The sequence below is a fragment of the Pleurodeles waltl genome, chromosome 4_1 (genome assembly GCF_031143425.1).
Source record: "Pleurodeles waltl isolate 20211129_DDA chromosome 4_1, aPleWal1.hap1.20221129, whole genome shotgun sequence".
NCBI lineage: Eukaryota > Metazoa > Chordata > Amphibia > Caudata > Salamandridae > Pleurodeles > Pleurodeles waltl.
Window position 1 is genome coordinate 995,240,093 of NC_090442.1, and position 144,179 is coordinate 995,384,271.

The following is a 144,179-nucleotide window of genomic DNA, read 5'->3' on the forward strand; positions in this document are numbered from 1 at the left end:
AGAACAAATCTGAAAGGAAGAAGTAAGCAAGATTGGATTCATTTGCTTGCCTTTCAAATGAGTTTCTGATATTCTTCGTTCTGTGCAGTGCAAACGTGAAAGACTGCACACCATTCTCTCCATAGAGAATTATTGGGGAAAGGGGTATAAAGTGACCTGAGAGTTGGTGGATATATAAATGACTATTAATTAGTGATTCGACTAATTGGTTGCAGGCTGGAAGGATGTGAGATATAAAATGCTTTGGGTTTTTCTAAAGTTCATCGTATTCTACCTGACTGCTGAGATTCCACAAATAATTTCCTTCATTTCGACAGACACTGTTTGTTTGCTAATTGTATGTAATAAACAGTGTTTAAATAAAATGCCAACAGCTGTGTGTGTCTACTGTTTTCAGGGGCCAATGTGCGCTGTCACACTTATACCTATAACCCTCATAACACTCAGAATCTGGATGCGCCAAACTAGTCACAGAGGAGAGATGGTTGTATTAAATCACAATGTGTTAAAACAACACAAGCCTTTACCACACATGTTTTTACCATACATTTTTGTGTGATGCCTTCACGTTTACACTGCATGCCTTTACCACGAAATTGATAGTCTATTTAAGGTAAGTATTAATAAGGTGTGTATGTCTATATATATATGTATATTTTAATCAATATATCTCACCCAAATAGGACAAGAAATCAAGACGCAAAACGGACAGTTCCAAAATATATTAAAAGAAAGGAAAATGGTCCTCCTCCCAACGCGTTTCAGCCGTAGCCTTGTTCACGGATGGGGGAATACTACATACAGCAGACATAAAGAGCTGTGTCACAGGTCTATGTATTTGTATTTATGTCTGCTGTATGGAGTATTCCCCCATCCGTGAACAAGGCTACGTCTGAAACGCGTTGGGAGGAGGACCATTTTCCTTTCTTTTAATATATTTTGGAACTGTCCATTTTGCGTCTTGATTTCTTGTCCTATTTGGGTGAGATATATTGATTAAAATATTAATGGGATTCCCGATCCCATATCAAGACCGCTGCAAATCAGCCTTGATAAGTCGGTTTTTTTTTCTGATGATATATAAATATATATATATATATATATATATATATATATATATATATACACATTCTAATTACCCTTACCAGCCAATAACCTTACCAACCCTTAACCCTAACCACCCTATACCCTTACCCATACCTTAACCGTAAAAATACCCTTACCACCCTATACCCCTACACACCCCTGAAGTCAAAAACTTCCTTTATCTCCCTTTACCAATACCCTCCTCTAAACTCTAAAAATGCCCTTACCACCCTATACCCCTATCCATCCCTAAACCCTAAAATACCTTTACCACCCTATACCCCTACCAATCCCTAAACCACTATCCAACCCTAAACCTAAAACCTTAGAGGTGTGTACAAAGGCAATGCAGGACCAGAAGAGGCAATAGGAAGAGGACAGGGCCAAAACAGGGGGCAGAAATAGAGGATTCAGGGGGATTCGACTCGGTTAATAGTCCCTCTCTGGTTGTGAATATTTCATCTACAGTTTTAGCACCTGACTAGGACAGAATACTGAACCTAGGTCTGACCCTCTGTCCCACCACAGCCCTAGACTTTACTGACGTTAGAACAGAACTTTCTGTATATTAATTACATAAATACCATCTAACAAAATCAAAGGGAATGGTACTGGAAAGGGGACCTGTTGTAGCTCCCTCCAAGTTGAGGATAGCAGACATTCTGGGAATATTGGATATTTATGAACTGGCAGATGCGGACCCTCAGCTGCAATCTGGAATTTCCAATTGCGAAATGGAAGCGCAAGAAGTGGACAATAGGGGAAACGTGGGCAGTGAATCTGTGGAGAAGGATGCCCTTGTTCCCATGCCCCAGAAGGACACCCTTAATGCAATTGGATTTGTGACGCACTGTACAGTGACTAGTGGGCTGAAAGCAAAATCTAAATATTGTCCACAGCTACCACCAGGCAAGAGGGTCGATATATTTCATGAGTTGGAGATTGATGAATTGAATAGCCTATGAAAGGGGTGGCCTGATAAAAGGGGAGGAGCAAAGAAAAGTAAATTTTCACACAAAGATTGGCGGGACCTTACAGTATTAGAGAATAACTCCTTACCAATAGTTAAACCATCGGACAAAGGGGAGGTGGTAATATTGTTCTTATGGACCAAGAGGCATACCTTATGGAAGCAAAGAGAATTCTAAATTAAAACAATGGTATGAACATGACCTCTTAGACTAGGACGAGTACCAATATTTGAGGGTTGAGCATGCAAGGATGTCCACTATTTATTTTCTCCATAAAAAACAGAGGAATGTGAGGGTGCCATCTGGTAGGCCTATTGTGAACTCAATTGGGTCACTGCTGGAAAATACCATATGATATTTGGATTTACATCTTCAGCATTATGTAACTGGATTACTATCTTACCTGAGAGACTTGAACAACTTTTTTATGGAAGTTGGATCAGCTCCCATGGTGAGGTGAATATATTATGGTGGCATTGGATGTTGAACCCTTATATACATCAATACACAATGAACATGGGGTAAAAGTGTGTGATTATTTCTCAGGGATACACCTATAGACCAGCTGGAGCACACTCAGATGATCATTGATATGCTCAGTTACTGTCTCTCACACAATGTGTTCATTTTTAAAAATAGGTATTACTTGCAGCAACAGAGAACAGTGATGAGCACCTCCTTTGACCCACCTACGCTAGTTTATTCGTGGTGTAGTGGAAGAAGGTGATTGCCTTTGTTGAGGACAGTGATCAATACATGGAAAAGGTGGCATTGCGGATGAGATTTATAGGTGATCTGTTTGTGTTGTGAAAGGGAAGTGAGACAGAGCTTATTGATTTTATTAGAGATTGAATTGTAAACTCTATAATATTGGGTTTACTAGTGCAGGGAGTTTATCTCATTGTAACTTCTTAGATGTTGAGCTTAACGTGTTGGATGGAAAGTTGGGCACAAGAATTCATAGAAAACCTACTGCAACTAATTTAATATTACATGCTAATAGTGGGCACTTTGAGGTGTCAAAGTGGAGTATTCCATAGAGTCAGATGCTAAGGGCAAGAAGAATCTGTTCTGTAAATGAGGGGATTAAACACGAGATTGATAGAATGTTTGCTAGATTCTTGATGAGGGCCTGCCCACTAAGTGCTTTAACTGATGCAAAACTTAGGGTGATGGAGAAACGAAGGGATCAGGTGCTTTCTTGACAAAAGGAACAATCAGAAAGTGAACAGGACAATGTGAAACGTTTGTTTTTAGGATATAGTGAGGCGGATTCTCAAATAAGAACTATAATACAAAGGAATTGCCATGTACTCAGCAAGGATGAGCAGCTCAGGGATATTAGTCAAATAGGCCCACACATTACTTCTAAAAGAGCTAGATCTATTGGTGACATATTAACAAGCATTTATTTGGCTCCAAAGGTGAGCATAGATTGGCTGCAGCAAAATACTAAAGGCTTCATTAACTGCAACTCACGTAAAGCCTGTAAAAATTGAGTAAACCAGACGGTGTTTCATATGTTTGAGGACCGTGAAGTCCTGATTAAGGAGAAAATTACCTGCAACACTGAATATGTTGTTCAGGTTCTGCAAGGTGACTGTGGGATACAATATGTTGGGAGTATGATCAACAAATTGAAATTACGTATTTTACAGCAAATATGTACTATCAAACATGGTGATAAGAGTTATCCCACGGCCTCCCATTTTGAGCACTCTTTAGTGAGTTTTCAATACAATGTCAAGGTGCACCCACTGAGCGGGAACAAAGAAAAGGAATTAAGAAGAGAGTAGTCACGAATGATCTTAATGCGGGGCACTGAGGTCCCATGGGGCCATAATATTGATGCTGAGTTACATGTCCATTTATGATTTGTTTATCCTGTCCTTTATGATGACTTTCCTATTAGGATTGGCATTACTTGGCTTTGCTTATATTGGTGTTTGTCTTTAGTGTTAACTTTGCATTTAACATCTAGGCAAGTGTATTTTTTGGATATGTCTTCAAGGATTTAAGATACATATATGCAAGGTTTGCACTTTTTAATATTTATTCAAGGTTTGCACATTTTCCTATGTCTGGTCCTTTTGTGTGAAAGCTACCATGATCATAATGATATGTAGTTTGAATGATTATGTTAGCTTTAACAATTCAACACGAATACCAGTTTCTACACCAATTTTTAGTTGTGTCAAACATATTGGCATGCACTTTTGACGTTTATGATAGCTTGCACTTTAACATCTTTGCATGTTTTGCATTTCTCTTATTGATGCTAGCTTGACATACACTTGAATTTTAACATCTGGACGAAATTTGCATTTTTAAGCATATATGCAAGGTTTGCGCGTTTGTCTATGTTTGGTGATCCTGTGCTAACACTACCATGATTATAATGATCTGTATTTTGAATGATTTTGTTAGCGTTATCATCCAACACAAATGCAAGTTTTTGTACCATTTCTATCCATTCTAATATATTAACTTGCACTTTCAACATTTATGAGAGCTTGTATTTTAACATCTTTGCATGTTTTGCACTTCTCTTATTTCTGCTAGCTCGGTATACTCTCTTTTGCACATTCATGATGTTTATGTGATTTCATACCATCTTTTCAGTGTTATATATATTAATTTACAGTTTTAAGGGCTATGCCGGTCTGTAGTTTAACATCCATGAGCACTTTGCACTTTAACATCTTTGCATGTTTTGCACTGTTCTTATTGCTGCTAGCCCGGTGTACTCTCTTTTTTGCACACTCATGGTGTTTACTTGAATTTTGATATCGACTTTGCTATGCCATTGTTCACTTTGTACTTTGATGCTAATTCTGCATGTTGTCACTTTAGCAAGATTTTGTACAATTTTCATATTTTTTGCATTAATTAGGACAATATGATTTGTTGAGATCTATATAAATTGCCTTGATTGATTATCTTGTCATATTGTAGATGTATATTGAGATTGTTTCTCTGCCGGAATTTCTTACTTTGCCTACAATGACTATGATAATGAAATACATGAATGGAAAAATGGAGGACGAGTTGGGCCTCTTTGAGATAAAGGAGCTTTTGTGTGTAGCGGTCTAGTGGCTGGGCCACAGGAAACCAAAGAGGGACTATGTGATAAAGAGAGGTCTGTCACTGATGCCTGAGGCCCAGTCAAAGGCATATTGTTGAAACAAGTTGGCCATATATATGTTTTAATGTTGCTGCACTATGAAGAGAATAAAAATGCTGTATTCTTTATTGCTGCCATATTTGGATTTTATGAGGAGTTGACGGTGTGCCACTGTATCATGGGCAAGGAGGGGCTGGTGAGGAGCTGTGGGTGTGTGTATATATATATATATATATATATATATATATATATATATATATGTATATATATATATATATTTTTTTTTAAACTTAAAAAACCAAAGGCTACAGGGACGTTTTAGTTTGGTTCTTAATTTATTTGCACAAACCCATAGAAATTCAGCAGTTATAGTTGAAGTTATTTCAAGTAACTATAACGCACACCCTAAGGTAACTATAACTCGTGCCCCAACCATGCACAGTTTTTTCTTCAATAACTTGACTGCTAATGTTTCATTTATATTTTTATAATATCTGGTGTGATCAGGAGTGCATGGCGAGGGTGCGAGTTATAGTTACCTTGGGGCACGAGTTATAGTTACTTGAGATAACTAGCTATAACTGCTGAATTTATATGATTTGGTGCTAGTAAATTCAGAACCTAAATATAGCTCCCTTGTAAACTGTGTGTTTCTTAAGTGAAGTTCTATGGTATTTTGAATTCTATTTCCTAACTATAACGTCCCTGTAACCTCTGTTTTTTCCAGTGACTTTCTATGGTTTTGTAAACATAAAGTAATTTTAATTACTGTACGTTAATACAACTAACTTGGCCGGGTGCAGCAGGGTTTGGCCCTGTGCCCAACCCCCATAACCACCCGCACCACGCATGGCCTATGGCCATCTGGGGCGGGGGTTGTACACAGGGCCTGTCCCTCAGGGTGTGAGAATAGGTGTCAGAGGGTGTCTCTGTGTGTGAGAGGGTCTATGTGTGTGTGAGGGTGGGTGTGAGAGTGTCTGTCTGGGTGTGAGAGTAGGTTTGAGAGGAGGTCTGTAGGTCTGAGAGTGTCCCTAAGTGGGTGTGTGTGGGTCAGTGAGTGGGTGTGGGAGAGTCTGAGTGGGTCTGTAAGTGGGTGCATGAATGTCTGAGTGGGACTGCGAGTGGGTGTATGGGTCTGTGAGTGTGAGTGTGTTAGAAATGGGGTCTCTGGTTGGCAGTCAGTTTGCACTCTGTCCAGGCAGGGACCCTCACTCTAGTTAGTGCAAGGGAGATACTTACTTAAGAAAACCCCTGCTCATCCCCTTCGTAGCTTGGCACAAGCAGTCAGGCTTATCTCAGAGGCAATGTGTAAAGTATTTGTACCAACACACACAGTGAAAACACTACAAAATGGACTCTACACCAGTTAAAAACATAGGCAATATTTAGCTGAATCAAACAGGACCAAAATGACAAACATCCAACATACACAAGTCAAGTTATGAAATTTTAAAATAATAAGAGTCTTTCTCCATAGAAAGCAATGGAAACGTTGATTTTACACAAAGTACCTGGTTTGCGTAAAAAATAAAGCTTCACAGGTCGAAAATTCAGCGATGTGTTGATTCCCTACTCACAAGGGTGGCTGTGTGTCATCTCTTCTCTGGTCGGGTCGGTGATGTGTCATTTTTCTCTCCCGCGAGAGAGTACTGTGTCAATTTCCAGATGAGCAACTCAGATCCGCGCAGGTTCACGATGACTTTGACTCCCAGTGACAATGCGTGAGAAATCCGGTTGCACGGTTTTAGAAAACTGTGCTAATTGGGGTTTGCGTCGTTATCAGCAGCTTCAAGCGGGTGTTGCATCGTTTCTCCAGCCACGATGCACTGATCTCCCAGCCGCAATGCAGGTGGAGCATTGATTTTAGCCGCAAAGTGGGTGGTATGTGGTTTTTCAGCCATGTTGCAGGTGGTGTGTCGAACATTTCCACACATGGCGTTCTGTGCGTGGGTTTCAGTCCTTATTCTGCCAACTTCACTTTTCAAGGGCCCAGGGGATGGATGGGCACCATTTGCAGGGCAAGAGTCTCAGCAGAGAGTCCAGGTGCTGGCAAAGTCTTTGATGGCCCTGAGACTTCAAAACAGAAGACAAGCTAAATCCAAGCCCTTGGAGATTCTTCTCAAGCAGGAATGCACAACAAAGTCCAGTCTTTGCCCTCTTTCAGGCAGAACCAGCAACTGTAGGCCAACCCAGCAAAGCACAGTCACAGGCAAAGAGGCAGTACTCCTCCTCCAGCTCTTCAGCTCTTCTCCTTGGCAGAAGGTCCTCTTGGTTCCAGAAGTGATCTAAAAATCAGGGGTTTGGGGTCCACTGCTTACATCCCCTTTCTGCCTTTGAAGTAAGCAAACTTCAAAGGAAAGTCTCTGTTGTTCACAAGGTCCTGCCCTGCCCAGACAGGGTTGGAGACTGCATTGTGTGAGGTCAGGCACAGCCCATTCAGATATTAGTGACTACTTCTCCCCTCCACTGTAGCTCAGATGGCCCATCAGCATATGCAGCACCCTTTGTGTCACTGTCTAGAGAATACACAAGCAGGCAGAGTCACAGAACGGTTTAAGCAAGAAAATGGACACTTTCTAAAAGTGACATTTTCAAACAAACAATTTAAAAACCAACTTTACCAAATGTATTTTTAAATTGTGAGTTCAGAGACCCCAAACTCCTAATCTCTATCCGATCTCAAAGGGAAACTACACTTTAAGAATATTTAAAGGCAGCCCCCATGTTAACCTATGAGACACATAGGCCTTGCAACAGTGAAAACCGAGTTTGGCAGTATTTCACTATTAGCACATGTAAAACACATCAGTACATGTCCCACCTTTAACATACACTGTACCCTGCTCATGGGGCTACCTAGGGCCTACATTAGGGGTGTCTTACAGGTATCAAAAAGGGAAGGTTTGGGCCTGGCAAGTGGGTGCCCTTGCCAGGACGAATTGGCAGGTTAAAACTGCACACACAAACACTGCAGTGACAGGTCTGAGCCACTTATGTGGGTGGCGTAATCTGTGTTGCAGGCCCTGCTAGTAGCATTTGATTTACAGGCCCTGGGCACCTTTAGTGCACTTTACTAGGGACTTACAAGTAAATAAAATATGCCAATCATGGAAAAACCAAATACACATATATATTTTACACAGGAGCACTCGCGCTTTTGCACTGGTCAGTATTGGTAAAGTGCCCAGAGTATCAAAAACAGTAAAACATAGTCCAGCACACAGTCAAAACTTGGGAAGCAGAGGCAAAAAAGACAGGGGAGACCACCCAAGGATGCCAGATCTAACATTGCATGAATGTCCGAGTGGGTCTGTGAGTGAGTGGGTCTCTGAGTGGGTCTGTGAGTGAGTGGGTCTCTGAGTGGGTATGTGAGTATCTGAGAGAATCTGTGAGTAGGTGCATGAGTCTCTGGGAAGGTCTCTGTGAGTGACTGCATGAGTCTCAGTGGGTCTGTGAGTGGGTGCATGAGTGTCTAAGTGGGTCTGTGAGTGAGTCTCTGAGTAGGTTTGTGAGTGGGTACAAGAGTCTGAGTGTATCTGTGAGTTAGTGCATGAGTTTCTGAGTGGGTGTGTGTGTGAGTGAGTGCACGAGTCTCTGAGTGGGTGCATGAGCCTGAGTGGGTCTGTGAGTGGGTACATGAATATCTGAGTGGATCTGTGAGTGGGTGCATGAGTGCCTGAGTGAGTGTCTCAGTGCGTCTGTGAGTGGGTGTGTAACTGCCCTTCTATCCAACAAGAGTCCACAGCTTTGCAGAAAATATTTACCCAAGTGTCCACAGCTTTGCAGAAAATATTTACCCAAGTGAAGTTCTTTCTGCCTCCTTGGGCAAATATCCAGTATGTATTCTACACTACAGCTGTTTAATGTAGCACAAGGAATTGTCACCAGTGACCTTGTGTGCGTTTTGGCAAAATGATTGTTCCTGGTGCGTCCTTAACTAGAATTCTGTGATTACATGAATCCTTCTATAAAGAGGCCAATGAAACTACAAATATGTAAGTCTCCACCAGACCAGGGTCCTTCCCTTTTATCTATAGATATCTATAGTGCTTTTTTGTTTTGTGAACATGTCCTCATATTCCTCGGCATCGGGAATGCGCCGTGAAAATCAGTGGCAAACGCACTGGTGGGCCCTTTGGTAAGCTTATATCATCCTGGCAAAATGTGGGAAGACCTTTGCATACTACTAAGGTGGTTGGTGAGGGACAAACGGGCAGAGCTTCCAGGTGATTGGCACATTTGCATACTCATTGTAATTTAAAAGGAAAACCATGGACTCTGGTCTCAACAGGAGAGGACAAGAAAGAACCCACTTGTCACAGTCACATACAGAGTGCGCTCCAACATATAAAAAATGCATTCACCTACACAAAGGAATTCAAATTGTAATAAGAGAGGGAAGGCGCAGTCCCCCTCTCTGGGCTGATCTCAGCCCTATGGACCCTGTCCCCTGGGGCCCGGTCTTGTCTCCTGGGTGCCCCCATGGCACCCAACCAATAGCATTGGGGACCACGGGGAGCCTGAATACCGCCCGTTGTCCCAGCTGGCTCCCCATCCCCTGCAGGAGCTGGCATTGCTCTCACACACGGGGAGCTGCTAAACATGCAGCTCCTTGTGTGTGAGAGCAATCCTCTAGTCTGTAACTTTGCCCGCAGAACAGATGAAAACTCACCTCTGAGCAAGCAAGAGCTGTTTGACTGTTCTTGCTGCCTGGGAGCAGAGCTCATGTTTGCTCTGACTTGGCCGGAGCTGTCAAAGATCCTGCCAAGTCAAAAAAAACAGCAGGAGCCTGTCCTGGGGGGCGGTGGTCCCCAAGGCCATATATGGCTCCAGGAGGGGGGGGTAGCGCAGCCCCCCTCCTTCTCCATGCATGGGCCGGCACTGGGGAGGTGGTGGTCCCCGGGCCATATATGGCATGGGAGGGTGGCTGCACGGCCTCCCTCCCTGATTTGAAGCAAAGCCCTGGGGAGGTGGTAGGCCCTGGGGCTTCCTGATAACTCAGGAGGGAGTCCATGTGGCCCCACTTCTTCGCTGAGCACTGGCTGGCCACGGGGAGTTAGTTGTCCCCAGGAAGGTATATGGCCCAGGAGGTGGGACGCACAGCCCCCCTCTGTGATTATTCAAAAATCCCTGGGGAGGTGGCGGTCCCGTGGCAGTTCCCTGGCCTTCTTAGGAGCTTAAATGGGGGGGTCTGCATTGCCCCAATCCATTATTAAAAACAAAGCCCTGGGGATGTAGTGGTCCCAGTGGCTCAATGAGCCTTAGGAGGGGGTCCCAGTGTGCCCCCCTCCTTTTTTAAACAAATGCCCCCGGGACCAGGCCCACCAAGTTGCTCTATTGAAAACAAGCACAGGAGCCTATGCTTTTAAAAAAAAAAAAATCGGGATCTGCCTTGATTTCTAGTGAACACTTTTAAAATATTGTTTTTTTAGCCCTGGTGGCTTCCTTTTGGGTCCCCAACACCAGAGCCAAGAGGTCAGGGTGTACCTACTCTGCCCCTTTTCTTTTTTTTACGTTTTGTTTCTGGGGCTATGCAGAGAATCAGATCTCAGCACGAGATCGGGAGGGTTCACAGAGTCTTTGTGGCCCTATATAGAAAAATCTAGTTTTTCTTTAATATCTCCCAAATTACTGAATGAAATGATCCCAAATAACAAAAAGGGTTCTTTCTGGACTACCCTTCTGAGAAATTTGGTGTAATTCTGTCCAGAGGTTTGGGCTGTAGTCGTGTTCAAAATCCCTATGGAAACATGCATGGGGAAAATGCGTTGGAGCCCCCCTTTTCTCAACCCCTGCTTGACAGATCATCCCAATACTTTCCAGACAGCAACTGAGGGAGACAACAAATTTTCAGGGAAAATTTCATGAAGATTCATCAACCAGCACCAAAGATATAGGCAAGTCAAAAAACACATTTTCTATAGAAATTAGTCCCTAACTATAACTACCTAGTGCTGACTGCCACTAGGTTTTTATATATTTATGTAAATATATACATGTGCATATATACACACATGCACAAACACAAACATTTATACATTGTAAAAAATGTTGATGTAAAAATGTATGGTACTTGTACTGCGTGGTAAAAAAAAAAAACTAATTGTAAAAACTGTTTCTTGTGAGAGACACCTGTCTGTGCTTCTTTTCTCTGAATGACACACATTACCCCTTGGGGATATGGAAATCTAACTGGAGGGCCCCTTTCAAATTTAGAGGTTAAAAACATTACCCCTGGACTTTGAACATTCTAGAATAGAACAAATTCTCATAAATTACTCATCAAAGAACCAAAACCCATGATGCTTTGAAATAAAGTACCCTCAGGGTGCCCAGTAGTTGATTGTAGGATAAAAATTACAGGGACTCAGAGACAAAATGACAGCCCATGAAGCTACATTGCAGTGTTTATTTCTCATAAAACCCAGCTTAAGAGAATGCCCAGTGGGTTGTTCAAGAACCTCTCCCATAGAATATTGTAATGGCTGCAGAGTGTTCCAATGATGGCACGTACTTGACATCAGTTCACCGAATACTGTTTGCTGCTGGAACACTACTGACTGCCAGTCTGTACACTTATTGAGAACTTTCTGCTGGACACGCAATCTCTTAAACCATTTCATTTTATATAGTCAGTATTCGTGTTGACTGCAATCGCTGTCTTTACTGGTAAATTACCAGTAGAATGCAGCCTTTCTTCCATGTCAATGTTATTTTCAACAATTTGTTTGCAATTATAAAAGAAAAGAAATGCGGCATTAAATAACATCTGAAGGAAGGACCTTGATGTGCAGAGTAGTAAGAAGACTGAAAGCTTCATACATATTCCCATATTTGAAAAGTTGAAAAGGGTATCTTCAGAAAACCAGACAAGCCGGAGTTTGGAAGGGGGAGGAAGTGTTTAAATGAGGAAACTAAAGAGGGCAAGGGGGAGATGGACAGAGAAGCCAGACCCAGGACAAGACCGGCTCAGTGAAGCAGAGAGTAAGAGAGAAGCTTCCATGAAAAAGGCTAGAACAAGATGGGCTGCAAGAAGGGCCCTGGGTAACCTGCAGCTTCATTAGTCAATCTTATCATTAGTGTTAGTGGCCCCAAATTAGCAGTGTTATTAATAAAACACAATTATCAGTGTTCATCATGAACAGGGTTCCACTATCATTAGCGACTCAGTACAATAGTTAGTCATACCTCAGTACAGTAGTTAGCTCAGTAAAACAGAAATCCTGAAACTTGTTAATATCGGACCCTGATGTGATGATAATATCTATATAACATGATGTTGATGGCATGAATTATTATGCACAAGATGAATAATGTAGGCCTAAGTTAAAAAAAATATATATATATATATATATACACATTTATATAGACATAGTTTAATAGACTTCTTCCATTCTGGGGCTGGTCTTACTGGACCAGTCAGAATTAATTGGAGAAGCACTGCAGAGGATTTCAATACATTGTTTTCCCTTGTACATCAGATTGATGTACAGGCTAGGGCAGCTGTGGAGCTCTTAGATACTGCCAAAGCCTCCTTCTTAGTCGAATAGGTATTCATCTTTGCAGCAATAGAGAGAATCGGGATAGGCAAGGCAATGATAAATTGGATTAAGAACCCATACACCTCTCCAACTGCTAAGGTCAGGGTTAATAACCTCCTGTCCTCTCCGATTGCTATTGACAGAGGGAGCTGCCAGACATGTCCTTTTGTACCGTGTGCTCTTTGCCCTCACCATTGAACTGCCTTTTTCAGGAATTTTATCAGTCCTGAAGCATAAAGCTAGGGTGTAGAAATATGCTATTGTCAATGTACACATATACAATTTTCCTGATGGTTTAAAATCATTACCTGCATTTAAACCCAATCTTTTTTAAGGCCTAGGGAAGTGTTTTAGACAGACTAAACATTGGTCTAAGCCATTTATTGCCCCCCTCCCAGTTTAGATTATGCAACGGCACATAGACAATGTCAGATATCTTGGGGGTAATTCTACTCCGACCTTGATACTATCCTGCTGGCAAATTACGGGACCTATCTTGAATCACTGGCCAAACAGTTAGATGGATGGATTAAATTCCCCAATAATTTAGCAGTGAGGGCAGTGAGGGTGGGCTGCATAAAATGGTCATTCTGCTGAAACTCTGATATCTGTTCCAGAATATTCTTATTCCACTCATTAGAGGTTTCTTTACAGACCTTAAAACACTTCTAATTAAACCTATCTGGGCAAATTACAATCTAGCATTAACTGGGCCAAGATGCAATTTACATATGAAAAGGGGGGACTTTTCTGTCTCTAATATCGAAATATGCTTTCTCATTGCACAGGTATACTTAATACAACATTGGTTCCAGAATGCCTGCTGCATACCACATCTAGACATTGATACCAACATCTCTCCGACCACTGCACTTGTCACTCCTGTCCCCTAGACCCATTCAACTAGAGTGATTCATACAGTAAACTTCTCCAGGTGGCCCTGTGGCAGGTTGTCAAGATCTGTGTTGTATATCCTATTCTGCGCTTGTGATGCCATGCTCCTTCCTCTTCATTCTGAGATGATCCAGATTGCTCCTCAAGTGACTGAGGCCTATTAAACCTCAGAGGTCAATCAATGCCATTGCAGATGCACAGATTTCCTGGAAGGAAGACAAGATGTCTGCCATTTCAGGTGTCATAGGCCCCTTACATTGGGGATAAGACTGCGTAGTTTAGGGTTGCAGCACCACTGAGTGTGGGTGACTGACTCTGTCCCACACTGTCTGGAAGCTGTCAGCCTGGCTTCTTTGGCTAGCTTGCAGCACCTCACCCAAACCTAGAAAGTAAAGGTGATTCATTGCAGCCTAAAACATGACACTGACTTCTCAGATGAAGCAAAATACAGTGATTATTGTTACCATTACAGTGAAGGAAATAAACAATCACACCATCCTGGTATGATCGTAAAAACCTAATGATTCCTACCTACACCCTAATGTCAAACAAACTTGAGAGCATAGTGGTGTTAGTCCTTTTGCCTGTCCCAGTCTATCAGAAGTTCCCTGGCCCCATACCCGAAAGACTGGCAAGGATTCTGTCTGTTGTCTGCTGGAAATCCTCCCATTTGGCTAAAGAGTCAGTGCCAGGATCAGCAAAGCTGTCAATGAAATAGTGTACTTCTCCAGGTGGCCATGACTGGAATGTACTTTACCCTCCTTAGCCCTACGTGGTGTATATAAAACAAATGGAACAGTGTTCTAAGAACAGGCCTCACGTGATAATATGTCTAAAGCCAAGGGTTGTCTTCATAACTCCTAGAGCAGCAATACTAGTTATAATATCATGTTGAGGAGGGCACAGTCTAAAATGCATGTGAAGGGCTGATAAATGTGCAACTTGATCAACTAAAACTCTCAGAAGAGGCAGATGATTAAAATATAAAAACAAAGAGCTGAAAGCTGGCTCTGCCAACAAATATTAAAAGGAATAAAATGAAGGAAACATATATATGTGTGAAAGGGCACAAGCTAGAAGCTTATTGCTAAAATCAGGGTGCCCAGCCTAGTTACTAAGGGAAACCCACAACACAAGCTGTTCAATGGGAAAGGGCTATCATTTTGAAGCTGCAAACACAGAAAACATGAGATGATGTGTTTTCTAATGAAGCCAGCTGGATGGCTCATCTAGGTAATAAATGTCCCATGATGTAATCCAAAGATGGAGAAACCTTGTCACTTAGCAGCACAACTGTCTGCCTCTGTACTTTTTGAATGTACAGATATAGAATGTAAATACATTTGATGAAGCTGTGAGGACTTTATAAGACTCTCCACTACTTTCAGCACCCTGTTGAGCTATGTCTGGATGTATGCTTTACTGACATCCATATCCTTGGGAAAAGCATTTGGATAACTTTGGAAACCTAAGTGACCATGCTCTTGAAGGTTTGTGTAGACAGCCTACTGTTTTTCCTTTAATGATGTCTACAATAAAGTGAACACACTGGTGTTTGTGCAAGCATCAGTACTCTAATGTCAGGGGTCTTAACAGACTTCTCAACCCCCACTGTGAGGTGACTGGCAAAGGAGACAACAAGATTATATTCCAGGGGGTTAGACTTTTTTCACCCATAACCTTTTTCAGGAAACTGCATATGAGCTCTCATGAGTAGAGGTCCATTCAGTCAAATAAAAACACATTAACCATACCATCCTACCTTAACCATACATTGCACCCAGCCCCTGGGGCTACCTAGGGCCTACCCTAGGGGTGTCTGACATGTAAGAAAAGGGAAGGTGTAGGCCTGGCAAGTGGGTACACTTGCCAAGTTGAATGTACAGTTAAAACCGCACACACAGACACTGCAATGGCAGGTCTGAGACATGATTACAGAGCTGTTTATGTGGGTGGCACAACCAGTGCTGCAGGCCCACTAGTAGCATTTGATTTACAGGCCCTGGCACATCCAGGGCACTTTACTAGGGACTTACTAGGAAATCCAATATGCCAATCATGGACAAGCCATTTACATAAACATTTTGTAAAGGAGCACTTTAGCACTGGTCAGCAGTGGTAAAGTGCCCAGAGTAACAACAACAGCAAAATCAGAGTCCAGCACACATCAACAACCTGGGGAACAGAGGCAAAAAGTTAAGGGAGACCACACCAAGGATGAAAAGTCAGCAGGGTACACATGTTGTATTTCTTCCTTTGTATAAAAATGCCTAAGATGCAGGCTTCCTGTATGTGCAGATCTGTAATCTCCATGACCTCTTGCAGGGTAGTATGTATTGTTTGCCAGTAGCCACATAGTGCATTCCATGACCATAGTATATGTTTAAGGTCAGTGTCTGGGGCATGCTACGGGGGCAGCTGGCATGCACATCAGGATAGTAGCAGTTCTGTTGAGTAGGGTTTAGATGTGGTCTGTGTAGCAAAAATAATTGGATGTTTATGAAGTTGAAGTTCCGGTAGACCTGCTGTTGGTGTTTTAGGGCCTGCTCCCACTCCTTGTTGTGCAGAATCCTTCCGGAGTCTTCCTCCCATCTGTTCCTTAGCATAGTGAGAGGGACATTTAAGAGGTTCTGTATGGCCTTATAGAGCCAGGTGATGAGGTGGTAGCCTGTGTCCATTGTAAGTATGGTCTGCAGGACCGGATGAGTGACTGTTTTGTTTCCAGAGTACCCTAGAGGGTGCAGCAAGTATTATGAAGTTGTCTATGTATGAGGATTTGACCCGAAGAAAGAGTATGTTCTACAGTCAGCTGTTCAAAGGAGAGGAGTTTGCCCTCATTAAAGAGGTTGCTGATCATGTGTAGTGAGCACACTGTCAAAGCTGTCAAATCAGCAGAGGAAAATAAACCTGAAAAGAGGTGTTGGAAATGGCCTTTCTGCAGGGTCACCCCTGAACTTTTTGCCTTCCTCCTTCTCTTTTTCTGACCTCATTTTTGCTGGTTTTAGGACTCTGTGCACTTTACCACTGCTAATCAGTGCTAAAGTTCATATGCTCTCTCTAGTTAAAACATGGCGACATTGTCTCATACCCAATTGGCTTATATAATTTACTTGTAAGTCCCTAGTCAAGTTCACTACATGTGCCCAGGGCCTGTAAATTAAATGCTACTAGTGGGCTGTAGCACTGGTTGTGCCACCCACATAAGTAGTCCCCTAACCCTGTCTCAGGCCTGCCTCTGCAGTGCCTGTGTGTGCAGTTTCACTGCCATTTCGACTTGGCATTTAAAAGTACTTGCCAAGCCTTAAACTCCCCTTTTTCTACATATAAGTCACCCCTAAGGTAGGCCCTAGGTAGCCCATAGGGCAGGGCGCTATGTAGGTAAAAGGCATGACATGAACATGTGTGTTCTATATGTTATGGTAGTATAAAACTCCTAAATTGATTTTTACACTGCTGTGAGGCCTGCTCCTTTCATAGGCTAGCATTAGGGCTACCCCCATATACAGTTCGAGTGGTACATCCTGATCTGAAAGGAGTAGCCAGGTATTTAGTATGGCCAGAATGGTGATACAAAATCCTGCTTAATGGTGAAGTTGGATTTTACATTGCTATTTTAGAAATGCTACATTTAGAAAGTGAGCATTTCTCTACACTTAGGCCCTCATTCTGACCCTGGCGGTCGGTGATAAAGCGGCGGCCAACCCGCCAACAGGCCGGCGGTCCAAAATATGCAATTCTGACCCTGGCGGGAACCGCCAACACAGCCCGCCGCATTAACACTCCGACCGCCACGGCGGAACAAACAAACAGCGCGGCGGTCACCGCCAACAGCCAGGCGGCAGACAATGTACCGCCCACACTATCACGACCCACCAATCCGCCACCTTTTCCGGGGCGGGAGCACCGCCGATAAAAACACGGCGGAAACAGACTACGAACGGGAAAACGCTCACCTCTACGCACTCCACGCGAGATTCCGGCAGTATGGAACCCGAGTTACAGGTCATCCCCACACTCCTATACCTACTCCTGTACCAGGAGCAAGCCCGGCGGCGCGGAAGACATCGGTGAGTACTGCACCTACGACACAGGGGAGGGAAAAGATTACCGGCACACACCCACCCACCCACACCCACTACAACACACACATCAATGCATTCCCACAGATCACTGTCACAACCCACAACCCCCCCCCCTCCGAAATAATGCAAAGACCAAAAGAAGAGATCTTAAACGGGCAGATATATTGAAAAATGGACAGCAGTAATCCAAATAAATAAATAAACTATGTACAAAATATATACATCTACTATATGTAGTCCAACCACTGTCCGTTGACCACAGGGGTCCTGAGCAAAGGGGCAAGGCCCAGTCCCACGACAAGAACTCCACGGAGAGAACACTGCAGGGGCATCAGAAAGAAAAAAGGACAGGCACCTCAGGGGGAAGGGAAGGGGGGGCACCTCAGCCACTTGAGTACACGACGCCAGATCCACGAGGGGACTCCATGACCACTGGCCCATCCTGGGGAGAGCAAAGCCACAGTCCATACAGTCCATACAGTGGGTGGCCTGCCCACTGGGCCATCCTGGGGAGTGCAAAGCCACAGTCCGTACAGTCCATACAGTGGGTGGCCTGCCCACTGGGCCATCCTGGGGAGTGCAAAGCCACAGTCCATACAGTGGGTGGCCTGCCCACTGGGCCATCCTGGGGAGTGCAAAGCCACAGTCCAAACAGTCCATAACAGACTCCACTGCCACTGGAGGAGGCATGTTGGCCAGAGGACATCCTGCAGCCCTGCCCGAGACAGATCCTGCCCTGCCACGTCTGCCAAAGGGCCAGCGGTTCTTGCCTTGAAGGGCCCAGTTCAGCGGTTCTTGCCTTGAAGGGCCCAGTTCAGCGGTTCTTGCCTTGAAGGGCCCAGTTCAGCGGTTCTTGCCTTGAAGGGCCCAGTTCAGCGGTTCTTGAGACGGCGGTCCCCAGCGGAGCGGTGCTGGAGACGGCGGGGCCCAGTTCAGCGGTTCTTGCCTTGAAGGGCCCAGTTCAGCGGTTCTTGAGACGGCGGTCCCCAGCGGAGCGGTGCTGGAGACGGCGGCCATTCTATGGCCAACTGCTCATTGCCTGGTGGTGCCCTCCTGGGCAGCGGGGATGGTGCTCCTTCAATGCCCACCTGGGCTGTGGGTGGTGGGGCCCTCATGGCCAGCTGGGCTGTGTCCTCCCTGGGCAGCGGCTATGGGGGTGGTGGGCTCTCCCTGGGCAGCTGTGCCGGTTCCTCCCTGGGCAGCGGCTATGGGGGTGGTGGGCTCTCCCTGGGCAGCTGTGCCGGTTCCTCCCTGGGCAGCGGCTATGGGGGTTGTGGGCTCCTCCTGGGCAGCTGTGACGGGTCCTCCATGGGCAGCAGGCCTGCTGCCTGACTTCTCCGCCTTGCTGCCCTTGCCCTCCTTAGTCGGGAGTCTGTGGCCCTTTCCTCCCTTTGGAGCTGTGGCTGTTGACGGTGGCTGGCTAGTGTCCTGGGGGGATATAGAACCCGGGCTCCTGCGGCGGCCCTTCCGCCTTCTGCTCCTCTTCCCAGGGGGTGGGCTGGCTGTCCCCTTGCTGCTGGGCGAAGATCCAGACCTGCGGACTGGTGGGCTCTAATACCCCTGCACCCTTGTCAAGGGGGCTGCAGGGCTGGTGGTGGCAAAGGTGCTCTTCTTACCCCGACGAGAAGGAGGGGGGGGCTCAGGGTCAGGAAAGAAGGTAGCAGTAGAGAGATAGATTTTCTTGGGACAATGGAGAGTGGTAGGTACAGTGGGTATGGGAGTGGAGGGAGAGGATGTGGTTGTAGGCGAAACAAGTTTGCTGTCTTTGGGTGCAGGTGCAGGAGCGGGAGGCTGTCGTGAGGTGGATAACTGTTGGGTGGGTGGGTGGCTGCGTTTGTGTGGTGTGGAAGAGGGGGTGACAGACACAGTGGGAGAGGACACAGGGGACGTGTAAATGGCAGTGGGGGTGGTGACTGCACGTGTGCGGACTGTACTGGAGGGTGTGCTGGTGATGGAAACACTGGCTGATGGTGAGGTGAATGAAGGTGTGAGTGTAGATGTCACAGGGAGGGAGGAGGGAGACGAGGAGGTGGGGGTCACAGAGGTGGTAGTGACTGTTGGCATGTCTGCATCGGAATGTTGCTTGTGTGAATGTCTGCGTGATCTGTGGTGCTTATGTTTGGATGAGCTGCTCTTGGGTGTTGAGGTGTGTGCAGGCTGGTCTGATGGTGTGGGTGGGACAAGCAGAGGAACAGGAGACTGGGAGGAGGGAGTTAGTAGAGGGAGGCAGGAGACAGGGACAATGGCTGCCGTCAGTGCTGAGGCCAGAGCCTGGAACGATCGCTGATGGGCAGCCTGACCCGAATGAATGCCCTCCAGGTACGCATTGCTGCGATGAACCTCCCTCTCCACCCCCTGGATGGCATTCAAAAGGGTAGTCTGCCCAACAATGAGCGTTCGGAGGAGGTCAATGACCTCCTCACTGAGGGCAGCGGGGGTAACTGGGGCAGGGCCTGAGGTGCCTGGGGCAAAGGAGATGCCCGGCTTCCTGGCAGAGCGGGCACGGGGCGAACGCTGAGGGGCTGCTGGGAGGGCGGAGATGGTGCGCTGGGTGGCGGCTGTACCTGTAATGGCGGGGGGCACGGATGTTGCCCCCCCCGCAAGGGAGCTCCCTTCCGAGGACGTGTCCGTGTCGCTGCAGGGTCCAGTCGTCCCCGTTGTGGAGCTCCCCTCGCCCTCCGTCTCACTGGTCCAGTCAGACTCTGTGGCATGGCCCTCCTGGGCCATGTGAGATGCAGCTCCCTCCTGCCCCGATGCCACTTCTCCTCCGCCTGATGATGCTGATGCACACAAGCACAGAAAGACAAACAAAAAGGGGGGGGAGAGAGAAATAAAGAGATTTTGAGTACATGGATCACCGGTACAGTTAGCGGACATGACAGACACAGATGCCCCCTGCACTAAGTTGCGCACTTGGGGTCCGCTACGCATTCCGTGGAACATGCCCTACACTCCTAGAGTTGACAACTGCACCCATGGATGACACGGCCCAGGGATGGCTGTACTGGCACACTACTGAGGGTGGTGGCTGGGGACACACGGGCTTACGGGGGTGCCCAGCCTACAGATATCGCCCTGGCCTAGGGGGACCCACAGCCCTCCTCCCCCACCCAGACACCTCCACTGCGTGACAACAGAGTAGATTATGCTTGTACTCACCCCCTTGTGTCTGCTGTGCTGCCCTCACGCGCCCATCCAAATCAGGGTAGGCCACCGCCAGGATCTGGAACATCAGGGGGGTCAGTTGACGGCAGGCACCCCGCCTACGTTGGGAGGCCATCCCCAGCAGAGACTCGGCGGTCTTCTTGGTCCCGCGGCGGATGTCCTCCCACCTCTTGTGGCAGTGGGTGCCCCGTCGATGGTGGACCCCCAGGGTCCGGACTTCCTTGGCGATGGCACGCCAAATCCCGATCTTCTCATGGGCGCGGACCTATGTGACACGTACAGGGAGGGAGAAATACCACGTTCAAGTTTGTCTGCATTTTCGTTGCCAGTGGCCCAAAGCCCCCCATCCCCGCCAGGCCCCCCGCCATGCCCCCGCCAGGCCCAACATGCCCCCCATCCCCGCCAGGCCCCCCGCCATGCCCCCGCCAGGCCCAACATGCCCCCCATCCCCGCCATGCCCCCCGCCAGGCCCCCCGCCATGCCCCCGCCAGGCCCAACATGCCCCCCATCCCCGCCAGGCCCCCCGCCATGCCCCCCGCCAGGCCCCACATGCCCCCCATCCCCGCCAGGCCCCCCGCCATGCCCCCCGCCAGGCCCAACATGCCCCCCATCCCCGCCAGGCCCCCCGCCAGGCCCAACATGCCCCCCATCCCCGCCAGGCCCCCCGCCATGCCCCCCGCCAGGCCCAACATGCCCCCCATCCCCGCCAGGCCCCCCGCCATGCCCCCCGCCAGGCCCAACATGCCCCCCATCCCCGCCAGGCCCCCCGCCATGCCCCCCGCCAGGCCCAACATGCCCCCCATCCCCGCCAGGCCCCCCGCCATGCCCCCCGCCATGCCCCCGCCAGGCCCAACATGCCCCCCATCCCCGCCATGCCCCCCGCCAGGCCCCCCGCCATGCCCCCCGTCAGGCCCAACATGCCCCCCATCCCCGCCAGGCCCCCCGCCAGGCCCCCAAGCCAGCCAGTGGCCCCAAATCCATATTGAATTAAACTCACTTGTTGGTCTGGAGGACCGTAGAGTAGCGCATACTGGGGGAGGACCCCATCCACAAGTTTCTCCAACTCTTCTCCAGTGAAGGCAGGGGCCCTTTCCCCAGGCGCAGCAGCCATTGTCCCTTCCAGACCGAGGTCACAGCAACACTTGCAGTATAGGTCCTCTCCTGTGAAAGTTCAAGTCGCGAGTGAATAAGTAGATAGAAAATGGCGGTCACGCCCGCGGCGGTGCGTACCGCGGCGGTGCGTACCGCCACCGCCGGCGCCCTTCGCCATTGGCTCCTGAAACCCATAGGCTTCAATGTTAACCAATGCGGCTTCGCGCCGCGGACTTCGACCGCCGACCGCCGCGGGGTGCCACGCCAGCGCATTGACCTCACATCCCATTGTCACACTTCACAGGTCAGGCAGCCGCCATTTCGAGGGTCCACATGGCTCAATTTCAACTGCGTCACACAGGCCTAGGCCTTGCATAGCCACTCAGACACGCCATTCACTGCATAGAGAATTGTTTACTGTGCAAGCTGTGAGTACATACCTGTGGGTTGCTTGACTGTGTGCTCCATGTTGTCCTTCCTAGGCACCGTCCGCTGGGTTTGGCGAGGAGACGGATGAATCCTCCCGTGTACAGGCCGCTGGTGGACCTGTCGACAATGGAAGCACGCCACATTATCCTGACCTACCGGCTTGACCGTGCCACTATACATGAACTGTGTGCCCAGCTGGAGCCCGACCTGATGTCCCCCATCCGCCAACCCACAGGGATTCCCCCTCTGGTGCAGGTCCTGTCAGTACTCCATTTCTTGGCAAGTGGGTCATTTCAGACCACAGTGGGAATTGCTTCTGGGATGTCGCAGCCCATGTTTTCGAAGGTGTTATCCAGAGTGTTGTCTGCCCTGATGAAATACATGAGGAGCTACATCCTTTTCCCTGAGGTGGGCGAATTGGCTACAGTGAAGGGTGATTTCTATGCCCTTGGACATATTCCCAACGTCATTGGTGCCATTGATGGGACCCATGTGGCTTTGGTTCCCCCAAGAGACAGGGAGCAGGTGTACAGGAACAGAAAAAGTTACCATTCCATGAACATCCAGGTGGTGTGTTTGGCTGACCAGTACATCTCGCATGTAAATGCCAAATTCCCTGGGTCAGTGCATGACGCCTACATCCTAAGGAATAGCAGCATCCCTTACGTGATGGAACAGCTAGAGAGACACCGTGTATGGCTATTGGGGGACTCTGGGTACCCCAACCTGTCGTGGCTACTGACCCCAGTAAGGAATCCCCGGACCAGGGCAGAGGAACGGTACAATGAGGCCCATGGGCGTACTAGGAGGGTGATCGAACGCACCTTCGGCCTCCTAAAGGCCAGGTTTCGTGCCTGCATATGACAGGTGGATCCCTAATGTACTCACCTAAGAAGGTGTGTCACATCATCGTGGCCTGCTGCATGCTTCACAACCTGGCTTTGCGCCGCCAGGTGCCTTTCCTGCAGGAGGATGGTCGAGACGGTGGTGTTGTGGCAGCTGTGGAACCTGTGGAGAGTGAAGAGGAGGAAGACGACGGGGATGAAACAGACAACAGGGACAGAATCATTGAACAGTACTTCCAATAGGACACAGGTAAAAATTCAAACATCATTTAGTAAATGTAAACTACTCTCCTGCATCTCTGCTGCCTGTCTATTTGCCCCAGTGTATGATGACTGAGTTGTGGCTTTTCCCTCCCTATTTCAGATCTGGGGTCCCCACTACGAGTCCTGTGCTTCGTTTCCCCATGGACTACAGCTTTGTGGCAGCTGTTTGTTGACTTCACTATGTACAAGGACATATTTGCACTGCCATGTCAATTACAATATTTTGAAATCACAGCCAGACTCCAGATAGTTATGTGCAAAATAGGTGTTTATTTCAGTGCTCAAAATGGGATGGGTGGTTTCAAGTGGGTGGAGGCTATGGTGAAGGAATGTCCATGGCAGAGTCCAGAGTAACAGTCACACAGGTGCATTGTCCATAGGCCTGTGGAGAGATGGAGCATGGGCAGTTCAAGGATGGACAGGGTGACAATGTGGGACAGTGGGATGACATCAGGTGGTATCCTTTGCTGGCGGGGGTCTTGACATCCTACTCTGTCTTCTTGCGAGATCTCAGGGCCCTCTTGCGGGGTGGTTCTTCTCCTGCAGGAGGTGGGGGTCTGGTGGGCTGCTGTTGTGCGGGGGCCTCCTGTCCACTAGCGCCGGCGGAGGTGGTTGGCTGTTCTTGGTCCAGGCTAGTGGCAGGGGCCCTTTGTTGTTGTTGAGTGTCCGTCCTGGTGTTGATGAGTTCCTGCAGCAGCCCTACCATGGTAACCAGGGTGGAGGTGAGGGCTCTGATGTCCTCCCTGTACCCCCGATAGTGTTCCTCCTGCAGTACCTGGATCTCCTGGAACCTGGCCAGTACCGTCGCCATCGTCTCCTGGGAGCGGTTGTATGCTCCCATGATGGTGGTGAGGGCCTCGTGGAGAGTGGGTTCCCTGGGCCCGTCCCCCCCCTGTCGCACAGCTGCCCTCCGAGTTGCCCTGTTTCCCTGGGCCTCTGCCCCCTGGCCGGTGTGCCCACTACCACTGCCCCCAGGTCCCTGTTGTTGTTGGGGTGGTGGGTTATCCTGGGTGCCCTGTAGTGGTAGACACACCGCAGATTGACGCGCCCTGGAGACAGAGGCATGGGCCCGCTGGGTGGGAGCTGTGCTGGTGTTCCCAGAGGGGTTTGGGTCTGTAGTGGCCTGTGGCTGTCTGAGGGGAACCGACTGTCCAGAGGTCCCCGATGGTCCGGGCTGGTCATCAGTGTCCAGGTCGACAGAGCTGCTGTCATCGCTGACGGCCTCTTGGGTGGGGGGTGTGGAGAATTCTGGGCCCTCCGTGGCGGTGTGTTGGCGGTCGGGTCCTGCAGGGGTATAGAGGTATGGTTATAGTTTCAATGTGTACCATATGGGTGTATCTGTGGGTTCCCGTGTCCCCAAGTGCTGGCATTCGTGTGTGGGGGCTTTGGTGAGGGTGGCTTGTGGGGGGGATGTGTATATGCATTGGGCATGCTTTGGTGATGGGTGTCCATGCTTAGTGGACGCATGCAGGCCTAGGTTTTGGGATGTGTGGGTTGTGATGGTGAGACATTGGCAGGGAATAGGTGTGCTGGGGGTGGGGGTGAGGATGGTGGTGGGGGTGAGGGTGGGGGTGAGGATGGTGGTGGGGGTGAGGGTGGGGTTCGAGGATGGGGGTGAGGGTTGGGGTATGATTTGGCATGCAGGTGGGGGGGAAGCAGTGTTGAAGCTTCAACTTACCAGAATCCATTCCTCCGCCGACTCCTGCGAGGCCGTCAGGATGCAGGATGTTCAAGACTTCCTCTTCCCATGTTGTAAATTGTGGGGGTTGAGGTGGGGGTCCTCCGCCAGTCTTCTGCACGGCGATGTTGTGCCTGGATACCATGGAACGCACCTTCCCCCGTAGGTCGTTCCATTGCTTCCTGATGTCTTCCCGATTTCTGGGGTGCTGTCCCACAGCGTTGTCCCTGTCGACAATCCTCTGCCATAGCTCCGTCCTCCGGGCAATGCTGGTGTATTGGACCTGTGTGCCGAAGAGCTGGGGCTCTACCCGAACGATTTCCTCCACCATGACCCTGAGTTCTTCGTCTGAGAAGCGGGGGTGTCTTTGAGGTGCCATGGAGTGGTGTGTATGATGTGTGGGGTGGAGTATGTGTAGTTAAGTGTGTTGAGTGTGGTGGTGTGTGTTGTTTTGTGTGTGGATATTGTGTGGGTGATGGTGTAGTGTGCCTCTGTGTGATGGTGTTCTGTGATCGCTGCTGTGTCTCTCAGTGCTTCTTTTTGGATTTTGGTCGAAGGGGTTTGTGGGTGATGTGGGTGTGTGTTTTATATTGTATTGTGTGTGTGGGAGTGGTGTGTGTATGTGTATCAGGTGTGTGGAATTCAAATCGTCCAATGTGGCTGAGTTTTGTTCGTTTGTGTGTATTCTGACCGCGGCGGGGTGTACCGCCAATGGAAAACCGCGGTTGAAAGACCGCCGCGTGGATTCATGGGTCGTAATGGCATGGGCGTATTTCTGTTGGCGTGACGGTGGAGGTTTGGTCACCTCCACTTTTCCGCCGACCGCTGGTCTGGCGGTCTGTTGTGGCTGTCGGATTTTCGGAGGTTTGGCTGCTGCGGGTCAGAATGACCGTGGCGGATTACCGCGACCGCGGCGGAATTATGGAGGATTTCTGACCGGCGGTAGGCACCTTTTACCGCCGAGGTCAGAATGACCCCCTTAAATCCTTCTGTACCTTCCAATCCACGTCTGGCTAGGTTTAGTTGATAGCTCCCTTGTACATTCACTCAGACTACCCCAGACACAGGATGCTCAGTCACACTTGCATAGATTTGCATACTGAATGGGTCTTCCTGGGCTGGGAGGGTGGAGGGCCTGCCACTTACATGTCAAAGGACCATAGCCTACCCTCACACAATGGACTGCCACACCCTACACTGGGACCCTGGCAGACAGGATGGAACTGAAAGGGGACCTTGTGCACTTCTAAGCCACTCTTTGACGCCTCCCCTACTTCAAAGGCACATTTGGGCATTTAAGCAGGGTCTCTTACCCTACCAACTCAGACACTTCTTGACAAGACACTCTTGTCACAGATACTTCCTGGAGAAGAAACCCTGAACCAGGACCTGCAACCTGCCAAGAAGAACTGCGTGGCTGCCCAAAGGACTCACCTGACTGCTTTCTGAGAATGGCTGCTGCCTTGCTGTTGCCCTGCTGCCTTGCCCCTCTCTGGCTGTGCTGAGAAGTGCTCCCAAGGGCTTGTATAGAGCTTGCCTCCTGTTCCCTGAAGTCTCAGGGCCAAAATGACTTCATTCCTGCAAGAAGAATTTCCTGTGCAGCAGAAATCGACGCACAGCCTGCCAGAAACGACGCACAGCCTGTATCGCGGTGAGAAAATCACCACACGCTGAACCAGAACGACGCAGCCCGACTTCCGTAGGAGAAGATCGACGCAGCGCCAGCATAGCGACTAGAGATTTGACACACTGCCTACTGGATCAACACAAAGCCGAGCCGGAACTGACGTAGCACGACTTCCTGAGAGGAATCAATGCAGCGCCTGCCGTGCAGTAAACATTTCCACCCAATGTCCACTGGATCAACGCAGCCCCTGTGACTTTACCCTGTCAGTGTCGGATTTCAAAGCATCGCCCCGGGGTGTCTGAAAGCCCTGCCACCGGAAGAGGATCCCACTCTACGCACCGGAAATCGACGCAAAGCCTGCCCTGCATGAAAACTCAACATCGCATTGCCTGTGTGCACCGGAAAAATTTACGCACACCTCCCCGTTTTCCATGCATCTCCTCCTCTGCGTTCCCTTGTGGAGAATTTGAACACAAACCAGGTACTTTGTGCTTGCAAGAGACATTTGTTGCTTTTTAAGAGAGTAAAGACACTTCATATCATTTTTACAGTGATATTTCTACGTATACTTATTGCATCTTGATCTTTTTGACCTGCATCTTATCAGGTAAATATTATATATTTTTCGAAACAGTGTGTGGTGTTCTACTGTATTATTGCATGATTATTGCACAAATATTTTCCACATTGCCTTCTAAGTTAAGCCTGACTGCTCAGTGCCAAGCTTCCAGAGGGTGGACACAGGATAATTTGGATTGTGTGTGACTTACCCTGACTAGAGTGAGGGTCCTTACTTGGACAGGGGGTAACCTGACTACCAACCAAAGACCTCATTTCTAACAAGAGGGAAGGTAAGGGCATCTGTCTATCATGTGCTAGGCCCTGTATCCAAAGCATGCAAGCTCACACTGCCGACACTTGTATGAGCCAGGGAGATGGATATAACATCTTTGGAAAGAGGAAGTTACACACTGTGGCATTCGATGGGACTCCCTGGGTCCACCGGTCCTGCAGTCCAGCATGAGAGCCGCTGCAATTGCACTGCTAGATAAATACATTTTAAAGTTGGAGGCACAGAGCCCCTCTTGACGCACTGGGAGTTTGAACTTTTTAAGGGCAATGAAGAGTTGCTTGCAGCCCCGAACAAGTGTGCAGAGGAGGCAATGTAGATCGGTAAAGAATAATTCTGGTGGTATAACAGGGAGAAAGGGGGCGTGACCTGCAGCCGATGGAGCCGCACTCTTAACGTGGAACTCCCGGCAGCAATCGCAGGGCCCATAAAATCCTGACACAACAACGGCCCTAAAAAACAGATCAGAGTAGCGCCCGGGGGCTCTGAGTGCCCGGGGCGCCAAAACCAGCTGATGCTGAGTTGAAGGAGGCGGCATGACGCCGCACGGAACTCTTGAGTCCCGGACCGGGGTGCACTAAAATGGCGGCCTCGGCTCGAGTATAGGACGAGGCCGCGCTGCCTGCATTGGGCGGTGCTGGAGGCGACTGGGGCATGCGAGAGGCAGAGGGGGACACCCACGACCAGGTACAGCTGGAGCGACCGCACCCTCATGCGGAGTTACACGGAGACTGCGCCCGTATTATCGGGAATAAGAAGCTTGCGCCATTGCAGGGAGCAAGTTCCTGCGGATCGGGGAAAGGCGGGAGCCTGCGATGATACCCCCATTTGCCCTTTCTCAGTGTTAAAGGATTCGGGGTGGAGTGCGCTTCCCTACTGTGCCGCAACTGCCCCGCAGCGCACTGTTCGGTGAAGGGAGGCGAAGCGAGGGGCCCGGGTACCCTGGTGATCGGGAACCCCAAGAAAAATAGCTTAGCAGTTACTGATGTTCCCATCCTACGAAGTTGCAGGCACACGACTAAGTGGAGCTGAAGGGCCTCATTGTTCCCCGGTGAGTAGCACCAAGATCACACAAAAGAGTCGTGGATCATAGGAGCTGATCCCCCCTGGCATTAATGGAGACTCACATGAGCGGGCTGAGGGGCTCCCTGGTCTAAATAACTTGTGGCTGCGGATGGCACTTGGCCCCAAAAGAAGCGGGAGACAGGGCCTAGCATGGTGGGCAAAACGAAAGAAGAGAGGGCCAGGAAATGGAGGGTATGGGTGCTGCTAAACCACCTGAACAAACAACTAACTCTGGACCAAACGGCAATGCAACAACCCCTGAAACCACACTAGACACAATACTCCGAGCAATCCAGGACTCTTGAGAGGCCCTTGGACAGAAAATAGACACTCTAACATTGTTGAGAGATGACCATCGTAGGTTAACGGACAGAGTGGTTTCCAACGAAAGGACATTGGAACAACTGGCCCCAGGCCAAAAAGCCCTCTCTGAAGACCCAATAGGGCTTACTACTCGAGTTAAATTACTGGAAGCTAGTGCAGAGGACGCTGAAAATTGTGCTCTTAGAAGCAATATCCGACTGGTGGGACTATCTGAAAAGGTGGAGCTGAAAGCAGAGACCATGGAGATTTTTCTGGAGAGTTGGATAAAGGAAGTAGTAGCTTCAGAAGGCTTATCCCCCTTCTTTGCCATTGAAAGAGCCCACAGGGTGCCAACCAGACTTCTCCCTCCCGGGAGCAAGACCTCGCCTGGTTGTTGCCAAACTGCTCCATTTTAAAGACAGAGATTTCATCCTAACACAGGCAAGACTAAAGAGGGAAATAACTCTGGAAAACCAATGGATAATGACTTTCCCAGACTTTACCAGAGAAACACAATAGCAGGGAGCTTCCTTCAAAGATTTAAAGCGGCGGATCCGTGACCGAGGAATTCAATACGCCATGCTCTTCCCGGCTAAACTGAGGGTATCTTATGGCGATAAGACCCATTTCTTTACCTTGCCCCAGCTGGTATGGGACTAGTTGGAGTCTCTTGACCCATCGACATCTGACTCACAGCGAGGAACCTCCCAACAACCAACAGGAGGCGTAACAGATCCAACTAGCGAAGAATGGACGTGGCTCCTCCACGACATCAGGGATTACAGGAAATGCGAGAGGCAGTGGATACTGCAGCAGTTATGAGTGCGGGGAACCTTGTTTTGACTCAGTCCTCCCGAGTCCCTTTCTGATCATGACTCCAATTCTGGTAGCATTTCCGTTTCATCTCGAGACATATCTATCAGAATGCCTAAAGTAACCCCGAGATCATCAGAGGATCTTATTTGAACACCATGCATTTAGGTGTCTGTGAGTATAGGAGGAGGACCATGCAGTTGGACAGTAACAGCTTTTGTTACACCACAAGGTTTTATGCTACATAAGAGAGTCACAGGTCTTGGGAGGGGGAGAGTGATAGTTCAGTTGGAGAAGCTTGCCATATGAGTCCGGGGCTCTATTTTCTGATTGCACAATATAATCAACCGTAGCAGATACAGGGGCAGCGGTGTAACGAGACTGTTGGTACATGATATAATCTGATTGGGCCCTGAGGACACGCCAGGATGCGGGATCTCGGTTTCTGGTGTTCCGCCCTACCTACATGATGTTTGTTATAGCTTTAAACGTTTGGACAGGTATAGTTTTAATTACCAGTCCTGGGGAAAGGGATTTGGGGTATTGGGGTTTTAGTTATGTGTATTACAAGAGATTTGCACCCAGCACAATGGCATTAACCTGCACTTTAAAATAGGAAAGCATTGTTGAGGATAAGTCCCTGGCTGTCGGGGAAGAGTAAACACAATTTGGCCTTTCACATTTGTAAATTATGGGTTCACCCTTGAATTATAAAATCGGTACCTGGAATGTCAGGGGTTTGAATAGCATGTGTAAGAGGTACGAAATATACAATCAGCTTAGGAGAAGAGAAGTCCACATAGCCATAATACAGGAAACACACCTCTTAGAATAGGAAGTCAGAGCCCTCATGAAGAGATGGTGTGGCCAGGTATTCGCGACTACTTATTTGGCCTTTGCAAGAGGAGTATTAATATGGGTTTGTCCTGAGGTGCCTTTCCAAAAGATCCATGAAATTATAGATAAGGAGGGGCGATATGTCTTAATAGTTGGGAGACTAGGAGGTAGAGATATCACAATAGGGGGAATATATGCACCAAACCAAGAACAGGGAGCTTTTCTTAATACACTGTTGTGGGAATTGGGTCCCTATTTTACACGGACAACTCTGATAGGAGGAGACTTTAACTGTATTGCAGACCCTGCATTGGATAGGTCGCATCCCCCCTTGCCTCGTTCCCAAACCACAAAAGTAGCTAGACTGTTCTCGGAATGGCAGCAACAGTGGAGGTTTGGTGATAGCTGGATGTATATCCACCATACAGCCCGAGACTAATCCTTTCATTCTACATTACACGACTTGCATGTTCGTCTGGACACATTCCTTGCCTCCCCTGAGATACAAAGCACAGTAGAAGCAGCAGAATATCTATGCCGCACTATTTCAGATCATAATCCCCTGCTGCTGTCACTAGCCTGGTGCAAGGAAAAAACAAACATTCCAACCTGGCGCATAGATGCTTGAGGACGAGGCATTCAAACATGCGATATCAGAAGCAATAAAAGATTATTTTGCCTTTAATACAGGAACAGCATCATCTAGGGCGACTGAATGGGAGACATTCAAAACAGTCATTAGAGTAATATGTATAACAGAGAGTGTAGGGGTTCGAAGGACCATAGAATTAGAAATCCAAAAACATGAGGAATCCCTTAGAGACATTGAATGCCAGAGACCCAATAACCCAGACCTGACCCTTCTTCTTGCCGATATCAAAGAAAAAATTGCAGGGGCAACTGAAAAGTTGAACCGTTTTGATTACATAAAATACTTGGCTAGACAACACAAAGAAGGAGACAAAGCGGGCTCACTTCTGGCGTGGTTCGCGGCTCCGCCGAGACGGCAGACAGTGGTAACAGAAATTGAAGATGCAGCTGGCTGTCGTCTCTATGGGCAGAGTGAAATAAATGCATGGTTTGCTAGCTATTACTCCCAACTATATTCCCTACCTGTTGAGGCTCTGAGCTCCACCCAAATAGAGGGATTGGATGGACTTGTTCTCCCACGTCTGGGGGAGGAGGACAGACAGGTCCTCACTGAACCAATCTCGATGGCGCATATTAAAGCTGCAGTCCAAAATATGGCTAGAGGAAAGGTCCCGGGGGCTGATAGACTTTTGGTGGAGTTTTATAGTGTATACCTAGAACATCTGGCCCCAAACTTGTGTACCCTATACACAGAAGCGAAGGAGAAGGGATTTCTGCCTCAGTCCACAAAGAAAGCTGTCATGATACCACTTCTAAAACTGGACAGACCGGCAAGGGATGTCCGCTCCTATCACCCTCTGTCCATGCTTAACAAGGACTATAAGATACTTAGCCGTATACTAGCTGCCCGCCTTCTGCCCTATATGACAACACTGATCTATAGGGATCGGTCTGGATTCGTCCCCCAACGTAGCACAGCACAGAACATAAGACAACTGGTCTCCATACTCCACTCTGATCTCCAACCTTGCAACAGGCGGCGATTATTTCAGCTGATATTGAGAATGCCTTTGATAACCTTAGGTGGGATTACTTAGAAAAGGTAATGCTAAGACTGGGCCTAGGACACAACTTTGTCCGCTGGACGCAACTGCTCTATACGAATCCCATGGCGTGAGTGCGTACGGGCAGGACTAAATCAGATCCATACCAAATTGGCAGGGGCACCAGACAGGGTTGTCCCTGTCACCCTTGCTCTTTGCAATAGCGGTGAAACCGCTTGCCCGAATGGCTAGATCAGGCACCTATTCTGAAGGGCTCCGGGTGGGACCGCAGGTGCACCACATTGCACTATATGCGGACAACATGCCAATCTTCCTGGGGGACACAGAATCTGGCCTGCCAGGAGCTATGGCTATGTTTGAGTGCTATGGGGGAGCATCAGACTTACGAATAAACTGGCAGAAATCTTCCATCTTCCCCTTAATGGAGGGGGTCCCGAGGATCAATGACATGCGAGGGCTCCCCTGAGCACCCCCTACATTCCGTTACCTAGGAGTTAACATATACAATAAATCAGAAGACTTACTAGAGGGGATTGTACATAGAGCGATAAGGAAATTGAGAACTGATATGCAGTTTTGGGGGACACTCCCGCTTGCGGTCACAGGGAGAGTGGCGTTTCTAAAAATGATAATGCTGCCAAGATTGTTGTACTATTTCTCTACTCTCCCACTGGTTATCCCAAAATCAGAATTCAGACCCATGATATCCAGTTTCATCTGGGGGTCAGGCAGACACGGACTGGCATTGGACACTCTACAGAGACCCACCTTAGAGGGAGGGCTGGCTGCACCAGATATGGAGATATACTATTGGTCTGGTCAGGTGCAATGGCTAGCAAGATCTCTAGGTGAAAAACCAGCGGACCAGAATTTGTAGTATAATCTAGGTGGATCATTTCACGCCCTCCTGAGTGCGTTGCTAAACCCTAGAGGGAGACAGCAGCGGCTGCCACCAGAATTACATGCTGTGCGGATGTGTTGGGAGCGCAGTCTGCGGCACTCCCATACAGCAATTCCCTATGCTCCGGAAGTGCCAATAGCAGGTCTGAGACATGTGGTGGGGGGTGCGGGCCCTAAAAGGGATCAAGTGACTAGCTACACATAATATTACAGTACTAGGAGACTTGTACCTTAACGGAAAGTTACGTACCTTCGCCGAGCTGCGGGAGCAGTTTGATGTCCCCTCTGGCATGTTTCTTATGTATAACACGATTACTAGGATTATACAGAGGACATGGAAGTTGGGGTTTCACAAACCACCTATACATGAAGGTTGCAGAATTCTTTGTTCACAGGGGGAGGCAGGGGTGCAATATCAGCAATATACAAAGTGTTACACAAAGACACATCCGCTTCTTTGGACAAACTCAGATTGAAGTGGCAGACGGAATTGGGAACACCCATAGACGAGCGGAGATGGGCCAGGATCACTACACATATATATTCCGCAACTAGGAATGCTTGCTTTAAATTAACAAACCTCTATGTCTATCACAGAGCTTATCTTACCACCCTAAAAATTGCAAAGATGTATGCCACCGGAGGTGGGGGTTGTCTCAGATGCCCAGAACCGGAAGCTGGGTAAGAGCACATGTTATGGAATTGTCCACAAATAGTGCCTTATTGGGAGGAGATATTTAAGAACCTGGCCGCTGTTACGGACAGGAAACTGAGGCTATCTTCCTTGACGGCACTGTTGGGAGATTTTCCTTGCCCCTCTGCTAAAAAGACAACCAATAAATATATTGACCTAGCACTAATTTTGGCCAAAAGAGAAATTACGATCCATTGGAAGGACGCTGGTGGCCCCCACATGCAAAGATGTCAGAATGCAATCATAAAATGGGCAGAAGCAGAGGGAAATATATTACATCAAGAGGCAGCACAGGGGAGAGGGTCTAGGCACATGGCAAGACAGTGGAACACAATATTAGATTGCCTCATCACCCAGATGACACAATTTCAGACAGTTCACGAGTAACCTCGTGAGACTCCTTGCGAATCGCTATTTCCGACTCGCAAAACGAGATGCATGAAAAAGATCGCAATACCTAATTGCGATTTGGTGCGGAGTCGCACCGCAATTTGCTACCTCGCAAATTGCACAAGGGTGTGGTCCGGAGTCGCAAATTGCGACTGATTCGCAAATTGCACGCAGGTGCAAATAAAATAGGTAAAAACACACTTCCTGGTTCTGAGTGATGACATCAGAACCAGGAAGTACCTCCATGGAACAGGGAGGAGCCTACCTAGCACAAACAACAGAGTCACACCCTGCTGAGAGGAGCTACTACAACCATGGCATCTCAGGACAAGGAGACACCCAGTGCTGGCAGGAAAAGAAAACTGAAGTTTTCTGAGAAGGAGCTGGAGGTCCTACCAGAGGAGTGCTGCCTGCACCATAATGTCTTGTTTGGTAAGGCAGCAATGAGTGTCCCTGACACCCAAAATAAGAAAATCTGGCACGACATCCTTACCAATATTAATGCCATTGGAGTCAGCCATCGCACAATAGATGAGGTCCGCAAAAGGTGGTACGACCTCCAGTCCAGGACCAAGGAAAGGGTGGCTGAGCGTATGAGGGAGATGCATGGCACTGGAGAAGGACCATCTACAGTACCACCCCCTACAGCCATAGAGACCATGGTGGGACCACTCTGGAGCCGGAGGCAGTAATCGGAATTGGAGACCTTGACAGTTCAGCTCCAGAAACATGCAAAAGAAAGTACCAAAATTAACCTATTTACAACACTCTATGCATCATGCTTACAACCACAGTACACATAAGCATGCATCCTCCAGATTTGCTCCATGCCTATGTTGCAACCTATAGAACAGTGCATTATGGCCAATGTAGTACAGTAGTCCAAATTTTGTGAAATATTTATTCTGAGACATCAAACATATGTGAGGCACTGAGAGTGTATCCCCTGTGTCCCACAGGTCTCCCACAAGGACCCACCAAAAGCCCTACTGTGCAGGGAGATGAACCAGCCACACACAGCAGATGAGGCAGCCACAGAAACTGCCGGGAGTGCATGACTACACCACCCGTCCAACATGCACCAGAGAACATGGATGAGACTGATCTGGGTCTTGAGGCAGCCAACCTGACACCGGGCCACTGATGAGGGAGAGTCGGCCACATACAGCAATTCCCAGTGCATTCAGCGAGTGAGGAGGATGTCACAGATGAACAATTTTTAGGACTGGAGGTATCCTTACTGCAAAGTCACCGGCTGCAAAACAGACACATGCGGGTGATGAATAGGAACCTGAACAGACTACAGCAGACACTCTCCCAGGGTTTTGCCAATGTGGACAACCAGTTTACTGCTATGAACACAAACATGTCAAACCTTACAAGCTCCATAAATGACTTGGTCAGGGAAATGGTGGCAGATAGTGCACATGCAAGGCGCAGGGAGTGCAACACTGCTACCCGTTTGGACAGACTGAGTGTATCAATTGGGTGCCTTGCAACCACAACAACCTGCCTGTCAAGGCGCACAGTGAAGCTGCAGGTGGAACATGGCCATTTTGCTGGTGATGTGGCAAGAGGACTAGGGCGCATCAGCCATGGCGATACCCCTCAGAATAGCGAGGAGATCTCCAGTGTCAGCAGTGTATCTGCCTCTGATGCACAGATCCTGCTGAGTAGCAGTGCCCAGCAAGGATCAGGGGACCAACCTGGATTGGGCCATGGTGGCCGTAGTCGTAGGAGGCTGTGAGCTACCAATCTGTGTTTTGGCTGAGGCACATGAACTTAATGTGTCAGACATTACTTTTTGCTTTCTTCGTTCAGTTGAGTTGAGAATATTTTCGGCATTATATTCCTGACATTAAAGGGATAATTAGAAGTACTACACAACTGGGCTATGTGTGTCTTACATTAGTGAGTGTTGTCACGGTTGCCATGTACCTGCCAAAGTAGTGGGTTGCAATGTGGTTCCGTCTGTGTCTGCCCTCCATTGCGATGCTTCCATCCCCAGGCTGTCGGTGTGGTAGCTCTTGCTCCTCATCCTCCAAATCTGTATCGTCGGGGTGAGATATAGCCCACGTCTGGTGGCAATGTTGTGGAGGATGGCACAAGTTGCAACGATCTTGCATGCAGTTTCTGGTGCATACCGGAGTGCACCTCCACTTTTGTGCAGGCATCGGAAACATGACTTCAACAAGCCGAACGTCCTCTCTATGACAGCTCTGGTCCGCCGATGTTCTATGTTGTATCGCCTCTCATTCTGATTGCCAGGTGTTAGGTATGGGGTGAGCATGGTCTTAGGGCATATACACTGTCACCTCTGTGACAAAAGAGCCAAAATTAGCAGGGCATCACAGGGTTACGTAGTGACATGTATTTAAGGCATCAGAGTGTACTCGACAGTACCTAATAAATATCCTTTGGCAAACTCCCCACGTTCTAGGCGTTGGTGTATCCCACTGTGCCTGAATATGTATGCATCATGTGTACTCTCTGGATATTTAGCCACAATGTCAGTAATGACATTATGGGCATCACATGCCACCTGGATGTTTAGTGAGTGGGTACATTTCCTATTGCGGAACACATATTCCAGATTTGCTGGTGGGAAAATTGGTATATGTGTCCCGTCCACACACCCTATTAGATGGGGGAAGTTGGCAATTCTGTAAAAGTCCAACTTGGTGCTGTTAATTTCCACCTCATTCCTGTGATGGTATATATATCCGGACATGTGTGCCAGTATGGCATCTAGGAAACGTCTGAAGAATCTTAAGACAGCACTTTGGGATACCCCACCTGCCACTGCAATCACCCCCTGATTGCTAACCGAGGCCAAGAGGTGCAGTGAGCAGAGCACTTGCACATGTTTAGGGATGGAGCAGCACGCTTGGCGTTCAAGCTGAGGTTTCAGCAGTTCAATGATCTCTAAGATAACTGCGCTGCTCAGTCTGTATTTATCATAAATCTCATCCTCAGTTTGTTGAAATATTGTCTGCCTGGTTCGGTATATCCTCTCCTGTCTCTGCCTCTTCCTCCTCTGCTAGGCAGCCTGGACTCTCCTCCCCCATGCAATCATGTATAGTGCAGCCATTTTGAGAAACCCAGATGCCTTCTGAGTCTACTTTTATACTTTGGTTCTGGTTACCACCTGTTTGGAATCAGTGCTAATATGGGTGTGCAAAACAGGCTTTTTGCGGCTAGTCGCAATTTGCGATTGCCTTTTGCATTCGGTTTGCGACTCGCAATTTGTGGCTACGTAATTGCGAGTCGCAATTTTTGGGAGTCGGTAATGGGTCGCATCGCTGTTTGGAACTCCGAAATGGCATTGGTACATACCATTTTGTTTTTTGCGAAGTCGCAAATAGTGCTGCAATCCATTTGCAACTCGAAAAAGTTTCGTAAATCTGGCCCCAAGAAACTGGGAGTGGGCATAATATTTATTACAATCGCAAACGTTTGCAGGTATGAAATTTAACTCAATTTTATTCTGCTGAAAAAGAAAATGTCTTGTTGGAGGCTAATTCAAACAAAAATTTGTTTTTGGCGACATTTTATCTTCAAGCCAATTCTACTGCATGTATCTTGCCTGTATTTTGATGAGTTATGTCCCTGTTTTTTTATTTTCACACACAATACCATGGCATCAATTTCGCGAAATTATGCATAATTTTATGTAATTGCCACAAAATGATGTGATTTATTTTTGCAATTTTATTTACCCCTACATCACAACATTTAAAAAGACCCTACACTTAAAATGTCTCTATTTAAGCCATTACATGTAAAACATACATTACAATTTTCATGCCAACTAAATATTATGATACAGATTTCACGAAGGATATGAAATTGAGCTCACTAATTCAACCGGATGGCGACAAAATATACATTGAATAAACCTAATTTAAGAAACTTAAATCAGTATAAAATGAATCAGCTTTACAGAGCAACCACTTACTTAAGAAATACCTCTCATCCAAAACTGCAAACTGTTACACAATGCATATGTAACATCCATACCTTTTGCAGTTTTTCTAATCAAAATGGAGTTTATATAGACTGAAAATTGTATCTTTTCAAAGTTAAATAATTCTATTAACCCCTTCGCTGCCAGGTCTTTTCCCCCTCAGGTGTCAAGCCTTTTTTGGCTGTTGGGGCAGTTCATGCTTAGGCCTCATAACTTTTTGTCCACATAAGCTACCCACGCCAAATTTGCGTCCTTTTTTTCCAACATCCTAGGAATTCTTGAGGTATCCAGACTTTGTGGGTTCACCTGAGGGAGACCAAGAAATTAGCCAAAATACAGCGAAAATTTCATTTATTTTTTTAAATGGGAAAAAAGGGCTGCAGAAGAAGGCTTGTGTTTTTTTCCCCTGAAAATGGCATCAACAAAGGGTTTGCAGTGCTAAAATCACCATCTTCCCAGCTTTCAGGAACAGGCAGACTTAAATCAGAAACCCCAATTTTTCAACGTAATTTTGGCATTTTAATGGGACATACCCCATTTTTAAAAACATTTGTGCTTTTAGACTCCTTCCAGTTAGTGACAGAAATAGGTCTGAAACCAATGCTGTATGCCAGAAAGCTAAACATTTATGCAACGTAGATACAATTATGAATTCAGCAAGGGGTTATTTGTGTAGATCCTACAAGGGTCTCCTACAGAAAATAACAGCTGAAATAAAAGAATATTGAATTTGAGGTGAAAAAAACTGCAATTCTTCTCCACGTTTTACTCTGTAACTTTTTCCTGCAATGTCAGATTTTTGAAAGCAATATACCATTACGTCTGTTGGACTCTTCCGGTTGCGGGGATATATAGAGCTTGTAGGCTCATCAAAAACTCTAGGTACCCAGAGCCAATAAATGAGCTGCACTTTGCAATGGGTTTTCATTCATCCTGGGTATACAGTAATTCATTTGCTGAAATATAAAGAGTGAAAAATAGATATCAAGAAAACCTTTGTATTTCCAAAATGGGCACAAAATAAGGTATTGAGAAGCAGTGGTTATTTGTACATCTCTGAACTCCGGGGTGCCCGTACTAGCAAGTGAATTACAGGGCATTTCTCAAATAGACATCTTTTTTACACACTGTCTTGGGAAAGGAAAAAATGTAGAGAATGACAAGGGGCAATAACACTTGTTTTGTTATTCTTTGTTCCCCCAAGTCTCTCGTTAAAAATGGTACCTCACTTGTGTGGGTAGGCCAAATGCTCGGGACAGGAAACGCAACATGGACATATCACATTTTTAAATTGAAATCTGACATGTTTTTTGCAAAGTGCCTAGCTGTGGGGCTCTCACCAGGTTCTGTTACCCAGAATCCTTTGCAAACCTCAAAATTTGGCCCACAAAACACTATTTTCCTCACATTTCGGTGACAGAAAGTTCTGGAATCTGAGAGGAGCCACAAATTTCCTTCCACCCAGCGTTCCCCCAAGTCTCCCGATAAAAATTGTACTTTACTTGTGTGGGTAGGCCTAATGCCAATGACAGGAAATGCCCCAAAACACTATCTGGAAACATCAAAATTATCAAATACAAAACTACCTGTTTTTGCGGGGGTGGGGCACCTGCGTTTTTGGTCCTGGGCTCAGCAGCCATCTAGGGAAACCTACCAAACCCAGACATTTCTGAAAACTAGAAACCCGAGGGAGTCCAGGGAGGTGTGACTTGCGTGGATCCCCCAATGTTTTCTTACACAGAATCCTCAGCAGGTCTCAAATTTAGCTTAAAAAAATCACATTTTTCCCACATTTCTGTGTGGGATCACTGCACCGGTACAAATTTCCTACCACCCAACGTTCCCCTCAGTCTCCCGGTAAAAATGATACCTCACTTGTGTAGGTGGGCCAAGTGCCTGTGACAGCGAAGAGCCAAAAACATGTTGAAATTGAGGGGGAACCAAAGCGGGTCCAAAAGGGCAGTTTGAAAAAAAAAATTTTAGGCTGACAAGTGCAGCAGAATTTTTATCGGTATAGATGAGACAATGCTGGGTGGTAGGAATTTTTGGGAAAGATTTGTGATTTCCGGCAAAGTTGGAGGTTTGCAGGGCATTGTAGGTAAGAAAATAGCGTGGGGTGCATGTGAAACACACCACCCTGAAATCAACCAGATGTTTAGTTTTAAGATGTGTCTAGGTCTTGTAGATTTTTCTACATGGCAGTGTCCCAAAGTCCAAAAAGTGAAGCTCTCATCATTACAAGTGGGACGATTTTGAGAGTTACCAAGCTCTCATGGCCCAAATGTAAAACCAAAACCCAAAACCCAATATAATCATGGGGGCATAATCAGGCCCATACTGTTTGGTAGCCACTACTTTTTTTTTTTGTATTCCCTCGCATCTTGTAGACTTTCTGCCCCCCCCCCCCCGGGTTGTGGATCGGGTGTAATTGCCCCATCTGCCCACTGGTGGCCAGAACAACTTTGGCCCCATTTATTTGGGGTGTGGGTATGGCCATACCCCTTCCCTCTTATTTCGAAAAACAAATCTTCCCTTGCAATATTTCCCCCCCCCTTATGCTATGTAATATATAAAAAAAAAAACCTTAGGGGGTTATTCTAACTTTGGAGGAGGTGTTAATCCGTCCCAAAAGTGACGGAAAAGTGACGGATTTACCACCAGCGTATTACGAGTCCATTATATCCTATGGAACTCGTAATACGGCTGGTGGTATATCCGTCACTTTACCGTCACTTTTGGGACGGATTAACACTCCTCCAAAGTTAGAATAACCCCCTTAGTGTCTAGTGGTTTCTGCCCCCACTGGGGCAGAAATGGCCTAAAAATAATTCGCCCCCCAGGGAGTGACTCTTGCCTAAGGGGTCACTCCCCACATAAAAAAAAAAGTATCCCTAGTGTCTAGGGGTTTTCTGCCCCCCTGGGGCAGATTGGCTTAATTATATCAGGCCGATCTCCCCCCTAAAAATATTTTGCCCCTCCGGGGAGCAACCGTTTCTTAAGGGGCTGGTCCCCTTATGCGTTAGTATATAAAAAAAAAATCCCTGGTGTCTAGTGGCTTCTGCCCCCGGGGGGGGGGCAGGAATTGGCAAAAAAAATGTGGGCCCACCCCAGGTCCTTGCCTAAGAGGTTGCTCCCCACATATAAAAAATAAATAAAAAATGTAAAAAAAATAAACTATCCCTGGTGTCTACGGGTTTATGGTCTAAAAATATTTTGCCCTCCGCAGGGAGTGTCCCTAGCCCAAGGGGCTGCTCCCCTTATGTGTAAGTTGAAAAAAATAAAAATTCCCTGGTGTCTAGTGGTTTCTGCCACCCCTCGGGGCAGATCGGCCTAATTATATTAGGCCGATCTGCCCCGGGGGGGGGGGCAGAAATGGTCTAAAAATAATTTGCCCCCCCTGGGGAGCGACCCTTGCCTAAGGGGTCGCTCCCCACATATAAACCAAAAAAAATAATTATCCCTTGTATCTAGGGGTTTTCCGCCCCCCTGGGGGCAGAAATGGCCTAAAAATAACTTACCCCCTGTGGAGCAGCCCTTGCCCAAGGGGCCGTTCTCCTTATGCGTAAGTATAATTTTAAAAAAAATTCCCTGGTGTCTAGTGGTTTCTGCCCCCCAGGGGGGAAGAAATGGTCTAAAAACTATTTGGCCCCCACGGAGCGACCGTTGCCTAAGCGATCGCTCCCCACACATAAAAGAAAAAAATAAATAACAATTTTTTATCCCTGGTGTCTAGGAGTTTTCTGCCCCCCCACCCTCCAGGGGCACATCAGCCTAATTATATTAGGCCAATCTGTCCCCAGGAGGGCAGAACTGGCCTAAAACCTTATTTGCCCCCCTGGGGAGCAGCCCTTGCCCAAGGGGCCACTCCCCTCTTGACAATTACCCCCCCAAAAAAATGTCCTGGTGTCTAGTGGGCATTTCTGCTGCCCGATCGCATTGCAGCAGAAATGCTTGCAGAGACATGAAAGGAAAGGCTAAGCATTTCTCTTTCTGCATTGCGCTGGAAGCATGCTTCCAGCGCAAAGGGAGGTGACCTTTGATGAGGGTATCAGACGTCACTGGGGGGGGGGTCGGGTGGAAGGGGAAGTGATTCCCCTTCCAGCTTCCCCTTCCAGCCCTGCCCTCAGGGGACGCCCTCAGGGGGAGCACTAGAGCTTCCCCCGAGGGCCGGTACCTGGACGTAATGGTTACGTCCGTGGTGCCTGACCAGCACAGCCACAGTCGAAACTATTATGTCCATGGCAGGAAAGGGATTAATGTAGAGAATTTCCTAACCACCTAGGACACAGCCACCTTGAACATATGTAAGAAGGCAAATTTGCTTCATGCTGAGTTGAGCTCATGAGCAGCTGTTCGATATTTGCACTGGACCCAAGCACACTTTCGTCCCAGGTCAGAGATTTCAGTGTAACAGCCAATGTTCTTTATGACCTGTTTGAACATTACAGTGTTGTCAAAGAAGGCTAGATGGAAAAAGGTTGAATGGTAGTGTTGGTAGAAGAAATATTCCTCATAAATAATATTTTGGGCAAATCTAGCCACTTAGATATTTTGACCGGAAACCATAAACCAATAAAGGTATCAATTTAGCCTGGGTGAAGGATTTTCCAAGCAAAACGGCTTAACAGTTTTGATGCCAGCCATTTCAGGTGGAGAAGTGTAACGTAGACTCCATCCTTACATGTCACCATTGCTCACTTATGCATTAAAATTTGACAATATACTTACTTTGTGCCTTAATCATAATAATGTGTGTGAAGCATTTAAAAGTGTTAATGAAATGTAATCACTGTAGAGACTAGAAATGTATGCATCATCCCTGTCTCTAAGAACTGGGAGGACGTGGCGGACCGTTTCAACAACTGTATGAGAGAAGTCAATAGGTGGATGGGCTTTAACTGGCTTAAACTAAATGGTGACAAAACTGAAATTTTGTGCTTCGGTTCTGGCAAAGACTTATGGAGTTCACGTTGGTGGTGTCAGAGTGTGGAGTTCCTCCTGTGCCTATTGTGGCCACTAGAAATCTGGGTGTCATTTTTGACAATTGTCTCTCTTTTAAGTCGCACGTTAATCATGTTGTTAAAACCTGCTTCTGGACTCTAAGAATGTTGAAACAGATCTTTCCTTATCTATCAAGGGAGTGGAGTCACAGTTATTTTGGCATTGGTAATATCTAAATTGGATTATTGTAATGCCTTGATGCTCAATTTGGATAATGTTTTACTGAAAAAGCTTCAGCTTGTTCAGAACACAGCTGCTCATTTCACACTTAACCTCTCTCGCTTGACCTCTGCCAGTGGCAGCCTGAGACTACTACATTGGCTGCCAGTGGCAAAGCGTATCAGATTTAAAACTTTATGTCTGACCTATTTTTATTTTTATTTTATTTTTTTAATATTTTATTGGTTTTATATTTCATATATAAGTTACAAGCTATGCAATTGTCATCAACAGGATCCCATTTATCTGCGTGAAAAACATATAACAACCCAGTGCGGGAGGGGGGGTGATCGAGCCCGTTCGATGATGGCGTGCCGTACGTCGTGTTGTGCTTCCGCGGGGGTGCGCAGGAGGATTTGTGCTGCGCTTATTCAATCTGTGTATTTCCCGGTTCATGGGGGCTTATCATCATTTTTGGCCTCAAGTTTAGTTACCAATGTTTCCCAGGAGACACTCCCTGTGTGTTGTTGTCCCTCCCGCGCCAGCTTCTTTAGTAACTGGTATTCCGTGTGGGCCCAGCGTAGTGTTAGGGTGTACCAAGAGTTCCGATCGGGTGCGGTGGGCGCCTTCCAATGCGTAGCTATCAATCTTTTATACATCAAACAGGCTAGGTCTACAAATTGGTGCAAGTGTCTTTGTTTTTTAGATCTTGACCTCAGCCCCAATAGGCAAGACTTGGGGTCTACTGCCAGTACGAGCCCCGTTAGTTCAGAAATCCCCTGTACCAACCTTCATCCATGCTTTTTGTATGCTATGGCACTCCCAGACCATGTGATAGAAATGTGCTGACGGCGCTTTACATCTAGGGCATGTCGGTTCAGAGTCGGGGAACATTCGCTTTATCCTAGCAGGGGACAAGTATGTTTGATGTGTGAAGTTGAACTGGGTGTACCTGAATCTGGGGTTCCTTGACACTCCTCGGGCACGATACAGAGCTTTCGGCCACTCGGCTTGTGAAATCGGGTCAGGGAGAACGGCGTTCCATCTCTCCTTAGCTCTCTCCGCATGCGTCTCAGGGGGTTTATTAAGGATTTTGTACAGACTTGATGTTACTTTTATTTGGGCATCATATTGTAAGATATGATGAATTACAGGGGAGGAATCTGGTTCTGTGGTACCTGCCCCCCACGTTTTCTTAATTGCGTGGCATATGGCGTGGTATGCCAGAAATTGGCCGGGGCTTACCTCGGTGAGGGCCTGTAAGGCCTCGAACGACATTAGCTTGCCGTCTTCAAAGCAGTCGCCCACTGTATGCACTCCTGCCTCTGTCCACGCTGTCCACGCTTGCGTACCGGCCCCGGTCCACCCCAGGAGTTGATCCAACGGAATGTACGGGGAGTAGGGGAGCTTGTTACCCCCACTTTGCACATATTTAGCCCAGCACGCGTGCGCCACTGCCAGCAATGGATTTACAGATTCCTCCTTGGGACGTTTGGATGCCAGCCACTTTAACAGGGGGGTTCCTTTTAACCAGATCTCCAGCCACACGGACTCTGCCAGCGCCGGTCTATGGATCCAATTCTGAACCCACTGCAGCTGTGTGGCTGCATAGTACCGTTCGAAGTTGGGGGCTCCCAGGCCACCCACGTCCACTGGTCGTTGCAGCGTGGTTAGGGCCACCCGCGGCCTGCCCCCGCCCCAGATGAGTTGCAGCAGCGCTGTATACAAATTGCCAAAGAAGCTTTTGGGGATAATGACCGGTAAGGCCGCGAAGTAGTATAGCAGCCTGGGCAGAATCAGCACATTCGCGATCGCCAACTTCCCTGGTGGCGAGAGCGGTAGCTTGTTCCAAAACTGCAGCGAGCCTTTTATGGAGGCCAGCGCCCTTCCCAGATTCCCATCTCTGAGATCTTCAATGTTATGGTATATGTTTATCCTGAGGTATTTGAACGTTTCAAAGCACCATTTCAGATGCCCCAGCGGGGGAGCCCCTTGTCTTTCGGGTAGCCACTTTACTAGCGGAAACGCACATGACTTTTCCCAGTTTACCACTAGGCCTGACAGGTCTCTGAACTCCGCCAATAAAGATATTACTGAGGGGACAGCCTCATAGCCTTTCCGGATATTTATTAGGGCAGCATCTGCATATAGCGAGATTGTATGGTGGACCCCGTTCCTGAGTATTCCCCAGCTGCGTTCCATGGAGCGTACTCTTGCCGCTAGTGGTTCCATTGCTATTGCAAACAATAGCTGGGATAGTGGGCAGCCCTGTCTCGTGCCCCTAGTGATCAAAAAACTGTCGGAAATTACCTCGCCCGTCTTCACCCTGGCTTGTGGGCTGCAGTACAGTGTCCGGACCCAGCGTATGTAGTTGGGGCCAATTCCCTTGCAACGTATTGTGGTCAGCAGAAAGTCCCACTCCAGCGTGTCGAATGCCTTTCCAATATCCAGCGAGAGCACCATTTCTTCGTATGCATCTGGGGGGTGTCTCCCATTATGCTCAATAATCTACGGATATTCAAGAAGGTGTTACGCATTGGTATAAAGCCGTTTTGGTCGTCGTGTATTATGGTGTGCATGATTGGGGCTAGTCTGTTCGCCAATATTTTGCCTGGTATTTTGCAGTCTAAGTTTAGGAGCGATAACGGTCTGTAGGATTTGACATCTGTGGGGTCGCGGCCCTGTTTGGGGAGCACCACTATCATGGCTTCTCTCTGGGATGTGGGCAGGTATTCATTAGTCCACGCTTCTTCGAACACCTTCAGCAGGTGGGGCTTTAGGCAGGACGAATAGGCAGTGTAGTACTCCAACGGGAGGCCATCTGTGCCAGGCGCTTTATTCCTGGGCATCTGCGCTAGGGCTAATTCTATTTCTCCCATTGTCAGGGGAGCTTCTATTGTTTCCCTGTCAGTTTGCGCTAACTGCAGCAGGAAGGAGCCCGTGAGAAAGGACTCGAGTTGCGGAGAGGTGCATGAGGTGCGTTTGGTATATAAGTTTGAGTAATATTCTCTAAACGTTCCATTTATCTCAGCTTGTGTGGTGGCCATACCGTGTGCGTCGACACGTATGGCCCCAATTGGGGATTGCTGTCTATCCTCACGTAGCAGCCACGCCAGTATTCTGCTTGATCTATCCCCTTCTCTTTGCAGACGCATTAGATGATAGTTATAATCGTGACAACGGAGTTTGCTGTCAGCGTAGTTATATTTTGAGCGCCTTTCTTTTAGGACTGTGTGGGGGATTTCCCCTCACGCTACTGCTGTTTCTGCCGCTCTGAGATCCTTTTCTAATTTGCCGATTTCCGCCTGTAAAGTGCGTCTTACTCCCCACGTGGAGGATATGCATAGTCCGTGGACCACTGCCTTGTGGGCATCCCACTCTATGGCACGTGATGTTGCGGTCATGGCATTTGTTTCCCAGTACTGGCTTAATGTGGATTTCAGTGTTTTGGCGAATGCCTGGTCTTGTAGGACTTCCACTTGTAGTCGCCATGTGGGGATCGCCTGGTGTGTCCTACCCCAGTTCAGTGTTACTATCAGTGGTGCATGGTCCGACAGTGTCTTCGCTAGGTACTCTGCCTCTCTGACCAGTGCTCCTATGTCCTGGGTGCCCCATATTATATCTATTCTAGTGTAGGTTTTGTGTGGGGCTGAGTAGAATAAGTATTCCCTCTGTTGAGGATGCCCTAAGCGCCATATGTCGTATAGCCTCATATCGCCTGCCCATTCCTGCAAGGGGCCTGGGGTTTTCCTATTTACTATTGAGCTCGTCTGGGCGTGGGATCTGTCCAGTGTCGCAGTTGGAGTGTGTGAGAAAGTAGCCTCTTTCTAGCCTTGTTACCCCCACTTTTGGCCTGTTTGTGAGTGTATGTCAGGGTGTTTTCACTGTCTCACTGGGATCCTGCTAGCCAGGGCCCAGTGCTCATAGTGAAAACCCTATGTTTTCAGTATGTTTGTTATGTGTCACTGGGACCCTGCTAGTCAGGACCCCAGTGCTCATAAGTTTGTGGCCTATATGTATGTGTTCCCTGTGTGGTGCCTAACTGTCTCACTGAGGCTCTGCTAACCAGAACCTCAGTGGTTATGCTCTCTCATTTCTTTCAAATTGTCACTAACAGGCTAGTGACCAATTTTACCAATTTATATTGGCTTACTGGAACACCCTTATAATTCCCTAGTATATGGTACTGAGGTACCCAGGGTATTGGGGTTCCAGGAGATCCCTATGGGCTGCAGCATTTCTTTTGCCACCCATAGGGAGCTCTGACAATTCTTACACAGGCCTGCCACTGCAGCCTGAGTGAAATAACGTCCACGTTATTTCACAGCCATTTTACACTGCACTTAAGCAACTTATAAGTCACCTATATGTCTAACCTTTACCTGGTAAAGGTTAGGTGCAAAGTTACTTAGTGTGTGGCACCCTGGCACTAGCCAAGGTGCCCCCACATTGTTCAGGGCCAATTCCCCGGACTTTGTGAGTGCGGGGACACCATTACACGCGTGCACTACATATAGGTCACTACCTATATGTAGCTTCACAATGGTAACTCCGAATATGGCCATGTAACATGTCTATGATCATGGAATTGCCCCCTCTATGCCATCCTGGCATAGTTGGCACAATCCTATGATCCCACAGGTCTGTAGCTCAGACCTGTGTACTGCCAAACTGCCTTTCCCGGGGTTTCACTGCAGCTGCTGCTGCTGCCAACCCCTCAGACAGGTTTCTGCCCTCCTGGGGTCCAGCCAGGCTTGGCTCAGGATGGCAGAACAAAGGACTTCCTCTGAGAGAGGGTGTTACACCCTCCCCCTTTGGAAAATGGTGTGAAGGCAGGGGAGGAGTAGCCTCCCCCAGCCTCTGGAAATGCTTTCATGGGCACACATGGTGCCCATTTCTGCATAAGCCACTCTACACCGGTTCAGGGACCCCTTAGCCCTGCTCTGGCGCGAAACTGGACAAAGGAAAGGGGAGTGACCACTCCCCTGACCTGCACCTCCCCTGGGAGGTGTCCAGAGCTCCTCCAGTGTGCTCCAGACCTCTGCCATCTTGGAAACAGAGGTGCTGCTGGCACACTGGACTGCTCTGAGTGGCCAGTGCCACCAGTTGACGTCAGAGACTCCTTCTGATAGGCTCCTTTAGGTGTTGCTAGCCTATCCTCTCTCCTAGGTAGCCAAACCCTCTTTTCTGGCTATTTAGGGTCTCTGTCTCTTGGGATTCCTTAGATAACGAATGCAAGAGCTCATCCGAGTTCCTCTGCATCTCTCTCTTCACCTTCTACCAAGGAATCGACTGCTGACCGCGCTGGAAGCCTGCAAAACTGCAACAAAGTAGCAAAGACGACTACTGCAACTCTGTAACGCTGATCCTGCCGCCTTCTCGACTGTTTTCCTGGTGGTGCATGCTGTGGGGGTAGTCTGCCTCCTCTCTGCACTAGAAGCTCCGAAGAAATCTCCAGTGGGTCGACGGAATCGTCCCCCTGCAACCGCAGGCACCAAAGAACTGCATCACCGGTACCCTGGGTCTCCTCTCAGCACGACGAGCAAGGTCCCTTGAATCCAGCAACTGTGTCCAAGTGACTCCCACAGTCCAGTGACTCTTCAGTCTAAGTTTGGTGGAGGTAAGTCCTTGCCTCCCCACGCCAGACTGCATTGCTGGGTACCACGACTTTTGCAGCTACTCCGGCCTCCGTGCACTTCCGGCGGAAATCCTTTGTGCACAGTCCAGCCTGGGTCCACAGCACTCTAACCTGCATTGCACGACCTCCTAAGTTGTTCTCCGGCGACGTGGGACTCCTTTGTGCGACTTCGGGTGAGCACCGTTTCACGCATCCTCAAGTGCCTGTTTCTGGCACTTCTCCGGGTGCTGCCTGCTGCTGAGAGGGCTCCTTGTCTTGCTCGACGCCCCCTCTGTCCCCTGACACAATTGGCGACATCCTGGTCCCTTCTGGGCCACAGCAGCATCCAAAAACCTTTACCGCACGATTTGCAGCTAGCAAGGCTTGTTGGCGGTCTTTCGGCGGGAAAACACTTCTGCACGACTTTCCTCGGCGTAAGGGATCCGTCAACCAAAGGGGAAGTCTCTAGCCCTTGTCGTTCCTGCAGAAACCTCAGCTTCTACTGTCCAGTAGCAGCTTCTTTGCACCAACAGCTGGCATTTCCTGGGCATCTGCCCATCTCCGACTTGCTTGTGACTTTTGGACTTGGTCCCCTTGTTCCACAGGTACCCTCGACTGGAAATCCATCGTTGTTGCATTGTTGGTTTGTGTCTTTCCTACAGAATTCCCCTATCACGACTTATTTGTCCTTTGGGGAACTTTAGTGCACTTTGCACTCACTTTTCAGGGTCTTGGGGTGGGCTATTTTTCTAACCCTTACTATTTTCTAATAGTCCCAGCGACCCTCTACAAGGTCACATAGGTTTGGGGTCCATTCGTGGTTCACATTCCACTTTTGGAGTATATGGTTTGTGTTGCCCCTATCCCTATGTGTCCCCATTGCATCCTATTGTAACTATACATTGTTTACACTGTTTTCTAAGACTATACTGCATATTTTTGGTATTGTGTACATATATCTTGTGTATATTTGCTATCCTCATACTGAGGGTACTCACTGAGATACTTTTGGCATATTGTCATAAAAATAAAGTACCTTTATTTTTAGTATATCTGTGTATTGTGTTTTCTTATGATATTGTGCATATGACACTTGTGGTACTGTAGGAGCTTCGCTCGTCTCCTAGTTCAGCCTAAGCTGCTCTGCTAAGCTACCATTATCTATCAGCATATGCTGCTAGACACCCTATACACTAATAAGGGATAACTGGGCCTGGTGCAAGGTGCAAGTACCCCTTGGTACTCACTACAAGCCAGTCCAGCCTCCTACAGAGTGCTATTGGATTTGTCAATAGTGTCGGTGTGAGAGAGCCCAGGAAACCCACAATCCCGCTATTTGGAGCGTATATGCCGACTACACCTAACTGTCTGCCGTCCAGCCGGCCTTCCATTACCACGTATCTACCTCCTTGGTCTATTTTGTGTGCCGATAGGAGGAATGGGACCCCGGCTGCGATCCAGATCAGTACCTCCCTCGCGAAAGCTGAGTACGTAGTGCCTATCAGCTGGCCCCCCATCTCGCGCGCAACTCCCGCAGGTCCGCCTCTAGCATGTGCGTCTCTTGTAAGATGGTAATGTGTACTCCTAGACGCCTAAGGCGTGCGTGTACTCTGGTCCGTTTACTCAGCGCTCCCAGGCCCCTCACATTCCATGTTACTATGGCAAACTGTTTTTGTTATTTCTCCCGTGAGGCGCCATAAGGGTTTCTGGGATATATCTCTGTGCTTGGATTCCTGTCCTTGAGCTTGGCCCTCCTGGTCACTGCCCCTCTGACAGAGCTGTTTGTTAAGAGGGGCGTGTGCAGCTGTTTTCCTTGTGTTTTGAGTGTATCCGGCGCGTGCATTTTTACTAAACTACTAACCCCAACCACCCCAGATGGATCCCCAACCCTTCTAACAACTTGTGTGAAACTACTAAACCCGTGAGTGTGTGAAAAAACCCGTATCCGATTGGATTTCCGTGGTGGAGTAATCATATCTACCAGATGTGGCTCTTTTACGGGGCTCACATCTTTCCACAGACTGAGTCTGCTAATACCGTTGGGCGCCCCCAGGAAGTGAGACTGCTCCGCATTCCGCCCCCGCACCCCCGCACCACTCCCCGAGGTGCCCCGCATCAGTTAGCTATACATTTATACCAAAGATACTCATTGCTGGAGGCGCCTTCGTCTCGGCCCTCGCCGGCGCCCCGGTGCCCCCAGTGGCTCCATAGTTCAGCCAATGTTGGTGCCAACGGTCCGGCGGAGCAGTTGAGTGGGTTTAAAGTTCGTCCGCGGATCTAGGGGTGATCCTCGGCCCACCTAGCTCTCCTGTTATTGTGGATACGGAGCTGGTGGTGTCAGAGTCCGTGCCCATCTCATGGGGGTTTCCTAGCCGTCGCGAAGTTGCTTTGCATGAGCAAGGGAGTCTCTTTCAGTACTCTTGCTCTTTCTTCTACCACTTGTTGGTCGTTGGGTTGGCCCCTGGTGCGCCTCCTGGTCCGTTTTCTTGAACCAGAGGTTTGCCATTCCTCATCTCCTTCGCGTCTTCCCGGGGGCGGGCGAGGCCCTTGGCGTGCAGCCATGTCCAAGCATCCTCAGGAGTGGTGAATATGTGGGTGCGGTCCTCCGATACCACCCTTAGTTTCGCAGGGAATAGCAAGGCGTACTTTATGTTGTGTTCACGCAGGCGCTGTTTGATTTTGACATAGGAGTTACGGTGACTCTGCACCTCCTGTGTAAAGTCCGGGTAAGCATTCATGGTTGAGTCCTCGTACTTATATGGGCCTTTGTTGCGGAACTGTTGCAATATTGCGTCTCGGTCCCTGTAGTTTAGGAATCTAGTGATCAATGGTCTAGGCGATTGGCCTGGGGCCGGGGGTCTGCCCGGGACCTCCTTGATAAGCCATTGTTCCAGGGATATTTCCGAGTCTGGTAGCCGCATATTTTCTGGAAACCCCAGGAAGCGCACGTTGTTGCGACACGCCCTGCTCTCCATCTCCTCCGATCTCCTCCAGAGCACTTTCAGCTCTGCGTCTATGCGCTGGTTCTGTTTTTGATTGTCTTGAGCCGTGGGGGTTAGAACGGATAGCCCTTCTTCAGCCGTTTTCACTCTTTCCGCTAAATTACGGTGGTCCACTCGTAAGAGATTCAGGTCTTGTGAGACTGCATCTATTCTGTTTTCCAAGGAGGATTTAGTGTCCATGATCGCCTGTAGTACTTTCTCAAACTGTGCAGAATGCGACATGAGGGTGTTTTCCAATGACTGTAGGGACAGGTTTGTCTGCTGGTCAATGGGTGTTGTTCCAAGAGTATTGCGGTCCAAGTTCTTGGATGATTTGGCCCTGCCAGCCATTGTGACTGTCTAGAAATTACCTTGTGGGATGTTGTTGTGCTCGGCTTGGCGCTATCCTCTCGGCGGGCTAGCCTTTTGACTGTTGTTCTCGGTATGGTGTGTACTTTTTACAGTCCTGGTATGGCGTTAGTTAGTAGAGCTAGGAAGGAGCTTATTCTTAGCTTTTGAGTGCCCAGAGCATGCGGCTATATACTCGCGGGACTGTGCGGTGGCCTCCAGTGCGCCCGTCGTTCTCGGCGTTAGGTCGCCCGAGGCAAAGTGTTGCACCCCTTGCAGGGATGAGTCCTGTATGTGTTAAATTAGGATGGTGGTTCCCCCATGGGTAGCGACGGGGCCAGGCAGCAGTAGCGCCCCCAGAGAGGAGGGGGGGGTGCGGCAGAGAAGGGGAGCACAACAGGGCGAGTTACTGGAGGGGAGCGGGTGTTGGCCCCCAGGCGGGCTCCACGTTCATTCGTGCAGTTGCTGGCAGAGATCCAAGGGAGCAAAGGGAAGCCAGTTTCCTCCTTCTCGCGGCTGATCAATGGGACCCAGGCGTGGGCCCTCCGCTCACCGACGCGCGAATCAGCCCTTCGGGGCGAGGTCAGTGGTGCCCCTGTGCAGAACTCTGGTAGTGAGTCACCCCCGAGTTCAGGTGGCATGTGACACCATTTTGGAGCCGCACGGCGGCAGAGGAAGGAGCGTGGGGGGGGTATTGTTAGTGGTTCCCCACCGCGTGAGCCGAACCTCCCCCAGCAGGCCTCCCCCTCACCTCAGTGTCTCACGGTAGCTGCCTCAGCACTTTTCCTGGGCCCACCCTGGGCCGAGATCCACAGCGCGTCTCGCCTGCGCGCAGGCGAGTCTGCCCGGTCCAATGGAGGGCTTGTTCCTCCACCGCCGCAGCTCGACTCGATCCGGCATTGTGGACCACGCCTGGGCCCTCATCGTCGCCCACCGCGGGCGCCTTTCGCGTTGCGGGAGCGCCGATCACTGCTCCCGAGTTCTGGTTCCGGTGCGGCGGGTCCCACCCGGTAAGCGAGGGCGGAGGCTCATGCCCCCGGCACCTCTGGCTGTCCAATAAGCCAGGTGGGCACGGGCGCCGTCTAAAGGAGGCGCGCTTGGGTCCGCCGGCACGGCACCCCCTCCCAGCTGTCTCGGCCGGGTCAGGGTCCACGCCCCGCGACTCCTGGCCCCGCGGGCAGTCTCCGGCGTCGCGGCCTCAGTCCGGCCGGCACGCAGCCCCCGCAAGACGCTCCGGCGCGCCCCGGGTAGTCCGCCACTCCCGATCTGTACCTAGGGTTCCGGGGGGTGCCCTACAGGATGTTTTTGGCGAGCCCTGGACGGATCGCTCATTTCAGGCCTCCATCCCGGCCGCCATTTTGGCTCCTCCCCCCCTTTATGTCTGACCTATAAGGCAGTGCATGGTAGAGGATCTGAATACGTATCCCGTATCCTCAAGATTGCATTGGCACAGACCCAGCCGGCAACTTAGATCTGCGTGCTCTCACAAGACAACATGGATGCTGCTGGCACTTGACCTTGGCTAGACTACTTTCATGGTTTACCATCTCATTTAGCTGAACTCTTGTAAAATTAAAAGTGGCAGCTCCCTCCACAGCCACCATACCTAAGTTCCATGCACCACAATATTTGTGTCTTTAATTAAAGATCAATAATATTGTCTTTGCCAGGTTCACAACAAACGTCTTAGTGGAATTTTATAACTGTAGTTCAACTAAAGTAATTTGCAGTCCAATGTCTGGTCGAGATATGTTGTTTCATCTGTATACTACAGCAATTGGGAATGATAATCCCCCAGGGTAAGTGTGAATGACTTAATTATCCAAGTTCCATCAGGGAGAGCGTAACTTGGTATATGCATAATTAAACACATTTATTAAAAAATGGAAATTACACTGCTACATAATGTGTGCACCTTTATCATGTTATTTGCAGTAGATTACCTCACTTAGCTATTATAAGCAGAACTTGAATTAACATGTTGTAGTGGATTAAGTTAGCCTATAACAAAGTCATTTTGAATGTTGTGTTTGCAAGTTTTAGGCAAAGAGGCCTGCACTTTTTCTTTGTAGTTGTAGCATGTTATGTTTTCTTCTCCTTGCATATACTGTGTCTTTCCAGAGCTTCTACTAGCTAGCAAATAGTTGTTTTATTATATATTAGATGACTGATAGTGATGTTCCCATCGAGAGAAGATGATGCAGGAATGGGGGACTCGTGGGAAGAGCTGATTGTACCCAATAGTCTGTCTAGTGTAACAATTCAAGGACACAACCATGGATGGACCATTGTAATAACATGAGAAAGAGTGGAGGTTACCTGCTCCCAGAGTCCAAAAGAAGACCATTGGCTCTTGCGAGTGAGAATGAAATGAACTGTTTCAATTAATGATTTTGTTGTGGTTCTCAGCAAGTAGTTTCCCTGCCTGCGTTCCGGCCATATTGTTTCCTTGGCTAGGCGCTGTGGTGGGACTTCGTACAGAGTGCATTTATGTCAAGTGGGACCTCAGGACAGTGTCCAGCATTCACAGCCTCCCACAGCGTGGGTTCTCAGCAAGCGGTTTCCCTGCCTGCATTCCAGCCGCAGTTTCCTGGGCTAGGCTCTGAGGTAGGACTTCATCCCCCACCATGCATTGAGGCCAGATGGGACCTCAGAACAGTGTCTTGATCTCTAAAGTACTCAGTCTCCTGGACTGCAGGACATGCCCGGTCAAAGACTGGGCCGAGAGCGGGCCCGTTTGCACTCATCCATGTCCAGGCATGGCTGAGCTGGGTCACCACTCCTGCCCAGCTTTTTTCACCAACTGGTACCACTCTAGTGTGATGGAACTGCCGACCTTTCAGTAATGTTTTATATAAGTATCTCCTTGCCATAAAATGGGGAACAAGAAGGCCACTGAGCTGAGCAGGGGGTTGGGAAAGAAACCCAAACCAGCTATAAAACATGTTGCAGAGAATTGCACATTATCCTATATTGACAACCTAACTGAAGAGGTTGAAGATTTACTATCCCAGGCAAAGGACAAGTAGTGAGCGAGTGTGCCAAATCTAAAATAACATACATTTTATCAAATGATGCCCATAAGTCTGATGATGGTTCTACAAATTTAACCCAGGAGATGGGAGCCTAAAACATTCTGGATAGTAGTAGTGTGGTGCCTCCGCTCTCACCCCAGCTTGCGTCACCTATCTGCACACCACCCTGAGTCGGGCAGTTGGACAATCATTCAGATCACATCTCTAACATATCTTGTTCAAACCATTATGCCATTTTGTCTGACCTGCCTCTTGAAACAAATTTGCCAATCGGCTTCTCCTCTGACACTGCCCTGATTGAAATAGCACCTTCCACACTAGGAGGACAAGAGACCTGGGCAAGTTAGCTGTGCTTCTTACCACCTTATTAAACAAAATTGCAGACATGAAGGCCCTTATGAAGTTAACCAATGTAAAAGTAAAAGAACTATCTGAGAAGAATGTAAACCTCACAAAAAACTTATGACTGTTCTAGAAGGTCCACTATGTTACAATATTGCTGCCATGCTTGTGGGCAATCTCTTATTTTAACAGGGACAAAAAGCCCTGTGTCTCGGCTCCACTCTGAGGTTTCTCATGTAGTGGAAGCTGAACCCATAATGGCCAATGGATTGGGAGGGCTGGTTCAAACCCTTTTATTCATTGTGAGATCCCTCTCCAGCTAACGGGTTTGTGTCAAAACAAGGAATCTATTGTACTTTGCCATCTTCCTGTGACAATCAAACTAGGCCTTTCCCTATTATCACTTCAATTTCTCCAAAACCATCAGGACCACCTACAATAAGATGCCAGATGGGAAAGCAGTGAGGTGTCACTAGAAGAGTTGTAGTACTCTGAGCCGGGCAGATTAAAGCAAGAGTACTCGGTATGTGTAAGACAGCATTTCAAGGGCTGCCTCATAGCCTGGAATTTGTCATCAGTAAGGGACAGACTATGCAACATTTTCTCCATAGCCATGATATGCCATAGTCGAGTAAACCACTGAGCCAGAGAGGGTGCTGTTTGCTTCCTTGCTATAGCTATAGGTTGCCTGGCTGTGTGCATTACGTGGCTTAGGACTTCCTTCCAGAAGGTGGCACTCAGTGCACAATTCCACATATGTGAAATAAGTCACCCCGCTCCAAGACACATCTCCAGCAGGAGTCCGAGGTGCCCAGGTACATGAGCACCAGCCGTGCAGGAGGATAGTACCATTGGTACATGAGCTTGCAGGCAGTTTCTCTGAGAGACAGACTGCGGTATGTTTTAGTGATGTCCCGCCATGATCTTTTCCATTGTTTGGGAGAGATCTCGTCAGTTGGGGCTACAACCCACTGGCACTGACAGTAATAAGTTTGCTGAGGTGTAGAGTGTTGCAGAACCCGATAGGTGTTGGAGATTAGCCCCCGGAATCCATTGTCTGTCCTGACGAGCATTTCAAAGGAAGTGTATGGGCGGTTTATGACAGGGTATAAGGCCAAATGTATAAGCTGAAGATATTGCAAGCGCACCGCAGCAGGCAGACGATAGTCCTTTTGACATTGCTGGAACATTTTTATGGTATCTCCCTAAAAAAGGTCGCGTAGGGTTATACATTTGCCATCTGTCCAGGCCCCAAAGGTGCACGGAACTGGAGCCTGGGGGAAACGCAGGATTGCATGCCAAGGGAGTGTTGGGTGATGGGAAAGTGGTCAGGCCCCTGGATTCCATAAACCTATCCCACCTACCCCACACGCCTAGGAACGTCCGAGTCGGGTTTGCTAAATACCACTGCGGGGATGAGCTTGTCGTGGAAGCCACGCCAAGTCCCACAAGGGGCGGCATGCCACAAGCCCTATCCATATGGAACCAATGGCTCTCGCTCTCCCTCTCAGTCCATGCCGAGACATATCATAGGTGCTCTGCTGCATAATGGTCCACAAAATTAATCGCAACCCAAGCCGCCCCTATCCCAGTGCTGCATTAGGAGAGAGTTGGCGAGGCAGGGAGCCCTCCCGCCCAAAATAAAGGCTTGCAGGTCATGTTGGAGCCTCAGTATGTCATCTTGGGAGATTGATGTAGGGAGAGATTGAAACAGGTGCAGCACCCACGGGATTACATTCATTTTCACTACGTTTATGTGTCCCAACCATGATATGTGAACTGGCTTCCATCCTCTGAGGTCCTCAAGGAGCGCCCGCCTGAGTTTTGGCCAGTTTGTGCTGGTCCACATTTTCATCATGGGCGTGAGTTAGATCCCCAGATATTTTATCTTACCTGGGGCCCAGCAAAAAGGCACCAGATCTTGTAGCTCCCAAACATCTGACTCTGAGATGATGATGTTCAAGATCTGTGATTTAGAGGGGTTCACTTTGAATCCGGAAACAACAGCGAATTCTGCTAGGTAGGCTACCATTGCCGGTATCGAAGTGTCCGGCCGGGTTAATGTTAAGAGAAGGTCATCAGTGAACAAGTTGATTTTATGCTCTTGCCCCCCAAATGGTATTCCCTCGATCCATTTGCTACCGCCTATCACAATGGCCAAAGACTCCACCGCTAGGGCAAATAAGAGCGGTGAAAGGGGACACCACTGCAAGGTGCCACGTCCAATATTGATGGGATCTGTGAGTCTTCTGTTCACCCAAATAGTAGCCGTTTGGGACACGAAGGACACCATAATTTTGGAGATCATATCTGGGCCCAGCCCCACCCTCACTAAAACAGAGCACAGAAACCTCCAGTCAACCCTATCAAATGCCTTCTCCGCATTCAGCGAGAGAAGGCATACAGGGATTGTGTGCTGACTGGCTTTCTCAGTCAGATGTGCCACCCTGTGGATGTTGTCCGCTCCCTGCCGGCACCAAATTAAGCCCACTTGGTCAGGGTCTATGAGGCCAGGCATATATCTCTCAAGTCTAGTCGCTAGTATCTTTGTGTAGATTTTAGCATCAGTGTTGAGCAGTACAATAAGGTGGCAAGAGGCACACTGGGTAGGGTCCTTGTCTGGCTTGGGGATGATCATGATCTCCACGCCTGCCATTGTGGGGTTGAGCCCCGTGTCCTCTGAAAAAGTATTGTATTGCTTTAGCAGGTGAGCCTCTATGTCAGAAAGAAACAGCCAGTAGAAGGTTACCAGCAGGCCATCCGGCCCCGGTGCTTTGCCTATAGGAAGCACTCGCAGCATCGGGCAAATCTCTTCTGCTGAGACAAAGAATTCTAAGGCTCTCTATGGGCGGGCTCCAGTGGGGCCAGTCACAGTCACCCAGATATGCGTCGATCTGCTCCTGTGATGTTGTGTCACTACCATAAAGGGTCTGGTAATAGGTGCGGAGCTCATTCCGTTTGTCCCTTTCTGTAACTGGCCAAAATCCATCCACTTTCAGGATAAGTACCAACCAACGAATGGCCCAGTCCTGAAGCAGACCACCACCAGGACCACCATTAGGCATCAGAGCGGCGGTCCTTGCCACTGGAGCCCAGGCCGGACTACGAAGGTGGATTGTTCATGTTCCGCAGATGCTGTATAATGTCTCTCTTTGTGTCCTGTGAGGACGTCACCATCCAACTTCACTCCCCTGTAGTCCAGGTGAGTATCAGAAGATCGCTGATTGAGTTCTCTCGCTGAGAAGAGGTCCCGGCTTCCTCGCACCTAGGGAGGCTCAGTAGCTGTTTCACCTTAACAAGCAAGCGGAGTGCACGTCTCTTACCCTCCCATTCAAAGATTAGGGCAAAAGGATGACCCCATTGGTATTTGTAATTTAATGTTCAAAGCTTGTCAGTTACCGCTTGACGTCCTTGCATCTCCTTAAAGTGGTGATGGCAAGGTCTTGATATACTTGAATCTTGTGACCCTGGTACCCTAGGTCAGTGCTGTTGCGCTGCCTGGACGATGGCCTCTTTTTCTATGTAACAGTGTACTCAAGCCAGGATGTCGGGTGCGGCATTGGTGCGCCCCGGTATTGTCACCACTTGATGGGCTCTGTTAACTAATGGCAGTGGCCATGAGGGGTCCTTTCTGACTGCACATAAGAGAGCTACTGTGTAGGCCATAATGTCTGTCCCTTCCTCACCCCTGGCACCCCTCGTACTTGGACATTATTTCGGGGGCTTCTGTTCCCTAAATCTTCCTGCTGGGGCTCAATATGCTGCTCTTCCAATGTCTCCATGAGCCTCCAGAGCTTTTCTTGATCTTCTGCTTGTGCATCTACAGTGCGCTCATGGTCGTCAACCCTCTCTTCAACCCCAGTCACCTCTTTCTGGACTTCTCAGATGCAGGATTTGAGGTCGTCTTTGAGGGATTTCTGTCCTTATTTCTTGGAGGAAGGGGTTCATATAGTCCTGCGTTATGGGCGTGTGGGGCCTGCCATCTCCAGCACCCGCTGGAGTGTGCTTTTTGCTTCCATAGTGGCACCTGGGGGCTTGGTCCACAGGGCGGGAATGGGGTTCTGCTTGGGAGCCTTAGTGCGTGGCATGTTGCAAGTGATCCCCAAGTAATTCTCCTTGGTTATGTCCAGGCTAGATGCTCCCTGCCAGTGCACGTTTGTCCCTTTCCTCATTGCGCACCCCAGCACTGCAGGACACACTCCTAACAGGCAGACCAGTCGAAGAAGAGGGGGGAACCTCTCACATATGGGTTCAACCACCCAGCTGTTCACCATTGGCAGTCCCCACCCTGTTCCCTCAGCCCGGCCTTTCTTAGGTGCTGCTGGGCCACACCAGTGCCCAGCCACCCCGCACCCTGCCTTGATATGGGGTCCTCCAGGGGGGGCCCTGAATCAACCCGTCCAGGCTTCAATGGACCCACAGTTCGCCGTTGGGGCCCCCCTCCATGTCACCCCCATGCTCAATTCACCTTTGGGCCCTCAGGCCGTGTCTCCAACTGGCCATTCTCCTTGCGCATTGCCGCTCCAGCCGGCTCCTGCCTCTGCTGCTTTGTGGTGTTCCGGCAATCAGCCTCTGTGTCCGAGCTGTGCGTAGCAGGCCCCAGGTTCAGCTGGCCCAAGTGCAGGCCCTGCAGGCCTCCGATCACCACGTGGGGAGGTGACAGACACAAGCAGGCCAGGTCCCTGCAGCACAGCAGGCCCCTCCACCGGCCTTCCAGGGCCTGCTCACTTGGGGTATGTGAGCTCCTGCTCTCAGGCCTCAGCCCCGTGGGCCGCCATCAGACGACAGCCACGCCGCCCACCAAGATTGCAGCTCTGGTTAGGCTCGGTCGTGGTGTTTCCTCGGTCTGCCGGCCTTTCGGGTGCCCCCTGCCAGCAGCAGACCAGCTTCCTCCTCCGCAGCTCCTTTCCGCTGGGCAAATGCATCTCCTGGGTCTGGTGCAACATAGGACACCGCTTTATTGCCCCGGTGACCCAGAGCTCCTCCGCTGCACATCTTACATGTCGCGCATGCTGGCCACACCCCCGCCAGTGGGTTTTAAATATCAAATCAGTCTGGGTCTGTGGTTGAGTGGGGTGGCAACAAGAGCATGATCCTCACTAGAAATGTCCTTGGAGTCTCCTGATTGTCTGAATAAATTGTGGTCTCGTATGGACCACAATAGCCTTAATGTTGTGCTTCCTTTTAAAATGGAGCACACCCACTCGAGGTCCACTCATCTCGCTGGGCAGGCCAATATGGATGTTGAGACTCCATGAAGGTATTTTCAACTACCATTTAAACTACCAAGTTTTGATACTTGGCATTTGGTTTCTTTTCTGTTTGTGTTCCCTATCAATTTGCCGATTTGATTCACCCTTAACTTGATGAGATTTATTTTGTGTGATGAAAGGTTGTGCATTGAATGAGTCAGTAAAAAGCAGTGTGTGGCTATGCTCATGCTGATGAAGGAGATGATGTATTATACATAAAATTTCTACTTTTTGGTGATATAATTTCTAATCATTGATGATACTTTCTCTTTGTTTTGTTGTCTGTTACATGTAGCTCTGTTATTTAGGCGGCCTTATAGAGGGTTGAGAAGGAAGTAAACATCCTAATAGATAGGGTAAGGCTGCTTTCCCTGATATACACATACCACCATCCCCTGGTATTCACACTGGTGCTGAGCACATTCACCCATGTCTGTTCACATTAATTGGAATGGGACTTTTTGTAGGTCTATGTATGTGTTTCAAAGTTGTCCTACTTTTACTTCCCTACAAGGTAGGGAGCCTCACAAACAGGATCTTGGGGGCCACCTTTTGTATCAGGTGGCTTATCACTGTTTTGCTATACTAGTTTGTGTATGTCTGTTTTCTCCACACACACCACAGGGTGACTGTAATTACTGGTCCTGAAATATGACCCTGGACCTATACTTGGGCCAAATATAGAGTAGAAACATGTTGTACCGTACCGGGGAGATATTAATTTTAAATGTCCTTTCACTGTTTTTACCTCTATCCATTGGGGGGCAACAGAATAAAATTGACACCTAGCCTACCATGAGATAGTTTTAACTCACTACACATTTAATAAATAGCACTCTGCCTCTCACCGATACCTGGCTCTCATCCAATAAAATTTAAAAAAATGCAGCTCCTCTCCTTTGGAGAGTTGTAGCCCGCACCACATACCCTTGGTCCTGGTGTGAGGAGGGAACCCAATAATGAAACATGTCACCTTCAGGTGGGTGAGGTTTCTTTTCCTAAATAAATGATTTTTTCACATACTTAGGCAATTTCTTATTTTCCTTTTGATCAGGCATACTCTTATTTTAACATAGAAATATGCTTAGTAATTTGTTTAGTTTAATAATGTTTCTAAAAGGTTCCTATACAAATTTGCTCTCTAATCCCTACTTACGCCTCCCAAAAATCCTACCATTTAGAAGTATGCCCCTTTTTCCAGCCACTCCTCCTGGTCCCACTCACATTTAATCCTAAGTAGTAAACCTACCTGACTGAGGATCTCCCCATAACAAAAGATATGAAGGAGGTGGAGATTTACACGTGTAGGTTTGTCATCAGAATTATGTAGTACTACAAAACTGAGAAATTGGGTCTCTAGTTGGCAGAGGTATGCCCCCTGCCCAAGTAGGGACCACAATCCTTGTCAGGATGAATCACAACACAACCTAAACTATCCTGTGGTCACGCTCCTTTAGCAGGCAGGCTTAACATAAAAGGCAACGTGTAAAGTATCTGTGCAATAACTCATACAGTAACACAGTGAAAACACCACAAAAAGTACTCCACACCAGTTTAGGAAAACATATAATATTTAACTGAAGAAAATAAGACAAAAGGCCAATATGCACAAGTCAAGATGTCACTTTTTAAAGGTTTCAATGAATGTTAATCCCTAAGAATCAGTGGTTATACCCTTTTAATACATAGTACCTGGGATGCGCCAAAAATAACAACACAGAGGGGCCGCAGAGGAGGAGATGCATTGAAAAATAAAATGATGTGTCGATTTTTCCAGCACGGCAAAGGTGATACAACATTTCTTTCCACCCTGCAAGGCGATTCGTTGGTTTCCAGGAGCGCAGCCTTGGTTCCTCACTACCTTGCGGGGATATTTTGACACCCAGGGATGATGCATTGAAAACCCAGAATGCGTTGAGTAGAGGCAACAGGCCTTGCCTGGATCCAGCAGGAGATGCAGTGATTTTTCAGCCACGGAGCAGGCGCTGAGTTGATTCGGCAGGCGGTGCATCGCATTTTGCAGGCGTTGCGTGGTGAAGTCTTTGATCACCCTCAGACTTCAGAACAGGAGGCAAGCTCAATCTAATCCATTGTAGAGCTCTTGAGGAGAAAGTCGGAGTCCTTCCAGCAGGGGTCTTCAGGCAGCAGGGCAACAAGAATTGGTCCATGCTTGGACTAGAACATTAAGGGGGTCATTACGACATCAGTGGACGGTTTACACCATCCGCCGAAGTCCAGATGGGCAGGTTGCGCCAATGCAGTCACCTTCCCATGGGCCCTATTAAGAGTTTCCCACTGGGTCAAAAGGCGGAAATCATGTTTTGGCCCACTGGCACAGCGGGAAATGCACAACAGCATTCACTCCAGCTCATATTAGAGCCAGCGGCAATTCTGTTGTGCGTGGGGTGAAAACCAGACAGTGAACATTGCGACGGGGCTGGCCAGCAGGTCCCCTGCCAAGGGCATAGGCAGTTCAGGCCCACCTGCCCTGCACCCCATTTCACAAACATTTACATAGTGGGGCTACTGCCATGTACTCACCGACAGAAAAGGGACTCATAATATCCAAGGCAGCACTGCAAGCAGCACTACCCTGGTGGATTAACACCGCCACCCATCCTTTGCAGAAAAGCTGGTGGTGCTGGCAGTCCGACTGTGGCGAAAATGCCACGGTTGTAATGTGGCAGTGTGACTGCCACATTAGTAGCGAGCTGATCGCCACTCCGTAAGACCACCAGGGTTGCAATGAGGGCCTCAATGTTGAAATTCATCTTTATTGAGTTAATTATCAAAATGAGTCATCCTTGAACATTTGTTACATTAGAATCATTAAGTAACCACTGATTGGGGGAAATTGGTTTACACTATATTTTATGTTACTTTCTAAAAGTGGCATTTCTGGAATAGTAATGTAGAATCCAACTTCACCAGTAAGCAGAATTTCTCACTACCATTCCAACAGTACCAAATATGACAAGTCTATTTCTCTCAGATCAGAAATTACCACTTAAAAGCAAACAAGGGAATCTCTCATGCTGGTCTATTAGAGTAGCAAGCTTCAACGTAGTGAAAAACGACTTTGTGGGGATTTCACTACCAGGACATGTAAACCTTTTAAGTACATGTCCTGCCTTTTACTTACATGGCATCCTGCCCTATGGGCTACTTAGGGCATACCTTAGGGGAGACTTATATGTAATGTAGGAAAGTCCTCCTTTTTGCCATGGTCACCCCCAAAATTTTGGACAGGTACTGGTGGTTACTGACTCTTGGCTCTGCCCTAGGTACTGCTTCCCAGTCCCAGTGCCAGTGTTCTGTGTAAAGTGGATATGCAAATTAGGCTAATTATAATTGGCAAAATTAACCTACCTATAAGTCCTGAGTATAAGGTAGGGCATGGAGGTTTAGGGATCCCAGTATAGGTAGTGCCCCCATAGGTGCACTGCTGAGGTGCCCAGTGTTGTTTTAAAGGCAGGCTTGCCTTGCTGGCTGCTTTTAAATTAAAGTTACATGCAAATTCGACTTTGGAATTAAAAGTAGTTCTAAAGTCTTAAACTGCCTTATTTTTAAATATAAGTCACCGCTAAGGGTTGCCCTATGCTTCTAGAGCTGGGTGCCATGTAACTATAAGCAGGGACCTTATAAAATAGTTTTAAAAGCCCTGATGAGGTAAAACAGCCACATTTGTTTTTCACTCATTATAGTGGATGGCCTCCATAGGCTAGAATGGGGAGACTTTATTTTAATTTTAAAAATCTCGTTAAGTAACAGATACCAGAAGTGTGGTATCAAATTAATTGTTAAAATAAATCCCACAGCTTCCAGTTGTTGGATTTAATATAACTTGTTCAGGTAAAGAGTTTTAAACTTTACCTGAAAAGTTGCCAACTTCAGCCCTGCAGTGTTTTTGCTGCTGTGCTCTGATTGGCCAGCCTCTGGCAGCCTGGCCAGGCTGCCTTGATGAGGTGTGAAGTGGCCTGGCTCAGCACAAAGAGATGTGCCTGGGGAGGAGATCGCCCCTCAGCAGATGGTGAAGCAGGAAGGGGGAGGGCTGCCAAACTGGTTTTCAAAGGCAGAGAAGGACATTTGGAGCAACCCAGCAACACCCTCATATCCTGCAAACCCAGACAATTAGGTGTCCCCTTGATCAGATTAGGAGAGGGCAGGATAGGGGTGGGTTTAGGATTTTTACCCACACCAGTGGGTGGGCTCAGCTAGATGTAACCTCCAAAAATCACTTTCAGCCATGATGGATTTTTGAGAAATGTTGCTCTCTGGGATAGATTTTTGCCACACTTCCCAGTAAGTGGTCATCACAGGGGGACGGACCCTGCCCCTGTTTGGAGAACCAGGAACCCCCTGTTTTCACCCAGGAGCAAGGATAAAACTGGCAGACCTGCACCCACACCTCAGATCCCCATCAGATGCCAACAAGGAAGAACTACAGGAGAAGAAGGACTGCCCTGCTGGACCCCTGGACTGCACCTAGACCCTGCACTCTGGAGGACTACACCAGCTGCACACTTGAGCTTTACCACAAAAAACTACTTTGCCTGGCTTCAACTGGTTCAAGGAGGTACTCCCTGTTTGCTACAGGTGAAAAATTGCTAACCACAGTCCCCTGCACCAACTCCTGAAGAAACCAACCAGCTGACCACTGCCCAGTGGCCAAAAAGGAGTATGTGCCAGGTGCATTCTGGGAGTTGTAGTCCACACCCTCAAGGAGCATCTCAGAGCTTCTGGAACCTTGGGGTAAGCTGTGGACCTCAAAAAGAACATCTGGAAGAAGATCCAGAAGTTTGGAGAACTTTGGAGAATTTTTTGAAAAAAGCTCCATAGAGGGACCGACCCGCCACGGCAACTCTAGCCTGCCTGCCTCAACCGTGACCCGGCCTGACTTGCAGGTTTGTCCCGGTGAAGAAAATCTCCAAAAAAGAGACTAAGGCCCTGATTGCCTGCCAAGCGGGAACCGCCAGAAGACCGTACCGCGGTCAAAAGACCGCGGCGGTCATTCTGACTTTCCCGCTGGGCTGGCGGGCGACCGCCAAAAGGCCGCCCGCACGCCCAGCGGGAAAGCACCAGCAACGAGGAAGCCGGCTCCGAATGGAGCCGGCGGAGTTGCTGGTGTGCGACGGGTGCAGTTGCACCCGTCGCGATTTTCAGTGTCTGCTAGGCAGACACTGAAAATCAATGTGGGGCCCTGTTAGGGGGCCCCTGCAGTGCCCATGCCATTGGCATGGGCACTGCAGGGGCCCCCAGGGGCCCCACGACACCCGTTCCCACCAGCCTGGTTCTGGCGGTGAAAACCGCCAGAACCAGGCTGGCGGGAAGGGGGTCGGAATCCCCATGGCGGCGCCGTGGAGGATTCACAGGGGCAGGGGAAAACCGGCGGGAAACCGCCGGTTTCCCTTTTCTGACCGCGGCTTTACCGCCGTGGTTAGAATTGCCCTTGATGCACCGCCAGCCTGTTGGCGGTGCATCCTCCAACCCCGGCCCTGGTGGACCATGACCGCCAAGGTTAGAATCACCCCCTAAGTCTGAACGTAGGAAGTTGACCGGTATTTCCCAGCCAGCATGTCTGAGGAGGGCTCCAAGGACGTCGGATCAAGATCCAGATTTGCCTGTGTCATGAGGAGGGTTATAACCTCTTCCTGAATCTGCAGTTGGGATTCAATCTTATGATCTAGAGGGGTTATATACAGTGTTGTTGTTCAAGAAATGGACATTTGTTGGAATTGTTGTACATTTTTTGAACTTCCTGAATCTTATTGAGTAATATATTGGATTTTAACAGTACGAGTTGTCTTATTCATTAATTGAATACTGGATAATATGTATGCATACTATATCTACATAATTCCTCTAGGAGCATTTTTAAGTGAGACGTAGGCCCACTAGTAGCATTTAATTTACAAGCCCTGGGCACATCTAGCGCACTTTACTAGGGACTTAAAGGTAAATTAAATGTGCCAATTTAGTATGAGCCAATGTTACCATGTTTTAGGGAGAGAGCACATGCACTTTAGCTCTGGTTAGCAGTGGTAAAGTGCCCAGACTCCTAAAGCCAACAAAACAAGGTCAGAAAAAGAGGAGGAAGGCAAAATGTTTGGGATGACCCCTCGGAGAGGGCTATTTTCCAACAAAAACGTCCTAAAAATGCCCTTTGTAAATAGTGCCTCTAAGTGTTTAAATCAAATACATCAAATTGAGTGCAGGTGGGGTCACAACTTAAAAATGACTGGGGTTAGAGAGTGATACACATAAAATAATGTTATGATTCAACTCAATTTGTCCAGTGACAAATTATTTTGATGAATTGGCTTGGCTGGACTAGCCAAACGGTTAGAGATGATCTACAACTCCTGCGCATCATTCTTTTCACAGATCTTGTAAATAATTATCCAATGTCGGCCCTTGAATTTCCCTTTGCTGCCATTATAGCCTTAGAGCCTTTATTTAGTCTCTTTTTGGGGAGTGAGTTCATGGATAATTTTTAACAAGCCTTCCTTTTTACACTGCAGTTACCTAGGGTAGGATATTTTGTATACCAGTGATAATATTGAGCCTAGCAATGAAAACCTTGAACCAAGACTTATTTGACATTTCAGGGTCTCCCAGATGCCTGTAACAACCTCATCAACATCTGGTGTCAGTCCCAGCCTTGATCCCTTCCAATATGTCCAAAAACTTGTTATTTGTAACAACCCAAGACTTGGAACATTCGAGACTCAATGCTCACAAGAGATATATAACTAGGAGTTAAAGGAGAAAACATGTGAAATGTTTGGTCAAGAGCATAAAACACAGCAGTCACGAGTAACAGAAGAAAAGTGGGCATCTATAAGACAAATAATTGTGACCTCAGTTAAGTTATACTTAACATTGTCCTTACAGAGCTATGTATTATTCATTGGGTTCACTACATCCTCGATCACCTCAAGTGCGATAATTGGATGCTGCAGAATTCCAGTAAGAATAGGAACAATTTCTGTGGAACGGCAGACACTGCATGTGGAAAAGATTGAACAACGGTAAGTGTGGTGTGTCATGGCTCGTACCTAGGAGGCGACCGATGAAAAGAATCACTGGCTCCAACAAATAGTTGGGTGATTGGGTGGAAGAAATGCATTTGGTTGGGTACATTGCCAGGAAGGTGGATGTGGGTGGGGTGGAGAGATAGAGATGTGAGGCTAAAGAGATAGTGGGTTGATGGAAGGATGAATGACTGAAAATAAAAACACAAACAAACATGTACATAAGTAAATAAAAGATCCCTTCAGTGTTTTTGTGCAGTAGGGTAAAGGTGGTCCCTGCTTTATTATTACATACTGAGATGCAGAAGGGAGAGCCGATTTAAGAGTTTCTATTCTGAGGGTACATCCACTCAGTGGTCATAGGCTATTTAATGATCCTTCCCCATACCATTTCAGTGGCGCATTGTGGCTGATGGCCTCGTCCTCCTGGGCCAAGGCAGAGAGACCATGCAGTGGTTCCCCTCCACAGGCTCTTCACTCATTACTTGGCATGTAATGCCTGCTTTCCCACCTTCAACACTGTACACTTGGTGAGGTGTGGAATGGAATGTCCCTGGAGCAAGCTGTCTTCCTAGGGAACGATGGGAGAGGCAGCCTGCACCTGTTCGCACACACCTGCTTCACCGTCTGGCATTATACATGGTTTAAAAGATCCTTAGGGTGGAGGACTGCACTTGTCTGCTTTGTGGACCAAGTCATCCACTGGTGTGCTGCAGAGAGGCTGTCTGGGTCCTGTGTGGCTGTCCCTACCATCATGATGAAATCATGTGACATGTATGATCTGTGAGCTCCTTGGTTACAGCATTAGTGATGATGTGTCATCAGGCCACTAAGCAGTTGCTACAAGGCGAGCTGGAATACTACATGACACCCTTACAACGCTTGGAGAGAGTTATCCATATGGGATAACATATGTTATAAAGTCATTAAAAGCCAGTAGAGGGCCGAGGAAACAGGAAGAGGACCTTTATAAGGTCACCAAAGCCTGAGCCACAACTCTTAGATCACTAATTGCTTTAGTAAGTTGTGACAAATGATTAGTTCCATACTTTTCTTCTTACAGGCACAGTCTGATGTCAGAACACACCTGTAATAAAATAATAAATTACAATATGTGCCTAGTAATGCGCGGCCAATCATCATAATGTTATATAATGTCATCAGTAAGTCTTGCTGAAGGTAGCTGAGATTCTGGAGCTAATGTATAAGAGCATATCGTGACTTTTGTCAATTTGAGTGGAAATCGTAAGGTGCCATAAAATGTATGTTTTTAACTGATGTGCCTGTGTTTAATATACACGCAATGGCACATGTGCAGCATATCATTATTACAACTGAATATGTTTTTACTCTCAAAGGCAAAAAGAGAATGAATCAATTGACCAGTGTATGGCAGGGTTTAGGGGACTTGCTGTAACTTCTGCGTTCCAAAACATGACATACAACCAAATATTAAGGGACCAGCTATTGATGAGAACTAAATAAAAAAATTCAAGAGAAACTATGGTCTTCAGGTGAATTATCTTTAAAACAATGCAATAGAAGTGGCAAGAGGTGTTGAGATTACTGAGAGATGTATACAGGCAGTGAGGAATGAAAATAAAGACAATGGTACTGTATGTGCTGTAGGGAGTGAGAAGAGTAGTAAGGAAAAAAATAATCTTGCGGTTGGTAAAACTAGAGGGCTACTGTGTTTTCGATGAGGAGCTAATACATGTTTAGCTAATTCTAAATTCTGCCCTGCTATTGGAAAGACATGTAATGTGTGTAAGAAGAGAGGACATTTTTCATGTGTGTGTATACGTTTGGGGAAAAAAAGTAAATTGTATTGTGGAGGATCCTAATGATGAGTAGCTTGAGTATGGAATGCGTGATGTGGTATTAAGTGTACAGAGCGAGAACAGCAAAGTGAAGAATGTCCAGTTGCCTAAGTATACATTGAGCATAGATGGAATACAGGTTGAAGCTATGGTGGACTCTTGTGTGTGGTACACCATAATGGGGAAAGGTTATTTGACAAACTATGGCCTGGTAGATTGTTAGAGAATACTAATTCAAGCCCTTGTAGTTATTCTCTTCATAACATTTCTATTGTGGGGTCTGTGCAAGCTGAAATTGGACTTGCTGGAAAAATATGTTTAGGAAGTGTGTTAATAGCAGAAAAAGGAGCTATGATTTTAAGTTGGCCACACATGACTGAACTCAGAGTGGACCCTAAAGCTGACCCACCCATGTATGCAGTGGGTGAGGGTAATATAAAAAGTACACATCATACATATTCTGTCTTAAGAGGGGAATTTCTGAATGTTTTTAGCAGCGAGTTAGGAACTTTGAAAATGTTTAAACATAACAATTTTAAAAGAGAATGCTATACCTGTGAGGCAAAAGTTAAGAAATGTTCTGTTGAACTACAGAGGGAAACTAAAATAAATTGTGCGCGATTTATGTGAAAGGGACATTACAGAACCAATTGAAAGTTCTGATTGGGGCTCTCCAATTGTAATTTCCTTGAAATCCAATGGCGATCGAAGACTTGTGTGGACTTACGTTCTTTAAACAATGCTATTTGGGTGGATGCTTTCCCATTACCAAATTTGCAAGAATTAATGTGGTCCATTGGTGATGCTAAAATTTTCTGGAAAATAGATTTAGCTAGCACTTATCATTAAATTCCGCTGGATCCGACCTCTAAGCACGGCACAGCCTTCATAATACCTGAAGGTTTGTTCCAGTAGAAAAGGATGCCATTTGGTTCTGCCAGTGCATCCAATGTATTCTAGAGTGTTTTCAAATATAACTGGTGCAAAAGTTTTTCAGGATGACATATTGATATTTGAAAGGATAAAAAAGGAACACAAGTGCATATTAAGGGAAGTTCTACAAGCACTTATGGACAATGGATTAAAAGTGAAAGAACAAAAATGCAAATTTGGGAAACAACATGAGGAATATTTGGGTCACGTAATTTCAGAGGATGGCATTTGTCTGAAAATTAGCCATGTGAAAGCCATTTACGATGCTCCAGAACCCAAGAGCAAGGAACAGTTGGTATCCTTCTTAAGATTGACAGAATTTTACACACATTTCATAGAAAATTATGCATCAAAGGTCAAGAATCTTAGAGGGCTTTTAAGGAAAAATGCTACATTTTGCTGGGAACAGAGACACACTGAAGAATTTGCAGCACTTAAAAATGAAATTGTAAATGCATCATACCTAAGATCATTTGATGAAGATGCAAATTGTATAATTTCTGTGGGTGCTAGTGGGTATGGCATTGGTGCTTTTTTATCCCAAAAAAGGAATGGGAATGAGTGGGTGGTCGCATACGCATCCCGTACTCTAACACAAGCAGAGAGGAACTACTCTGTTATTGATGGGAATTACTAGCTGCGACTTGGGCTGTGCAATGTTTTAGGATGTATATGTGGGGTCGCAAATTTAAGATATGTACGGACCACAAACCTTTGGTAAATATCTTGAGTCCTGGAGGTGGGAGAAATCTTAACTCCATACCCCCGATTAGCAAGACTTGCCTCAAAACTGCAAATGTACCATTATAAGATTATGCACTTGCCAGGGAAAGATAATCAGGTGGCGGATGGATTACCATGATTGCCTTTGACGTATGAGAACTGTGAGGAATTGGATGATAATGAGTGTGATGTGGCATTTACGTATGACGATGTGGTATTTATTGAAGATCATGGGGTGGAATTAGAGTTTTACAAAGATAAGTGGATCAAGGCAATGCAAAAAGATGGAATCTTAGCAAAGGTAGGGAAATTTCTTATGAAGGGGTTGCCATCTGAGCAGCAGCTTCAAGGGGAATGTAGTGCATTTTGGAAGATCAAGGATGAGTTATCCATATGCAATAACATTGTTTTGAGAGGCAATAAAATAGTACCTCATTATGGCATACGTCAGGTTAGGACATGAAGGGCATGGTGGTAATAGCAAGTACCAGAAGGAAAATTAAGGAAAGCTTTTGGTGGCCGGAAGTGGATAGCATGGTGGACCGTTGGGTGAGGGAATGCAATGCATCCAAGGCAAGTGACAAGTCTGTCAAGCCAATGGTACTACCTCTGCAGATGGTTGAATTCCCTGAAGGACCTTGGAGGAAGGTAGCAATTTATTTTATGGGGCCTTTCACCACCTTACCATCCAGAGAGGCGTATGCCACCATCCTTATTAATTATTTTTCTAAGTGGCCAGAAGTTCGTTTGGTTGGCAATGTGACCACGGATGTAGTCATCAACTTTTTAGAAGATGTGTTTCCAGGGAAGGGATTCCTGAGACTCTAGTAACGGATAATGGTGTGCAGCTCACATCCAGTAAAATGAAATTTTTCTTGAAAGATAATGGTGTGAATCATCTAAAGGTGTCATTACATCATCCAAAGGGAAATGGTCAAGTCGAAAGGTCAATAGGGTAGGAAAGGAAGCTATACAGTTGGCTCTGAAACCTAACTGAAGGCTCTTCAGAGTATGTTACTATCTTATAGAATTACGCTCCATTTGGTGACAGGGAAAATCCCATTTCAGTTATCAAGGGGAAGGAAACCATCTTCCAAGTTAGTTCCATGGTGGTTAAAGAATAAAAAAAGGAGCAGGGGTTGACCAGCAGTGATGATCTAATTAGAGAACGTGCGCTTAAACACCAAGGTCATTTGCTGAGTAGAGTCAAAGAAAGGACAACCATGTCTAAACTCAGTGCAGGGCAGTTTGTACATGTGAGGAACCCTGGGTTCATAGAAAAAGGGGCAGCCCGTTGGTCAAGTCCTATTAAAATTGTGAAGGTATTGGATGGAGCTGTCAAGCTTGAGGATGGTAAAATACGTAATCTGCTGCATGTGAGTCTGTGTGAAGGAGTCAACATGTGTGAAAACGACAATGAAATTGAGGGGTATTTGCTGGGAAGCGATTCCAAGCTGCAACTAGTTGTGAGTCCTGGTATTCATTTTGATATATGTGCTGACTCTGGTCATTATACAAACAAGTGTGTTTCGACCACCGATGGTATATCTCTTCGACAAAGTCAAAGGGAAAATAGATTACCTGGGCATCTCCAAGAATTTGTCATGGGAAATTGAGCAAAAGTAATGTAATGTAAATATTATTAATCTGGTTAGATGAAGAAATGTAGCTCCTGAAAAGTGCAAATTGGTAGATCGCTATGTAAGGTAACATTAGTAATTTTGGGTTAGTAAGAGTTTTTTTTTATTTTTTTGTTTTGGGGGGAAGATGTTTGGTGATCGGAATGTTGGATAGCTACAATGGGAGTAGAATGTGGGGATGGAATGGTCAGGCAAGGAGAATGTTGTGGGTGGCAGTTGCTGCGGGGCGATTGCTGAAGGATTTCGAGTTGGCATTGCTCCCTTACAATGAACCTTGTCTTATTAAATTGAATCGGAAACAAATTAGTCTTGGTGGCATGTTCTTTTCTCCATAGCCCTCCTCTTCCATTTGTATGTTCGACAGTCATTCACATTTTGCTTGCACCAACCACTGCATACACACAAGTCTATGGTTCAGACCTCTTCAGCCAATTTGCACTTGAGTGATTGCATTTTGACAATCACAGGGGCACATCCACTGAAAGAGAAGGGCACTTCAGTGAGAGAGCAGGTGGGCAAAGACTTTACTTTCTCGATGTTTTTTTTTCTTTTCTCTCTTTGTACTTTTCATTTTAATCATTCATGTGTGTGTTTATGTCTTCAGGTTACTGTAATTCAAAGCCAATAGAACTGTCTTTGCTCTATATTTTCTTAGGACCTGAAATACAGCTAAAAGGGTTTATATTATATTCCTATACACCTTAGTGCCATGGAGCACCAATACTCCTCCTAACATACGTCCGCTACATTAAGGAGACAGCACGTTAAAAAGGGTCCAGGCCTATTAGGTCAACGCCTACTAGGTTTACAAGTGCTCGCTGCCAATGCAAATACAAATTCTAACCTCTTAATTAGGATTTGTGGTGACGAGGGATATACCTGCATACTGAGTAGACGGGAGGGATGACCATCTTTTTGTTGTGGTATTATTGAAGCTTTATTGTAAAGCGATTTCTTCTAGTCCTCAATCTAGTTTTGAATAACATGTGAACCCGGGTGTCTGATTTAAACAGGTTTGAGGAACTGGCGGGGTCACAATTTGCTCAGTCATTTAGAATGATGAAACATGCCTAAGTAATTTTTTTTTAGAATGAAACTAGGAATTCATGCAGAACTACCGGACAGTTAGTGCTGGGGTAATACCTGAAGCAAAATAACTGAAAGCCACCAATAAATAGGGACCTGGCCATGGGAAATGGGGCTTGTGGTCTACTAATAAAACTCACTTAGCATCTACCCATATAAAATCTGTATTTGTTATATGCTGGCTAATACAGAAGGTGGTCACGCATTGTCTGATAGTCTTTTAGTCAGCTGGCAAACCTCTGCATATCTAAATGTTATCTCATTTGGAGGAACTGTTTGGTTCCAGCTGCCTATTAATTAAGAGGGGAATCACTAGCTTTGACTAGGTGGCTAAGTGGTCTAAGGGTTCCTTGATGGTGCTAAAATGGTGAGTTGAAAGACCTGAATCAAGAGCCTGCACCCTGGTAAGGGGTACAGGTTTTGGATTTATGCTGATCTAAAATAAAAGTTTTTCATTGTGGTAAATATTTAGTAAAATGAATTGTTCACAGTCAAGATAGTGTCATATTTTAAAATTGGAATTAAATAGTTCCATTGGTAGCACCATCGCCAATTAGGTTTTTTTCTCAAACCTGCAATTTGACACAAGCTCTTCAATCACTATGGTTATCTATCAGCCTAACTCCCATGTCATTGATGGTGGATTTCGTGGTATTCATGACAAGTGCACACCTGCAAACAAGCAATTCCTACTTAAGGGTGGGTAGTGTTGAAGACCAAACAAATTACAAAGACAGAGGTAAAAAAAAAAACAACCTAAGTTGTACGTAACAGGGGTATAACCTAAGCCCATACAACCCACTGCCTAATTTGTGTAAAAAAAAGAAAAAGCGGCAGGGCCCTTCTCAAGGACACTCATAGCACCTGCCACCTGCTAGCGCCGCCAATGACAATAACAACATAACTACTGACCATCACACGCCTACAAGTATGACAATTCAAACTGGTAAAGGCCGGGCCACCAAAAGCTACACAAATGGCTTCAGTGGCAGGTGTTAGTCATGTTTAATGCATTTTTAGTTAATAAACAACTGTTGTGCTAATCTCTAAATTAGACAGACAGCACCACCATGTGGCAGATTGTCGTAAGTGCTGGTGTTGACCATTAACCTCTTCCCCGTCAAAGTCCTAATGGTTACGTCTGGTGGCGCGGCGCTAAGGTGCCACGGATATAACCATTATGTCCTGGTAGAGGCCCTCAGGTGAAGCGCTTGCGCTCCCCCAGAGGGTCTCCCTCCCACCCTCGCAGGGCAGGGCTGGAGGGGGAATCGCTTCCCATTCCACCCCCACCATAGTGACATCATATGATGTCAGCGCGCCAACGTGCTCTGACCTCATCAGAGGTCAACTCCTGTTGCGCGGGAAGCAATGCTTCCAGCGCAACCGAGGAGAAACTGATTAGTTTCTCCTCAGTACGGGGGGCAGGGGAGGCAGAGAGGCATGAAAAGGGAAGTAAAGGCCTTTCCTTCCCTTATCACGTTCGATTGTGCTGCAGGAAGCCACTAGACACCAGGGACTTTTCCTTTTCTTGGGGGGGAAATTGTCATAAGAGGAGTGACCCCTTAGGCCAGGGTCGCTCCACAAGGGGAATTTTTTTATGAGGCCTTTTCTGCCCCCGCTGGGGGCAGATTGGCCTATATTAATTAGGCCGATCTGCTCCCGGGGGGGCAGAAGCCACTAGATACCAGTATTTATTTATATTAATAAGGGGAACAACCCCTTAGGCAAGATTGACTTGTTTTTGAAAGGTCCACCTGCCCCCCAAACAGGGCAGAAAGCCCACCAGAGACCAGGGATTTTTTTTTTTTAAATAAGAGGGTTAGGGTATGGCCATACCCCCACCTCAAATAAATGGGGCCAAAGTTGTTCGGCCCACCAGTGGGAGATGAGGCAATTACCCCTGATCCACACTCCGGTCAGGGGGCAGAAAGTCTACTAGATGCCAGGGAATTTAAAAATAACAAAAAATAGTATGGTGGTGGCTACCAACCAGTATGGGCATGGTTATGCCCCCTCCCCAAATGAAGGGGGTAACAGTCTTTCAGCTCTCCCCCTGCACACTAAAACATCTTATCCCAGGGCAAGCAAGAGGACAGTTGATTATTTGGGGTTTTGGTTTTACTTTTGGGCCCTGAGAGCTTGGCTAACTCTCAAATTCGTCCCACTTGGAATGGTGAGGGCTGCACTTTTTGGACTTTGGGATGCTGCCATGTAGAAAAATCCACAAGACCTAGACACATCTGAAAACTAAACATCTCGGTGAGTCCAGGGTGGTGTGCTTCACATGCACCCCGCACCATTTTCTTACCCACAATGCCCTGCAAACCTCCAACTTTGCTGGAAATCACACATGTTTTCCGCATTTATGTGATGGAACCTTCTGGAATCTGCAGGAATTCACAAAATTCCTAACACCCAGCATTGTCTCATCTATACTGAAAAAAAATTCTGCCCTACTTGCCTAAAATCCCGACATGTTTTTGGCTCTTCCCTGTCACAGGCACTTGGCCCACCTACACAAGTGAGGTATCATTTTTACAGGGAGACTGAGGGGAACATTGGGTGGTAGGAAATGTCTCCTTGTGCAGTGATCCCACACAGAAATGTGGGAAAAATTTGATTTTTTTGGCTAAATTTGAGGTTTGCTGAGGATTCTGGGTAGGAAAACACTGGGGGATCCACGCAAGTCACACCTCCCTGGACTCCTGGGGTGTCTAGTTTTCAGAAATGTCCGGGTTTAGTAGGTTTCCCTGTATGGCCGCTGAGCCCAGCACCAAAAACGCAGGTGCTCCCGCCTCCCCGCAAAAACAGGTAGTTTTGTATTCGATAATTTTGATGTGTCCAGATAGTGTTTTGGGGTATTTCCTTTCGCCGGCACTAGGCCTACCCACACAAGTGAGATGCCATTTTTATTGGGAGACTTGGGGGAACGCTGGATGGAAGGAAATTTGTGGCTCCTCTCACATTCCCGAACTTTCTGTCAATGAAATGTGAGCAAAAAGTGTTTTTTTGCCACATTTTGAGGTTTGCAAAGGATTCTGGGTAACAGAACCTGGTGAGAGCCCCACAAGTCACCCCATCTTGGTTTCCCCTAGGCATCTAGGCCCTCATTCCAACCCTGGAGGTTTGAAACCGCCAGGGCGGAGGGCAGCGGAAGCACCGCCAACAGGCTGGTGGTGCTTCCTGGGCTATTCTGACCGCGGCGGTAAAGCCGCGGTCAGAAAAGGGGAACTGGCGGTTTCCCGCCGGTTTTCCCCTGGCCCAGGGAATCCTCCATGGCGGCGTTGCTTGCAGCGCCGCCATGGGGATTCCGATCCCCTTCCCGCCAGCCTGTTCCTGGCGGTTTTCACCGCCAGAACCAGGCTGGCGGAAACGGGTGTCATGGGGCCCCTGGGGGCCCCTGCACTGCCCATGCCACTAGCATGGGCAGTGCAGGGCCCCCCTAACAGGGCCCCACAAAGATTTTCACTGTCTGCTTTGCAGACAGTGAAAATCGCGACGGGTGCCACTTCACCCGTCGCACAACTGCAACTCCGCCGGCTCCATTCAGAGCCGGCTTCCTAGTTGCAGGGTCTTTCCCGCTGGGCCAGCGGGCGGCCTTTTGGCGGTCCCCCGCCGGCCCAGCGGGAAAGCCAGAATGGCCTCCGCGGTCTTCTGACCGTGGAGCGGCCATTTGGCGGCTCCCGCCACCCGCCAGGGTCAGAATGACCCTCCTAGTTTTCAAAAATGCACACGTTTGGTAGGTTTCCTTAGGTGCCGGCTGAGCTACAGGGCAAAATCCACAGCTAGGCACTTTAAAAAAACAGCTCCATTTTCTTCAGGAAAATGTCATGTGTCAGTGTTGTGTTTTGGGGCATTTCCTGTCGTGCAAGCTAGGCCTACCCACACAAGTAAGGTACCATTTTTAGCAAGAGACTTGGGGGAACACAGAATAGTAGAACAAGTGTTATTGCCCCAAGGGAGTGACCCTGGCCTAAGGGGTAGCTCCCCATCGGTAAAAAAAAAAAAATAATCCCTGGTGCCTAGTGGTTTCTGCCCCGGCAGATCGACCTAATTAAAATTGTCCGATCCGCCCCCAAGGGGTGTCAGAAATGGCCTTAAATAAATTTGCCCCCAGGGGAGCAACCCTTGCCTAAGGGGCCACTCCCCTTTTTTTAAATTATCACTAAAAACAAAATCTCTGGTGTCTAGTGGCTTCTGCCCCCCTTGGGGGAAGATGGCCTAATCAAAATAGGTCGATCAGCCCCCAAGATGGGTCAGAAATGGCCTAAAAACAATTTAACCCGCCTCCCACCCCGGGGAGCGACCCTTGCCCTTATCAATGTAAGCAAAAAAAAGAAAATCCCTGTTGTCTAGTGGCTTCTGTCCCCCCCCCGGGGGCAAAGCGGCCTAATTAATATAGACCGATCTGACCCCGGGTGGCAGAAAAGGCCTAATAAAATAATTACCCTGAGGGGAGCGACCCTTGCCTAAAGGGTCGCTCCCCTTATCAATGTAAACAAAAAAGAAATCCATGGTGTCAAGTAGCTTCTGCCCCCCTTGTGGCAAATCGGCCTGATTAATATAGACCGATCTGCCCCCAAGGGGGCATAAAAGGCCTAATAAAATAATTGCTCCCCAGGGAGCGACCCTTGCCTAAGGGGTTGCTCCCCTTATACAGGTAAACAAAAAAGTCTGTCTAGTGGCATTCCTGCAGCATGATCGCTATGAGATTGTGCTGCAGGAATTCTCAGAAAGACATGAAAAGGGAAGGAAAAGCCTTTCCTTCCCTTTTCATGACTCTCTGACCTCCCCTGTCCCAGGATTGAGGAACAACTAATCTGTTTCTCCTCAGACCGTGCTGAAAGCCCTGCTTCTAGCGTGATAGGAGATAACTTCTGGTGAGGTCAGCAATTGCGTGCTGACGTCATCAGACGTCAGTGGGGGGGGTCAGGGAGAGCTGGGTGGAAGGGTAAGTGATTCCCCTTCCATCCCTGCCCATGGAAGGGAGGTGCAAAGCCCTCGGGCGAGCACCAGCGCTTCCTCGGGGCCTATTGCTGGACGAGGTGGTTACGTCCCTGGCGTCTGAGCACCACAGCAGCAGACGTAACCACCTCGTCCATGGCACCTGAGGGGTTAATGTGACCCGTTTCATTTAAAGCAAGTGATGTTGATGATAACATTTAGTGTAGCGTAAATATAGGGTTCAAAAGTACGCTTTGGCAACTCGAGGCCCTGTTGCACTGGGCCCCACACCGGAGTTATGAACTCAGAACTCACATGTTGCATAAGTAACAGGAAATTATGCATTTAAAAAATGGTGCTCTTTATAAACAGTTATTGCATGTAGTGGCAAGGCTGGGGCATGATACAGTCATTACTTAATTGTATTCTTTACTACATTCCAAAAATAAAATGTTAATACAGAGAAACAAAATAAGCAAGCTAGGTGTCACTGCATATCTGATTTTGTAAGAGGTTTCATTTAGGAATTAACCTAATGCGTTTTCTGACTCATGACTAAATGCTCTTTTTAGGTCAGGGGCGCGCAAGTGCTTATGACCTGTTGTTAGTATTGTGGACTTTTAACCACGCCCACTGCATGCCCTTCACTTTCACTCGTTTGTAGGCTTGCCTTTCAAAATCCCTTGATGACATTGGTAAATGCTTTTAGCTTGTTCTGCCTTGCAGACTGACCCTGTTTCATGGATTATCTCACATTTGCAGATATGTTTGACTGTGAACTAACTACTTTTTCCTTCTGTCACTCTCCCTGGCACTCATGCTCATGGAGATACATAGCGTGTTGAATTGGCTCGCACTGCCGCCCGTCCCTCTGTTTCCGGTTCATGTTTGCCCACCCCCACACACCCCCACACAAGATACAGCCAAAACGTAATTAATTTACTGGATAAATGCCTTACATGCCATACGAATTCTGTTGCTGTTCATGCTATATTGCAAGTTACTGATCAATTCTGCATTTATTTATATGTATTATGGGTGGGCATGTAACAATATTCATAAGGAGAGATTAGCAGATGAGCCAAAGTGAGGCATAGGTTTGGCTTGGCCTTGATGACCAATGTACGATCCGGGCCATCGACTTTATCACCTAAATCACACAAATATGACAAAACCACTTAGTATTTTTTAAAGTTAATTTTTTTAGCCGACCTAATTGAGCTGTTTTTTTTGTAAAAGTTCTGAAATCTGTCATCTAACAACAGTGATTTACAATCACTCCAAGTTGTTTGCCCAGGAACACAAAATCTGTGGTTTGTGGATTGGTGGATGAAAAGATTTCAGCCCAGGTTTCCCGCAGTCTGCTTTTCAGCCTGGATTTCAGCCCCAGGGTTGTCTCCTCTCACCAGGTTTACACTGATTATCCTGCAAAATATACATATTACTCACAATTATATCTAGCAAAAATTAAAGTGTAAACGAATCATGAAGAATTTTCCTCACATCTCGTATAAATGTTTCCAGCAAACGAACATAGAATAAAAATGCATCTGTGTTATCCCCCACATAACAAATTTAAATGCCTGGATACAGAGTGTTACATTTATGCTGTTAATATTACTAATCTTCCCAAACTGGAACATGCTGCCTCACTAGAAACCCTTCAGCTCGCCAGGTGTAGTGTACTAGATTAGCAAATCGCTACAAATCAAACGAGAGAGGGAGCTTTTTCTCATGGTACAATATGGCATTGCCAAGTTCAATCGAGTGCAGCCTGGTGGACACCTTTTCAGTTTTTTGCAATTACTTAAAACTGCAAGTCTCATGGATGGAGGAATGGATGAAAGAAATGTTCACAACAGATTTACTCATGTTGGAATGTGTTACAGCAAGTCCCCCTTCATTTAACAGAGTTCTATTTATTTATTTATTTATAAAAACATTTGCAGCACACAATAGAGAGAGAGAGAGAGAGAGAGAAGTGCACTGGGCTGTTTGTGACTCGTACATAAATTGGACCCAAGAGCCTGACCAGAGGCAGATCTTTGGTCCAAACCAGACACTGGCCTTCCTTGACTCGCCCAGCTCCAATATACATCATAATTTTGCATTTGTGTAACATTAACCAGCTGGTGAGCAGGAATCATTGTACAATTGTGGGTCGAAGGGTAGGCCTTGTACAAAGGAAAACATTCCAGAATGTATTCAATATAATGAGGATAAAAACAGGAAAGGTGCAAGGGTTTTGCATTCTATGGAATTAACATTTTGCCATTAGAGCACTACCCTCCCCTAAAATGGACCTTTTTAGGTCAAGAGTGCAAGCTCTTTGACCTGTTGTAAGTTATGTGGGCTTTTAACCATGCCCACCTCAGGCTTATCACTATCACTCGTTCGTGGGCCTCCCTTTCAAAACTCCCTTGATGGCATTGGTAAATGCTTTACGTTTGTCCTGCCTTGGGGCGGTTTGGTTACCGCCTTGCAGACTGACGCTGTTACATGGATAATCACACGATTGCCAATATATTTTACTGAGAGCAAACTACTTTTTTGGTCGGGCGTAATGTTCAACGTGTGGTATACTTTTAAGTATACTTATACTGTTATTTCAAGCGATTTAATTTGTTGGTTCCAGAGTCCTTTAAAAATCCTTGCTTGTTAGTGTTCAGTTCTACCTCTTTGTCATGCCTTTTTCTCTCTGGGAGCAGCACCAACTACTGTATAATTACGTTATGTCCTGTTTATCTCTTCTGTAGGGGACTTTTTTTTTAGTATATGCCTGTTGGACTTACACTGTGGGTGTGTGTTCAGTCCCTCCTCTCCACCAGCTCCCTCTGCAAACATAAAACCAACATGAGAGGGAGGCCTTCCCAGTCCCCCTCGTTTATCTTTGCTCCCAGTTTGGCTTGGAAAGGAGAGCTTTATTTTCCTCCTTGCCTCTGACATAGCCATAAAAGATTAGCTGCTGTGCTCCGATCGGAGCTGCTTCAAGTGTGTGCCCTGCTGATTAGTGTTTGAAAGCATGATGTTTGTATGAACATGATCCCACAAGCCTGCATTTAAATTCAGCGAAAGTGCAACTTACAATTTATTCACACAAACTAAATACACTGTAAAAAATGAGAAACAGGCACAAAAACGTACAGAAAGCACTGTGAGTGCAGCTCTGGGCCCCACAAGGCTATAACTGGCATTGTCTCTTTAAGGGGTCCCTGGAAACTGCCCTTGCTCTCTAGTATTATGTACAGAAAACACTGCAAGGGCAGCTCTGGGCCCCACAAGGCTATAACTGGAACTGCGTCTTTAAGGGGTCCCTTGAAAACGCCATCACTCTCTATGTGTTGTCCTTTCTGTCCTCCCTTCCCTGCATCAATAATTTCTGGCAAGTTTTGGCTTGTTTGTCAACTTTTTTTAATCCTAAACAGCAGTCCAACGCTTTGCATGACCCTGTTACATGGATAATTGCACTTTTGCCAATACGCTTCAATGCGAGTGAACTTCTGTTTCTGAAATTGCATTTTTATGCCGCAGTTTGTACTGAATGAAAAAAGTTTTAACAAAAGGCGCGCATAAACAAATGAAAACAATGTGTGAGCGGTGTCACAGAACGGTGCCTCGAAGCACATCACATCAAACCGTACTAGCGCTAAAGAAAGAAAGACTGCAAGGCAGTCTCCAAAGCCCACAAGACGAAATTTGTCACTCTCCTTTGAACAGGCTACACAGACTTCGTTGACTAATTGAGTTCAATCCCAGCTGTAAATCGTCAAGCCATCCTGCAGCTTTAATTAAGCTACCAGAGGGAGCTGGTTATCAATTAACACTTGTTTTAGGTTGATTTCACTACATCAAAGTATCCGACCCTGAAAGTGCTTGGTTTATATTTTTCTATGGTATTACTTAGCTGTGTTGATGCTTTAAACATTTGCGCCTAATTAGTTCTCTTTTCATTCAAATGACAAAAAAACTAAAGTGCCAATGACATTCATATGTGTATTTGAATTAATAGTGTGTGACACTTGCAGCACTTCAGAGGAGAGTTTCATCTCAATTTCCAAACAGATCCTTTTGCGGGAAAATTAAATAAAACACAGAAACGAACAAGATGAGCACTTGTATCCTCAATTACACACTTTGTGATATGTGGTGGCTTTGGTTACTTTGGCAATTCCTTGTTTAAGGCAGGCATGCTCGCCATAGGGCCTGTTGTTACACTTACACTACTACAATATCATGCGGGCATGTATGCCACCACTTCTGACGTGGGCTGGACAGTGCTTATTTTTAATCCCAAACATTACTTAATTTTCACTTTCTTCACCCCCTAACAACATCTACTTCAAAGCTAGTTATGGTAAACTATTCTTCTGTTTCATTTTGATTGTCCCTATGTTGCAACACATATGCAGAGTACATTTCACGTAGCTAACTCCAAGACTATAGCTGGAATAAATGGCGCCCATTTTCATCAGATTAAAAAAGTGGCTTCCGTTCACACTTCTGTTCATTACATCCAGCAGTGACATGATGCGTCATGTCACTGTTTCTAGAGCGTTTCGAGAGAAACTTTGACAATTTATATGTGTGACGATCACAGATTCAGAACTACTGCTCATCTCTACAGGCCCTGTAAATGTACTACATTGTTGTAGATGTTATTCCAAAAATCTACCCCTTTTACACAAATGTTGTGCTATAACATTACGACTACATGTCAAGAAAAACGTACCTCACTACTTTTAACATGGAGGATGGCTTCTTCATGTCATGCTTTTGTATATGGGCATGTTCACAACTACCTTAAATGTTGAGGAAATCCATGTTACCATTTGAGACAGCCCTATCTGGATCTATTGCATACCACTTTCACGTAAGAAAGCTATGTGGAATGAAGTGGTCAATAATATGAATGCGGAGGGAGCAGCAAAATGAGATGGAAAAGACTGTAGGAGACAATCACTGGCAAAGCCATCACATCTGTTTATATTTTATACATATTGCACAGCAGCCCTGCTGCTGTACGATATGGCTGAAAGTTTTTAATTTAAAAAAGCGCTATGAAGTGGCCAGCACTGGCCACGTTACATGGCTGTTAGGTCGAGCACAGCAGCGCACAAATGCTGCTTTTCCAACGTGTTGGTATGCATCTGGGCTTTTAACCATGCCCACTCCAGGCCCATCACTACCACTCACTCCTGGACTTGCCCTTCAAAAATCTTTTGATGACATTGGTAAATGGTTTACCTTTGTCCTTCCTTAGGGAGGTTTTGTTACCGCCTTGGCCATCGCCGGTGTTATATGGTTAATTGCACTTTTGCCAGTAAATTTGACTGCAAAGGAACTTCTTTCTGCTTTTGTGTGTCTGTTCACGCTGATGCTCATGGTGACCGTGGCACTGTGAAACTGTTAATTTAAATTTTCAATTTATGTGGCAAAAAAAGATGGATTAGGAGTTTACAACGCTAATAGTTCTAACTCGAGCAAATGCGAGACCAGCTGCATTGCAAATGCTTGTTTTCATTTGTGTCTCTTCTTCGTGCTCATGGTGGCCATGACGCTTTGAATCAGCTCACATCGGGCTTAAACTGTGAAATGACTACGACACTCATTGAAAGGGATAAAAGGCAGTTTTAATAGAACAGGTCTGGCAATAAAATACAACCTTGGCATAAAAGCCTCACAAAACTACCCAAACCTCACTAATACAAATTCATCACCTAACCCCTCCCCCTCCCTCTAAACTGACCCCTCTGCACTACCCCTTGTCCCATCCCCACCTTGACCCGACCAACCCATTAACCCATCTGCCCTGCTGTCCACCTTCTCCAGTTACCCTTGCCTGTGAAAAGTCCCTGCCCTCTCATCTTTTCTGATCGACCCCTTCCCCCCGAAAGGCCTCAGTGAACAAAAATTCCACCCTACCCCACCAGACCAGAATTCAATATCCATCAAAATGTAAACAACCCCAAACAAACAGGCAAAAGCAGACCTGCCCTGCTAAAACTTCAAACAGCTAACTGCTGACAAGGGAAAGAAGAACCAGGAAGAACCGTAAATGCCCACCCCAACCTAAGGAAGGACCACGAAGGAAGGAAAGAAAATTCACGGGAGGGCACGAAGACAAACGCCCACTGGGTGTGACAACGGCCAAAGAGGCCGCCCACACCCAGCCCCTACCTTTTATACCCCTGCCCTAAACACCGCCCCATACAAAACCTCCTCCAATCCCCCTCGAGCGCGTGGACCATTCCACAGCAGCCCGATAAGCCCGGGAGGAGACCGGGCAAGCCCTTCGCTCCCCCGAAGTCTCCATCGGGCCTAAATCGTGAAATGACCACGACACTCATTGAAAGGGATAAAAGGCCGCTTTAATATAACAGGTCTGGCAATAAAATACAACCTTGGCATAAAAGCCTCACAAAACTACCCAAACCTCACTAATACAAATTCAACACCTGACCCCTCCGCACTACCCCTTGTCCCATCCCCACCTTGACCCGACCAATCTATTAACCCATCTGTCCTACTGTCCACCTTCTCCAGTTACCCTTGCCTGTGAAAACTCCCTGCCCTCTCATCTTTTCTGATCGACCCCTCCCCCCCCGAAAGGCCACACAGAAAAACCCGAGCAGGCGTTTTCCTGCCCCACCCAACCATATCTACCTGTCCCACAATCGTTCACCCATCAATTCAGCAATCAACAGCCAAAGCTCCAACAAATAATGTTTGATACCTAAAAAGGATAAGTGCACCTCGTCCTGCCTAAATAGTTCCACATCAGAAACCACTATATTGTCGTGCGTAAGAACCGAAAAACCTTGAATCTTGCAAAAACTCCTCATCTCCCGATTAATTTTCCTACGCTGCTTCTCTATCCCCTTAAAGGAATTGGCCCCCCTCCACACCCTTCTCGGCACCAGGCTCGTCCAAACAATATGACTACCTGCCCAGCGTTCCTTTATCTTGCATAAATCTAACTTCATCACCTTCAACAAACCAATACTCGACAATGCAACCAGGGCATTCTCCCCTAAGTGTATGACCAATAAAACTTTTTGCCAATAAGTAAAGTAACTCACCCCATCTCACACCACTCTTTCCTACCCAACTAAGTTTTATCCTTGCCCCATCTAGGCCCAATTGCCTCCCGAAATGACGCAATGAAGCTTGCTTCTCCGCCCCGTGAACAAATGAGTGTCCCACAATCCACACAGCGCACGCCTTGTCAGGGCCCCCGACACAACCTACAAGAAAAAATATGTTAAGTAAAATGCCTTGAAAATCATACATCCAACGCCATAGAAAGCTGAATGGAATAGTAAAGTAAAGGATCAAATTAAAGGGTAGATGTAAAGACAGGTAATAGCGGAAAGAGAAAAGATACAGCAAACTCAGTTCCCAAATAAAAAGCATCCTGCTACTTAAACGAGCGCACGTATCACTGAAAACATTGTGATCTCCACCTACCCAAATACATAATTGATTAATCCGATTTACCCTGTCTTCGCGCTTCTGTGGCAGCCCAGATCCTAAATGAATGGGGACCATAGCAATTGGGATCCAGACCCAACCTCCTGATAGACATCCTCAACACAGCTAATAACTGGGAAGCTGACAATTGAGTACCATCTTGATGAATAAATACAAACCTTGAAGAGTGAGGCAATAAGGCTGCAAAAGAACTCCAACACCGCACAGGACAATCAGCCGAGTGTATTGCCTTTAATATAACCTCCTGACCCCTTCCCAACTGATCCCCTTTGGAAAAACGCAACCATATACAAATACCGTCAGCTCTTACCTGAAAATCCTCATGCGTAATACCGTCTCTCCCCTTCACCCCCAAAAGCTCTGAAAGAGGAAAGGCCCCATGAAAAAGCCAAGACATGCAAAGAGAAAACAAACAGACTTTCCAAGTAGAAAAACAAATGTCAGCCAAAATCCCCAACAATGCCCTCAAAAGGTGAGACGTAATGGGGCACATCCGATCCCACCTCGCACCACCTGACCTGGCCCAACCTGCCAAAATCCTCCTGCAAATCTCTCCCTCCACAGGATCGTAACCCCAAAAATACTTACCATAAAAGGAAACCCCAGATAACTTTCCCGATATTGTGACTGCCGCTAAACCAGCCTCAATCTGCTGCATAACAAAACGAACTGCATCATCCTGTCTCCTGGAGATCACATTGGAACCACCCGACCTTCGTACTGCACCTGAATTGAGAAACTCCAACCAGGCCTGAAAATAAGTCCTCCTCGTCGACAGAGCTATAGACTGCTGCACTAGCTCCAACATCCTCAATCTCCTATTTCCCACAACTCCCCAGGTATGACCGTCTTCTGTACATCTGCTCCTGGCACCAAACCACGGAATCTCTGCCACTGAAAACGAGATAGGGCATCAGCAATGTCATTATTCACGCCAGGCATATGTCGAGCCTTGAACAGAATATTGAACTTCAAACAATTCAGCAAGAAAATCCTCAACAACTTAAGTACCTTCTCATCCTTTGCCTTCTGGGAGTTAACCAAATGAACCACTGTCTGATTATCCACATTGAAGATGACATTCCTATTGGCCAAATACTGACCCCAAACCGTCAAAGCCACTACCAAAGGAAAAAAGTCCAAAAATACAATGCTATATTTGGCTTGTTTCCAACTCACGGGCCAGGCCTCTGCTGCCCAATGGCCATCCCAGAACAAACCAAAACCATGACCACCCGACGCATCAGAAAATATCTGAATGTGCCAGAACCAATCCTCGTCCTCCACCAGCATCGTCACACCATTAAAGTCTCGCAGGAACCCAATCCACATCCGCAAATCTTTTACACATGCCCAAAGGCGAATGTGGTGATGTGGCAAAACAGCACCCCGCATAGCAAACCCCAGCCTACGACAAAAAGCCCTGCCAACCCTCACCACCTTACAAGCAAAATTCAAATGCCCAAGCAGTGATTGGGCCTGACGCAACTCCAGCTTGGGTTTTCTCACAGCCTCTTCCAACATGGAGATCAACTGCTGTACCTTGACCTTAGGCAACCTCACCTCCATACTTTCAGAATCCAATTCAATTCCCAAGAAATTGAGACATGTTGAAGGCCCCTCTGTCTTATCTCTGGCCAACGGAACACCAAAAAGAGACATCAAACTCTCAAAATCACGCAACGATCTACCGCAATCTCCTGACTTGGCCCATCCAACAAAGAAAAAATCATCCAGATAATGAGTCACTAATCTGCCACCACCATGGAATTGAAAGCACCACTGCAAAAATGAACTAAACATCTCGAACAAAGAACAAGAAACTGAACACCCCTTCGGCAACATCCGATCAACATATACAGCCTCCTCAAACTGCATTCCCAAAAAGGAAAAGTCCTCTGGGTGGACCGGCAACAGTCTGAAAGCTGACTCAATATCTGACTTTGCCATTTCTGCACCTTTCCCACACTTCCATACCAACGCAATAGCTTCATCAACCGAAGCATAATGCACCACCGAATCCTCCGCTGCAATGAAGTCATTCACTGAAGCACCAGCCGGCCATGACAGGTGATGAATCAAACGAAATTCGCCAACCTGTTTTTTGGGGACCAGCCGGCCATGACAGGTGATGAATCAAACGAAATTCGCCAACCTGTTTTTTGGGGACAACTCCCAAAGGGGAAATCGTCAAATTGGACATCGGCCACTCTGAAAAAGGCCCAACAATCATTCCCAATTCCAGTTCCTTTTGCAACTTAGCCCTCACTACCTCCGGATGCTCCCTTGCAGACTTCCAATTATTAGCCCGTCTCCTCAACCTCGGGCCTTGGTAACACAACCTAAAACCTTCTGAAAACCCACTAAACAGAACCTTCGCATCCTCAAAACTTGGGTAAAACTGCGACCAATAGGCAACCACATTAAAATTAATGGGCGTAGGGCCCTTTACCTGTCAATTGTTGCATGTGTCATCTACCTCTGTCACTACCCCTTGACGATGGCCCATGCCAAGCCCACTGAAGCCCACCCAAGCATTGGTATGCTGGGTGTCTCCCACCACAATTGGAACAATCGTGTCGAAATTTACACTGCTGTCTATTACAAAGTCCGCTGCTGAAGGACCAGCATGCCCCATTAGCTTGAAATTGTCCTCTATGTCCGAAAACCCACCCCAACTTGGGTGGGACGCCCCTGAAAGGGCTTATACTGAACCGGTAATCCACTCGCTGTGTGCGTCGTGGGTGCATTCCTTGCAGTCCGTAACCACTGCATCCATAACTCATCATCAGTTTCACCCCACATCTTATGCGAGTCCATTGCTTTCCGTGCCCTAAATTCCTCATCATACCTAAACCAACCAAAACCACCATAATCCATTTGAGCCCTCCGCACAATGTCAATATATTTCAACAAAGCCACACAAGAATCTTGATGCTTCTCACAATAAACACTAGAGTAGATCAAAAAAGCCGACGTCCAATTCTAAATTGTCGTTGGGACTCTAGGTCTCCTGGCTAATTCCCATTCCTCCTCCTTTGACCCTTCTTTCGCCTGAACTTCCCTATGAAGCAGTTTGAAAACATCAACAAACTCCCCTTTCCATATCTTCTCTTTCAAACTTTGAGTGAGATGCGCCCCCAAAGGCATCGACACTCCCATATAAGGCAACCTCTTGGACTTAATCCCACCCCCGATCCTTCCCCACCTGTGCTAACACATGTGGCCGTCACCCCACCCTCACCCGAATCAGACATTTTAACACCCACAGAGCCATTACCCCCACTTACCTCCAACTTACCATTCGTATCCATAACCAAACTCACCTAAATAGATGCATCCACCTTACTCATCCTTCGTTCATTTAAGCCACCTTTAAAATTCAGAGCACCTCTCCGTATCGAACCCCACATCATCTCATGCAACTCATTAGGCCCCACAGAAAAAAGTAACCCCTCCTCACCTGTCGGCAGGTTGCCTGCCACCATCTCCCGGCGGTGAACCCTAGAATGGCCGCCCTGGACCACCCCAGGCACGTCTCCAGCCATCACAACCCACTGCCGTGACATCACTGGGTCTTCAACGTCATCTTCATAATCAAGCACGTCCTCTTCCATACACATCCAACCAACACCAGCGCCCTGGCTAGTGGACGGCCGTGCATTTTCGGAGTCAATTTGTGGACCAAAAGGTTCAACTCCAGACGTCTCACGCGAAGTCGGATAAACCGCTCCGGGTTGAACCCTCCCTTCCGGCCGATGTTCCGAAGGTGCCCTGACCTTCACTGGCAATCTCTGTTTACCAGCAAGCCGCACTAACTGCTGATGACTCGCCTGCACCCCATGTCCGCTCGAAGCATGGGACGTGTCACACCCAGAGGATCCCTCCCCATTATCAGACTGCCAAAAATCCAGGCTAACATATGCCCTACCCATAGCACCAGTACTACTCACCTCACCACAAACCGTGCCCTTAAGCATGGCACCACTCCTATCAACTAATTTAATCTGCTCCTCCAACCTAAAAACTGCCTGATTACCCACCTCCCAAGACTGTACCCAATGCAGCATCGGACTAACCACCCTCGGAATCCACTGCATAAACCTGCCAGCCCTCTGTCTATCAGAACCCACATTCCCCTTTGTGCCCTTAACTAACCCACTTCCTTTGCTCACCCGCACCTCCTCATCGCCGTCGGAGATGACTACTACCTCATCTTCAATATTAGAAACAGGCGCGGCCATCTTAATTGGCGTGCCCAACTTCCTTTCCTTTAAAGATTAAATCGGCTGGGAAACCACACCGGGCAACGCCATCTTGGAAGTGCCTCCTAAGGGCCTTTCCTCTACCGCACCCATATTATGCTCGTCTCCTCTTTCTAAAGGCGATCGAGCTTGCCTTGTTTTCCCCATCCGCCCATGCGCGAATCCGACCTGCGCCCCCATGCGGCCGCCCACCATCACCGCAGACACGAGGACAGAGCCTCTCCCACCCGCCGTCACACGCCGCAGCAAAGAGGAACTCTGACGGCTAGGCAAACTACTGGCACCACGCTGCCGCATCCCACCCAACGACTGCGGGGCCACAACATCGTCCTTCACCACCTCATCAATTTCAGGTGAGCGCTAACCTTCCTGCCGGTAGGGCTCTTAGATTTAAACTTTTTAAATGTCTTTAGCGGCGATGCACAAGCTGCTACAGCAGCCGATACACCATCGTCAGAAAGCCTTTTAGGCCTTCGTAAGCCCACCCAGGCCTCCTCCAGTACCCCCTCCTTAATTAAATCCTCCTGCCCTTCGTCCTGTAGGACTTTGAGGGCTTTAGCAACTTTGCTCGGCTCCATATTACTCAAAAGTTTAAACACCACCAAGAACTATCACAAAACTCCACCCAAAATCCTTAGACCGCCTCAACTTGCCTCAAGACACGCCTCACTAACATCTCCTGACACGAAGACAAACGCCCACTGGGTGTGACAACGGCCAAAGAGGCCGCCCACACCCAGCCCCTACCTTTTATATCCCTGCCCTAAACACCGCCCCATCCGGAACCTCCTCTGATCCCCCTCGAGCGCGTGGACCATTCCACAGCAACCCGATAAGCCCGGGGGGACACCAGGCAAGCCCTTTGCTCCCCCCAAGCCCCCATTGCCATCACCAGCACCTCCCGCCCATCCCTCAGTTTCCGGCTCGTGTTTGCCCGCCCCGATCACCCTTCCCATTTCATTGCTTGTTTTCTATCTTTCCGTGAAGTATTACAGTGGCCTCTTGAACAGTGAAAAATAACCGGAGCTGCTCACCTTCACAGCTAAAGTCAACATCAACGTCATTTCCCCTCACAACATTAGGTCGTAAGCAACATCATCGCAGCGGCACCGATGTACTCCATCAAAAACTGTTTCCAGCGATTTTCTAAACTGGATAAATCAAATCAGCTGAGCGTGCATAAATGGCTGTGTCACCCGGGTCAGCCATCTCTACTCTATTAAGAGAGGAAGAAAGTAGCTGGAAAGCAAACCTTTCAAAACCACACAATGTTCCTAGAAATTCAATTTACTGCAAGTATTAGCCACTTTAATCTCCCCTCGATGTGGGTGATATCCTAACCCAGACATGCAGTTTCTCAATCAATGCATTTGAAAAGCCAATATCCCTTCTTTTTTGAGGAAGGAGCATTTTTGCAAGATTTGTAGATGATGACAGCTCAGCTGCTATGTTTATTTCCCGATGTTATTCCATAGCTCATGGAGTAACCTGGGAACTGATGTAGATGCATCAAATAACTCTCTTTCAGAAATCTTTGGGCCGGATGTGCAGAATGTAGGATAGTTGGACCAGGGGTGTCTAGCGTTGATCCACAAGAACAAACAAACTATACAAGATCCAAAAATAATAATAATTTGCAAATGATTCCCACTTGATTTCCCCAGGCACCATTCTAGTGAACAAGAATCTGAGTTGCGCATGAATTCCGCTTCCAGTATTCCAAAACAATATTCAGACCGGCGAAATGTGTCTTAGAAAACGGGAATTAGTGAAAGAATGCTGATTGTGATCCATGATTGATCCGTGGATGATAATTCATAATGGTGCAGTAGATTTGCGTCTACTAATCCCAACTGTAGTAGTAATGTCAGTGAAAATGAAAAATTCAGTATTACTGTAAAATTCCGAATGCCCCTAAGTGTATTAGCCAGACTTACAAACTCACCTGATTTATAAGTGCAAAATCATTTTTCTCATTCAAATGAGTGCCTGCAGATAGAGGATGAAGGTAAATGGAAGTGCTTTACTTATATGCAGGGCTGCTGGAACTATGTGGCAGGAAAAGACCAAATTATGAGGCAGGGTTGGCCAATATATGTGGCATGAATAGTCCAGTTATGAATTTACAAAGCCAACGCAAGAAATGCGAGACATGTTGCATAGCAAACGCTTGTTTTAAATTGCTTTAGGGCAAATTTATTTTAGAAGACGGGGGTGGGGGGAGAGGTTTGGGGGTGGGGGTCATTTAATGATAGCTTGAATAGTGCACGTGGCAGAAACACCATTTTGCCAAACTTGCAATTCCCCAACCTCGTTTAGAAGCGGAGAGCCACTGCCTTTCTGTTGGTGGAGTATCAGCCGGCTCTGTCAGTTGAAACCTTTCCCCCTCCAGTCAATCAACCATAGGACCGTTGGGTAACAGTGAGAACACCCTTCTCTCTGTAGAGAAGGGCCACAGTCACTCGCTTTCCCTACCTCAAACTGCCATGAATGACATGGCTAACCTAGGCAGGGAAAATGCATAATTTCTGCCAGAGGCAGTCTGTAAAAACTCTACAAAATTATTTTGTTTGGCAAAAACAAACTCCTGCTTTGAGAGTTTGTTCTTGCAAAATACAAAATACTCTGCTGAGCGAACACATCAAACATGGTTGGCATCCTAACTGCAAGGGATCAGTGCCTTTAATGGAGCTGCCAAAACTGAAGCTTCACAAACTCCTCTAAATCTAGCCTCTAAATTCTGATCCCTATGCAAGTGGGAGTTTGTATAATAATCGGAATTCTGAATAATGAAGTAATTACCACATTTAATATTTACCAGGGTCATTAATGACCACACACCAGCAATTGTAACCTGACAGATATTGCCAGCAAAAACTATTCAACATTTGTTAGAGGAAATGGATAGGAGAAAGGACACAGCATGCAGAATTATGTGTGCTAAATATAGATTCAGCTTATTGTCCATCATTTCTGTGTAGAAAACTCTGAATAGGAGACACTTACCACATCCCATCCCTGAATAAAAGTATTAATCTGGTGAGGTGAATTCCACTTGCTGCCAGAGAATTTGATGGATGTGAGGGTCACTTGCTTACAGCAGTAAGCTTCCCGACTCTTAAAGATCCAAATGTATATCCATGGCTATATCTGACATGGTCCAATTGATATGTTATTACCATGTGACATGGTTACCGCGTCATTAAAAGACACATCCCTACTCGAACCATCTAGCAAAAATGTGATTACCTCCATTGCCCATGGTATCAAACCCATATTTTTCAGCGGATGCTGTAAGAATTATTTTTTTTTTTTTAAGAAGACACATTTACTCTAAACAATGTATATACAGCACGGTTAAAAAAAAACTAAAGTTGACAACCCCATTATGGTTAATCCAGGGGCAATTTCTAATAGACACTAAACCACTTCCTTGGAAGACTGCCACAAGGAAAACCAGTGGTGGTTGCCCCATTATAAATAGGGCCAGGAGATAGTCACTGTGTCCTGCCATTCTAAATGGTGGACAGCAATCCAAGTAAAGAGTTTCCAGCTCTGCTGCCAGAAACTCTCCAGTTCCTCAGACTGTAAATGAGGTGGGCTAACAACAAGTTTGATGGGAGGGACATCCTCCATTTATTTGGTGAACGCCATAGGTCTGTTCTTTGTACCTTCTCTAACTTAATATAGGTTACTTTAGTGTGTGTGTGTGTGTGTGTATATATGTATATATATGGATCCTGGTGGTGCTGGGGATAACCTAGAGGTCTGACATCAGGGTTTTAATGTGGCAGTCTGACCATCACCGCGAGTGTGGCGGTCTGAAGACTGCCACCCATGTAATGAGGCCCTAAATGTCTCTCCTACTTTTGCTTCATTCAACTACCCTCAATTGCACTACAGGTTAGAACACAATAAGCAACACTCTTTCCACATCATATATATTGTCCTCCTGGACACAACAACCAATTTCATGAACACCTGAAGAGATAACTACTCTACTGGGCTTTCACTACTCTAATAATTCCTATTTTGAGAACTTTATAGTGCCATGGAACATCATTAAAACTCTTTTTCTCTGACACCAAGAGACATCTGATCTAACTCAAATCATCTTAGTACACAAAACCAAGAAATACAATCCTCAATATATTAATCTCACCTCCAACCTCCAGTCTATTCAATGTCCTCAGCTGAGTAAGGTCAAATCATCTAGCTATTTCATTCTGCAAGTACTCATCCAAACAGAGGGGTACTCAATACCCCACAAAATAAAGAACATCTCAATTCAAAGCCTAGCAGAAGAACATAGAAAGATTGTTAACACCAACAATATCCCATACTCCCCTGACCAAATCATAAACCTCTTAGAGGTACATAAAAAATGATCCACAAACCTGAATCAGCAATGATAACATCTATAACTCAAAAACATACAGCTCCCTGTAAATCAATTTAAATCATTGCCAGCAGAAGAAACGTTAGGAAACTAAAACTTATCTACAGGAAATCATGTCTCAATTCCTGAAAGAACAAACAAGAACCTTAAAGCCTCCGATCCTCTCCTCCAAAACCAACTGTTTCACAAATGGGATCATAGAGCATTTCAAAAATAAGATCATAGAGCCACTAACTATTTGAGAACTCTTCCAAACTGTAAACACCATCAAACCCAACTGCCCAAACAAAGATTAAAGTCTCTTGATACATTCTCAATAATATAGCCAGTTACTTCTATCACAAACCTCACTAAAGTCACAGAGAAATGAAAGAAAACTTATAGTGTCTCCCATCCCTCAACATTCCTGGGAGAAACACATTCAAATGGTCTTCTTTAAAAATACAGAAATCACACAAATTATTTCCTCAAGTCCATCTTCAGATACAAAGGATCTCATATTAAAAGACTTACTAATAAGTCGAATACAAGACATTGCACCCATCTTTATCAAAAGTTTAAATACCCTTCCTTCTCTCAGATCTGGACAAATCCAGCTAATTACCAAATACATCGAACCCTGATCCCAGCAAACTACAAATCTCAGAGCTATCTCAAAGCTCCCATTGCAAGGTAAAATCGAGAAAGCACATGCCCCCACTATCCACCTTTTTAGTAACAATCTCTTTATTAAGTTCTAGTCTGGATTCCACTCTATTCAGAGCATGGACACTGCCACAATTCAGGTACCGGACAATGTTGTGTTTGATCTACCGAATGACAATGCATTATGCACCATATGCATTTTAACTCTAAGAATGAAATTTGAATGTACAGTTCTGGATTGCTTACCTCATAAAGCGCTGTATGTCGGTAAGCCTACCTATCTGAAAGATAAACCTCCACTCACTGGAGGCAGCAGAAACACCCGAAACAGAAATTCCAGTTTTAGATTATAGATAACACTTTAATTTACATTAAGTTAATTAGGGGTTAAATTTATTGTTAGGCGTAGGTTAAGAAAAAATATGTAATTTAAAATAATTAATATGGTTAGTATTAGAAGTAGGTTAAGGTTATATATTTAATGTATTTTAATGTAAATTAAATTGGGTAACCGAGGCGTTTAGGAGTGGCAAAAGTGCTATGTACATGTGCTAAATGGATATGAGTACAAATTAATGTGCCAGGTAATCTTATGCAAAAGAAAATAACATATTTAATGGCCTTAAACAAGGGTGCATATTCACAATCCTATTACTTTCATTATTTTGACTGAGATCCCAGCAGTTCTAAAGAAAATAAGATGCTTCCCCTACTAAGGTTATAGAGAGACATGGTGATAGCTTTCTGTGAAAAAGATGCTTGTGAAGGACTAGTCACCAGCTGGCCTTCAATGTCAGATCAATTGCCTTTCATGCTACTGCAAATAAATTAAATTAATCATTGTTATTAGCAAAGTCTGTAGTCTTGTATTTTTCATTAGCAATCTTTCATGTGCTGTACATCAAATCAGGCAAAAGAAAGCACACTTAGGAATTTATTACGAGTTCTTTGATAATTCCAGTGGCACCGGTAACTTGAGTTACAAGCCCCAATGTAATTACGAGATCGACAGCAACACCATCACACCAGTGCTTTTCACCTGTAGGGTTCTGTTGTTAAAAGCAGCTTAAATCTTACAGGTGAAATAGAACATTACCCTCCTAGCAGAAATGAGGCATTACGAAGGGGAATCGGGTTTGGTGTCTTCAGGGTAGACCTAGTAAATCTCTGCTATGTAAGCTCATTTGATGGGGAAGTGATTGGGATTGTCTCTTGCCAATGCCTAAGGTGTTATGGAAGAGTTGTCCACATTCAGTTTTAAGAATAGTGAACATTTGATAGTGCCTATGATTAAACATTTGATGGCAAATTGGCTTCTACTGCTCCATATGGATGTCCAAGAACCACATCAGTGTAAAAGTATAACTACCTTACGTTTGAGAGTAATCTCCGAAAACACAGTTTATCACTTTCATCAAGTATTGTATAAAAGCACTTTGGCTTGAAATAGAACTCCGCTCATAATCAAAAGAGGTTTAGGTGGGGAGACAAGTTGATGGGTGCCTTTACATAGCTAAAGTACTACTGGGGTAATGTTAAGGAGTACTCCAATTGATGTGCAGAATAATAGATTTTGGCCTAACAATGCACAAATATATAATAAATAATATACATACTGAAACATTGTCTGTGACTAACTTATACGAAGGGCCTATGTGAGAAATTAGGCCTCTAGCTGACAGACATATGCACCCTGTCCAAGTAGGGACCTCAATCCTAGTCAGGGTAAGTCAGATACACACCCTAAATTAACCTGTGCTCACCCTGTTGTAGCTTGGCACAGAGCAGTCAGGCTTACCGTAAGAGGCAATGTGCAAACTATTTGTGCAGCACTTAAATTACAGTAACATGGTGAAAAACTCCACACCAGTTTAGAAAAGTAGAGAATATTTAGAAGAGTAAAACAATACTGAAATTAAGGAAATACAATAAGTAGAACTTGAGTTCTATTTTTTTAAACAATAAACTGCAATGTAGTGCCTTAAAGGTAACCTCTGAAAGGTTACTTTAAGTCACGCTCAACTGGGTAAATTTAAAGTTCAGGCCGACAAAAGAGGGGAGGCCAGCCATAGAACCCACACAGGGCCCGCTGAAAGAGTACTTTGGATGGAGCAAGCATTGGCTTCGAAGGCTTGATGCATCAGTTGTGATCCACACTATTGGGTAGATGCATGGTTGTCGAGCTTTGCAGTTGGGTCACATGTTGAATTCCTTTCGATGCAGGTGATGCATCTTTGAGCCGTTCAGCAATGTCCTTGGATCAGTGACACTGCATCGTCGAACCTCACAGTCGGGTCTTAGGTAGTCATCAAATAGGTACTGTGTTGGTGTTGAAGGGCAATGTAGCAGTTCTGAGCGGCACAACTCCCTTGATTCATCAGTTTTTGACAAAAAACAGCAGCTGCAAAGTCCTTTCTCAAGGCCCAGGCCTCGATTAGCACATATTGGCAGGGCAGAACTCACAGTGACAGAGTCCAGCAGCTGAAACAGAGGTCGGAGGAAGTCTTTGATGGACCTGAGGCTTCTGACAAGGAGACAAGCACTTGGAGTCACTTGGTTCTTCAATGGATATAGAGAGGAAAGTCTAGTTCTTCTCACTACCAGGCAAGAGGCAGCAGGTCAACACAGCAATGCAGTTGAGCAGAGTAGCAGTCCCTCCTGGCAGCACAGCAGTCCATCTTCTTGGCAGTATGTCCTTCAGGTCCAGAAGTGTACCAATTTGGTGGGGTTTGGGGTCCAGTACTTATACCCAGTTGGGCCTTTGAAGTAGAGGTGCTTCAAAGAGAAGCCTATGAAGTGCACAAGGTCCCTGACATTCCTCACGTGGCTCTAGACACTCTACAAAGGGTTATGCAGCTCTGTGTGTGGGGAGTGGCACAGCCCTATTGAGGTGCAAGTCTCAGCTTCTCCCTCCCATCTAGCCTAGGAAGACCCACCAGCCTGGTGATGGGCCATAAGTTTGCAAATGTCACACCCCCAGCTCCCATTGTTTGTAACTGTCTAGAGGCCAGCGCAGCAGTCAATCACCCTAGACATGTATTTAGAGACAGGCAGAGGCACAAAATGATTAAAGTAAGAAATTATCAACTTTTTAAAAGTGTCTTGTTCAGACTTACAATGTAAAATTGAACTTCACTATAAGTTGTGCTTTTAAATTGTGGGTACAGAGACACCAAACTCCACATTTCTATATTTTCCCAATTGTAAGTTACACTTAAAGGTCGCTTCAAGGTAACTCCAATGTTAACCTATAGGAGAGATAGGCCTTGCAGTAGTGAAAGACTAATTTAATAGTTCTTCTCTACCAGGAAATGTTAAACTTAAAAGTACATGCTCAGCACTCTGCCCTTGAAGCTAACAAGAGCCTACTGTAGGGGTGTCATTTGTAATAAAAAGGGAGGTCTGGGCCTGGCAAGTGGGTACTCTTCCTAGGTTGAAACGGCAGTGCAAAACTGCACATACAGGCTCTGCAGTGCCATACCTCAGACATGTTTAAAAGGCTACTGTAATGGGTGGCACAAGCAGTGTTGCAGGTCCACTAGTAGATTTTAATATACAGGCCCTGGGCACATGTGGTGCACTTTTCTAGAGACTTACAAGTAAACTACTATAGGATTTGATTTATTGTTTGAGTTCATTAAAAGCATAACAGTTGTTTGCTTTACATATTAATTAGATACATTATGGTACTATAAAAATTCCTTTACCAAAATAAACGTCATAAGATTAAAAGATTTTCTAAATATTAACATTCCTGCAATGCTTTTAGAGAGGAGTTTTCAGCACAACATTTACCTTTGAACTGTTCACAAACCTCCTAGGCTCTAGAGGCCAAAAGTGCAGGTGCTTGGCTATGGTGACCCATTCATAAATTACCTAAAGATTAAAATAGTCTAAAACTTGCTTTTAAAACTCCTAAATGTTTAACCAGGCTAAAATGCTCGATTTACTTATCACCCCGACATCTGTAATACAACACATCATGTTTTTGGACTATTAAACATTAAGTCAAGCAAAAGGGCTTTTGGTGCACTATGCACCCAACAGCCATAATAGTCCCCTGGTACCAATGCCCAAAGTGCGAGTGCTGTGTCATTAGTAAATACTAACAAAGATAGCAGCTATTAGTTCAAAGGGATTAAGTATTCAGCTATTTTAGTAAATACTCGACTGTGCTAAGAACACGTGCAGCAGTTTTACTGCAGCGCTGAATCCATGAACATAACAAACTTGCAATTTAACTGCAGATCGTGTGGATTCAAACAAGCTACCATGGCTGCTTTACAAGTTCGGACACCTCTATCATTAAACGTTCTCTTAAGAAGCCTCCTCTGAAGGTCGTACAGACCTGGACAAACACAAGTTATATGAATGAGGGCTTCCTTGTGGCATGTGCAATGCCTGCATTGCTCCAGGCTTTGATTCCTCCATATTGGAAAGTTTGCTGTAGTTGGCAAATCGCCCAATCCCATTATCATTAACTGGTGTTTCATTAACAGCGAGTAGGGTCTGGAGAGATATGCAGCCGGATCTAGTTTGACATAGTGCCTTAGGACCATCCACACATGGGAGTGCACACTAAATTAAATATATTAAATATGACAATAGTGAATAAGCCAAAGTTACCATGCTTTTAGGATACGAGCACAAGCACTTTAGCACCGGTTAGCAGTGGTAAAGTGCCCGGAGTCCTAACGCCAACAAAATGAATAAAGCAAAAAGGACAGGAGGAAGGCAAAAAGTTTAGGAGTGACTCTGCAGAAAGGACCATTTCTAACAGGCTACACGGGATGTGTCTGGTAAACATCATGCTGAGCTCGTGAACTTTCTAAAGACAGCTCCAGAGATGTCTGATTATCTAAATTCTACCACTAATCAAAAAATTTGCTGCACTTTTCTGAAACATTAGATTCTATTGGGCGCTCAAATGTGATAAATTTCACAGCACAGATTTTTGTGCTTTGAATTGGAGATATATATATATATATATATATATATATTTTCTCGCGTGACCAAGACCGTGAAGGTTGAAACGCATTGGTGTTTGTTGCGGAGATCATACTGCACATTAAAATGAAAAACTAAGTTTCCTGTGAGTGCCACGTCTTTGACAGAGATGTCGAACTTGCAAGAAATTAATTAAGGGAACAGGTCCTTCCCTGGCGTGGGCACCGACTGAATAGAGTGCCGCTTGAGTGGACACCTTTGAGCTTATTTATATATATATATATATATATATATATATATATATATCCAGTTGAAGGCTTTCGCCAAAACACGTTGACATTTGGCAGGGACAGTGTGTGTGAGTCTTTTGTTTTTGGCATTTTATTGCTTCACTCGTTTTTGTATATGATTTTTTAAGTGCTGTTTCATTCATGAACTTTCTTTAAATAAATAGAGCCAACGATCATTTATTGCACTTATTTTGCAATTGTGTTAATTTTTTCACTCAGTCCGAGCTTTTGGATATTGTGCGGCTTGTTGGTGCACTATTAGACGGCACCGCGTTTTTGATTTATCATATATATATATATATATATATATATATATATATATATATATATATATATATATATATATATATGTTCCAACAAAGAATTTGCAGCCCACTCCATGAACGTAATCAGTTCCTTTATTACTACAAAGTTTGCAACTCTACCGACCACAACTGTCTTTATCATGGTTAGCGAGTCCTTTTGCTATGTGGCCTTTTATACTCATAAACCTACTAGGGGGGTTCTGGGACATGTAGCATATCCATTAAAGGAACATAATTTCAAACAATATAAACATCTGTTTTTTTAGAACAATCAAATTCATCAATTTCTGCTACAATCAAGGATTGTGTTTCCGTGAGCTGTTGTTTAGCCAATTAACCTCTTTAGCGAGCAGCATATAATAATATATGCCAATACCCTACTATGGGTTGGATATATTCCTCTTGGTATAGTGCCAAATTTTATATTTCATAATGTGTGTTGGTGCTGTGGATATCCTAGTGCTCCACTGTCTAGGTATAGTACCCCAATTCACAACAACAGCTTCTAAGATTATAAATCCATGATTCTACAGGATTTCCATATCCAATTTAACACAACCACATGTTAAACACTATAAATCATTCCTAAGGCTAAACTTTAATAATCTAGTTTCTAAATGAACATGAAGCTCCTCATCATTTTTCAAACCAAAAGGGGCCTTAGTTCTTATCTGAATAATGTATTTAGACTCAAGTTGTCATTATTTCTTTGTCCTGTCCCCTCCTCTTACATGTTCGGGAATATTATCTATCCCATAATATCTCAGTGTTCCCCAGCTATTCATCTCATGTGTCCTTGAATGCTTTGCTACTGCATAAATCAGACCATTTTGCTTAATTGTTCTAATATCCTCTAAAAGTCTCTTTGTAAGCATACAAATAGTGCTACCAATGTATCTTAACCCACAGTGGCACTCAATCACATATACTGTGAATTTGGTATCACAAGTTATCCTGTGTTGATATGGACTTCAGTGTTGTTATACATTAAGTATGTAGAAAGCTCAAAGTAACTAAATTCTATGAAACACACCCTGATGTGTCAGAGATCAGTGATAGTGACCCTATTTGATCAGAATATAAGGTACTGTGCATTCGCAATATTCTAGATTTGAAAACCATATTTTATCTATATCATGATTTGCAAGATGATGAATTAACGGAAATTGAAGTTTGGAAACTTTAGAAATTTATTTCAACAAACACAAATTTAGTCAATTTAAACAGAAGTTGAAATATTGCCCAATTATGTCACCAGGGAATAAAATTGACACTTTTTCAGAACTACTATTGGGAGATTTGGAAAAATTGAAAAAAACAAGGCATCAAGGCAAATGAGAGAACCTAACCCTGAAGGAATATCTGGCATTGAAAGATCTAGCAAAGAATGACAAAATTATCATCAAGCCGGCTGACAAGGGAGGCAATAAAGTAGTCCTTAATATAGAAGACTATATTAAGGAAGCATGTACACAGCTTAATGATGAAAGTAATTACCGAAGACTTGAACACAATCTGATTAATCAGATGATTCATCATATGAATTTGAAATGGAGAAAAGGGCATCAACAACTTTTACTTAATGATAATGAATACCAATTTTTGAAAAAAGAGAATCCAACAATTACCACAATATATTTCCTCTCAAAGAATCATAAATCAATGACTTACCCTCAAGGAAGATCAATTGTGTCAGCATGTGATTCACTTTATGAGAGAATATCTGATTAAGTGGACCATTACTTGATGACAGCAAGTTCCTATATTAAAAAATCAGGAGATCTTTTGAGGATGTTGGCAAATACCAATTGGAGTGATGAGTATCTATTAGCAACTACTGATGTAATATCCCTATATACATTGATTCTAGCATGATGTGGGATTAACAGCTTGTGAATACTTTTCAGTACAAAGAAACATTGGAGAATTAGAACACACTAAGATGCTACACTTCATGATAGAACTTTGCTTAAAAAAATAGTGTTTCATGCTCAACCAGGACATTTTCCACCAGATATGTGGTACAGTGAGGGGCATTTCTTTATCTCCAAATTATGACAATCTACTAATGGGTTGAAGGGAAAGGGATATAGTTCTGGCCAATAAACTATACTTAGAAAAAATTCCATAATGGGTGACATACATTGATGATCTATCCATTATATGGCACAGGTCGCAAGAAGAGTTCATGACATATTTCTCCATTTTAAATTGTAAATGTAAATGTTGGATTAAAATTCACATGTGAAATAAGTCAGGATAAAATAAATTTTTTGGACTTAACCATATACATTAAAGATGGTAAAATAGAAACAACACTATATAGTAAAGAAACATCAACAAATAGTATATTAGATGGAGAAAGTTTCCATCTAAAACATGGTTGAAAAGTATACCATATGGAGAATTAATAGGAATGCGGAGAAACTGTTCAAATGGTGAAGAATGCCAAATTAAGTTCAAGGACACAATACAAAGATTTAAAATGAGGGGTTATGGACAAGGCAACCTTAATACAAAATTTAGAGAACATGAGAAGCATCAGTCGCAATGATGTGCTAATTCCAAGGATATCAAAAGAAAAAACAGACGAAGAAAACTCTTTAAAGGTGATGATGAATTACAGCAAAGAAATTGGAGCAAAAATAATCTTACAAAAACATTTGAATTTGATCTCCAAGGATCCAGATTTAGGTCCTAAGGTGGGCAAAATACCCTCAGTATAATATCGCAAAGCATCTTCTTTGAGAGACATTTTGGTGAAAAGCCATTTATCACAAAAAACTGTGAATGAGTGGCTAGTGGAACAACAAAAAGGATTTATAAAATGGAATAACAGTAAAGCCTGTAAAATTGGAAGAGCTACAAAAACATTTTTAATGTATAACAACACTGAAGTCCACATCAAGCACAGGATAACTTGTGATCCCAGATTCACAATATATGTTATTGAGGGCCACTGTGGGTTAAGATACATTGCTAGCACAATTTGTATGCTTAAAAAGAGAATTTTGGAGCATATTAGAGCAATTACGCACAATGCATAATGATCTGACGTATGCTGTAGCAAAGCATTTAAGAAAACATGAGATGAATAGCTGGAGAACATTGAGATATTATGGGACAGATCAAATTCTGGAACATGAAAAAGGAGGGGACAGGACAAAGAAATTACGACAACTTGAATCTAAATACAACATTCAGATAAGAACTAAGGCCATTTTGGGTTTGAACAATGATGAGGAGCTTCATGTTCATTTATTAGCCTTAAGAATGATTTATAGTGTTCAACATGTGCTTGCATTGAATTGGATATAGAAATCCTGTAGACTCATGGATTTAGAAGGTTAGAAGCTGTTGTTGTGAATTGGGGTATAATACCTAGACAGTGGAACACTAGGATGTCCACAGCGCCAACACAAATTATGAAATTTTAAATTTGGCACTATACCAAGAGGAATATATCTAACCCATAGTAGGGAGTTGGCATATAGTGACATATGCCACTCGCCAAGAGGTTAATTGGCCTAACAACAGCTCAGGGAAACACGATCCTTGATTGTAGTAGAAATTGATGAATTGCTGAATTTGATTTTTCTAAAAAAAAGTTGTTTTTATTGTTTTATGTTTAAAGTTATGTTCCTTTAATGGATGTATTGCATGTTCCAGAATGCCCCCTAATAGGTTTTTGTGACTTTTGGGTATAAAAGGCAACATGGGAAAAGGACTCGCTAACTGTGACAAAGATCGTTGTGATCGAAACACGTCGGTAAAGTTGAAAAAATTGGAGTAATATTGGAACTGATTACGTTCATGGAGTGTGGTGTGAATTTTTTGTTGGAACATTAGATATTGAAGAATCAGTCTATCCTCTTGGCACGAGCACCAGCTGCTGAGCGCATCATCTTTAATGATCACATTGTGAATCGATATATATATATACATATATATATATAAATATTATAGAGTGGCAGTAGCTACTCTGTAGTTATAGTTAGATTCCCAGATATAGTAATTCCTTGGATTTTTGGTTGCTAATCACTTTGCTCTTTTTTGACAAATCTCCACAAAAGTTTTATTTACATTGACTGATGTTTTGCGCAAACGTACAGTGGTACGTGGAGATGACAAGACATTATGGGGGTGATTTCTAGTTTGGCGGGCGGCGACCGGGAACCGCCAGAAGACCGTACCGCAGTCAAAAGACCGTACCGGACCGCGGCGGTCATTCTGGCTTTCCCGCTGGGCTGGCGGGCGACCGCCAAAAGGCCGCCCGCCCACCCAGCGGGAAAGCACCAGCAACGAGGAAGCCGGCTCCGAATGGAGCCGGCGGAGTTGCTGGTGTGCGACGGGTGCAGTTGCACCCGTCGCGATTTTCAGTGTCTGCTAGGCAGACACTGAAAATCAATGTGGGGCCCTGTTAGGGGGCCCCTGCAGTGCCCATGCCATTGGCATGGGCACTGCAGGGTCCCCAGGGGCCCCACGACACCCGTTACCGCCATCCTGTTCCTGGCGGTGAAAACCGCCAGGAACAGGATGGCGGTAAGGGGGTCGGAATCCCCATGGCGGCGCTGCTTGCAGCGCCGCCGTGGAGGATTCACAGGGGCAGCGGGAAACCCGCGGGACACCGCCGGTTTCCCGTTTCTGACCGCGGCTTTACCGCCGCGGTCAGAATTGCCGTTGATGCACCGCCAGCCTGTTGGCGGTGCATCCTCCGTCCCCTACCCTGGCGGTCTCGGACCGCCAGGGTAGGAATGACCCCCTATGTGATTGCTTAATGACTGCCTTTACAAAAGTTAAACGTAGCCATGGTGTTTTAAGTACACTTTGCCTGTGTGCTGGTTTGTGGCCTTAGATATAGGTAAGTATTCGTTTTTGTATTGCTTCCCTACCCTTTATTACTTTGTTAGAGTGGAAATAGGTAGAGACATTTATTTATACATTTCTATGTACTTAAAAGTAGAAGTCTTGTGAAACTTAAAACGAAACATTTAAAAAGAATTAAGATACACTGTACTACAATATTTTTCAAATATAGTGTACTACAACCAATTTGTTTTACATATTTAATTGTTTATAAAAACAAGTGTAAGTGTACCACAAAAATACTAAGAAGTTACTGTGCTTCTTAATAATATAACAAAAGAACTGTTACAAAATAGTGTTTAACATATTAAATGCCACTCGTTAAAGAGGTTAGTTGGCTTAACAACAGCTCAGGGAAACACGATCCTTGATTGTAGTAGAAATTGATGAATTGATGTATGGCAAAATCTCTATGCCCCTCTAGTGTATGCCACGACACTGTACACCATGACAATCTACCCCATCGTATTCTATGTCACAATGCTCGTTGATACCACACTCTACTCTATGTCACTGCAGTCTACTCTGATCTACAGCACTGTACTCCACTCTACACTTCTCTACGTCCCTCAGTCTACCAAACTCTATTACACTCTACTACACTTCACTGTACAACACTGTTCTTCAGCCTTCGACACTCTACGCAACTCCCTCAGTGCCACTCAACTCCATTTCACTGTACTCTACTCTATGACACACTATTCCAATCTACTCTACTGCACTCCACGCTGCTCCAGTCGAAGCCACTTGACTCCATGACACACAATGCCACTCCATACTACAACACCCTACCACACTCTGCTTTACTCTATATCACTCCACAGTACTTGATTCTATGCCAGTCTACTCTACTCCACAACGGTTTCTAACACTTTACAACAGACCACCCACCTCCACTGTACAATACACCACTCCACTCTAACACTTTAATGGACTCTATACTATGCCACTCCACGCTACTTCACTCCATAGCACTGTACAACTGGCATGCCGCTCAACTCCACTTTAAGACACTTTACCCCACTTTACACCACTCCACTCTATGACACTCTCTCTACACAACCCCACTCTACAACACAATACTGCCATCTACACCACTGTACAACATGCTACTACACTGTGCAACACTCTGCTACTCTGTTCCACTGTATGACCCACTATATAACTCACTCTACCCTACTACACCCCTCTCTACTTCACTCTACTCTATGACACAGTATTCCACTGTACTCCACTCCACTCTGTGCCACTTGACTCCACAACACTATATACGACTTCCCTCTACAATACAGTAGAGTATGCCACTGCACTGTACAATACTACTCTACCCTATGCCACTTCTCTCTACAGCACTCCTTTCTATGGTATTCCACTCCACTCTACACCAAATTACTCTATGACACTTCACTCTACCCTAGTCCACTGTACTCCATTCCACTCTATTTAACTCCACTGGACTCCACTCTATTGCACTCAATGACAATACGCCCCTCAACTCTACCACACAAGACGCCACTCTATATCACTCCACTGTACAACAGTGTACTATAGTCTATGCAAGTGTACAACACTAATTTACCGTACACCATTGCCTGACGCTCCATTCTACAACACTCTCCTCTGCCCCATGCAACTCCACTGTACAAACTATACTTTACTCTATGGCACTCTATGAGACTCTACTCCACTTTATCCCCATACACTCCAGTTTAGCACTCTATACTCCACTTTACTGCAGTACACTCCACTGTAAAACACTCTACTCGATTTTCCAACATTTAATGACACAGCACTCCACTGAACTCTATGAGACAGCACTCCAAGTTATGACTTACTCAAATGTTTGCTACTCCACTTTACTGCACTCCATGCCACTCTACTCTACAAGGCACCACTCTAGTCTATGAGACTTTACTCCACCATATACTATGCCAGTACACTTTACAACACTATACTCTACAACACTACAATGTATGACACTCTCCTCCACTGCACTGTACGACACTCCACATACTGACACTCCACTCAACAGTGGACTCAAAGATTTGACATACATTTTTTTTTTTTTTCAAACCATGGACATTCTATGAAAAATAAGTCAAAAACTACTTTTAATTAGGAAAACATTATTTATTCTTTCTATACAAATCAAACTTAAACTACACAAACATTACTAATTCTAAAGTTACAATTATACCTCGATTTTACAATTTACACACCACTTTTAAATTACTATACGCTTATTTATTATTTCTATACAAACCAAACTCCAGCTACTCACATATTACAAACTCTAAAGTTATAGCCTAAATTTATAATTGACGTACCACCTTCAAATGATTATAACTAGCTCACCTCCATAAACAGCGCAGCAAACTTAGTAGACACACTAATTTAACTATAAAAAGCGCCTTCTCCATGCACTGCTTATACCCTTTCATATTACATCACTTATACCATCTGAAATTATAGCATTTATCACAATACTTATGACATCGCAAATCACATATTTTGTCACAATACAGTGTATGGTGGAGTAGTGAGTTATGGTTAATGTTATAGTTAAAATAGCTCCAAAAGATGCTAAATGCCAACTGCAGCCATGTGCTTGATAAGTACCTAGGTGCAAGTTAAGACTGATCGCAATGAAGCTTGGGTTGGGTACACAACCAGGTTTGAATTAGTCAGAAGTTTGAAATTTCACCTTGGACTTGGGGCCTGATTTAGATCTGAGTATAAGGGTTACTCTGTCACAACAGTGATGGATATCCCCTCCGCTAAAATCCAAATACGATAGAAAACAATGGCATTTAGATTTCGGCGGATGGGATATCCATCACTGTTGCGACTGAAACTCCTCCACAAAGATCCAAATCAGGCCCTTAGCCTCTGAGATGGAAGTAAAAAAATCCTCAGTGGGGCAAGGCAGCAGATTGGGGTTGAAGAGGGCTCCATGACATCTGATGGCTGCTGGACGAGATCATGGTCAACACATTGAATTTGGTGACTGAGCTGCAAGTGGGAGAAACTTAAATTTTGCACCAAACTAAAGTCCCTTGCCAACTGGATAGTCTTTGCCTAATGAAGAGTTCTACCTTTGGACTTAGTCACTTTTTTGGAGAGCAGATTCTTCCAGTGGGGTAAGGCTACAGGCTGTGGCAAAGGAGGGGGTCACAAGACCAGGTCCCTTCTTTTTGAGGTCGCACTGAATCGAATTTGCTGCTGCAGTAAAGCTTTGAGCAGGAGAACCATAATCTTTGTTCCAACAGCAAAGCCCCTTTGTCAGGTTGGCTTGGCAGGTTGACCCCAGATAGGCCTGACTGAAATCTTAATTACTTTCAAGTCCTTGGTGAAACTTTGGCAATTTTGGGTAATGAAATTTGCCCAAAATTACTGAGATTATGCCATTACACTATAGTGCATATTTTAGGGAGAAGTTGTAATGTAAGATGTAACATTCGGTTAAATATGAGCAGCATTTCTGGACCATTCAGGTAATTTTCTGAGGTCAAAACTCCAACTCTGAATGCGCATGGCAGTGTTTTAAATGTAAGCTGTAGTTCCTTTAATGAAGGAGGTGAGCAAACGTTTTAGATAGATTTTTTCACCTGAGCAGTCTTTTCAAGTAATTTTAGAGTACGCAACTACATATTCAAATGCGAGCAGCAGTGTTTTGAACGGAATTACATTTTTTAGTTTAATTTTTTCCGAATGGACAACTCAGGTAATTTTCTGAGTGCAATATGCATTTTGCATAAGTACACAAATTATGCAAATCAGACTTGCCCATAGTACCAGTTCATCGGAAATCTTTGGAGCTAAAAGGTTTCTAAGTCCCAGATTTCAGGATAGTTTAGGAGGAGAGTACACTTTGACAACAGACAAGGGTACAGGGCCTTGAAAGCAGCACTTAGAGATCAACACTCACTCCAGCAGGGGCCAACGGCAGTTTACAGGGCAGGTCTACTTAGGACTGGTCAGCTGGGCAGTTGCAAAAAAAGGCCTTCTTTAGCTTATTGTATCCCTATAGTTTAAACAGGTCCATTTTATGACCCTAGAAGTCTACTGTTTTGCACTGGGTACAAGAGGGAGACATATTATTGAGTCTTCTAAGCTATTCTCAGGCCACAGACAGCAGCAGGTCCAGCCATCGTCTGTTCCTACACAGGTCCAGAAAGTGTTTCGAGCATGGTACTGTGGGTGCCACATATATGTGTGACACCAGCCTGTGGGTGGCGGTGGCTCCTGTGCCCCCCTAACCAATATGATAAAAGTTCTCAGGAGCAACCCTAATCACATCTGCAGCACTTCCTGTATACCGTACTGCAAACAATTCCACATTGCCCCCTCCAAAGTCCAACACTTTCCCTACCATTACATAAACAAGAGTGGGAATTGAATGTTTAACAATATAGACTCCAAAAATGCCATAATGTTGGGGATATAGAGTTTATAGCACTAATTGGTTTTTAAAAATAAGTTTTATGTTTTTTATTATATATATATATATATATATATATATATATATATATACATATATAAATGATAGTGTAATTTCTAATAACATATTTTACTTTATGTTCATTTTAATAATATTTTAAATTTATTACTACAAATATGTATAAGTAAATATTTTCATATTAATTACTTTAATATAGAAAATGAATAGAGCATAAAATACATATGTATTCATAGAAAATATTAGAAGTATAGAAGTCTGGAAAATGTAGTTACATTTCAGATGCATTGTGGGACTTGTATGCTACACTAAGTCACATGTAGAAGTGAAAATATATGGGTTGATAATCTGTCTCACCTGTGAACAAGACTGTAGGTGAACAGCCAAAACGCATCAGGAAATGAAATGCTTCGTCCCCCATGAACTGTGGCCACCCTGCAGGATTGGGGGTTCCCTAAGGATGGAAAATGGTGTTATGGTGTTTTATATATATATATATATATATATATATATATATATATATATATATATATATATATATATATATATATATAGATATAGATATAGATATATATAGATATAGATATATAGATAGATATAGATATATATAATAATATTAATGGAATACATTTGTTACATTTTATTAAATTTACATAATAAAATATTTAACATTTGCTACTTTGAACTCTTTAAAAAAAAAACAATATTTTGTCTATTTTTGGAGGATATTATTGTCAGCAATATTTTTTTCCGATATTTTTGTACTGACTATTATAAGTATAGGATCATGATGTAGTAAACTACATTTTAGAATATTTTTGTCAGCAATATTTTCCATGATATTTTGTCAGTGATTCAAACTGGCTGATCATGCAGCAGGGATGGACAGTGCCTGAAGATAAACATCATAAAATGTTACCCAAGCATAATGACAATTATGGATAATATTTTGATGGTTCTATGCTATGTCACTATTTGTGGAGGATAGCTGGTAGCCTCAGTTACGTTTTAATAAAATGCCAATTTGTAATTCTCTTTGTGCTTTTCATAGTATTGTATGTTATAGAACTGGACAGATACTGCTTAAGACTGCTACCCAGGTTAACCTCAAGATGAAGACAACATTAAGTAATGACAAGATCAGAAAAATGAAATCACAACTCAGCATCCTACAGTGAAAGTATGGAAATTTATAGAATGAAAACGAGAAAGAAAAAATCATGCTGTTACATTATAACAGAGCATATAAAGCAGCCATCAGAACTATAAAAATATATTGCTATTCCAGAAAAAGTTGATGCTGACTGCTAATAAAAGGATCTCTTAAGATTCTAGCAGACTTCTGCAGTCCAAAGTGCCCAAATGCTGAGACTCCACAATTGCAAACCTTCTGTAACATCATCTCCATGGAAATGATCACAAAAAATAGAAATTAAAACCATGGAAAGCTATCTTACTGACAAAACAAATAACACTCCTCAAAAGCTTTGTAGAACCACCGTTAAGATGTATACCAATTTGCAATCTCTAACTACCATCAACACCCTGTCTGAAAAAGGATTCTACAATATTATCAATGCAAGCAGACCATTAGGTACCTATAAGCATACTGAACAAGTCCTTGGAATTAGGATCTTTCCCCACAAGAAGAAAGCCTCCATAATTAGGCCACTCTTCAAGAAACACCGTCCCATACAACACAGCAAACACAACAATATCTCAAGCTCCATTCTAGGTAAACTATTTGCAAGAACAGTTATTACTCAACTTTCCCCATTTGCTGAGGAAAGTAATGTGATGACTAACCAACAAACTTTTTTCAAACCAGGTAGAAGCAGAGTCAGCCCAGTGTCCAATATAAAAAGTACCTAACACTCACAATAGACAAGAGTGTCTGCTCTACTGTCTCTGGACCAATCAGTGACATTTGACTCTGCCCACCATCAGTTGCTTCCAAACAGCCAGTCATTTTGGAATATGATAAAATGCTCTAAAATGGACTGTCTTCTATCTCCAAGCCAGACAAAGCTTGATATTCTTTTAAACTTTTATTAGCACTGGTAGCTTTAGGCTGGTCTTCGCCCAAACTATTGCCTCATTACATCCATTTCTGTGCTGAAATTTGTTTTTGTTGGCCTTAGGACTTTGTGCACTTTACCACTGCTAACCAGTGCTAAGGTGCTTGTGCTCACTCCCTTAAACATGGTTAGATTGGTGCAAACCTAATTGGCATATTTAATTTGCCTGTATGTCCCTTTTAGAGTGGTATACCATATACCAAAGACTGTAAATTAAATGCTGCCAGTGGACCTGACGCACTTATTGTACCACCCACTCAACTAGCACTTTGAAACATGTCCTAGGGCCTGTCACTGCAGCCTGAATGAATTTTTAAACTGCCAATTCGACATGGCAATTTAACTCCCTTTCCAAGCCTTAAAAAACTCCTCTTTTATTGCAATTAAATCCCTCCTATGGTAGGATCTAGGTTCCCTACAGGGCAGGGTGCCATGTAATTAAAATGTTGGACATGTACTTTTAGTTTTTACGTGTCCTGTTAGTGAAAAACTCCTAAAATTGTTTTTTCATTTCTGTGAGACTTGCCTGTCCCATAGGTTAACATCTGGTTGCCTTATGGCATTTACTAAGTGCTAATTTTTGACCAGGTATCCAGTTTATGTTTGGTATCTATAAAATTGTAATGAAAAATGCTTAAAGTCAAATTATTTAATTACAATTTTGAAAATGCCACTTTTACAAAGTTGCCATTTTCCTGTTCTTTTGTGCCTGTAACCTGTCTTAGGATACAAGACTGGGTGGAACTCACAGTTAGACTTTATGAACTCCCCACAGACAGTCACACATTAGAGGTTTTAGGTCTGAAAGGCCATCTGCTGGTAGGATGGGGGTGGGGTTGAGCCTTCACATAAAAGACCTAACACCTCCACATTGCTACTGCAGCCAGCTTGGGGCAAGGGTAGGGGAGGCAGGACATTCCATGTACTTCAAAGAACCTTTCTAGAAACGTCTTCCACCTTCCGGAGGATGGGCACTAGGGTATAAAATAAAGACCTTCAGACCCACTCTTCAGTTCACTCCTAGACCTTAGGAAGGACTCTCAGAGGACTCTCTGATGCTGTGCCCTACTGTGGACTTGCAAGACTGCTTTGCTCTACATGGAGGACTGCTTTGCTGCCTGGACACTGCATTAAACCCTTAGAGGCCAGAACTGCATCTTCATCAGAAGCTAGGACTTCCAGAGTGACAACAAGGGCACGCTTGCTGGCTTCTTGTTCAGAGCCACAGGGATACAAAAGGCTCCCACCATTTGAAGTCACACCTGGACCCAATCGGAGTGAGTCCTGAACCCCCAAGTGGTGCCTCACTGGTCGTGGGCCCCTGGTTGTGGAGCTAAAGGTGCCCAGATGTCTCAAACAAACACTGAGGAGTTAGAACATATTTGGCCAAAAACTGCTCTGAGAAACAGGAGGAGACCTGGACCAACCTGCTCACCTATCTGTACGAGGTGCATTGCCAGTCTGACTGACTTCACGACTTCCCCTGCTTTATTCTTCTCTGCAGCAGTAAATTCTGTTCAGTGGTCCTTCGCCAAAAAGGTATCCTGCCTCGTACATCTGTCTTTGGCTACAGCTCTCTACCTCATCTCACTGGAGATTTTAAACTTCCAAAAAAGAGAATAGTTCAGATGTAGAAATCATTGAGGTGGCTTCGACCCAAGGGTTCCCGACGTCGATGTTCCCTCTCAGATACCACCTGCAGCCTTGTCCCACTGAACTTTAATTTTTCAGAACATTTTTCTCAAACTCTCTTCCAAGTCCGGCGGTAAGCTCTGACCAGGACCAATCAACTTCTTGTATCCAAACTGCACTCCATCACGGTCAGCCATATTTTTTTACTTTGACCTGGTCTTGTGCAACTAGATGTCCATGGTTGGCGCTTAGATTTTTTAGGCACTTATTCCCTCATTATGGGTCTGGCGGTCTCATGACCGCCAGACTCGTGATGGTGGTCCCACCGTCAACAGGCTGGCGGTGAAGACCACCACATTATGAGTGTGGCGGGTTGGCCTCTGCCAACCTGCCATATCCCCACTCATACTGCCAGGGCGGTTGGACCTGCTGGGCCGGAGATGAGCAGTCCAATGTACCCGGCAGTCCAATGAAGACCACCAATGGTATTAGAAGTCGGCTTTCCCCCAGGGTTTCCACGGCAGTAGCACTGCCACAAAAACCCTGGCAGAAAGGCTACTGGTGACAAGGAATTTCTTCCCTGTCACCAGCAGACAACTCCTCAGCAAGCCCAATACCCCACCCCACTTCCATACCAGAACACCCTCCCTTCTGGTACAATGCTCCCCCACCCCCCTCCTAGTACAGCACCCTCCAACACCCCCGGCATACATGCATACGCACACAGACACCCATGCACACCCCGCATACACTCATTCACCAACACTGACATACACACATTCACTCACATGCATCCATACATGCACTCATTTTAACATTCATACATGCATTCAACCACGCATACATATGCCCATACCCACACATATGCATACACCCATACAAACATGCATACAAACACACATGCACACACGCATGCACACATGCAGACAACACCCGCACACATGCAGGCAACACCCACTCACATGGACACACAACACTCCCCACTCTCCCACCTCCCTCCCCTGTCGGATGCCAGACTTACCTTGTCTGATGAGGAGATCATCCGGCAGGGAACGATCGATTCCACTGCCGGCAGCACCCCTCCATCAGGACACCGCCAGGCCGTATTACAGCTCGTTATAGGGCTATTGGAGTCCTTTTGTTGGGCAGGGCTGGTGGTGGAACCGCCCATGAGCTTCTGCCCACAAGCACGACTACTGCAAGATTTCCACCCAAAATGTGCCAGAAACTTGTAATATGGTGGGTGGAAGACTGGTCTTCTGGTGCTCGTGGCTTTGGCAGTCTTCGAAAAAGACCGCCAAAGTCATAATGAGGGCCTAAATCTTTACACATTTTTAACTTTTTAACTCCAGTTTCACTCATTGGATTTTTGTTGCATTGGTGTGGAATAAATTGACTTTGTTTTTCTAAATTGGTGTGGAATTTCTCTTGTGTGCTCAGTTGATTACTGTTTGTGATCTGCATAACTACTTTACACACTGTCTCTAAATTTTAGTACCACTCTACCCAGTGGTAAACACACATTGATTTAGTGGCTTTTTTGTGGTTTGCCCTGCAAGGGATTGGAGTTGGACCAGGGCTCACAACCCAGTCAACCTACAACCCTATTACTCATACCTTTAAAATCCACCTTTCACACCCAAGATTGTCCAGGCAGTCTATCATGTCTCCTCTCCTATTCAACATCTGAACAACTGTATTACCAGACTTAATTAGATTGTTCAACCTCACGTGTTACAACCATGCAAATGGACCACAAACCATTCTAAGAGCAGATGGCTCAGGAGACCTTTCCAAATTAAGGACCGACAATTGCCTCCACACCTTCAATGCATGGTTGATAAGTAACCAACTAAAGCTTAATGTTGCAGACCAAAATCATGATGTGATCAATGGCACAAAAACAAGTCAATGACTATATGGGCGAAAGAACGTGGTGTCCCACCAGCTACATCAAGAAGAGTGAGAAATCTTGTGGTGACTTTGGAACGAGACTGTGATCGGGCAGTCTCGATCTCGTCCGCAGCGCCGAGGTTCCTTGACGTGTCGGAGGGTTCCGACACGTCACTTCCGCGTCCTAACATTGCCGTGGAGACGCTCCCTAGCAACGGAGCACGTCACCAGGACGCCGGGGAAACGCCGGAGAACTTCCGGGCCGTGGCGTTATCTAGAGGGGTGTGTCCGGACGAGGGGGAGAAAGGAGGAAGAAGCCGGGAGGAAGAGGACGACGAAAACGAGAGCCGAACTGGAAGACGAGGAAGAAAGACCGGGACACCGACCCACGACGAGGCACTGGAGAAGGAGGTTAACCCCAGTGAACCTCAGCTGACGGGACACGCAGGAGCCAGCCACGGCCCAGGAGGGTCGTGGCTTTCTAAGGTACGGTCATTTTGGGACAGCAAAAACACGATAGAAATTAAGAGGGCACTGGGGAAGGGACCTGGGAAGGAGTGAAGGGAGGCTGGGAGGGATTGTAGAGAGCACCTGTTACACCACCTTAAGTCACCAAACGTGCACTGTTAAAAGCTGGTATTTCACCCTGTCCTACCTCACTACCAGCACCACCCTAACCTTTTCCACCTTCCCCTTTAGTATAAATAACCTGCCTACAGAGTTAAACGCCCCACTTACCGTAGCGTTTTCCTTCTTTTCCGGTCCATCCTCGCTGGAGCCCCACCGAGAGACAGAGGGAACGCCAAACAGAGAAACAGAGAAGAGAAGAGAATAAAAACCCAATAAGAAGATTGGAAGACGACCACTAGAGACTTTAAAAACCCTATAAACCTACGGACAATAAACAAACTGCCACCCCACTTGAAAAATAAACCACTTACCTGTCACCACAATATCTCTCCGTTGTGTTTATACCGTTCGCTCTGCCACAGTGGTGTCAGAAGTGGGATTTTGTGGATACAACCCAGGGCGACTGAACAGTATAAACCATGAGTGAAAGTCCGACCCTCGAGGATATGATTAAGCAACTGGCGGAAGGCCAACGCCACTTGCAGTTGGTATGGGAAGCCCACCAACGCGAAGCCAAAGAGGATAGGGAAGCCTTACAGTCGGCCTTGAAAAGTCAAGCTACAATAGTAGCAAACAACCAACTCGTCCACGAGACAGCAATGAAAAAACTAACAGAGACAATAGCGGCAAGCAAAGTTCACCCCAACGTCCCCAGTTCGGTGTTGCAAAAGTATCAGGAGGGAGAAGACCCGGAATCATTTTTCACTAACTTTGAAAGAGTTGCTTCTTCTGCTCAATGGCCAGAAGAAAGATGGGGACAATACGTCGCACCTTTGCTTACCGGACTCTTGCAAGCCGCGTATCAAGCAGCGAACCCAGAGGGAACAACACCCTACAAACACATAAAAACTAGCATCCTAGAACGGGTGGGACACGATACAGAATATTATCGAGTTAAATTTCGGAAAGTAAAGTGGGGCCCGAATGAGGACCCCCGAACCTTTTATTTTCGTGTTAAAGATTTGGCCCTAAAATGGTTGGGGCCTATCGGAACCAGCCGGGAAGAGGTCATACAAACGGTTATCCTCGAACAATATTTGGATTCTTTACCTACTCCTACAAAAAACTGGATAAGACAACATCCAAAGGTAGACACGGACATGGCCATCGACTTAGCCTGTGCATACCATCGATCCACTGACGTGAGGAATATATCATCCAGACCCAACATAAAATCTGTCTTACCCAGTCCCAAAACCCCACTGAAATTTCCGTTAGAAAGCCTGGTTCCCCGCAGACTTGGAGAAGGCCCTCCGTTACAGGGACCACAATGTTTTAACTGCGGAGACTGGGGACATATAGCTCGTATGTGCCCGGGGAAATCGGAAGGGAGTGAACCTATGGAAATAGGAGTGACCCGGCGACGTGTTCTATGTACAGGAGGGGGAGACATTAAGTTTAAGCAAACCCTCAAAATTAATGGTCGATCCTTATGTGCTCTCATTGATTCTGGTTGCAGCCAATCAGTTGTTCGCGAAGACTTAATAGACCCCATAGATAGGGTAACCAGCCGATGGGTCACTATATGCTGTATTCACGGGGACAAGGAGCAATACCCCCTGAAAGTAGTCGAACTAGAGTGGGGAGAACACAGGGATTGTCTTCCAATGGGAGTTATGTCTCACCTTATTGAGGAATGTATCATTGGTACCGACTATGACCATTTCCCAGATCTCCTGGATCATGTTCGAAGTCCCAAATTCTCCCAGGAGTGGTGGCTTGAGGCTCCCTTTTCGAAAAGCCCCATTGAATGCCCGGTAACCCGACGTAAGCTTTCACGTAGCGAAAAGCGGGGTGAGCGAGTACAGTTCCGGGCTCATAACAACAAGGAACAGACCCAAAGACTTATAGCAGAGACACATGAAGCACCATTAAGTTTCCATCATCAACAGAGAGAAGATCCTTCCCTTACTCAGGCCTGGAGCTCCGCAAAGACAGAAGAAACTGATGAGGTGGGTCCCTACTTCCTGGTTAAAAGAAATCTCCTCTATAGGGTTACCACTACCCGAACAGGAGAACGAAAACCTCAGTTAATTGTACCCAAATCCTATAGAAATCAAGTTCTGACACTAGCCCACAATCAACCTGGGGGGGGGCATTTTGGGAGAGAAAAAACTGAGGAGTATCTCCTCCGACGGTTTTATTGGCCCGGGGTTTTTGCACAGATCAGGAGATATTGTTCCCAATGTCCCAGGTGTCAACTCACCGAACCTGGCAGACCCAGGAAAGCGCCCCTTTTTCCCCTTCCCATCATAGCCATTCCATTCAGTAGGGTGGGGATGGATCTAATTGGGCCCTTAGTGCCTTCCTCAAAAGGGCATACATACATATTGGTGATTGTAGACTATGCTACCCGGTATCCCGAAGCCGTTCCCCTGACAAGTATGACAACAAAAACAGTGGCACAGGCAATGATAACGGTGTTTGCTCGAATAGGGTTCCCCCAAGAGATACTCACTGACCAAGGGACCCCATTCATGTCAAATCTCATGAAACAAGTTTGTAATACATTGGGCATTTCCCAAATAAAAACTTCCGTTTATCATCCACAGACAGATGGATTGGTGGAACGTTACATCAAATCTCTATTAAAGAAAATAGTCAAGGATTCCGGCAGAGATTGGGACCAAAAATTGCCCTTAGTTCTGTACGCTATCAGAACCCATGAACAGGCCTCAACGGGACATAGCCCATTCGAACTCGTGTTCGGCCGACAACCCCGTTCCCTTTTAGATATGGCAGTAGAAACCTGGGAGGAGGAAGCCGAGGGAGAGGGTAGGCCATTGTTGTAATATGTCCACACCTTGAAATCCCACTTACAAGGGTTGTGGGAAGAGGTACGACAGAATATGGAGCAGGCTAAATCAATACAAAAAAAGTATTATGACAGGGGGAGTAAGTTGCAGACCTTTCAGCCAGACGACCAGGTGTTAATAATGCGCCCCACATCAGAGCAAAAACTTCTCGCGAGATGGCAGGGTCCTTATCGGATTGTTCGAGAAGTAACCCCTGTCACTTATCTCATAGAACTAAGTACCAATCCTAAAAAGACCCAGATCTATCACATAAACCTCTTAAAGAAATGGGAAATTGCAGAGAATGGTGATAATTCAGTAGAAATGGGCCGGTTTTTATATCCCAATAAAGAACTAGAAATAGAGTTCTTTCCTAAGGACCGGCCTGATATTACCGAAATGCCCGCTATCAATAGTTCCTTAACAGGTTCCGAGAAAGAGCAGCTATATACATTATTGAGTCAATTTCCACAGGTGTTTCCGGAAAAACCTCATTGGTCTGTCATAAAATACGAACAACCCCAGATAAAATAGTCAGGTTACGCCCCTACCGTATTCCTGAGGCAAGGAAACAGATCATAGAGGATGAAATACAGAAAATGTTGGCCCTCGGGGTGGTAGAACCCTCCAATAGCCCCTGGTGCTCCCCAGTAGTCCTCGTACCAAAACCCGATGGGTCCGTCAGATTTTGTATCGACTTCCGAAAACTTAATGAAGTATCTATGTTTGATACATATCCAATTCCCCGAGTAGACAATGTCCTTGAAAAATTGGGAAAGGCTAAGTATATGTCCACATTGGACCTAACTAAGGGGTATTGGCAGATTCCTCTGGCACCAGAGGATAAAGAAAAAACGGCCTTCTCTACCCAATCAGGACTGTACCACTTTACAGTGTTACCCTTTGGTCTACATGGTGCACCAGCTACCTTCCAGAGACTAATGGACAGGATATTAAAACCCTTTCACACCTTCTCAGCAGCATATTTAGATGATGTCGTCATTTTTAGTGAAACCTGGGGAGATCATCTATATCATCTACAGCTAATCTTCAAAACACTGGCAAAGGCAGGTTTAACAGCCAACCCCAAGAAATGCAGCTTAGGGAAGACTGACATCTCTTACCTCGGATACAATATTAGCCAAGGTACGCTACAACCCCTAACCACAAAAGTGGAAGCCATCAAGACTGCCCCTACCCCTAAAACAAAGAAGGACTTGCGCTCTTTTCTTGGACTAGTAGGCTATTACCGACGGTTCATTCCGGGATATTCCACTCTCGCCGCTCCCCTCACAGACCTCCTTTCCAAATCCCACCCTAATCGATTGTTACCATTTTCAGACCTCCAGATGGATAGTTTTGAAAGGTTAAAATCCTATCTGACAAAGGAACCGGTATTGAACTGTCCAGACTTCTCCAAACCTTTTCATTTGTACACAGACGCCTCTGATGTAGGACTGGGGGCGGTTCTGTCGCAACCTGACAGAGAAGGCAAGGATCACCCTATAGTTTTTATCAGTAGGAAACTTCTTCCCCGTGAATGCCATTATCCCATCATCGAGAGGGAGTGCTTGGCTATTAAATGGGCCGTGGACAATTTGCAATATTATCTCTTGGGCCGCCCTTTTGTTCTATATACGGATCACGCTCCCCTTACCTGGATTGCCGCTCATAAGGATTCTAACTCCCGGATTTTGAGGTGGTTCCTTGAATTGCAGCCTTTTTCTTTTCAGGTTCGCCACATCCCGGGTGCTCAACAAGGTCCTGCGGATTATTTGTCCCGCTTTCCCTGCCCTTCTTCGGTCCTAGAGCAGGACCGCTCTTGGGATGGGGTGTGTGATCGGGCAGTCCCGATCTCGTCCGCAGCGCCGAGGTTCCTTGACGTGTCGGAGGGTTCCGACACGTCACTTCCGCGTCCTAGCGTTGCCGTGGAGACGCTCCCTAGCAACGGAGCACGTCACCAGGACGCCGGGGAAACGCCGGAGAACTTCCGGGCCGCGGCGGTATCTAGAGGGCTGTGTCCGGACGAGGGGGAGAAAGGAGGAAGAAGCCGGGAGGAAGAGGACGACGAAAACGAGAGCCGAACTGGAAGACGAGGAAGAAAGACCGGGACACCGACCCACGACGAGGCACTGGAGAAGGAGGTTAACCCCAGTGAACCTCAGCTGACGGGACACGCAGGAGCCAGCCACGGCCCAGGAGGGTCGTGGCTTTCTAAGGTACGGTCATTTTGGGACAGCAAAAACACGATAGAAATTAAGAGGGCACTGGGGAAGGGACCTGGGAAGGAGTGAAGGGAGGCTGGGAGGGATTGTAGAGAGCACCTGTTACACCACCTTAAGTCACCAAACGTGCACTGTTAAAAGCTGGTATTTCACCCTGTCCTACCTCACTACCAGCACCACCCTAACCTTTTCCACCTTCCCCTTTAGTATAAATAACCTGCCTACAGAGTTAAACGCCCCACTTACCATAGCGTTTTCCTTCTTTTCCGGTCCATCCTCGCTGGAGCCCCACCGAGAGACAGAGGGAACGCCAAACAGAGAAACAGAGAAGAGAAGAGAATAAAAACCCAATAAGAAGATTGGAAGACGACCACTAGAGACTTTAAAAACCCTATAAACCTACGGACAATAAACAAACTGCCACCCCACTTGAAAAATAAACCACTTACCTGTCACCACAATATCTCTCCGTTGTGTTTATACCGTTCGCTCTGCCACAGAGACCTCTGATACCAAAGTACAACAAAGTCTCAAGGAGCAAGCTCTAAGCTATGAAAAAACAACTATGCATCTTCCAATACCTTGGGTACCAACAAAAGATACAAGTTATTGTCACGTTTATGATCTCCAAGCAACATTATAGCCTCTACGTTTGAACCCTGTGTTTCATCATATGCAAAATACAATAAATCCAAAACAATGCACCAGGAACCCTCTTCTGTTTTCACTACAGAGAACTTTTGACACCAGGTCTGGAGGTGCTTATGGGCTATGATCAATGTTCAGTGCACTTTACATCATGCACAGAGCCTCCCAAAAGAAATCATCTACTATAACAGCAAATTAAATGTAAGCAATACAAACAAAATAGAACATTTTCCTCAAAGCTACCACCTTCCTGTGAGGATCTGATTCCTTGGTACAACTACTAAGCTATGAAACTTTTCACCTGCCAAGATTTTAAGTATGCAGAAACATTCAAAATGTAAAATTTGGGTGTTTATGAGATAATTGTATCAACTGTAATATGGCACTGAGCGTCCCCACAATCTCTACATTGGCCGCCATTGCACACAAATTGAATATCACAGTACCAGTTGGGGTGACTGGGGGTAGGAGACCGCCTACAAGTGGCGGGGTAATAAAGGAAGGACTAGTTGAGCCATATGGCATCGGATGGAGGGAGAAGAGCATGGATCTAGAGACAGAAGACATGGGAATGACAGGGGATGCAGAAGTCGAGGACATAAAGAAAGAAAGAAAACAGCTCAGAGGAAGCCAGCGTCATGGAAAGAGAAAATGTGAGAATGATAGGTACCTGTAAGGAAATGCCTCCTTGGCATGGTTGCCCCCTGACTTTTTGCCTTTGCTGATGCTATGTTTACAATTGAAAGTGTGCTGAGGCCTGCTAACCAGGCCCCAGCACCAGTGTTCTTTCCCTAACCTGTACTTTTGTATCCCCAATTGGCAGACCCTGGCATCCAGATAAGTCCCTTGTAACTGGTATTTCTAGTACCAAGGGCCCTGATGCCAAGGAAGGTCTCTAAGGGCTGCAGCATGTCTTATGCCACCCTGGAGACCTCTCACTCAGCACAGACACTCTGCTTGCCAGCTTGTATGTGCTAGTGAGGACAAAACGAGTAAGTCGACATGGCACTCCCCTCAGGGTGCCATGCCAGCCTCTCACTGCCTATGCAGTATAGGTAAGACACCCCTCTAGCAGGCCTTACAGCCCTAAGGCAGGGTGCACTATACCATAGGTGAGGGTACCAGTGCATGAGCATGGTACCCCTACAGTGTCTAAACAAAACCTTAGACATTGTAAGTGCAGGGTAGCCATAAGAGTATATGGTCTGGGAGTCCGTCAAACACGAACTCCACAGCACCATAATGGCTACACTGAAAACTGGGAAGTTTGGTATCAAACTTCTCAGCACAATAAATGCACACTGATGCCAGTGTACATTTTATTGTAAAATACACCCCAGAGGGCACCTTAGAGGTGCCCCCTGAAACTTATCCGACTATCTGTGTAGGCTGACTAGTTTTAGCAGCCTGCCACAAACCGAGACATGTTGCTGGCCCCATGGGGAGAGTGCCTTTGTCACTCTGAGGCCAGTAACAAAGCCTGCACTGGGTGGAGATGCTAACACCTCCCCCAGGCAGGAATTGTCACACCTGGCGGTGAGCCTCAAAGGCTCACCTCCTTTGTGCCAACCCAGCAGGACACTCCAGCTAGTGGAGTTGCCCGCCCCCTCCGGCCAGGCCCCACTTTTGGCGGCAAGGCCGGAGAAAATAATGAGAAAAACAAGGAGGAGTCATTGGCCAGTCAGGACAGCCCCTAAGGTGTCCTGAGCTGAAGTGACTCTAACTTTTAGAAATCCTCCATCTTGCAGATGGAGGATTCCCCCAATAGGGTTAGGATTGTGACCCCCTCCCCTTGGGAGGAGGCACAAAGAGGGTGTACCCACCCTCAGGGCTAGTAGCCATTGGCTACTAACCCCCCCGACCTAAAACACGCCCTTAAATTTAGTATTTAAGGGCTACCCTGAACCCTAGAAAATTAGATTCCTGCAACTACAAGAAGAAGGACTGCCCAGCTGAAAACCCCTGCAGCGGAAGACCAGAAGACGACAACTGCCTTGGCTCCAGAAACTCACCGGCCTGTCTCCTGCCTTCCAAAGATCCTGCTCCAGCGACGCCTTCCAAAGGGACCAGCGACCTGGACATCCTCTGAGGACTGCCCCTGCTTCGAAAAGACAAGAAACTCCCGAGGACAGCGGACCTGCTCCAAGAAAAGCTGCAACTTTGTTTCCAGCAGCTTTAAAGAACCCTGCAAGCTCCCCGCAAGAAGCGTGAGACTTGCAACACTGCACCCGGCGACCCCGACTCGGCTGGTGGAGATCCGACACCTCAGGAGGGACCCCAGGACTACTCTGATACTGTGAGTACCAAAACCTGTCCCCCCTGAGCCCCCACAGCGCCGCCTGCAGAGGGAATCCCGAGGCTTCCCCTGACCGCGACTCTTTGAACCTAAAGTCCCGACGCCTGGGAGAGACCCTGCACCCGCAGCCCCCAGGACCTGAAGGACCGGACTTTCACTGGAGAAGTGACCCCCAGGAGTCCCTCTCCCTTGTCCAAGTGGAGGTTTCCCCGAGGAATCCCCCCCTTGCCTGCCTGCAGCGCTGAAGAGATCCCGAGATCTCTCATAGACTAACATTGCGAACCCGACGCTTGTTTCTACACTGCACCCGGCCGCCCCCGCGCCGCTGAGGGTGAAATTTCTGTGTGGGCTTGTGTCCCCCCCGGTGCCCTACAAAACCCCCCTGGTCTGCCCTCCGAAGACGCGGGTACTTACCTGCAAGCAGACCGGAACCGGGGCACCCCCTTCTCTCCATTCTAGCCTATGCGTTTTGGGCACCACTTTGAACTCTGCACCTGACCGGCCCTGAGCTGCTGGTGTGGTGACTTTGGGGTTGCTCTGAACCCCCAACGGTGGGCTACCTTGGACCAAGAACTAAGCCCTGTAAGTGTCTTACTTACCTGGTTAACCTAACAAATACTTACCTCCCCTAGGAACTGTGAAAATTGCACTGTGTCCACTTTTAAAACAGCTATTTGTGAATAACTTGAAAAGTATACATGCAATTTTGATGATTTGAAGTTCCTAAAGTACTTACCTGCAATACCTTTCGAATGAGATATTACATGTAGAATTTGAACCTGTGGTTCTTAAAATAAACTAAGAAAAGATATTTTTCTATACAAAAACCTATTGGCTGGATTTGTCTCTGAGTGTGTGTACCTCATTTATTGTCTATGTGTATGTACAACAAATGCTTAACACTACTCCTTGGATAAGCCTACTGCTCGACCACACTACCACAAAATAGAGCATTAGTATTATCTATTTTTACCACTATTTTACCTCTAAGGGGAACCCTTGGACTCTGTGCATGCTATTCCTTACTTTGAAATAGCACATACAGAGCCAACTTCCTACATTGGTGGCAGCGGTGGGATACAAGACTTTGCATTTGCTGGACTACTCAGCCAATACCTGATCACACGACAAATTCCAAAATTGTCATTAGAAATTCATTTTTGCAATTTAAAATTTTTCTAAATTCTTAAAAGTCCTGCTAGGGCCTTGTGTGTTAAGTCCCTGTTTAGCATTGTCTTTTAGAGTTTAAAAGTTTGTTAAAGGTTTGAAATTAGATTCTAGAAACAGTTTTAGATTCTTTAAAAAGTCTTCCAACTTTTAGCAAAATAATGTCTGATACAGAGATGAATGTGGTGGAACTCGACACCACACCTTACCTCCATCTTAAGATGAGGGAGCTAAGGTCTCTCTGTAATATCAAAAAAATAACCATTGGCTCCAGACCTACCAAAATTCAGCTCCAGGAGCTGTTGGCAGAGTTTGAAAAAGCCAACCCCTCTGATGATGACCTCACAGAGGAAGAAATTAGTGACTTGGAGGCCAATGTCCCTCCTCCAGTCCTAAATAGGGAGAACAGGCCCCCTCAAGTCCTGTCTCCAACTGTGTTAGTCAGAAATAGTGAGTCCCTCACAGGAGGGTCCCACATTTCTGAAATCACTGAGGATGCTCTCAGTGAAGATGACCTCCTGTTAGCCAGGATGGCCAAAAGATTGGCTTTAGAGAGACAGCTCCTAGCCATAGAAAGGGAAAGACAAGAGATGGGCCTAGGACCCATCAATGGTGGCAGCAATATAAATAGGGTCAGAGATTCTCCTGACATGTTAAAAATCCCCAAAGGGATTGTGACAAAATTTGAAGATGGTGATGACATCACCAAGTGGTTCACAGCTTTTGAGAGGGCTTGTGTAACCAGAAAAGTGACCAGATCTCACTGGGGTGCTCTCCTTTGGGAAATGTTCACTGGAAAGTGTAGGGATAGACTCCTCACACTCTCTGGAAAAGATGCAGAATCTTATGACCTCATGAAGGGTACCCTGATTGAGGGCTTTGGATTCTCCACTGAGGAGTACAGGATTAGATTCAGGGGGGCTCAAAAATCCTCGAGCCAGACCTGGGTTGACTTTGTTGACTACTCAGTGAAAACACTAGATGGTTGGATTCAAGGCAGTGGTGTAAGTAATTATGATGGGCTGTACAATTTATTTGTGAAAGAACACCTGTTAAGTAATTGTTTCAATGATAAACTGCATCAGCATCTGGTAGACCTAGGACCAATTTCTCCCCAAGAATTGGGAAAGAAGGCGGACCATTGGGTCAAGACAAGGGTGTCCAAGACTTCAACAGGGGGTGACCAAAAGAAAGGGGTCACAAAGACTCCCCAGGGGAAGGGTGATGAGACAACCAAAACTAAAAATAGTAAAGAGTCTTCTACAGGCCCCCAAAAACCTGCACAGGAGGGTGGGCCCAGAGCCTCTTCACAAAACAATGGGTACAAGGGTAAAAACTTTGATCCCAAAAAGGCCTGGTGTCATAGCTGTAAACAGCATGGACACCAAACTGGAGACAAGGCCTGTCCCAAGAAAGGTTCCACTCCAAACTCCCATCCAGGTAACACTGGTATGGCTAGTCTCCAAGTGGGATCAACAGTGTGCCCAGAGCAAATCAGGGTCCACACTGAAGCTATTCTAGTTTCTGAGGGTGGGGTGGATTTAGCCACACTAGCTGTCTGGCCGCCTAACATGCAAAAATACAGACAGCAACTCTTAATTAATGGGACTAGAATAGAGGGCCTGAGGGATACAGGTGCCAGTGTCACCATGGTGACAGAGAAACTGGTTTCCCCTGGCCAATACCTGACTGGAAAAACTTACACAGTCACCAACGCTGACAATCAGAGAAAAGTACATCCCATGGCAATGGTTACTTTAGAATGGGGAGGGGTCAATGGCCTGAAACAGGTGGTGGTCTCCTCAAATATCCCAGTGGACTGTCTGCTTGGAAATGACCTGGAGTCCTCAGCATGGGCTGAGGTAGAACTAAAAACCCATGCAGCAATGCTGGGTATCCCTGAACTGGTGTGTGTGAAAACAAGAGCACAATGCAAGGCACAGGGTGAACAAGTAGAGATGGAGTCTGGAAGAATGGCCCAGCCTACCAAGAGAACAGGAAAGTCAGTTGGGAAACCAACTACAACACAGCAAAAGAAAGGGAACCTCTCTTCTCAGGAAGAAGTTCTGCCCTCTGAGGGAACTGAGCCTTTGGAGCTTGAACCTTATCAGGTTGAGCTCTTAGGCCCAGGGGGACCCTCAAGGGAGGAGCTGTGTAAGGGACAAGAAACCTGTCCCTCTCTTGAAGGCCTTAGGCAGCAAGCTGCTGAAGAGTCCAAAGGCAAGAAAAATGGAACGCATAGGGTCTATTGGGAGGATGGACTCCTGTACACTGAGGCCAGAGACCCCAAACCTGGTGCCACTAGGAGAGTGGTAGTGCCTCAGCTGTTCAGGAAGTTCATCCTAACATTGGCCCATGACATTCCCCTTGCTGGACATTTGGGACAAACCAAGACGTGGGAGAGGTTAGTCAACCACTTCTACTGGCCCAATATGTCCAACATGGTTAAGGAGTTTTGCCTCTCCTGCCCCACCTGTCAAGCCAGTGGTAAGACAGGTGGACATCCAAAGGCCCCCCTCATTCCACTTCCAGTGGTGGGGGTTCCCTTTGAAAGAGTGGGTGTGGACATAGTTGGTCCACTAGAACCTCCCACAGCCTCAGGAAATATGTATATCCTGGTAGTAGTGGATCATGCTACCAGGTATCCTGAAGCTAATCCCCTTAGGTCGACTACTGCCCCTGCAGTAGCCAAGGCCCTCATTGGTATCTTTACCAGAGTGGGTTTCCCTAAGGAGGTGGTGTCTGACAGAGGTACCAACTTCATGTCAGCATACCTAAAGCACATGTGGAATGAGTGTGGGGTGACTTATAAATTCACTACACCATACCATCCACAAACTAATGGCTTAGTTGAGAGATTCAACAAGACATTAAAGGGCATGATCATGGGGCTCCCAGAAAAACTCAAAAGGAGATGGGATGTCCTCTTGCCATGTCTGCTTTTCGCTTACAGAGAGGTGCCACAGAAGGGAGTAGGATTCTCACCCTTTGAACTTCTGTTTGGTCATCCTGTAAGAGGACCACTTGCTCTTGTTAAAGAAGGCTGGGAGAGACCTCTCCATGAGCCTAAACAAGACATAGTGGACTATGTACTTGGCCTTCGCTCTAGAATGGCAGAGTACATGGAAAAGGCAACCAAAAACCTTGAGGCCAGCCAACAGCTCCAGAAGTTTTGGTATGACCAAAAGGCTGCACTGGTTGAGTTCCAACCAGGGCAGAAAGTCTGGGTTCTGGAGCCTGTGGCTCCCAGGGCACTCCAGGACAAATGGAGTGGCCCTTACCCAGTACTAGAAAGGAAGAGTCAGGTCACCTACTTGGTGGACCTGGGCACAAGCAGGAGCCCCAAGAGGGTGATCCATGTGAACCGCCTTAAGCTCTTCCATGACAGGGCTGATGTGAATCTGTTGATGGTAACAGATGAGGATCAGGAGGCAGAGAGTGAACCTCTCCCTGATCTTCTGTCATCAGACCCAAAAGATGGCACAGTAGATGGAGTGATCTACTCAGACACCCTCTCTGGCCAACAGCAAGCTGATTGTAGGAGAGTCCTACAACAGTTTCCTGAACTCTTCTCCTTAACCCCTGGTCAGACACACCTGTGTACCCATGATGTGGACACAGGAGACAGCATGCCTGTCAAAAACAAAATCTTTAGACAATCTGACCATGTTAAGGAAAGCATCAAGGTGGAAGTCCACAAGATGCTGGACTTGGGAGTAATTGAGCGCTCTGACAGCCCCTGGGCTAGCCCAGTGGTCTTAGTCCCCAAACCTCACACCAAAGATGGAAAGAAAGAGATGAGGTTTTGTGTGGACTACAGAGGGCTCAATTCTGTCACCAAGACAGATGCTCATCCAATCCCAAGAGCTGATGAGCTCATAGACAAATTAGGTGCTGCCAAATTCTTAAGTACCTTTGACTTGACAGCAGGGTACTGGCAAATAAAAATGGCACCTGGAGCAAAAGAGAAAACAGCATTCTCCACACCTGATGGGCATTATCAGTTTACTGTTATGCCCTTTGGTTTAAAGAATGCCCCTGCCACCTTCCAAAGGTTGGTGAATCAAGTCCTTGCTGGCTTGGAGTCCTTTAGCACAGCTTATCTTGATGATATTGCTGTCTTTAGCTCCACCTGGCAGGATCACCTGGTCCACCTGAAGAAGGTTTTGAAGGCTCTGCAATCTGCAGGCCTCTCTATCAAGGCATCCAAATGCCAGATAGGGCAGGGAACTGTGGTTTACTTGGGACACCTTGTAGGTGGAGGCCAAGTTCAGCCACTCCAACCCAAGATCCAGACTATTCTGGACTGGGTAGCTCCAAAAACCCAGACTCAAGTCAGGGCATTCCTTGGCTTGACTGGGTATTACAGGAGGTTTGTGAAGGGATATGGATCCATTGTGACAGCCCTCACTGAACTCACCTCCAAGAAAATGCCCAAGAAAGTGAACTGGACTGTGGAATGCCAACAGGCCTTTGACACCCTGAAACAAGCAATGTGCTCAGCACCAGTTCTAAAAGCTCCAGATTATTCTAAGCAGTTCATTGTGCAGACAGATGCCTCTGAACATGGGATAGGGGCAGTTTTGTCCCAAACAAATGATGATGGCCTTGACCAGCCTGTTGCTTTCATTAGCAGGAGGTTACTCCCCAGGGAGCAGCGTTGGAGTGCCATTGAGAGGGAGGCCTTTGCTGTGGTTTGGTCCCTGAAGAAGTTGAGACCATACCTCTTTGGGACTCACTTCCTAGTTCAAACTGACCACAGACCTCTCAAATGGCTGATGCAAATGAAAGGTGAAAATCCTAAACTGTTGAGGTGGTCCATCTCCCTACAGGGAATGGACTTTATAGTGGAACACAGACCTGGGACTGCCCATGCCAATGCAGATGGCCTTTCCAGGTTCTTCCACTTAGAAAATGAAGACTCTCTTGGGAAAGGTTAGTCTCATCCTCTTTCGTTTGGGGGGGGGGTTGTGTAAGGAAATGCCTCCTTGGCATGGTTGCCCCCTGACTTTTTGCCTTTGCTGATGCTATGTTTACAATTGAAAGTGTGCTGAGGCCTGCTAACCAGGCCCCAGCACCAGTGTTCTTTCCCTAACCTGTACTTTTGTATCCCCAATTGGCAGACCCTGGCATCCAGATAAGTCCCTTGTAACTGGTACTTCTAGTACCAAGGGCCCTGATGCCAAGGAAGGTCTCTAAGGGCTGCAGCATGTCTTATGCCACCCTGGAGACCTCTCACTCAGCACAGACACTCTGCTTGCCAGCTTGTATGTGCTAGTGAGGACAAAACGAGTAAGTCGACATGGCACTCCCCTCAGGGTGCCATGCCAGCCTCTCACTGCCTATGCAGTATAGGTAAGACACCCCTCTAGCAGGCCTTACAGCCCTAAGGCAGGGTGCACTATACCATAGGTGAGGGTACCAGTGCATGAGCATGGTACCCCTACAGTGTCTAAACAAAACCTTAGACATTGTAAGTGCAGGGTAGCCATAAGAGTATATGGTCTGGGAGTCCGTCAAACACGAACTCCACAGCACCATAATGGCTACACTGAAAACTGGGAAGTTTGGTATCAAACTTCTCAGCACAATAAATGCACACTGATGCCAGTGTACATTTTATTGTAAAATACACCCCAGAGGGCACCTTAGAGGTGCCCCCTGAAACATATCCAACTATCTGTGTAGGCTGACTAGTTTTAGCAGCCTGCCACAAACCGAGACATGTTGCTGGCCCCATGGGGAGAGTGCCTTTGTCACTCTGAGGCCAGTAACAAAGCCTGCACTGGGTGGAGATGCTAACACCTCCCCCAGGCAGGAATTGTCACACCTGGCGGTGAGCCTCAAAGGCTCACCTCCTTTGTGCCAACCCAGCAGGACACTCCAGCTAGTGGAGTTGCCCGCCCCCTCCGGCCAGGCCCCACTTTTGGCGGCAAGGCCGGAGAAAATAATGAGAAAAACAAGGAGGAGTCACTGGCCAGTCAGGACAGCCCCTAAGGTGTCCTGAGCTGAAGTGACTCTAACTTTTAGAAATCCTCCATCTTGCAGATGGAGGATTCCCCCAATAGGGTTAGGATTGTGACCCCCTCCCCTTGGGAGGAGGCACAAAGAGGGTGTACCCACCCTCAGGGCTAGTAGCCATTGGCTACTAACCCCCCCGACCTAAAACACGCCCTTAAATTTAGTATTTAAGGGCTACCCTGAACCCTAGAAAATTAGATTCCTGCAACTACAAGAAGAAGGACTGCCCAGCTGAAAACCCCTGCAGCGGAAGACCAGAAGACGACAACTGCCTTGGCTCCAGAAACTCACCGGCCTGTCTCCTGCCTTCCAAAGATCCTGCTCCAGCGACGCCTTCCAAAGGGACCAGCGACCTGGACATCCTCTGAGGACTGCCCCTGCTTCGAAAAGACAAGAAACTCCCGAGGACAGCGGACCTGCTCCAAGAAAAGCTGCAACTTTGTTTCCAGCAGCTTTAAAGAACCCTGCAAGCTCCCCGCAAGAAGCGTGAGACTTGCAACACTGCACCCGGCGACCCCGACTCGGCTGGTGGAGATCCGACACCTCAGGAGGGACCCCAGGACTACTCTGATACTGTGAGTACCAAAACCTGTCCCCCCTGAGCCCCCACAGCGCCGCCTGCAGAGGGAATCCCGAGGCTTCCCCTGACCGCGACTCTTTGAACCTAAAGTCCCGACGCCTGGGAGAGACCCTGCACCCGCAGCCCCCAGGACCTGAAGGACCGGACTTTCACTGGAGAAGTGACCCCCAGGAGTCCCTCTCCCTTGTCCAAGTGGAGGTTTCCCCGAGGAATCCCCCCCTTGCCTGCCTGCAGCGCTGAAGAGATCCCGAGATCTCTCATAGACTAACATTGCGAACCCGACGCTTGTTTCTACACTGCACCCGGCCGCCCCCGCGCCGCTGAGGGTGAAATTTCTGTGTGGGCTTGTGTCCCCCCCGGTGCCCTACAAAACCCCCCTGGTCTGCCCTCCGAAGACGCGGGTACTTACCTGCAAGCAGACCGGAACCGGGGCACCCCCTTCTCTCCATTCTAGCCTATGCGTTTTGGGCACCACTTTGAACTCTGCACCTGACCGGCCCTGAGCTGCTGGTGTGGTGACTTTGGGGTTGCTCTGAACCCCCAACGGTGGGCTACCTTGGACCAAGAACTAAGCCATGTAAGTGTCTTACTTACCTGGTTAACCTAACAAATACTTACCTCCCCTAGGAACTGTGAAAATTGCACTGTGTCCACTTTTAAAACAGCTATTTGTGAATAACTTGAAAAGTATACATGCAATTTTGATGATTTGAAGTTCCTAAAGTACTTACCTGCAATACCTTTCGAATGAGATATTACATGTAGAATTTGAACCTGTGGTTCTTAAAATAAACTAAGAAAAGATATTTTTCTATACAAAAACCTATTGGCTGGATTTGTCTCTGAGTGTGTGTACCTCATTTATTGTCTATGTGTATGTACAACAAATGCTTAACACTACTCCTTGGATAAGCCTACTGCTCGACCACACTACCACAAAATAGAGCATTAGTATTATCTATTTTTACCACTATTTTACCTCTAAGGGGAACCCTTGGACTCTGTGCATGCTATTCCTTACTTTGAAATAGCACATACAGAGCCAACTTCCTACAGTACCCAATTGGTGGACGGAGAGGATCTCTCTGGGAGCACTATCTACCAGTCCACAAACCCCAAGCAGAGGCAGCCGCTGTGACTCCCGCGACCACAACTCAGGGGGGCCCTGGTACCAGGCAACCTTGATGCAGGGTGGTGGTCTATTTCAAAGGTGGTGTGCCGGAGTGCATGGGCGTAGGGGAGGCTATTGAGGGCAGCAGAGAGTGCACTCAAGAGTCACAATCACATGTGCACATGGTGGAGGGTGCTGCAATGACAGCACATTCAATCCTTATCCTTTTTTTTCCTATGACGGACCGATTACTGTGTACTTTTTGTTCAAGGGTCACCATACGCCTGTACTCTGGGGGTGAAAGAGCCATCACACCACAGATTAACTGAAGCTGGGAGGAGATCTGGAGACCATTGATTAAAAGAGGGAGAAGAGACGTGCCCCTCTGTACCTTTAAGGCTGACTTTATATATACTGTATATGTAGTTGGATGGAGCTGGCTTCAGGTTGCAGTACCCCCACAATTTTTACCTGGTTTTGAGATGCAACTTCGACTGAAGTGCAGTGGGTTCCTGTTAACCAGGTCCCCAGTGCTGGTGTCCCTTCCCTAAAACAAAACACCTGATCACCTGATCCCCAAGTGACCAGGGCCTTCAGACCCATGTAAGTCCCCAGTAAATAGTACCCCTGGTAGCTAGGACATGGAAACTGAAGAGGGCCTCTCAGAACTGCAGCACAACTTGTGCCACTCTGATGAACCCAGCATCAACCTTACGACTGCCATTGCAGGCTACGTGAAAAGGTACTCCCAAAATTGAAAATACGACATGGCACACAGTCTGTGTGCCATGTCCCTTAACACTGCATATAATATATGTAAGTCACCTCTCTAGCAGGGCTTACAGCCCTAAGGCAGGGTGTGAGGGCATGTCTCCAAGAGCAGATATGCCCTTGCTATGTCTTTGTTGATTCTCAGACATAGTAAGTGACCAGGGAAGCCATTTTAAATATATGTGCGGGACACTGGTCACAACAACTAGGAAGCTTCCCACCCTGGAATGCCCATCCTGCCTGGGTGAGGTGCTAGCACCCCTGCCCAGTGCAGGCTTTTGTCTCTGACCCTCGAGAGTGCTGACTCTTACCTTGGGGAGCCAGAAACATGTTTAAGTGGCTAAACTGGTAATGACCCGTCAGTCAACACACTAGTACCTGGCAGGTTTTCAGGGGGCACCTCTGGGTGCAGGTATTGGTAAATCAAACACTGGCATTAGTGTGGGTTCAACAACACAAGATGTTTCATACCAAACATCCCTACCTTTAGTGAAGCTTTCATGTAGCTGAGGAACTTGTTGTGACCAGTGTCCCGCACATATATTTAAATATATATCTAATGTGACCCAGGTCTCTCCAGATGGCAGAGGTGACTGATCTCCCTGTCCTGACCCCACTTTTGGCAGCAGAACAGGCGGGAAAATTAGGCAGATTAGGAGGTGTGCCCTCTTCATTCCAGTCCCACCCCTAAGGTGGACGAGCTGAAGTGTAAACTGCTTTTTAAATTCCTTCATCTTGTTTGGAAGGAATTAGGCCACTGGGGTTAGGGTTATGCTCACTGCCCATCAGAAGTGGTCATAGCAAGGGTGTAGTCACCCTAAAGGTGGCCAGGCCATTGGCTACAACCTAGCATTCCCTGAAATGCCCCTTAATTGAGTATTTAGGTTGCACCCCTGAACCCTAGATCTCAGATCCTGATGACCTAAGAAGAAAAGGACAAAGAAGAGACTCACCAGCAGAAGAGGAGAAGGAGCAGCTGATCTAGTACCAACCCCACTGGCCTAGCTGCACTCCTCAATGGGTTATGCACCAAAAGACACCTTGTCCTGCAGTTGAACCTCCAGAAACCTTGGGGGACTGCCTGCCTTAAAAAAAAAATCTTAAGTCTCCTGTGGGCAGCAGGCCTGCTCTCCAACCTACTTCAAAGAAAGGAATCTGCAGCCTCTGATACCGCATAGACTCAATACATTAGGTTACCACTGCACCCGCTGTCACCGACCCGAGTGGTAACGGACCTCCAGTGCCAGCAAGGTCCCCCAGCTGTCCAGAGTCCAAGTCTATCATGTTGTCACTCCTCTGGGACTCACTGAAGTCACCTGCAGCCTCCTTGCGTAGGCCACCCTCTCCTGCAACTACTACAGGGAGAGAACCTGACAACTAAAGCAACCACTGCACCAATTGCTGCCGGCCGGAGTTGAAGTAGACCATTGGTATCAACGATGTCCCCCGGCTACCCTGAAGTCGAGTCCACTGTGGTCTCCTTCCTCCTGGACTCCCCGATGATGCATGCAGCCTAAGACAAAATGACTCCCCCAACTGTGAGTGCTCTAGGATAAGAAAACCTGATGCTAAAGGGCACCCCTGCATCCGTCACACCTGGGCCTTGGAGAAGAGGACCAAAGGTGCACCTACATCCCGAGCACACAACTTTTGCAACTTACCTGTCTGTTGTCCCTGACTGGCACCTCAAGCCAGAGCCCGCGACCTATATCCAAGGAGACCAATCCCCATTGAAATACATTGGGCACCCGACGTGTAATGCACATCTGCTCCTGGCTGCCCCATTGCTGCCCGGAGTGACCTGTGGTGTGGTCCTGACCCTTGCCCAGTACTCACCTCAATTCTACAGGACTGGTCACATCAGTCGTCAAAAAGTGCTTGTTTGCTGACTGTGTTTTCCTCACATAGGTTAACATTGAAGAACTCTGAAATTGCACTGTGTCGATTTTTGAAATAAAAAAGTATTTGTACTTGAAAACATACTTACCATATAACGAAGTTCATGGGTTTAAAGTATATATGAAAATAAGTCTTCTTTTTCTAAATTGGTCTCTGAATTATTATTTGAGTGTGTGTCTCATTTATTGCTTCTGTGAGTCCCACAAATGCTAAGCACTACCCTCCAATAACCCTAACTGTTCACCTGCACTTCCACAAAATATGGCATTAGTCCTATCTACTTTTGCTTCTACAAACAAATTGGGGATCCACTGGACTCTCTGCACAGTGTACTTCTTTGTAGTGCACGATATAGACATCCAGCTTCCTACAGTAATAAATAAAATATACACGACTACAAAAGCCTACGCGTAGCCTTCTGGCTAGTGGGCCCTAGGAACGAATGAACCTAGATTGATAATGCCCCCTTCCCCCCATCATACAAGTTTGGCCCAGAGCACTGGAAGAGTCCCAAACATCATAACTCACCAGAAAGGCAGACATAGGCACCCTACCCAAACTCGGTACCACAGCCCAACATAGATTCACCAGAATCTAAATATACAGATGGTGCTATGAATTGATTTATTAATTTGGAATAGGTGACCCTTGTCAACTTAATAAACACAATCTGATTTGGCTAAAACACGGTTCATAGAGAATCTCTGCTTAACCCATGAAACTATGGCATGAGCAGCAGGCAATGACCCAGAGAAGTGGGCTTTAAGTTCAAGCAATACCAACTATTGGAACATGTAATGATCTAAAAGACACACAGAGCATCACAATTGGAGAATGTGATACAGAGATGTTAGTTTTCTTAAGATTTAGGGCAGGGAGCACCTAGAAAACTTAAAGCGCTAGTGAAAACCAACAGTTCATGGTTGACAGAAACCTAGGCACAATTTCAGGTCAACCATGATGGAGTCAAGGTTGGATACACCAAGCGGATTGACCAGGTCAAAGATTTTAACTTTGGCCATAGAGCCAGATGTATGAAGGGCTTTAACATTTGCAAACCCTCCAAATCCATAAATGAGGGGGTTTGTGAATGCTAAAACTCTTTTTCCTATGTATAAAAAGTATTTAGCAATTTGTAAAGGTGAACTTGAATTGTTAAATGTGTTAATATTTGGATACTGATTTGATACTTGGAAGGGCTGTGTTGTCGGCATCCCTTTCCAATACCAAATCGGCATGCTACGTATCAATGTTTTACAACCAAATTCCATTTGCAAAACACAGATATTTTACTGACACCTCTAAGGGGGTGGTAATCCATTCGCAAAAGTGCACCACTTACACTTAGTGAATGTAGAAAAAAAAGGTTTATATAAGAGGAGGCAGTGGTCCACCTGAAGAACCCTCCTAAGCAACAAAACAAAAAAAAAGAAAGAAAGAAACGTTTCTTTTTAAATGTTTTTAAGGAAAATGGTCCGCATAAAAAAAAAAGGGGTTTAGTTTTAATAAAAAGCAATCACACTCACGCTGGACTGTTGCCACACTATCCTTCAGATGGCAGTGAATCGTAGTGAGTTGCAATTTGCTACTTACCTCATTAACATTCAGTAAGTAGTCCCGAATTGCGACCCACTACAATTCAGTTCTTTCCAAATGGCCCATTAGTACATAGGTCAGTTTGCAAAGTACTAGATTAGTTGCCACAATATTGGTTGTAAATTGTGACCACTGTTTAGTACATCCGGCCGTAGAGTCTGAAATAGGAGACAAAATTCTTCACCAAGGCAAGATCTAAGGCTGAGCCCGACAAGGGTCACTTAAAGTCAACCATGTCATTGAGGAGCTCATGCTGAAGCCATTGGGTTTGACCGCAAAATCTCTGAGTAGGAAAAGGTGGATTTTTTAACTGCAGCAGTCATTGGCAGGTCTGATAAATTTGCAGCCTTGCTCCAGTTTGGAATTTAGTCATTCTTTCGCTTCTTACAAACCTTCCACAGGGGCAAGGCTTGAAGCTGTGCTGTGAAAGGGCTTCATGAGGACAAATACCTTTCCGTGAGGTCCTGTTGGCCATATTTCAGCAAAGCAAAAGCTCAGAGTTGGACATACCTCTTTTTTGCACCTGCCTGAGGTGCACGCTGCCATGCCCGGCTACAGCTTTCAGCCATGCTTTTATTCCAGCAGAAAGAAGGAGTTAGGATTCAGAAGTCTTCTTTCTTACAGCATGTCCTTCTTCAGATATTGTTTTCCTAGGCCCTTGAATGTTCTGATGGGTGGTGGTGGAGGTGCCAGTTTATCCTGTGGATTAGTCAGTGATTGTGGAATTTTTCCACCCAATACTGCCCCAAAACCACCTAATTTTTTCACATTTTTCAACTTTCTATAGCATTCTCCAAGAGCCCCTCCTTTAAAATGACAGAATCCTTAACAGCTTTATGGCCACTCCCCTGTCAGGTATAAAACTGTTGCTCTTCCTAATGTGACTGAAGCCTCACTGTCTAGGAGAGTCTTGGGTTGGAATAGGAGAAGGCATCAGTGGCATCTCCAGCAGAAAAGAAGAGTCAAGACTGTCCTTTGTTCTGACAGGTGTTAAAGTCCACTCCCATGCACGTAACTCCTGACAAGTGGTTAGTTGCTAACACCAATCCTTGAATACTGGGCTCAGGGGCAGGCCTTTGTCTTCTGAGCAAGGGTCATTAACTATCCCAGTCAAGCGGACGTAATTCAACTCTGGAGGTTTGATGATTGGCAGAATTAGTTCTAAAGAGGCATGTGTAAAATTTGTATAATTTGATTTCAGATAATTATGCAAAATGTCAGCAAAACTGTGTGAAATGTTATGAAATGCAGATCCATCACTATATTTCAGCATGAAATGTGTTCTCACATTAATTCCTAATGCCATAACACATTCTGTGCAAAAACCGTGAGCATCAGCCACTCATGTTCTGTTCTTGTTATACATTGTGGCACATTTTTACTGCAAATAGTGCATTAATGGTAAACATTTACCATAAATAGTGCATAATTAATATATTAAGGGCCATATTTATACTTTTTGACGCACAACTGAGCCAACGCAGTTGTGCGTCAAAAATTTCACCGCCGGCTAAGGCCATTCCATCGCGACATGCGGGCCCCTTATTTATGGAATGAACATTACCCGGCGTTTGGGAAAATGGGAGTTGTGCGTCAAAACTCTTTCCGAGCCCACAGATCCCTTAATGCCTGACCTGACCCAGGTGTTAAAAAACGGCGCACATCAGGCTCTGCGCCGTTTTTTAAGGCCCACCCCCTCCTGTGCATCAAAATGACGCTGGGGGATAAATGAGGCGCACAGGCCTTAAAGTCATTTTTTAGAATGGAACATCTACCTTGCATATCATTAACGCAAGGCAGTTTCCCGCTTCCAAAAAGTGACGCACATGGTGGAATTTTGACGTCCGCGGGGTCGGCGCTAAAGTATAAATATGGGGCACGGTTTGCGCCAAATGTGAGTCAACATTTTTTAAGCACATTTGGCGCAAACAGAGTATAAATATGCCCCTAAGTGTGTAATGGCATGATTCCAGGAACTTCATTTAACATGAAATTCCCAAAATTATGTGAATACAAGTGGCGTAATTCCAGTTTTGCCCAGGCCACCTCTAGGAGAGTTCTGCCTCATGCTGCCTAGAGCACATTGTCATAAAGTTGTTTTTCACAAATATATATCTAAAATCTTATTTTAAAAATTAGGTTGAGCAAAATGTTTGATTATTTCTATAGCACTTTTTCACGCAGAGATATAGAATAATTATTTCAATCGCACCTACTGCTATACATGAAAAAAACATTCCAACCATAACATATGCCCCTTTATTAAATTTTAGAAGCAGCTGCTACCTCCGAGCACGTGAAGATCTGTTTCCTGACTGATGTGATCGAGCATTTTCACTATAGTAGTAGATATTCGTACCTACTCCCAATTAAAAGATACCACTTATTAAATGTAATAAGGTAATCCAAACTTAATCTGTGGGAGAAGACGGCCTTGCAGTAGTGTAAAATGAATTTAAGGCTTTTGTCTACTAGGATATATAAACATGAAAATTATATATTCAACTTTTTAAATACACTGTACCCTGCCCTTTGAGTGGTATAGGCCCTACCCTGCAGGTAATTTATCTGTATTAAAAATGAAGGTTTTAGACCTGGCAAAAGGTTTATTTTGTGATGTTGAAACTGCACACAGGCTGCAATAGCAAACCTGAGGCATGTTTAAAAGGATCCTTAAGTGGGTGGCACAATGAATGCACCAGGCCTACTAGTAGCACTTAATTTACAGAAACTAGGTACAAATCTCACAACTTTTCTAAGGACTTACAAGTAAAATAAAAGTGGCAATTAGGAGTAAGCCAATTTCACCATGTTTAAAGAAATGAGCACACACATTTTAGCACTGGTTGGCAGTGATAAAGTACACAGCGACGTAAGGGCAACAAAAGTGAGATCAGCAAAAAAGGAGGAGTACGGCAAAAAAGACTAGGGCGAAGAGCACCCTAAGGCTGACACGTCTAACAACAAGCATATAAAAAAGGTTGTCTCCCTTCTACCTATAACCACAATATGGTGGACAGTAACTTTCTCTTCCCAGTCCCAAATTTATATAATCTGTGCGAATTTGCTACATGATCCCTCATCATCAATGGGACAAGTATACAGGGGGTCATTCCGACCTTGGCGGGCGGCCATCAGGAGATCCCCGCTGGGCTGGCGGGCAGAGACCTGGTTTCCGCCTGCCGGCCCAGCGGGGATCTCGGCCGCAACACAGGAGCCGGCTCCAAATGGAGCCGGTGGTGTTGCGGCCGTGCGATGGGTGCAGTTACACCCGTCGCGCTTTTCACTAAGTTGCACAGGGCCGTGGCAGGGGGGCCCGAGCACTGCCCATACCAATGGAATGGGCAGTGCAGGGGCCCACAGGGGCCCCGCAACTCCCCTTTCCGCCAGCCTTTTCATGGCGGTGCAAACCTCCATGAAAAGGCTGGTGGGAGGGGGACTCGTAATCCCCTAGGCAGCGCTGCAAGCAGCGCTGCCCTGGAGGATTACTCCCGTGGGTACTAAAGTAGCGGGAAACCGCCGGTCCCGGGCGATGCGACCGCGCCGCTTCCGCCGCGGTCGTAATACCAGGGATTTCACCACCAGCCTCGTGGTGGTGAAATCCGCCAAAACAACCCTGGCGGTCTTTGACCACCAGGGTTGTAATGACCCCCATAATGTTTTATGTTACTTGCAGTACCTTGCTGACAGCTGGAAATCACAGATAGAAGCTATACCAGCCATTTACCGTCAAGGCTAGCCAGGCAGACTTGTGAAGGCTAGAGAGATCTGCCACACATTGTTGGTACCTAGAAGACTCTAAAATACCCTATTGTGCATGCCCCAATTAGGTACATTATATGGGCACCAAAATCCTATATTGTCATTGAAAACATTATGGATATAGCAGTTTGTCTTGGCAACTTTTTGTAAGTAACATGTAATAATGGCTGTAATATAAAAAAGAGAACTGTATCACAATCCATGTGGACGGATCACTGATTCACCTCAGTCTTTTTCAATAGCTGTTACCTCCCCAGGATCCAAAAGACCTCGGTGTTGACAACCTTCTGCTACATCCAGCATAGAAAATCGGAATGAGGATGTAAAAGAAAAATTACCAACAAAATAAAGGGACCTGGCGAGGTAATCTGAACGTCCAGCATACCACAAAGGATAAAAATGCACATCTACCCCTCATACATCCTCATTCATCACAGGTCCACGTGCTGCAGTCCACAGTATGATAACGTCCCCATGGCGATCATCATTACTCATGATATGGAAACATTTCTCACATGAGCTCAAAGCAAAGACAACACACTTGACACATACATCCACGAAGTGTAGTGTGCTATGCGTGTGGATAAGCGCTTCAGCTCACTACCCCCGGAGTACTAAGTGCTATACAAATGCTACAATACAATGTGTACTATACTGAGTCATATTTATATGCTATGTCTTGTGATTTGTGTGTTATGTTTATGTGGACCATCAGTCTTATGATCTCAATATTACATTGAAAATAAAGGTTATGTTAAGGTTAATAAATTCATTTAGATACATTTTAATAGGACCAGGGATACAATTAAGGTTATGACTGGTTAAACAACAAAAATATACTTTAATATAAATATTTTTATTTAAAAAAATCATTCAGTGGTAGTGTAGAGATATTGTGGACAAAGTAGTGGTAAAATATGTTTAAAACCTACCTTTGGGATGTAGTGAGTGTCGATGTAGAAGCACTGATGTTGTTGTCCCTTCTGGTAGTCGTCTGTGGGTTAGTGACACGCAACCATTATGGCCAGGAGGTGAAACATCTTCAATGTCTCTTGCAAATCTCATTTGAACCCTGGCCAAAGCGACATGTTTCCCCCCAACCCCTCCAGGTCACCCACACAACGTTGTTTGAAGTGCAGCACCTAATGTTTGAAGTGGCCCTGCTTCTCCGTGCTATATAACATTTAACACATGAAAGGCAAGCCCCTTTGGAAACACAGCGTTGCTGGTTGTGCAACGTCTTGTCAGATCTGCTCAGGGATCTAGGACTCTGTCCCTTTCCCACTTTCATTTCCTCCCTTTCACCTTTCGACTTTACTACCTTATCAACGATAGTAGCAGGATACTTTACCAACTACTAAAGCAATCGAAATGACTCTCCCTGCTTCTACCTCACTAATCAGCTACTCTTCTATTTTCCAACAGACACATTGCAACAGCGCCTCAATAATGCTGCAACAATTAAATAAAATATATCGTTTGGAAATTCTCTGTTGTTATGAAGACATCATAGCTTATGAAGTAAAGATGTAATTAGTTATATGAAGAGTTCACCTGGACTTCAGACAGGTCCGGCTTTAGGGGAGTGTGACTGGTGTGGCTGCACTGGGTGCTGACCTAGAGGGGGGGCGTCGACCCGAGTGGAGGAAGCGCTATGGCTAGCAATAATTTACAGTTCAGAAGCACCTGAAGCAGAGTTCCATGTGCGTCCAGCTGTCAGGCAACAATAAAAATGTCAAGATAACTCTTGTGGTTAATGTTCCTGACAGAGAGAGAGAGAGATGTCTCCTGCAAAGAACAAATTTGTATGTTTTGTGGATAGCTGAGTGGATTAGTAAAGCTAACCTTTACCAAAACTTTAAAGCAAATTAAATGTATGTGAGAGAAGAGCTATGTAGAGTTGAGGGGCACTTTTGCCAGGTGGTAGTGCAGGAATCCGAGGAGGAGGCATGGAGGGCATTGCCAGCTGCTACCAGGCAGGGCTGGTAGGGCAGCACACAGAGCGGATGGGGGGTAATAACAAAAAAGTTTTACTTATCTGCTACCTCGCCTCTGCCGCACCCTCGCTTCTGCCGCTCCGCCGCCTCAGTGCTTCCTATGCTCCCCTCCCCACCCAATTCAGACGCTAAGCACCAGGATTGGCCTGAGCGGCTGAAATGCATCTCAGGAAGGCAGTGGGAGCCTGCACTTGGTCTCTACCTGGCTGTGAACTACAGCTCCG